The sequence below is a fragment of the Haliotis rufescens genome, unplaced genomic scaffold, assembly GCF_023055435.1.
Source record: "Haliotis rufescens isolate VD_foot unplaced genomic scaffold, xgHalRufe1.0.p SCAF_12, whole genome shotgun sequence".
Classification (NCBI taxonomy): domain Eukaryota; kingdom Metazoa; phylum Mollusca; class Gastropoda; order Lepetellida; family Haliotidae; genus Haliotis; species Haliotis rufescens.
Genome location: NW_025963802.1, coordinates 22340832 through 22485010, shown reverse-complemented (window position 1 = coordinate 22485010; position 144179 = coordinate 22340832). Strand labels below are relative to the sequence as shown.

Genomic DNA, 144179 nt, shown 5'->3' with positions numbered 1-144179 from the left:
GCCTGCTAAGTATATCCATACCTTCCCGAGTGAAACCTTATAAGTATATCCATACATTCCCGAATGAAGCCTTCTAAGTATATCTATACATTCCCGAGTGAAGCCTTCTAAGTATATCCATACATTCCCGAGTGAAGCCTGCTAAGTATATCAATACCTTCCCGAGTGAAGCCTGCTAAGTGTATCCATACATTCCCGAGTGAAGCCTTCTAAGTATATCCATACATTCCCGAGTGAAACCTGCTAAGTATATCCATACATTCCCGAGTGGAACCTTCTAAGTAGAAACATACATTCCCAAGTGAAACCTGCTAAGTATAAACATTCATTCCCAAGTGAAGCCTGCTAAGTATAAACATACATTCCCGAGTGAAACCTTCTAAGTATAAACATACATTCCCAAGTGAAACCTTCTAAGTATAAACATGCATTCCCAAGTGAAACCTGCTAAGTATATACATACATTCCCGAGTGAAGCTTCTAACTATATACATACATTCCCTAGTGAAACCTGCTAAGTATATGCATACATTCCCGAGTTAAACCTGCTAAGTATACCCTTACATTTCCGAGTGAAGCCTGTTAAGTATATCCATACCTCCCCGAGTGAAGCCTGCTAAGTATATCTATACATTCCCGAGTGAAACCTGCTAAGTATATTCATACATTCACGAGTGAAGCCTGCTAAGTATCAACATACATTCTCAAGTGAAGCCTGCTAAGTATATCCTTACATTCCCAAGTGAAGCCTCCTAAGTATATCTATAGATTCACGAGTGAAGCCTTCTAAGTATATCCATACCTTCCCGAGTGAAGCCTTCTAAGTATATCCATACCTTCCCGAATGAAGCCTGCTTAGTTTATCCATACCTTCCCAAGTGAAGCCTTCTAAGTATATCTATACATTCCCGAGTGAAGCCTTCTAAGTATATCCATACATTCCCGAGTGAAGCCTGCTAAGTATATCTATACATTCCCGAGTGAAGCCTTCTAAGTATATCCATACATTCCCGAGTGAATCCTGCTAAGTAGATCCATACCTTCCCGAGTGAAGCCTGCTAAGTATATCAATACCTTCCCGAGTGAAGCCTTCTAAGTATATCAATACCTTCCCGAGTGAAGCCTTCTAAGTATATCTATACATTCCCGAGTGAAGCCTGCTAAGTACATCCATACCTTCCCGAGTGAAGCCTGCTAAGTATATATATACATTCCCGAGTGAAGCCTGCTAAGTATATCCATAACTTCCCGAGTGAAGCCTTCTAAGTATATCTATACATTCCCGAGTGAAGCCTGCTAAGTATATCCATAACTTCCCGAGTGAAGCCTTCTAAGTATATCCATACATTCCCGAATGAAGCCTGCTAAGTATATCTATACATTCCCGAGTGAAGCCTTCTTAGTATATTCTGACTTTCTCCGTTGAAACTAAGTAGTTCAAGTACTGAAGTGCTGGGGTACTTTTTTTTATAGTATTGCGTCAGCTCCTCACATACTTAGGTATCATGTTCTACATACTGTTTACTGTTGACTTGTTTTTGATCAAACAAAAGATTATTTATGTTTTCTCACAAATTCTGTCATATGTAACTATTATAAGTGGTGTAAGCATTTTGTAAACTTAGAATGTCTCATAATTAAAGATTAATAATTACCCTTAAAGTAAAACATGTTGATCTTTTAAATGAAATGTGTATTTCAAGTAACATTGGAAGCAAAGAAGATGAATTTCTTGTGAAAAATATTTTGTGAAAAATATAAAAACCCTCGCTTGAAATATCTGTCTGTTAAGTCTTCTATATACTTCAACCACTGATGTAATGAGAAATGCAGCTATTTATCTAAAACATGTGTTTGCAAAACGTGAATATTAATGCTGTATTTAACACTGTCATGTGACATTTTATAATGTTGTACTATAATTACACTATAGGCCACGTGGCCAACACTATTGGATATATTCTGTTCTGTTCTAAGTGTTGGAAACAGGTGTTTTCTTAAGAAAAGCGGTTACATTAAAGACAACACTCCCTATGAGTGAAAGACAAGAATATTTCGCGTTCATGACGTCATGACTATACTTGAACTATTTCAAACTTACACAATTGCCCAGTTTTACATAACTGAATACTGAGCAACTTCAGCGAATTAATATGGTGACGACAGCATGTCCTGTACTAGGTGCGATATCAAGAGTGACAGACACCTACTGCATAAAAAGGTAGCCAGCACGTCCTAGTACTTTTGCACACAATATACTATATCATTTCATTTTCTGTCACAAATGTAAACTGCTTTAATCCGTTGACATAGATGAACAAGTTCATTTAACAGAATAACAAAAGATTTGATTTAGCTTCAAGAAGCAATAACAAAGTGAAATTTTCAATTACAAGATGAAAAACTCTTTATTTGTTATTCTCTTTCATACCCAGGCTCCGCAGTTATAACTTTTCATCGTTTTTTCCGCATTAAGTTAGAAAGTGATTATTATCGCGATACATTGATATGACATCGACGGGAAGTTACTCTATGAAGTCAAGTACGTTCTACGAGTGACTGTAGCACACAAACAGTAGCGTGTCATTATCGACGTATTGAATCAAACTAATTGATTCGGATGGAACACGTTGGGAAACTCTGTCGGAATTACCATCATTATTAAAGTTTTAAGCAAACAACTCACTCGGAGGAAGCACAAAAACAAATCAGAATGAATCTGCTAGAAATCTATTAGTAATGAACGGTAAAAACATTCTTGACATTTGTTTTGATATCTTTCTAATCCTCTCCGTCTGGGTCGGTTTAAGTCGAGGGACATTAAATCTAGACTCGCGATTTTCAAAGAATTGTCACTTTAAGACTGAAAAATCTCATACCGCTGGGGATTACAAAGTTATTTACTGTCATTGGTGGCGACATGAAGACTTGTTTTGGCTTGGGTTTCCTTTGCACTAATCCCCAAACCTAGACAAGTCTCCCTAGAGATCTATTTCGCCGAAATGGGTTTTATTGAAGCTAAGCTCTTATTGAAGCTTTCTCCTTCGTTTTGCTCAAATTGCTCCTTTATACACAAGCATGCAGAACTCAATTATACGCTGTCTTTAATGCCCCGGTTTGCACGACGCTGCTATCCTCTCCTACGCCCAACATAGATCTATCACTGGAACCCCCCGAGAGTACTCTTAGCTCCGCAATGGTGTATGTGATCATTCAACTAGCTGGTCGATCGTGGGGACACCGAAAGGTGACCGAAATCTATATTGTCAAGGGGTATTTGGCGACGCAGTTGACAAGTCTATTAAACGACAAAAGGTTAGAGGACTCGTTGCAGAATTCACCAATTGCTGCCAAGAAGTAGAAGAGTTACAACTGAAGGGAGATAATTCCTTAACTGGACAAAGCCGATTAAATTTTATTCTGCTATATTTAATGCAAATTGCCAACATACGTGGGTAACACTGTAACCTATAACACGTGGTAATGCGATACAATTAAAATAACATATGGACATATTATTACACGTATATCTTTCACCTTGGGTAAACTTCTATTGATCATAAAATATCAAGAGAGAACTATAGCGTTTTCCTTATACTTGTAAATGAATTTTTCCACTGCTGAATGTGTGTATTTCAGTATTTCTTGCGTTATATACGCAATTTATTATCATTGCTTTTTTCAAAATAAAAATGTACTGTTGTGTAACTTTTTATTGAAACCCTGAACATAGACTAACTCCTAAGGGAAACCTAGGATGAGAACATATTAAAAAACAACATCATTCACCAACATAAAAAAGGAACATATGATTAATGGAATACTTCGACTGGTGAGCAAGTTCAAGCGACAAATCCAGCTTAGAGTATGAACTATCATTGAGTGTAGGATGATACTTGTGTTTGTGTAAACTGTTATATATACATGTCAGTGTTCCGCCAAAGACTGATAATAGGACGGAAATATTAAGCTACAGTCTCGGTGTATATACCTAATGTTGGAGTAGGGTTCCCGGTTGGAGTGAGTCCATTAGTTTATTAGATGCTGCCATGGTGCAGTGTTATGACCAGTCAAGACAAATATGGACATATGTCGTTGAAGTGACTGATTCTTCAGCTACATTACATTTCTTTCGTTTCATTTCACGTTAGTATCATTCTGAAATCAACCCCATACAAAGAGAACTTAGCTATTCATCTGGAGTTCGTTATACATCACCACAGGACCAGTTACATTCTCGAAAATATGTTACAATTCATTAAATCTCTGGCATCATCTTTGACACTAGTTCTTTTATATTATAGTTTATATATTATATTACAAAATGTCTACCGTACATCTACCGACAAAATACTGAAAAGTAACCATGGCTAAATAAAGTAAATAAATATATATCTCCATTACATGCTAAAATATATATGTTATGATTGTTTTCAAATAGTATTACATGGCATGGAAATGACTAAAAAGTTATACTGAACACCTGCACCTCGTTAGCACTAAATAATTAATTCACCTCAAACCAACAGCCATGTGGGTATCCATTCCTAACACGTTCAACATGATGACAACCAAACCATCTTCCCCAGCAATCCACCAGAGATGACAGGCGTGTTAGGCCACGAAATCATGCTATTCTGCTGCTGCAACATTATCACCCGAGTGTCTTAATCACTACCCTAGTTAAAATGCAGACAACAACCACCGACAGATGCGTCAGACAGTAACCAAAGCAGCTGAAAATGAATTTGAACACGCATTCTAAATCCACGTGTTAAGTAAGGTAAGAGGTAAGTCCCGTTATGAGTGAGTGAGTGAGTGTTGTAGGATGGTATAAGACTCTCCTTGAAATGAACCTGATATCTGACCTTCCATACCTCTTGAACCAGATCGCTAAACATCACTTCAAACTGATCAAACAATATCCATGGCTAACGAACCGAAGATTACTCTAGAAAAGCAGACATTTGAACGTCACTAATCAGTATTTAACTATGATTTGAATATAGTTTCACAGCGTTCTGAACAACAACAGTAAATCTGAAGTCAGTATATCGTATTTTGGCAGACATCGATCTTTCATTCATGAACAATAAACATTTCCGTAAGATAATTATGTACTTCAAACACAGTGAGTTTTGATAACCTTCTCGAAAATTAATGTGACATACATTTAGCAAGGACAGTGTTGATATATAAAATAGGGTTGTCCCTGACCCATGTGAAAGCCTCATATTATTGTTGAATAATCTAAAGTTTAAAATTGACTAGGATTTGACAAAACAACAACCTTCTAACCTGAGAATCATGTACTTCGATCAGTCATCTATTCGTCATCGCCTGTGATATTTCTAACACGTCATAGCCCGGTTGCAGGATATTGTCATCAGATTGTAATCAGAGACGGAGTGTATTTTGTATTCTGAAGAGGCATATTTTTTACATGCTGTCATTTTGATTTTGTAGATTTATAATTATTCAATTATAGGTTACTTAATGTACAACCGAGATAAGGTGTTCTGTTGTTCAGTACAAAAACAGACGCTATTCTTTCGCCAATGAATCTTGGTAGATTTGATACCGTCGACTCCATACAGCATCCCCTGTCAAAACTGATTTTCTTCTTTTCCAGTATTGACTAAATTAACATGTTTAGTAGACTTTTCATAGTGCTGGCTTCGCTTTGAGTTAGTCAGTTTCTGACATATCAGGCGCTGAAATGTACTTGTCTCACGGGAGGCTCGCGGTTTCTGCTGAAAAATAACATATCCTTCATAGAAAAATGTAACGTCTTTTATTGTTCATTATAGTTCAAATTAATTAGCAAAACACGATGACAGACAAGACCAAATCCGGGCGTATTATAATTAGCAAACATATCAATTTCAATTGATAAACGAGGTGATAACAGTGATGAAGTATAGATACAGACACCTGGTTCAATACCTAAACAAGATTAATTATTGATTCATAGAGCGCGTTTACTTACCGGTCTCGCAATGTTAATAATTACTGTGTAAAACACAGGGTACATTCACTTTATATCAAGGCGTGTCCGTTGTCATTCAAAAATTACATTGATTGTTGTTCTTTTTTAACTGCTTTATAACATGGCAAATTAATGATTATGAACGATGAGTCGTCTTTAGTTAACGCACAGGTAGAAACATTATTGACAAATCATATATCTTCTCTATTCGAAAGAGATATGAATTTCTTTTCCTAATAATGTTTGAACCTCGGGAGAGCTAATCAATGTGGGAGAAAATTGTTACTGAATAATGCGATTCTTTGACCTGACCTGACAATTCTTATTCTTTAGTTTCGTAAACAAAATGTGTACACTGAAAGTTTCACATTGCTTCAAAGTGCGATATCGTGTTTCAATATGTGTGAATAAATTGTGAAATTCCCCTGTAAGTATTTATAAATAACTTTCTAAGGATGGATCAATCGAGCCTTACATTAAATTCCCGATATAAACGATGTGCCTTAGATTTACAGTATTTTTATGTGTGAAAATGGCAACAGACGCTAGAATAATATATGATTTCTTCTCAACAAATGTGTAAGAATTATCCTTAGAAGATTTCTGAAGAACTTTCTTTTCAAACAATACAAGGAATAACTGTGTTTCACTTGGTTCAATTTCATGTTCCTTTACGTTTGTGTCTACTTCAGAATAAGTATATTATATTTTTAAAAATTATACACACTTTCAAATATTGCAGGCAAGATCATAATTACGTTGAAGCACTAGTCCATAAAGACCCATCAATACCAATTTCAGGTAGCGTGGCCCGTTTACATACTGGTATAGCAGCAAACCTACCGAAACGTTTTAATTGTGATATAGTGAGCTTGCATTGATAAGTAATCTTTTTTTTTTTAAATGTTCTGCTTACGTTCAGTTATTCATTTGATATGGACAACATATTCTGTCCACACTGGGCTCACGGACGTTTTTCATATCCACATGCATCACATGTGTACTCTCATCTTTAAGGGTTGTGTCATTAAAGAAATAATAAAGTGTGTTCGTTTACAAACTGATCGAGAAAAGAAACAGATATAGGAAATCACCCCATCATGCACCGAGTCCGGGAAGTCCCATTACGTCACCCGCTTTCTTGTCAAACCTACAATTACCATTTCGTGGGTATTTGATTATTTTGTGTATATTAGAAATTATCTTCATCATTTGTGAAACTAGATTCGATTTGACAAATTAATACTACAATTATCAATTACCCCATGTTAAGGAGTCATGCCATACCCCCTTACCGCCAATGGAAATTTGTATTCTATTGTATCGATTTGATTAAGAACACAGTCATCTTAATCAAGAGTAGCTTATAACAGTGCCCAGGTTTTGTAGTCTTGCGATCTCTATCACCACATGACATCTAACAGGCTGCTCAATGACATCCATCCAGTGCTCGCTTTTGTTCTTGTGTTTGTCTACTCTCACCACATGCAGCTGATTATTTCCCTCTATTGTTCGAATGGCCCATTAGTCACATTATTCAAACCCATTTTCTTCTCCGCAGTCAATAATGGCTTGTAGATTAAATCGCGGGCGCTCTTAAAGAAACGGTATGGTGATCCCTCCCCTCATCACCTTAACGCCGCTGATAAACAAAGCGAAACACGGATATATAATATACAACGAGTCTTTAACAGAGTCATCTTTACCCTGTGGCATCGAGAGTCTGATACGGGCTTGTGTTCACCAATCTTTCAACCCGCGGCCATGTTGAAAGGAACTGCGCGCCACTAATACTCTCACTGCACTGATCGGAAGTAGTGTTGCACGCTTGCGGCCATCACTTAAACTAGTCCCGATTTGTTTCCTTGCCTAATGATGGGTCCATTAGCTCTTTATTTGGGCATTAAGTTGTGTATAAGGACTTAATTCTGTCTACGGGCCTCACTTCTATGGCATCAGTGTTTCACGAATAATTAGCCGTAATCATATCTTTAATTCCATGTGGGCGCGATGCCGGATTAGCGCCCTGATTGAAGACTGTCAAAAACCCCGATCCCTCCTTCTGAAGACTGCTCTATGTTGTCTCCCAGGCTAATTTCTTTCTCAAACTGGGGAAGCCGAACCTTACAACTAGAACTGACAAAAAGAAGATAGGATGATTTATATGGTTCATAATTCTCATTTATCTCTTGTCGTGACAAGTTGGTCAGTCTGGAATGAATCCCTATCTTGTGTAGTCGCAGGGTTATTTAATGCAGAAACTTAAGCTGATATATTGTGCTGTTATACACTTTTGTTGCAACATTATGAGATGATGTATAGGGTATGATTATTGATAGAATTATGGCGGCAACGCACAGGTAAAATGTCCATATATAAACATCGATGCCGCGCCACACTATCTATAACGTCGGTAGACGCAGAAGGAAATAACTTCTTACTCGTGAACTTGTCCATTAGTTTTGATTCAAAATATACCTACATGCCTTTAAGGGAGCAAATTAATAACGTTATTACAATCATATGTGACAATAATCTCCAGAATATTGCTGAAAATAGGACTTGATGGACGTGGTATCAGCATGTCGAATAATGGAAGGAAATCTATGTTGTGGGGCGGTTAAGGTGCTCAATTAATATGTTTGCAAAACATTTTCTATATTGTAATAATATTACGATAGTCATGTGAATCATTGCAATATTATTCCAGTAGTACAAATGCCCTCGACATGTCACGTCTGATCATGAAGTGTCTATGCAGCAGCTATTTTAGGTGTTGTAAGTGATATGAAATGTTGTAAGTTCATCTCATACGAATGCTTGGGTATTTGCCATTCTAGCAATCAGCGATAACATCGCATCAATAAAATATATCAATGTCATTCATGTATTTGTGATGGTGTTATATAGCACGACAAATCGTAAACAGTTTAAACATTTAAATTAAGAAAGTTTTCACACCGCAATGGAGTCGGAGATACAAAATTTCAAATAAAACTGCGACTCGAAGTAAAGCTTGAAGAACACGGAGCGTTAGTAACAACGCCCACAATCATAGACAACACGGAGCGTTAGTAAAAACGCCCATCATCATGGACAACACGGAGCGTCAGTAAAAACTCCCATCATCATGGGCAACACGGAGCGTCAGTAACAACACGCACAATCATGGACAACACGGAGCGTCAGAACAAACGCCCACAATCATGGACAACACGGAGCGTCAGTAACAACGCCCACAATCATAGACAACACGGAGCGTTAGTAAAAACGCCCATCATCATGGACAACACGGAGCGTCAGTAAAAACTCCCATCATCATGGACAACACGGAGCGTCAGTAACAACGCCCACGTTTGTACTGACGCTCCGTGTTGTCCATGATAATGGGCGTTGTTACTGACGCTCCTTGTTGTCCATGATTGTGGGTGTTGTTACTGACGCTCCGTCAAATAAAACTGCGACTCGCAGTAAAGCTTGAAGAACACGGAGCGTTAGTAACAACGCCCACAATCATGGACAACACGGAGCGTCAGTTACAACACCAACAATCATGGACAACACGGAGCGTCAGTAACAACGCCCATTATCATGGACAACACGGAGCGTCAGTACAAACGCCCACAATCATGGACAACACGGAGCGTCACTAGCGACGCCCACAATTATAGACAACACGGAGCGTTAGTAACAACGCCCACAATCATAGACAACACGGAGCGTTAGTAAAAACGCCCATCATCATGGACAACACGGAGCGTCAGTAAAAACTCCCATCATCATGGACAACACGGAGCGTCAGTAACAACACCCACAATCATGGACAACACGGAGCGTCAGTAACAACACCAACAATCATGGACAACAAGGAGCGTCAGTAACAACGCCCATTATCATGGACAACACGGAGCGTCAGTACAAACGCCCACAATCATGGACAACACGGAGCGTCAGTAACAACGCCCACAATCATAGACAACACGGAGCGTCAGTAACGACGCACATCATCATGGACAACACGGAGCGTCAGTAACAACACCCACAATCATGGACAACACGGAGCGTCAGTACAAACGCCCACAATCATGGACAACACGGAGCGTCAGTACAAACGCCCACAACCATGGACAACACGGAGCGCCAGTAACAACGCCCACAATCATAGACAACACGGAGCGTCAGTAACAACACCCACAATCATGGACAACACGGAGCGTCAGTTTCAACACCCACAACCATGGACAACACGGAGCGTCAGTAACAACGCCCACAATCATGGACAACACTCAACGTCAGTAACAACGCCCACAATCATAGACAACACGGAGCGTCAGTAACAACGCCCACAATCATGGACAACACGGACCGTCAGTAACAGCAACGTCCACGATCACGAAAAGCTTAGTCACTTCAAATGGGAAAATTAAACCTTTATCGTTTTTGCAATAATTTTTGTGTGAAATATTCCCTCATTTAAATATTTGTAATTTACTTGTAACCCCTAAAGTGTGTTCACTGACGGTATCTGTATTCAGTACATACCTTTCATTAGTTATTAATAACTTACAACATCAAACAGAGTTGTAAAATATATATACGTGAGGCAAATTAAGTCAGTTTTTGTCATATGTTGCATACGGAATTATCAATAAGATAGAACTAAAATATGTTTTACTAATTATGATTATTGTAGTAAACACTTTCATTGTGCAACTTGAATATATAGTTTCGTGACAAATATTCGTTTACGAATGGAACTTTAACAACATTGTCGTTGATATAATAAGTATGTATACTAAACACAAATTTACAAGGCTCTGAGTTTAATAAGGCAGTTCACTCATTTGCTCCAAACTGTCATGGATTCGGATGTATCTGATAATGTTATCTGAGGACATGTAGTCACATTTAGCAATGTATTGCGACTATTGCTGACTGAAACCGTAGTTCACGAGATTCCTGTACATGCAGGACATTCTTGTGGGATGTAATCAACTAACACATATAAACGAGTAAGTAAACACTGCAGACTTTCTATGAATTATTGCACATTTTATATCATTTATATCAGTTTAAAGCCAAGGGTATTCCTTTATTTCATTATTTATAAGCTATATAACGTTATAATATATCAAATAAAGTCATGCGATAGTGCCTGTTGTAACATCTCATCATAAAGCGAGGACTATTTCGTACAAATGCTTATATTAGTGGAAATTTATATTTATTTTTCTTTTAAATTATTCGTTAAGTTATGTTTCTAAGTCATCATCATGGACAGTATCCCCGAAGTCTCCTGATCAGTCAGGTCCATGGGCTACAAATTAATGTAATAGTAAATGTTACACTCATTACAGAAGAATAGATGAAACCAAAATTGATTTGTAAGAATGATACGCAAGAAAAGTTTTAGTTACATCGTGATGTCATCACATACTCTCACGCTAATGAGAGCGTAATGGTCGCATATTTGCTTTTCCTCCAATAACATCCCCAGCTTAGTTCAGTAGAGTGACGTAGCCAGTTACAGAAAGTACGTCACTGACATGCATGTTTATTCTTAGCCAAAGAGATGTATTGAGCAGTACTTATCTTGTTTAAGTCTGAATTCCGTAAAGATACATCTTAGCTGACGAAAACCCACACAAAGTCTTGTTTAAGATTTCTTTTTCCATCTGATGTTTTGATGACACAATGCTTTCTCAATATCATATGGCACGGAAGAAGTGCGTGTGAATAGATATTTTGAATGTTTTATGAATCAATTCTAACTTTCTGCAAAAACTATTGTCTTGTTAATTACAGTTTACAAATAATTTAAGTCATGCAATGTCATGAAGATAAGTATCACCCTTGTATTGAATAGATGAAAACGACTGCTAAATACATGTTCCTAATGTCAATTTTAAATAGGATCGTTGTAAATTACTGTTTGATAGATCCCTATTTCTGACATTTCTGAATAATGTAATTATCACTTATGTCAAATCTCATTTTTCACACTCACGTTGTCTTTATGGAGGAGCAACACGAGCATTGACATTAACAAGAAGAGTCAATTACATATCCAAAACGCGACACTGTTAGTGCGTGTCCATTTCGCAGCACTAAAGGTTTACAATGCCAATGCCAAAGGCGACCAATCATAATTTGCCTCAAAGAGTGCCTTAGAAATGCCATATCACATGGGCGTGGCATCATCTGAAGCGCAATTTTATTATTAATGATCTTTGAAATTACCTGTGACTCTAACAATGAGCGTTCGTACCTGCCTCCTCTCATACATTCATAAACAGACATCTTCAATTTCATGTCCATTCACCTGACGCATCATACAGGTGTGTCCGATCGCCACCTAACTTATCTAGTGCTTGTCGTTATCCACGTTGACATTGTGTTTGATCTATTCACCGACGACTACACGTGAAACACATATATTTGTCAATATTACTACCCAGCATACTAAGGACTTCAGCCAACAATGTCTGACGCTGACGGATCAAGTAGGGGAAAAAAGACATTTTCTATAGACAGTATTCTGTCCACAGATACGTGTGAGTCTCCAGAAGTGATAAAGCCGCTGTGGGATACCCGAGATCCGGAAGTGTTGCGGAGGGCCTATTTGGGCTTCCTCCCACTGGTCACACCAGACGTCCAGTTGTTAACCCTCGGGGGTCAAGTCAACCGGACACTACCTAACCCCACCCTCCTCGGACAACTTCAGGCATGGTATCAGCTCTCACAAACACGGCAGCAGCTTCAGTGTGAGTATTATATAAATTCCTCATAATGCTGTTCTTGCTTGAATATTCATTTCATCCAAGAATGTCTTTAAGTACAGATTTATTCCATCGTGTTGTGTTTATGTAGCAGAGTGCACATTACATCCCAATCATCCAGGGGAATACACCAGATAGTGTTTTTGCAAGCAGGAACCCAAAACGACTTAAATAAACATAAATCTGTAACATATTGCCATCATACATACTGTAATATATTTTGACGTGTTTGAATCTAGATGCAATAGTTTTATTGATTTTGATGTTTTATGAAAGGAAGCCAAATACACTGCTGATATCGATTAGAGTGTCTCCCGCTGTATGTCATAATCTGAGAGTCGTCGAAAAATTACTGATGTGACGGGATGCTCTTCTTGTGTAGAAAACGGTTACATTTAATATTAATTATATATTTGTATGATGATCATGATTTAGATGTGTACTGTAAATTGCATTTCCCAGAACATAAAAAAAACACTTCAACATAGACAGTTGTCAGTGACACATGCTAAAATATATTCTTACATTGTAACTACGAATGCAACTGTTATTGAAAGTTTACACACACGCTAATCACAGACTGGTGGCAGAAGATGATAGTTTTGCTTGGATATGTTTGAACTGTTCACTTATTGTTTTCTCAGTCATTGTTGAAGTACTCTCTTCAAATAGTATTAACTGTGTGTAAAATCACAACAGTTCGCATGTACACATTATGCATTGATAAATACTAGGTACACGCATTTGTCATATAGAATTTTCTGTACGTTTTGTCATAGATAGAAAATTATTTTCATTTAGTAAATGAATGTCTAGTGCTTTTTGAGAAGTTGTCATATGAATCATTTTAGAATTTATTTTATAAATAGAGGATTTAAAGTAAATGGGACATTAAATATAGAATTGAATACCACCAAACTCTTAGCTATGTAGGACATCGTGTCAATTTCAATTTGCCGAAATGTGTATTTTTCCTTTTAAAACGCGTACTGCTTTGCGTAGTTTATATTTAATATTTTATGTCTAAATTCTATTTTTGTCAATGATTGGTCTTAGATGGAGACATTGAGCAACAGTTGATGTATGGAAGGGCACTGGAAAGGTACCATGCGTACAGAGACAGCAGAGACCAAGAAACCAAACCGACACCACCTTCTTCTGCTCCTGAAACGTCATCAACACCACCGGTAATATCCCCAACATCCACGGCTACAAGAGCAGTGGATAAGGATTCACCAGAACCCGGTGCTGACGAGTCAGACTTCTTTCACGAAGATGAAGACTATAAACTCTCGTCCTCTCAAGGTGAAGGGTTTGTACCTTCTACAGATGGATGTGGGCACGCAGATAAACAACGGAAGAAGAAAACCAGAACTGTGTTTTCCAGAAGTCAAGTTTTTCAACTTGAATCAACGTTTGACATGAAGAGGTATCTATCCAGTTCCGAGAGAGCAGGGTTGGCAGCTTCGTTAAACTTGACTGAAACTCAAGTCAAAATCTGGTTCCAAAATCGCAGAAACAAATGGAAAAGACAGATTACTTCCGAACTTGAAAATGCTAACATGGGCCATGTTCCTTCCCGGCTACTGAGAGTTCCTAATCTGTTCTACAGGGATCTGCACAGAGTCAGCTCACCCGATGTGGAGGGGGGTAGGGAGAAGCAGCTTGGATTCCCACACTTAAGTGAATCCCTTTATTTCACAAGAGGTTTCCATCCTTACTCATACGCGCTGAGCAAACCTTCTACGGACGTATAGGGTCCGTTGTCTGTGTCAATAGACTATTTGTTTAAGAGTCATAACATGTACATATATATCTGTAATTTATTACTGACAATCGACATGAAAATGTATTATCATATTACTAATAATGAGACAAATAAAGCCTTAACAATAAATTTTGCTATGTACTATTTAGTAATATGAAATATGTGATTCACTTTGTATGATATCAATGCTGCGCCGGTATGCTGCAACTTTCTGTACGTAAATATGTTGAGTATATGCATTGTAGGGCGTGTATTCTTCACATAACGAGACGTCAGCATCATGGGTATATGCCCAACCCTGATGGTTCACCCTGTATGACATCAGTGTGTTGGGCGTATGTCTCATCCTGTGGGACGTCAGTGTGTTGAGTGTATGTCTCACCCTGTATGACATCAGCGTGTTGAGTGTATGTCTTCCCTTGTATGACGTCAGTGTGTTGAGTGTATGTCTTCCCTTGTATGACATCAGTGTGTTGGGCGTATGTCTCATCCTGTGGGACGTCAGTGTGTTGAGTGTATGTCTCACCCTGTATGACATCAGCGTGTTGAGTGTATGTCTTCCCTTGTATGACGGCTGTGTGTTGAGTGTATGTCTTCCCTTGTATGACGTCAGTGTGTTGAGTGTATGTCTGACGCTGTATGACGTCCGTGTGTTGAGTGTATGTCTTCCCTTGTATGACGTCAGTGTGTTGAGTGTATGTCTCACGCTGTGTGACATCAGTGTGTTGAGTGTATGTCTTCCCTTGTATGACGTCAGTGTGTTGAGTGTATGTCTTCCCTTGTATGACGTCAGTGTGTTGAGTGTATGTCTCACGCTGTGTGACATCAGTGTGTTGAGTGTATGTCTTCCCTTGTATGACGTCAGTGTGTTGAGTGTATGTCTGACGCTGTGTGGCGTCAGTGTGTTAAGTTTATGTCTCACCCTGTGTGACGCCAGTGTGTTGAGTGTATGCTTTACCCTGTGTGACGTCAGTGTGTTGAGTGTATGCTTTACTCTGTGTGACGTCAGTGTGTTGAGTGTATGTCTCCCCTTGTATGACGTCAGTGTGTTGAGTGTATGTCAGACGCTGTGTGACATCAGCGTTTTGAGTGTATGGCTTCCCTTGTATGACGTCAGTGTGTTGAGTGTATGTCTGACGCTGTGTGACATCAGCGTTTTGAGTGTATGTCTTCCCTTGTATGACGTCAGTGTGTTGAGTGTATGTCTTCTCTCGTATGACGTCAGTGTGTTGAGTGTATGTCAGACGCTGTGTGACATCAGCGTTTTGAGTGTATGGCTTCCCTTGTATGACGTCAGTGTGTTGAGTGTATGTCTCACCATGTGTGACATCAGCGTTTTGAGTGTATGTCTTCCCTTGTATGACGTCAGTGTGTTGAGTGTATGTCTGACGCTGTGTGGCGTCAGTGTGTTAAGTGTATGTCTCACCCTGTGTGACGCCAGTGTGTTGAGTGTATGCTTTACCCTGTGTGACGTCAGTGTGTTGAGTGTATGTCTCACCCTGTATGACGTCAGTGTGTTTGAGTGTATGTCTGACGCTGTGTGGCGTCAGTGTGTTGAGTGTATGTCTTCCCTTGTATGACGTCAGTGTGTTGAGTGTATGTCTTCCCTTGTATGACATCAGTGTGTTTGGGCGTATGTCTCATCCTGTGGGACGTCAGTGTGTTGAGTGTATGTCTCACCCTGTATGACATCAGCGTGTTGAGTGTATGTCTTCCCATGTATGACATCAGTGTGTTGAGTGTATGCTTTACTCTGTGTGACGTCAGTGTGTTGAGTGAATGTCTTACTCTGTGTGACGTCAGTGTGTTGAGTGTATGTCTCACCCTGTGTGACATCAGTGTGTTGAGTGTATGTCTTACCCTGTGTGACGTCTGTGTGTTGAGTGTATGCTTTACCCTGTGTGACGTCAGTGTGTTGAATGTATTTCCTACTCTGTGTGACATCAGTGTGTTGAGTGTATGTCTCACCCTGTGTGACGTCTGTGTGTTGAGTGTATGCTTTACCCTGTGTGACGTCAGTGTGTTTGAGTGTATATCTTACTCTGTATGACATCAGTGTGTTGAGTGTATGTCTCCACTTGTATGACGTCAGTGTGTTGAGTTTATGTCTCACCCAGTGTGACGTCAGTGTATTGAGTGTATGTCTTACCCTGTGTGACGTCAGTGTGTTAAGTGTATGTCTCACGCTGTGTGACGCCAGTGTGTTGAGTGTATGCTTTACTCTGTGTGACGTCAGTGTGTTGAGTGAATGTTTTACTCTGTGTGACGTCAGTGTGTTGAGTGTATGTCTCACCCTGTGTGACGCCAGTGTGTTGAGTGTATGCTTTACCCTGTGTGACGTCAGTGTGTTGAATGTATGTCCTACTCTGTGTGACATCAGTGTGTTGAGTGTATGTCTCACCCTGTGTGACGTCAGTATGTTGAGTGTATGCTTTACCCTGTGTGACGTCAGTGTGTTTGAGTGTATATCTTACTCTGTATAACGTCAGTGTGTTGAGTTCATGTCTCACCCTGAGTGACATCAGTGTGTTGAGTGTATGTCTCCACTTGTATGACGTCAGTGTGTTGAGTGTTTGTCAGACGCAGTGTGGCGTCAGTGTGTTGAGTGTATGTCTCACCCTGTGTGACGTCAGTGGGTTCAGTGTATGTCTGACTCTGTGTGACGGCAGTGTGTTGAGTGTATGTCTTATCCTGTGTGACGTCAGTGTGTTGAGTGTATGTCTCATGCTGTGTGACGTCAGTGTGTTGAGTGTATGTCTCACGCTGTGTGACATCAGTGTGTTGAGTGTATGTCTCACCCTGTGTGACGTCAGTGTGTTTGTGTGTATAACTAACTCTGTATGACGTCAGTGTGTGAAGTTTATGTCTCACCCTGTGTGACGTCAGTGTGTTGAGTGTATGCTTTACTCTGTGTGACGTCAGTGTGTTTGTGTGAAGAACTTACTCTGTATGACGTCAGTGTGTTAAGATTATGTCTCACCCTGTGTGACGTCTGTGTGTTGAGTGTATGCTTTACCCTGTGTGACATCAGTGTGTTTGTGTGTAGAACTTACTCTGTATGACATCAGTGTGTTGAGTGTATGTCTCACCCTGTATGACGTCAGTGTGTCGAGTGTATGTCTGACGCTGTGTGGCATCAGTGTGTTGAGTGTATGCTTTACCCTGTAAGGCGTCAGTGTGTTGAGTGTATGTCTCACCCTGTATGACATCAGCGTGTTGAGTGTATGTCTCCCCTTGTATGACGTCAGTGTGTTGTGTGTATGTCTGACGCTGTGTGGCGTCAGTGTGCTGAGTGTATGTCTCACCCAGTGTGACGTCAGTGTATTGAGTGTATGTCTTACCCTGTGTGACGTCAGTGTGTTGAGTGTATATCTCACGCTGTGTGACATCAGTGTGTTGAGTGTATGCTTTACCCTGTGTGACGTCAGTGTGTTGAGTGTTTGTCTCATCCTGTATGACGTCAGCGTGTTGAGTGTCCGTCTCACAATGTGTGACGTCAGTGTGTTGAGTGTATGTCTCACCCTGTACGACGTCAGTGTGTTGAGTGTATGTCTGACGCTGTGTGACATCAGTGTGTTGAGTGTTTGTCTCATCAATCTATACCGTCAATGATAACCTATTACACAAGTAGATTCCTACGGTTAACACTAGACATTGATTACAAACGTCAAGATCAAGCCTGATCTGGAAAGCGTAAATAAAGCCCGCATTTCAAAGAAACGAAAATTGAGGTTTTGAAAATGTAATCGTTTATCTATAATTTACATGGGATGCATTATTTTAAACTCAGGTATTGTTTTCTAGCATTTTATGATTCACTTGGGAACATCATTTCTTACTCATTGTCTGTTTGACAGATAAAAATAGCACTTAACGTACATGTTTCATATGAACACAATGTAAGGATTGTAATTTACTTTGATGCATGTAAACAGAATACAAAATGAATCATAAACCATAACAGATGGTATTAAAGTTTCGCAAAATCCACTGAAAGACAATCTGAAGGTGAGTTAGTTTCCCAATGACAACAAATCCCTACATTGTACGTGTCGCTGATTTATTTAGATTAGTGATGTAACGTGTTTGTGCAGCCTTTGCCATGTGTAAACCGTTATATTTACAAACGACAAGTTCTGTTTTTATATTGCACAAGTAATTTGTTTTATGAGGAATCTAATCTTTAGATTGGGATTACTTTACCGTGAAAACGGTAGCACCCCACAGCGAAAGCGTATTTAGTAAACAGAGAGGCATCGCTTGCCCCGAGGCTAGCTCTAAACGCAAGAAAAGCCCTGCTATTTGGACTTATTGAGCCCGACACCTTCCTAATCATTAGAAAGTATGGGAGTCGGATGCCATTGATGAAGCCCTTGTAGGTCTTCGGTGCCCACAGCAAAATGATGCGCCTCGCGCTCAGTGAGAGGGCCTGCGAATAAACACAATTACTGTAATGAAAACGTCATTAGGTTGTAATCGAATTTGTCCGCTAGACCCTTCCCTCAAGATACGAGGAGATGACATCAAGCTCAGATTTTACGGGCTCCTTGTCATTCGCAAAGGCTCAAGCCATCCGTCTTGGATTTGCTGTCTTTTAAACTTCGAGTCAGCGACAGTGCCTGTTCAAGCTAATTGCTGGGTGATAGTCGATACGTGCAGGCCAATTTATCTTCCATTTAGGGCTTTTAGCTGCTCCATAAAGCTCTCTTTTCCCCGGAGAGGGCGATATACGAAGGGGAAAGCAGTCGTCACTATTGGCCTCATTATAGTGGAGCGAATCGTCTTCTCAAAGACGATTTCATACGATCGTTCATTACTGGGTGCTGATTAGCCACGATCTTGCTGAAGCCTTAACAGGGACACTATTAAAAGTCGGGGAAGAAGAACATTGGGCTTATAAAGACATGGTTGACTTTTGAAGACTGACAGCCACGCGCGTTCGCGAGTTCTGGCTCCTCTTCAAATCTGACCTACGGCGGCCTGTCGAAGCTAACGGGCTCGTGACGTACGGATTATGTTCCCTACGGCTCACCATAGGTCAGAAATCGCGAATTTGTTCTCAAATTAGTCACCCGTTTCCTAGCTTGGTTTCTCAAGTGCTCACATAAGAACGTCGTTTAACTAAGGTTTGCCTCAATTGACGTTTCTTGGTCTTTCATGGGAACTAATTGTTTGAGGGCTGATCTTCCCTAATGGCGGCGATTTGGCTCTTACGTTGAAGCGATCAATACGCCTGTCAGCCCTGATGTGACATGTCAACTCCTTCACCCAGTCAGTAACCTAAAACCATGCGCTTATAAACCTTTCTTCATTTGTCATCAGTTGAAGTAATAATGCCCATTAGCATCCTGGAGTGTTATTCTGCTCAAAACTCACTTTTCATTCTGTCTTTGGTGTAATGAGTTTTGAGGCAATATTTCAAAAGTTTGTTTATACTTGAAAGATTTACATTTTTAAATTGATTACTCAAACATGACTTTTTCATTGATCGGACGCTACATTTGATAATTAAGATAAAAGTTTAACATCCAAGATTAGACTTGACATTAATTTCCTGCGTGAAGTAATCTTCATAGCGATATTTCCTTTTAACGAGACGCCATGGTCATTTTCACATATCTGTGATTTCAAAAGATAATTTTAATCATAGGTAAAGAAAACATTTCAAATAATGGGCTGGTCTGTTCTACGTATGCTCCTTTTCCTAACACAGCAATAGACCATACATATACTCGTGCAATTACAACATGAAACCTAACAAGCCTTTTTCATCTATCAAATAATCCTTTAGAAGTAAAACATCTGAAGTATTAAAATGTCCATGGAATGATAATTTACCGTTTCAAATATTCAGAATATCATTTGTATTGATGTATCACTTAGTAAAGATCTATTATATTTAGCAATTACATGGAAAACAATATGGCATTTCAATTTTCATTGATACATATCTCCTTACTGCAAACCTATTTAATAACATGGAACACTTTAATTTGATAATGAAACGATCTGGGACAATAAAGACAAAAAGCAAAATAAAAAATAAAAAACTCTGGAATAGCCTTGTACAGAGCAAATGTTAATGTGTATACCGGGCTGAGACAGACAGGACTCCTCCACTCAACATAATCTTTGTATTCATTTCTGTGTACACCGTGTTACCCAGATACAACTTGTCACCCTCAAGTTATGTTTTTACCAGATCCTGCTTTGTGTCTTTAGACAGACCTTCCAAATTTATGGATCTCTATATTTAAAATTAAAAGCAAAACATATATAGTAGTATTGCAGGCAGTAGCTCACACTTAAAGTGTTGATGAACTGAGCCGATAACTCTTCCTTGTGGTATTTAGGAAAGCTTAGTCATCAAATATACAATTTAAAAAAGTAGGGAATCGTGAAATATCATCTTCCGGAGGCAAGGGCGTTAACTGTCTATGAAAGTCCCGTTTTATTACAATATAGATCTTGATTATCGATTAGATGGTCTTGACTGGGCGCCGCCAGTGTGTTTTAAGCAATTGTAATCGAGAGAGGTGGAATCTGATTGGTCAGTAGGAGGGACATAGAAGGGACATAATTCGTGATAGCCACTGGTGGCTGGAAGTTCCAGCCTACTCCGGCAAGGGTGGAAACTGGACTTTTATAGTAAGTTAACTCCCTTGCCTCGGGAACATGATGAAATATAAATGTTGATACCAAGTATTAGAACAAAGATAAATTGTGACAAGACAAATAAAACAAACATCCTATACAAGAACGTCAATGTCTTTAAAACTTAACACCAAATCACATCCTATAGTTAGCACGTGGCTCAAGCAGTAGCTACACACATGCGCAGGCTGTCATTCCTGTCTTTGGCACTTTCAAGGAAGGTCGATTTATCTCTCAGGATCATTATTTCTGTCAATTATTTCTGTAGATTCTCTTTATCATACAGTTTTGATTAACTTGATTCATTCAGTGTCTGTGTATGACGGGCTATTTGTATGCTGGGAACTGGCCGAAGTTAGTGTGCAGTGGCCAAAACGTTCAATTTAGTCTGTGATTAGCAGACTATGGAACAGGTACCAACAAGCCCAAAATGTTGACGATCGACGGCCGCGTGTTGTGCAGCCCCTTATAAATTGTCTTATTGCCAACAAAGGTCAATGGTGTACACAACGTCGAAACTGGGATTATCGTCGCTGGTCCCGTATCGTGTTTTCAGATGAGACACTGAACACTTCCTTGATAGGCATGGTCATGTCTGGCGACGTCGAAATGAACTTCAAGCCAATGTCATCCTGAGACTTCATGACAGATTTGGCGGTGGGGTTGCATCACCATGACTAACCGAACCCCACTCAATATTGTGCAAGGAAGGGTCACTGGACAGTACTATTGGGGCGACAGACTGACACCCTGTCTTTGTCCCGTTTACAAGGCGTGTGGATCGACGTTTTCTCTTTCAGGACGACAACGCCTGTGCTCACCGTGCACAAATCGCCAATGATCACCGTGGCCCGCATTGAGAGCAGACCTTTCTCCCATTGAACACGTCTGGGACATGATAGGGGGACGTGTACGTCAACGTCATAGGCCGTCTACCACGTTGATTCAACTTGGCAAGGCGTTGAAAGAGGAAACAGGAACAGACTCCCTCAAATTGCCATTCGGAGACTTATACGCAGATTGCCTCGTCGGGTGAATGAATGTTTGCCAACTCGTGGCAGTATTACGCACTACTGATTAAAAAAAAGTCAACTTTGAAATTTTCCATATTGCCCCCATCGTCCTTCAAGATCGTTGACGGTCATAACATCTACTGTCATTCTTCACTACCGTTTGTAATGTGTTCTCAGTTCGTTCATTATTGTCATACAACTATGACTAGAAACTAATATATCTTACAATTTTGGAAATTTCTACTTATTTCCGAGTACCTCCTACTTTTAATGAAGAATATAAATACAATGCCGATATTTGCATGTGTTGTTCTGATAAAACGTGGTAAGTAGCAATCTGGTATTGTGATGTAGGCAGAGGGATGTTTGTATCTACATAGTTTTACATTGTTATATCCTGGATAGCGGTAGGAACAGAACGTGGACAAATTTAAGGGGGTGTACAAGTACCTGTTTATATATCTTGACATATCGAGTTTTCAAAAAGCGTCCAAAAATCCCCCAAAATTACGAAATGTTGAAGAATGTTGGATGAAAGACGTTTCATTTTACGCGATCCTCTGAATCTTCTGTAGGGTGTGTAATTAATGAGAGTCGGGCATTAAACGGTTTGTACTGGCATAAGAGCGACGGAAACACCAAACGTAGAGAGCCAAGGTAAAGGTTTTTCAGCATTCACACACACGCCTCAGTTGGAGTACTTAAGTAACCCTGTCACCAGTGTAAAGTCTGGGCAGATCCTCTCCAAATTATCTCCTAATTGCGATGAGCCCCGCTTCTCCTCCCGGAGCTGCTATAGAAATCCACAACACAGGCTATGTAGACATGGCGCCAATGACGTGGGGAGTTTAAGACACAAACTTAAGTCGAAAGTCGACCCTGCTGTTCCATTGTTCCTTAATCGCTGCTTTCAATGCATCGCCTCCGGGTGCTTTAGAAAACACTATGGCAGATTGCATCGTCGACTATTGGCGAGCATTCCAACAATTTACCGGTCAATTTGCGAACTGTGTTCGGCTGTTCCCAAAACAACGCCTCAGTTTGAAGGGAATTATACAGCACTCATGACTTGATAAAACACTATAATTAAGTTAACAAAGCCTGAACTGCTTTCGTTTCTGCTTGAGAGATGAGTGTGTTTTTATCCACCAAACCCAGTGTTAAAGTTGAAGGAGATGTGAAGTTCCAGTCGACAAACAGTCTGTAAGTTTTAGTTGTATTTACATCCCTCATATATTATTCAAAGGTTTTGTAGGAAATTAGAGTTTCTTCTGTCACACCCATCAGATTCACTCTGGGTACAATTTGACAATGACTTTTACCGTGCCAATTGTTCCAGTAATAGTTTCCAAAATGACTTAAAAAATGCCGAGGTCTTAGGGCACTGTGCATCAGAACGTGTTTTTACATAAGGCATATTTCCTCGTCTATACCCCTTATGGTAAGTGCTGAATCATCAGTACACGAATGCTAAACCTAATCGAAAGGTAATCTCTCGCAAATACACAACACAGAACAACGTGTTGTAAAATAAGATTCCAAGGTAAATTACAGCCCTGGCATGAGCGTAATTAAAACATCGCATGCGATCTATCTGAATCATTCGAGAAAATCTGCTGTCCAACATAAGACATGGAGTTTGGAATTATCCTAATAGCGCTTCCTTTGTACCGGATGTGCAAAGACACGAGCACAATACATCAGTCGACATGATCAGGAATATGCCATCAAAGACGCCCATATTAATCTTGGAAGACCCTTCCATCGCCAAAAACCAATTGTATTCATTTCTTTTTGATAGTTGCAGGCAATTTCAAAAGCCAATATACTGATATTCATTTAAGCGAGAGACCTCCAAGCGCAAAAAAGATAGGAACAATAACCACAATTTTCCAGGAGTCAATTTTAATACTCGTAATAAGAGCCTTGATGTTAACACGCTCGTCTGATCGTCAATAGACGGGAGGTTGACCACCCATAGAAACTCATTAAGGTGCACACGCCAATCCCCCAGCTATCTACAGATATCATTTGTCATAGTTAACGTGAACAATGAAAAACATCAAAACTTGTGTTATTGGGTATTGTAAGGGAAAATTAAGTCCGCGATCACTCCCGGTCTATGCGAACAAGACAGAGCGCCAATATAGACTCAAGAACGGTTCGCCTTAGGCGCAAATCTTGCAAGGTCTTTGATTAGTTTGAGCAGGCGAATCTTCGCTATTCTTTTGGAGCAATCACAAATTATCTTCTTCTGCAGGCATCAGCCTCCGGAGTTGTTCCCCTTTGCTTCTAATCATCAGACCAGGGTTTAAATGAATGGCGCCTAATATAGCCAAGTAGAAGCCAGGCTTTCTGATAGGTGATCTTCGTACAGAGCGGATATACGATAGTCAGAATCCATCACCCATCTCACGACAGCTTTTGTTAGAACAGACGACAACCATTATCAATTAAGCGAAACCGCCCTGGTCCGTGTAAAGATTGTGCGAGTTGCCAACAGCTATTTTCTCATTTAATTGGTCCCATTCCTGGTGAAGATGCCTTGCACGATTTTCACAGAAGTCGGATTACTAAATCAAATTATAATTTTGCCTGTGAAGTTTTCTTTTTCATTGCGGTCGACCATGGCTTTAGCCGGTGAATGAAGTTTCCCAAATGCTTGACACTTCTTTGGGTTTCGCCAGAAGAAACACCTCTGTCAGATGTTTTATCACCAATGTCAGCATAAAAAATAAAATTATTTTGTTTGCATTTTGGGAAGCACACTTGCTACTGTTATTATACATGCTGTCTATTAGAACACCTAAGTGCATGCATGTTTTATCCTTTTGAATGTGATTTTACAAACTCATTATAAGATTATCTTATGCTATCTGTACACATTGTTTACAATACATGTGTCGCTTCAGTATGTAGGCAGTTTGTTCTGTAAATGTGACTCCCCTCAGCAGTGCGTTCAGAATACTTAGTACAACGTCATTTGTCAATTTAGAATCCAGTAGTGAAATTAAATTCAACTTTCTTAACAACACATAAAATGAAATACCCATATTCTTTAAATGGCACACGGGTGAAATAAAATAACATGTAACATTCATATCATTGCATAAATTGTAAAGTATATATTAGAGGTGTAACGATACGGGAGGGTCGCGATACGATACGTATCACGATACAGGGGTCGCTATACGATACGTTTCACGATACAGTGTTTACTGGTACAACCTAAGCCAAGTTGATGTCTTTCTGCTCTCTAAAAGATGTGACAAGTACAGTTGAAGAAGATATAAGGTGTTTATTTACTGTTATAGCAAATTGTCAGCAATACAGTATGTTTTACTGAAACAACAAACTGGCTTTGAAACTGTTAAACGTATTTCATGTTTAAAAGTACTGGTAAGTAAAACTGTGTTATGAAACTATCGTATTTATCGCGATACATGCTTTCCAAATCGATGCATCGTATCGTGGGCTGTGCATCGGGATACAATACTGTATCGCCGTATCGTTACACCAGTAGTATATATTTTATGCACTGTATGAAGTGCAGTGTTCATATAATTTTTAGGACAGGAAAACGTTGATATTCTGAACACTACATTATGTTGAATATGAGGTTCTGAACACAAACTAAATATCAAATTACTATCCCAAACTGGCTTCAAAAGGAAATTTACTTGGGTGAGATAAAGTGATCGCCCCTATGAGATATCGCTACAATGTAATTGCACCATTGTGACGTCATCGGTTATGATGACGACAAAATCCAACGACATCACTAATCTCTTTGCAAATGCTCCTCTTGTTACTGTTTACAAACTTAAGACGTCGGAAGAATGATTTTTAAAAGCTTAAAACACTCCCCCTTGTGTCGTTTTGTATCAAATAAATTAGCACTCATCGATCAGCACTCAGCCTTGGCGTTCAATTGGTAATATTGTGAACACGACTCGGTAGAATGTAGATATTCCAAGCACTGCATGTTAGTGTAATGTGCCAGTAATTTGTTAACACCACATGAAGAAGAATGTTCATATTCTAAGAAGAACAACAGTATTATGTAGCTTTCCAAACAGGACACAAAGAGACATTCTGACATTGCAAAGTAAGTTACTCTATACCAGAGGCTCGGTTACATTGAGTGTAACCTCTTCATTCCTGGTAGTGAGTATGGTTTGACGCCGCTTTTAGCAATATTCCAGCAATATCACGGCGGGGGACACTGGAAATGGGCTTCACAAATTGTACCCATGTCGGGAATCGAACCCGGGTCTTCAGCGTGAAGAGCGAACGCTTTAACCACTAGGCTACCCGACCGCCCTCTTACATTGTAGGTCTTATGTCAACAATATATACTACTCATAGAGGTATATATATATATTGTATTTTATCTGTGACTCTTGAAAATCACATGCGTGAAACCGGTTGAGTAAATTATACAGCTCATCTTGGGACTTTTGTATTTTATCTATATATATATATTTAGAAAGCTACTGTATGCACCAGATTGGTATGCACGCCGTGCTGATATCAGGTTGTTATGTTTGTTAGATGTTAGATATATATATGTTTATCATATAATGGGTAGGTTTCTCGGCAGGATAAAGACAACGGATAAAAACGATATCCGTTGGAGTCATATGCGGATAGAGATGCAAATATCAAAGGTCAAGTAAGGACTACTTTCACTGTTTATAAACAAACATGGCGTCGCCCTCGTCATTCGGTGATCGAGTCAGAATTTACCATCGGGAATCTAGATAAACTACAGGGATAATTGCTTTCATTATCAAAAGAACAGTCTAATATACTGAAAATCAGTGTCTAACTGTGACGTAGCTAAGGCATTTTCCAAGTTTTGGCAACTTTGGAGATATAAATTTCGAAACAATTTTGCGAGGGCACGAGGCCTAGCCAAGCGGGATCAGTAGCCATATCTGTGCTTGTAGACCTCTGCGGCTTGAACCTTTCTCCACAAAATAAAATAGTTGTATTTTGCCGACATATGTTTTAATTGTTACCTTGTTTCGTTTTGTCGCTGTGTGTACATCTGACTACACTTCTTAATGTTATGACAGGACGGACCGACTGTCAACAACGTCTGACCGTGGCCGTGACGTCTCATAGACTAGGGTTAGAGTAGCTTCCCTTTGACAAAGGGCAGTTACTCTAGCAGACAGACCGATGGATCGCCGCGAAAGGCAGTTAAAAACAACTGTTGTTTTGCGTATATGTTGCTTCGCCACTGTATAAGAAAGAAATTTCAGTTGGAACTACATTGGCTACTGTCACTATCCGACTGACACATCTCTTACCCTGTGGCGTAATAAATATTAATGCGCGAATTCCAGGAAAACTCGCAATGTTTCGATAATGTTTGTGAGAGAGGGAAAGCGATTTTGAAGCACAGAATTAAAGAATGACATTATATGATAAAGAGGTTATCACGCTTGTGTGTTTGGGGATGAAAAAAATCCTGTATTAGGAATAAACACTATGTATTTAGCTCGCCAAGGCTAGCTAAATACAATGTTTATTCCTAATGCAGGGTTATTACCATCCCCAAACACACTCGCGTGATAACTCCTATATATATTTACCGAAGGATGATTTCTGTGGCGGGAGAAACAAGGTATGAACATGGAACTGCTATATATCTGCGGTTAATACAATGTAAATATAATTGAATTAATCGTTTTTGACTTACCAGGCAGGGCGTTAATACTTCCTGAGACAGGATGATGGGAGTACGGAGAAAATGTTTATGTATATTTTCCTATGACTGTGTATGGCTTATTGCAACGACATTTGTGGGCCAAAGGAAATTAACGGAAAACTTATGAAGTATTGAGACAATATGTTGTTTTGTGGAAATATTCCATTACTCTTTCACTTCTTAGAAAGCTACTGTATGCACCAGATTGGTATGCACGCCGTGCTGATATCAGGTTGTTATGTTTGTTAGATGTTACATTCTAAAGCACATATGACAACACGGGAACACGTGTGTTGTCATTCACATCGTATCAGTTTCCTTCGGCTGGTCAGCGTTTTGTATACTTGCGGAAAGAATCCATGCATATCCATCCATTTTTTATCCATGCAAAAAGTGTAGCCTCTGTCATTGCTAATAATGTCAAAATATCAATCGCAAAACTAAATATGATTCATTACGCGGTTTCTTATATATGATTAATGACAACCAAAGCTCAGTTGATGGATATTTGTCGAGCCCATGGCATTTGCCTATATAGTTGCACAAATTTCCCATATTAGAAAGACAAAAGGCTGAATTTTCTATATCCCTTAGCTAGCAAATATTGTTAACTTCTTGCATTGGACAAACTGAGGAAACAGGACTCACTGACAGTATTTGAAGATATAGTAAACATTAACTTTATTCTGACACCAAACTCTTTGCTGCTTTCATTGTTCGCCGTGTACAAATCCCTGGCATAATTCCAGTAGGAACAGGCATAAGTATATTTGCATTTCATGGGTGACAACTAGAAATTCCCTATATATATTTAGCAAATAAATATATATTAAACGTCGCGTCCAAGATTATTTCACTTCTATAGCGACTGTGATTGTGATATTCATGTGAATTTGCAAGAGTGGCGTTAAATCCAACATAACTTACATTTACACATGTGATACATTTTTCTTATAAGACGAGAAAACCTAAACTCGTTTAAATGTAAAAATTTAGAATGTGTTTAAATCCCAAAGGGAATACATCTAACACGTTTAGGGTCTAAACACATGAAATGAGCTATCGTCTGACAGCCTAAACACCGCCTAAACACAAAATCCCTATGATCTAAACATGTTCTTTTTATAATGTAAGCATGTTTACGACGAAGCGCACATCATTGTATATTATCCTAACAATCTTAACATGTTTACGACAAAGTGCATAACATTGGGCATAAGTCAAATATCGATAAGATAAATAATGAACACGTGTTTTCCCAAATTATGAAATATCATATTCATAATTAAAAGTTGTTCCCCTGGCAACAATGATTCAATGTGATTGTATAAAAACATATAGTCCGATGTTTGAGCTGTTATAATGGTAAAAACAGAACTTATCAAATGACTTGAATTTAGCAGTCAGACATTATAAAGTTTATTAACAAACAACTCATATTGCATATTAATAATTACGGTAGACAATAAATATATGTACACGGTCTGCAACAAAACTTAATTAAATTCAGTTACTTTAGGGAAATCTCACGAGTTAAAATAATATTTGTAAATATATATAAGTTCTTTTTGAGATCGAATATCTGAGGCTCGATCTTGAGTAGTTAAACAAGGTAAAGAAGCACTCATACTGGAAGCCGATTTGTTACTTCCCCTCCCGGAAGTGTATTCTCTCAACAAAGGCTGAGATGAACGAGAAGCATATATTTGGAGAAACTGCCGCCAAAAATTCTAACCTAGATTACCCAGAGTATTATCATTATTAACATGATGGTCTGTCAGATACCAAGACACAGACAGAAAGCTTCAATTGATTAGGTTGCAATTACTTCCCCTCCACTCCATTTGCTCAGAGACCATGTACCGTCCATGTACCATATATAGGTACATAATGTACCCTGTATACCACTGGGATACAAACCAAAACATGTGTGGCCCCTAGACACGTTTGGCTGTTTAACACGTTAAGACCAAAAACACGTTCACCCGTTAAGTACGTTAAGACTCCAAACGCGTTCAGCTGTTTAACACATTCAGACCAAAAACACGTTCAGCTGTTAAACACGTTAAGACCAAAAACACGTTCAGCTGTTAAACATGTTAAGACCCTAAACAAGTACAACTGTTAAACACGTTCAGACCAAAAACACGTTCAGCTGTTAAACACGTTCAGACCAAAAACACGTTCGGCTGTTAAACACGTTAAGACCAAAAACACGTTCAGCTGTTTAACACGTTAAGACCAAAAACACGTTCACCCGTTAAGTACGTTAAGACTCCAAACGCGTTCAGCTGTTTAACACGTTAAGACCAAAAATACGTTCAGCTGTTTAACACGTTAAGACCAAAAACACGTTCAGCTGTTAAACACTTTAAGACCAAAAATACGTTCAGCTGTTTAACACGTTAAGACCAAAAATACGTTCAGCTGTTTAACACGTTAAGACCCTAAACACGTTCAGCTGTTAAACACGTTAAGACCAAAAATACGTTCAGCTGTTAAACACGTTAAGGCCCTAAACAAGTACAACTGTTAAACACGTTAAGACCCTAAACACGTTCACCTGTTAAACACATTTAGACCCTGAACACGTTCAGCTGTTAAACATATTTAGACCCTGAACACGTTCGGCTGTTAACCATGATTAGACCCTGAACAAGTTTAGCTGTAAAACAAAATCCTAAACCAAAGCGCACCAAAATTATGGGACAAGCAACTCGCTTAGATTTGTGTTTGGTATCTTACCACATTTTGTAACCACATTTATCATGTTTGTTTTACACATCTGATATTTTCTCTATATCGCTAAATAGAAGTAACAGTTTTGTGTAAACTTTGTTTTATATGTGATATTCACGTCATGCCATTATGTAATTGCTATTGGTGTGTGTACTGATGTAATATTCACAATATACAACAATGTAGGATACTTGCTGTTGGTGTGGAATATTTCCACTTCTCTCTCATGCAGCAGAAATTGCATATGATCTATCGATCAGTATATTGTACTGGATATCTTCTCCTCATGGTGACCCGTGCTCTGTTCAAAACTAGAAGCAGATCTACAGATGGCAATATATGGAATAATCGCTTTTTAGGAGATGAGTAGCTGCGAATACAGCTCCCTGTGTAACTTGTAATTTAACTTTGATACTTAAATTAATGCTATATATTTACAGTTGGTGGCCTAATCTCCGCAATCTCTACACACGATTATTATTTTGCTTCACTCTTTGAACACTTCTCGGTGCTAATGAGGTCACGTCTTCAGGGAAGTACCTTTTATATGTCCCCATGGCCGGTCATAAGAAAAATGGAAATCTAACAATCGTTCACCAAAAGTAGGTTTGTCAATTTAATTACTTTTTCTTGCAAAGTTTCTGAACGTATATATATCATTTATAATTCTAACGGAATGAACAATATTAATAATATTTGAACTCTTAAATAATATTCATAACCATATCTTTATTAAATCTCCGTCAGAAGATTGTACTTAAGCGAATCGTTATTAAAGACGTTTTCATAGTTGTATTGTTGCAATATTGGCCACATTTTGACATTTTCTACATTAATACCGAGACTTCAAATGTGATTAAGATTGAATAGATATGATCAAGATGATCTGAACTGACCTTACACATTGCTTATTGCCAGTGTTAAATAAGTTATATTAATGGGAATTTATATTTGAACTTATGGTGACATATTTCTGTTTTATCACGTGCTTCTTATAACATTTCATACAAAAAGAGTTGTTTTTTAATTTAAATACTTTAGGAGTATACAGTAAAACTGATGTTATGCCAGAAATATATCAGAATATGTTGTACGTTCCTATTCATAATGTCTTGTAGTAGCAGAAGTAGTAGTAGGAGGAGGACGACGACGACGACGACGAGCAGCAGCAGTAGACGCAGTAGTAGTTGTAGTGGTACGTTGTTTAAAGCACGTATGAACTGTACAAGATATATTTATGATGTCGAACCATTATGTATTCATTTATACATTGTGTCAAGCAGTCAGCGTGACAGCTAATTCCATACAGCCTCACACGGTATACTGGTAGGAGAGGAAACCTGAACAACTGTTTTCGACATTGATCGCCAATGAGGCGACTGGTTCATGTAGTTAAATAAGAGCGACGTCAGTGATGGGGATTTTACTCCGCTTCTCACACTATTTATCTCCAGGCTTCTTATCAGGCCGTTTGGTAAGTGAGTATTGATTATAGCGGCCCAGTACGTTCAAGACATCGTGGCGTATCTATTTCCCCTCCAATGCAATTGTTATGAGTAGTAATAGCTAAATTTGTTTTTCTAAAATTAAACTTGCGAAATAAGGCCGGATTTCCTCCAGGAAAAATATATGTCGTTGTGTCAGGTGTGTCAGGTATTTTCATTTCTTTAAAATATTTCTCCAAATGTTTGAATCCGTTTGATTATCTGAGAATCATTTAAAGATTTTTGCAGAATGGCTTCCAAAAACAACTGGATCTTATGCTCAATCGAATAAACTACATAATTGACGCATTTGAAACATGAATTCTCTCATTTTTGTTGCTCATAAGTATATGTTTGAATTCTATCGTATGTTTGCAATCCTGAATGTTAGATTCGTGAATTACACGATGTTATGCAAATACCTTACAGTACCAGGCATAATGTACATAGGGACAAGGACACCGGTGCAATTATTTTCAGTACTTCTCACAGAGCATTTTAAGTTTTGCTTTATGCTTATTCGCTAGTTCACACCGATTGTTCCACTGTTTTCAATATTTGCGACGCAGCACATGGAAACGTGTCCTCATAACATTCAAGCGTTTTGCGAATAATTAGAGATGACGTCATCCATTATCAATGACTTCACAACCGGATTTATGTGATGTCGTTTAAACAATAGATTGACTGTGCTCATGTCTCCACTAGTGATTGGGAATCTACATTTTACTACATTTTTCTCAGTAAAAGACTATGGATGATACACTAGTATTATATAGACTAACCTACGCTCAAGTCGGGATTACGGGTTATATATCCCTCGTAAAATACTGTTGAAACCTATATTCAGTGGAGATATTTAATCAATTAAGCCATTGTCACCTGTAGGTTATACTTATCCGTATGTCCGTATATCATAGAGCATATGCCGGGAATTTGTCCTCAACATGGGCCTTTCACCGCACGCACATGCTGGAACATATCCAGGACAAACTGTTGGACAAACTGAGTTCTCTTTCAAACTCCTGGGTCGTATTCCTTTGAACATGGCATGCATCAGGTTGTTCCATGCCAAGGTTATCGTGCTCTTGGTGACGTAATGAAATCAGTTGTGCTGCTTACAATGTTATTACTCACGATGTACGTGTTCATGGAGTAAAATATTATTTATCACGCTATTTGAATGCATACGGTTATGTCATAATCGTGCTATCCTTGCTCATATAGAACTATTCCGAATCAAGCTACGGCTGTGTTTGAAGCAATGTTGTTATCGTGTTGTTCGTGTATTATATTATAGCAATATCAGAGCAGAGGATACCAAAAATGAGATTCACACATACCCATGTGGGGAATCGGAACTGTTTCTTCGGCGTAACGAGCGAACGATTTAACCCATAGGCTATCTCAAGGCCCTAGCGAACATGAAACATTGTTAATAATCGTCATGTGAGTGTTCATGCAACGTTGTTAATAGTCACGATGTGAGTGTACACAAAGCAATGTTATTAATCATTCTGTGAGTGTGCATCAAGCAATGTTATTAATCATCCTGTGACTGTGCATCAAGCAATGTTATTAATCATCATGTGAGTGTACATCAAGCAATGTTATTAATTATTCTGTGAGTGTGCATCAAGCAATGTTATTAATCATCCTGTGACTGTACATCAAGCAATGTTATTAATCATACTGTGAGTGTACATGGAGCAATGTTATTAATCATTCTGTCACTGTGCATCAAGCAATGTTATTAATCATTCTTTGAGTATATATCACGCAATGTTATGAATCATCCTGTGAATGTAAATGAAGCAATGCTTTTGATCATACTGTGAGTGTACATCAAGCAATGTTATTAATCATCATGTGAGTGTACATCAAGAGATGTTATTAATCATCCTGTGAGCGTACATCAAGCAATGTTATTAATCATCCTGTGACTGTGCATCAAGCAATGTTATTAATCATACTGTGAGTATATATTTTACGCAATGTTATAAATCATCCTGTGAGTGTAAATGAAGCAATGTTATTAATCATCCTCTCCGTGTTCATCAAGCAATGTTATCAATCATTCTGTGTATGTACCATGATGCAAAGTTATTAAACATCCTGTGAGTGTACATCAAGCACTTTTATTATTCATTATGTGAGCGTACATGGATCAATTTTATTAATCATTCTGTCACTGTGCATCAATAAATGTTATTAATCATTCTGTCACTGTGCATCAAGCAATGTTATTTATCATTCTGTGAGTGTACATCAAGCAATGTTATTAATCATCATGTGACTGTGTATCAAACAATGTTACTAATCATACTGTGAGTGGACATGGAGCAATGTCATTAATCATTCTGTCACTGTGGATCAAGCAATGTTATAAGTCATTCTGTCACTGTGCAGCAAGCAATGATATTAATCATTCTGTGAGTGTACATCAAGCAATGTTATTAATCATCATGTGATTGTACATCAAGAGATGTTATTAATCATTCTGTGAGTGTGCATCAAGCAATGTTATTAATCATCCTGTGACTGTGCATCAAGCAATGTTATTAATCATACTGTGAGTATATATTTTACGCAATGTTATAAATCATCCTGTGGGTGTAAATGAAGCAATGTTATTAATCATCCTGTGAGTGTTCATCAAGCAATGTTATTAATCTTTCTGTGTATGTACCATGATGCAAAGTTATTAAACATCCTGTGAGTGTACATCAAGCACTTTTATTATTCATTATGTGAGCGTACATGGATCAATTTTATTAATCATTCTGTCACTGTGCATCAATAAATGTTATTAATCATTCTGTCACTGTGCATCAAGCAATGTTATTTATCATTCTGTGAGTGTACATCAAGCAATGTTATTAATCATCATGTGACTGTGTATCAAACAATGTTACTAATCATACGGTGAGTGGACATGGAGCAATGTCATTAATCATTCTGTCACTGTGGATCAAGCAATGTTATAAGTCATTCTGTCACTGTGCAGCAAGCAATGATATTAATCATTCTGTGAGTGTACATCAAGCAATGTTATTAATCATCATGTGATTGTACATCAAGAGATGTTATTAATCATTCTGTGAGTGTGCATCAAGCAATGTTATTAATCATCCTGTGACTGTGCATAAAGCAATGTTATTAATCATACTGTGAGTATATATTTTACGCAATGTTATAAATCATCCTGTGAGTGTAAATGAAGCAATGTTATTAATCATCCTGTGAGTGTACATTAAGCAATGTTATTAATCATCATGTGAGTATACATCAAGCAATGTTATTAATCATTCTGTTTATGTACATCAAGCAATGTTATTAATCATTCTGTGAGTGTCCATGAAGCAATGTTATCAATCATTATTTAAGTATACAACAATCAATCTTATTGATCATCCTGTCAGTGTACATCAAGCAATGTAATTAATCATCCTGTGAGTGTACATCAAGCAATGTTTTTAATCATCCCGTGAGTGTACATCAAGCAATGTTATTAACCATCCTGTGAGTGTCCATGACGCAAAGTTATTAATCATCATGTGAGTATACAACAAGCAATGTTATTGATCATCCAGTCAGTGTACATCAAGCAATGTTATTAATAACCTGTGAGTATACATCGAGCAATGTTATTAATCATCATGTGACTGTACATCAAGCAATGTTATTAATCATACTGTGAGTGTACATGGAGCAATGTTATTAATCATTCTGTCACTGTGCATCAAGCAAAGTTATTAATCATTCTTTGAGTATATATCACGCAATGTTATGAATCATCCTGTGAATGTAAATGAAGCAATGCTTTTGATCATACTGTGAGTGTACATCAAGCAATGTTATTAATCATCATGTGAGTGTACATCAAGAGATCTTATTAATCATCCTGTGAGCGTACATCAAGCAATGTTATTAATCATCCTGTGACTGTGCATCAAGCAATGTTATTAATCATACTGTGAGTATATATTTTACGCAATGTTATAAATCATCCTGTGAGTGTAAATGAAGCAATGTTATTAATCATCCTCTGCGTGTTCATCAAGCAATGTTATCAATCATTCTGTGTATGTACCATGATGCAAAGTTATTAAACATCCTGTGAGTGTACATCAAGCACTTTTATTATTCATTATGTGAGTGTACATGGATCAATTTTATTAATCATTCTGTCACTGTGCATCAATAAATGTTATTAATCATTCTGTCACTGTGCATCAAGCAATGTTATTTATCATTCTGTGAGTGTACATCAAGCAATGTTATTAATCATCATGTGACTGTGTATCAAACAATGTTACTAATCATACGGTGAGTGGACATGGAGCAATGTCATTAATCATTCTGTCACTGTGGATCAAGCAATGTTATAAGTCATTCTGTCACTGTGCAGCAAGCAATGATATTAATCATTCTGTGAGTGTACATCAAGCAATGTTATTAATCATCATGTGATTGTACATCAAGAGATGTTATTAATCATTCTGTGAGTGTGCATCAAGCAATGTTATTAATCATCCTGTGACTGTGCATCAAGCAATGTTATTAATCATACTGTGAGTATATATTTTACGCAATGTTATAAATCATCCTGTGAGTGTAAATGAAGCAATGTTATTAATCATCCTGTGAGTGTACATTAAGCAATGTTATTAATCATCATGTGAGTATACATCAAGCAATGTTATTAATCATTCTGTTTATGTACATCAAGCAATGTTATTAATCATTCTGTGAGTGTCCATGAAGCAATGTTATCAATCATTATTTAAGTATACAACAATCAATCTTATTGATCATCCTGTCAGTGTACATCAAGCAATGTAATTAATCATCCTGTGAGTGTACATCAAGCAATGTTTTTAATCATCCCGTGAGTGTACATCAAGCAATGTTATTAACCATCCTGTGAGTGTCCATGACGCAAAGTTATTAATCATCATGTGAGTATACAACAAGCAATGTTATTGATCATCCTGTCAGTGTACATCAAGCAATGTTATTAATAACCTGTGAGTATACATCGAGCAATGTTATTAATCATCATGTGAGTTTACATCAAGCAATGTTTTAATCATCCTATGAGTGTACATGAAGCAATCTTATCAATCATTTTTTGAGTATACAACAAGCAATCTTATTGATCATCCTGTCAGTGTACATCAAGCAATGATATTAATCATTCTGTGAGTATACATGAAGCAATGCTATTAATTATTCTGTGAGTGTAAATGAAGCAGTGTTTTTAATCATAATGTGAATGTACATCAAGCAATGTAATTAATCATCATGGGAGTGTACATCAAGCAGTGTTATTAATCATCCTGTGAGTGTACATCAAGCAGTGTTATTAATCACCCTTTGAGTGTACATGAAGCATTGTTATTAATCATCCTGTGAGTGTACATCAAGCAATGTTATTAATCACCCTGCGAGTGTACACCAAGCAGTGTTATTAATCATCCTGTGAGTGTACATCAAGCAATGTTATTAATCATTCTGTGACTGTACATCAAGAAATGCTATTAATCATCATGTGAGTGTAAATGAAGCAATGTTATTAATCATCCTGTGAGTGTACATCAAGCAATGTTATTGACCATCCTGTGAGTGTACATCAAGCAATGTTATTAATCATTCTGTGAGTGTACATGAAGCAATGCTATTAGTCATCATGGGAGTGTACATCAAGCAATGTTATTAATCGTCATGTGAGTGTACATCAAACAATGTTATTAATCATCACGTGAGTGTACATCAAGCAATGTTATTAATCATCCTGTGGACCGCCTCCGTGGTTAATGGTAGAGCGTCCGCCCGGAGAGCGGAAGGTCCGGTGTTCAAACCTCGGCCGCCTCATACCAAAAGACGTTAAAAGATGGTACTTGCTGGTACCCTGTCTGGCGCTCGGCATTAAGGGGCTAAACAAAGACTGGTCGGCTCGGAGTCAGTATACTGTGTCTGAGTGGGATATTCATGTTAAACTGCGGCATGGTATCTCAGTGAGCTAGCACTATCAATCGGCATCAGTCCGGACTAGTACAAGCAGCCACACAAACACACACACGTACATGCACATCGCTATATATGTGCAATAAACCTTGGACGCGACGTTAAACCCCATTTCACCTTACCTCACCTAATCATCCTGTGAGTGTCTATGAAGCAATGTTTCTATCATCACGTGAGTGTACATCAAGCAATGCTATTAATCCTCCTGTGAGTGTACATAAATCAATGTATTTTATCATCCCGTGAGTGCACATGAAGCAAAGTTATTAATCATCCTGTGAGTGTCTATGAAGCAATGTTTCTATCATCACGTGAGTGTACATCAAGCAATGCTATTAATCATCCTGTGAGTGTACATAAATCAATGTATGTTATCATCCTGTAAGTGCACATGAAGCAAAGTTATTAATCATTCTGTGAGTGTACATCAAGCAATGTTATTAATCATCCTCTGTGTGTCCATGAAGCAATGTTTCTATCATCACGTGAGTGTACATCAAGCAATGTTATTAATCATCCTGTGAATGTAAATGAAGCAATGTTTTTAATCAAAATGTGAATGTACATCAAGCAATGTAATGAATCATCATGGGAGTGTACATCAAGCAGTGTTATTAATCTTCCTGTGAGTGTACATCAAGCAGTGTTATTAATCATCCTGTGAGTGTACATGAAGCAATTTTATTAATCATCCTGTGAGTGTACATCAAGCAATGTTATTAATCACCCTGTGAGTGTACATCAAGCAGTGTTATTAATCATCCTGTGAGTGTACATCAAGCAATTTTATTAATAATCCTGTGAGTGTACATCAAGCAATGTTATTTATCACCCTGTGAGTGTACATCAAGCAGTGTTATTAATCACCCTGTGAGTGTACATCAAGCAGTGTTATTAATCATCCTGTGAGTGTACATCAAGCAATTTTATTAATCATCCTGTGAGTGTACATCAAGCAATGTTATTAATCACCCTGTGAGTGTACATGAAGCAGTGTTATTAATCACCATGTGAGTGTACATGAAGCATTGTTATTAATCGTCCTGTGAGTGTACATCAGGCAATGTTATTAATCACCCTGTGAGTGTACATCAAGCAGTGTTATTAATCATCCTGTGAGTGTACATCAAGCAATTTTTTTTATCATCATGTGAGTGTATATCAAGCAATGTTATTAATCATTCTGTGAGTGTACATCAAGAAATGCTATTAATCATCATGTGAGTGTAAATGAAGGAATGTTATTAATCATCCTGTGAGTGTACATCAAGCAATGTTATTGACCATCCTGTGAGTGTACATCAAGCATGTTATTAATCATTCTGTGAGTGTACATCAAGCAATGCTATTAGACATCATGTGAGTGTAAATGAAGAAATGTTATTAATCATCCTTTGAGTTTACATCAAGCAATGTTATTAATCGTCATGTGAGTGTACATCAAACAATGTTATTAATCGTCATGTGAGTGTACATCAAGCAATGTTATTTACCATCCTGTGAGTGTACATCAAGCAATGTTATTAATCATTCTGTGACTGGAAATCAACCAGTGTTATTAGCCATCCTGTGAGTGTTAATAAAGCAATGTTATAGATCATCCTGTGAGTGTACATCAAGCAATGTTATTAATCAGGATGTGAGTGTAGATCAAGCAATGTTATTAATCATTATGTGAGTTTATATTAAGCAATGTTATTAATCATATATAAATATACATGATGCAATGTTATTCATCATCCTGTGAGTGTACATCAAACAATGTTATTAATCATCCTGTGAGTGTACATGAAACAATGTTATTAATGATCCTGTGAGTATACATCAAGCAATGTTATTCATCATCCTGTGAGTGTACATGAAACAATGTTATTCATCATCCTGTGAGTGTACATCAAACAATGTTATTACTCATCCTGTGAGTATACATCTAGCAATGTTATTAATAATCCTGTGAGTTTACACCGAACAATGTTATTAATCATCCTGTGAGTGTACATGAAGCAATGTTTCTATCATCACGTGAGTGTACATCAAGCAATGTTATTAATCATCCTGTGAGTGTACATGAAGCAATGTTTTTATCACCACGTGAGTGTATATCAAGCAATGTTTTTAATCATCCTGTAAGTGTCCATGAAGCAATGTTTCTATCACCACGTGAGTGTACATCAAGCAATGTTATAAATCATTATGTGAGTTTACATTAAGCAATGTTATTAATCATATATAAATGTACATAAAGCAATGTAAAAATAACCATCCCGTGAGTATACATAAATCAATATTATTAGTCATCCTGAGAGTGTACATGAAGCAATGTATTTTATCATCCTGTGAGTGCACATGAAGCAAAGTTATTAATCATTCTGTGAGTGTCCATCAAGCAACGTGATTAATCATCATGTGAGTGTACATAAAGCAATGTTATTAATCATCCTGTGAGTGTACACCGAACAATGTTATTATTCATTCTGTGAGTGTACATCAAGCAAAGTTATTAATCATCACGTGAGTGTACATCAAACAATGTTATTAATCATCCTGTGGACCGCCTCCGTGGTCTAGTGGTAGAGCGTCCGCCCGGAGAGCGGTTCAAACCCCGGCCGCCTCATACCAAAAGACGTTAAAAGATGGTACTTGCTGTTACCCTGTCTGGCGCTCGGCATTAAGGGGCTAAACAAAGACTGGTCGGCTCGGAGTCAGTATACTGTGTCTGAGTGGGATATTCATGTTAAACTGCGGCATGGTATCTCAGTGAGCTAGCACTATAAATCGGCATCAGTCCGGACTAGTACAAGCAGCCACACAAACACACACACGTACATGCACGTCGCTATATATGTGCAATAAACCTTGGACGCGACGTTAAACCCCATTTCACCTTACCTCACCTAATCATCCTGTGAGTGTCTATGAAGCAATGTTTCTATCATCACGTGAGTGTACATCAAGCAATGCTATTAATCATCCTGTGAGTGTACATAAATCAATGTATTTTATCATCCTGTGAGTGTCTATGAAGCAAAGTTATTAATCATTCTGTGAGTGTACATCAAGCAATGTTATTAATCATCATGTGAGTGTACGTAAATCAATGTTATTAATCATCCTCTGTGTGTCCATGAAGCAATGTTTCTATCATCACGTGGGTGTACATCAAGCAATGTTATTAATTATCCTGTGAGTGTCCATGAAGCAATGTTTCTATCATCACGTGAGTGTACATAAAGCAATGTTATTAATCATGATGTGAGTGTACATAAATCAGTGTTATTTATCATCCTGTGAGTGTACATAAATCAATGTTATTATTCATGGCCTGAGCGTACAGGAAATATTGGTATTAATCATCCTGTGATTGTTCATGAAGCAATCATATTATTTATGCGAAAGTGTACATGAAGATACGGACACGGGGACTGTTTTGTGTGAGTCGCTATATAAGTTTCGTCCCGGCGATGCGCATGTCCTGAGAACTATGGAACATGTGACGGTATTAATGTGGTCAGCCACACAGGCGGAGTTGATCACGTTTATTACGTCTGTTTCATTTCCAATTTCAGCGACTCTCTACCTACCCGCCTGTCTAGAACAAAGGAAGAACAGACAAACATCGATTTGTCGCCTGAGAACATATATTTTATCTTCTGCATTGAATAAAGTCATTCAAAATATGCATGCCAACATTTCTGTTTAGATTCTGTTCTGTGTGTGATAACTACAAGTGTCTGCAATTCTCCAAACAAACGAAGGGGGCTGAAGTAACTTGTCCGCAGGGACGGCCACGTGAGAACCAATATCCACTTCGTGAATGTTGCTTCCCTACAGAAAGCACAACTGTCCACGTTAAAACAGGAATCAGGTTAAGGAATCTATTTCTGCGATAGTATTCAACAAATGTTGTGTACCATAATGACGATAATACATTAACATATTTCAAATAATACATTTCTTAATTGACAAAAGCGATTATAGTTATGGCCCGTATTTTTAAGGCTATTAAATATCTGAAAATGCCCGCTCAAGCCAGTGCCGTAAATCGAACCAATTAAGAAACAATGGTTTACATTTGGCGTCTATAACCAAGACATAAATCTAAGCGCTACTTAATGATTGTGCGTCAATCAAAATACTTGAAGGATATACGATTGCTCCTTTCTAATGAGTTTATTAGTATTTCGTTAATTGCGATCATTACAGCTGGCTCGCCCGACATCCTGCATCGTCATTATTTACTAACTTCAATCTTCTTTGAAGCACCAGCGATGTAAGATTGAATCATCGAAAGAAAAACTGATCTCATTGTAAATCAATCTTTTCCCGTGTTTACGACTTGCAATAGAAGATATCGGAGTAGAGTTTCTTTTCCTTCACAGACAATTATACGACAAGAAATCCGCGTTATTGATTTTTATGTAGTTTATTATAACGGCTCAGTTTTTACATATTTTCTTTTGTTCTTTGTCATCTAATATCCATAAAAATAATTTAGGTAATTAACGTAACAATTCAAACGCCAAATCTTGCTTTCCAGTGATGCTTATCGGGTTTCTCTTTGACTGTTAACGTGGTTCTTGTTCTTGGCTGAATACAGGCGAAAATTATGTCGGAGAAAACACATAAGGCACTAACACGGGAGTCTTAAGAGATTCTTATTTTGATTGAAGGCCATCGAGAGAATGTAGATAAATAATTGTCTACTTTGCAATATCCAGTAAATAGGAATAGAAATACTCTATATATGACACTTATGAAGGCAATAAACATTACTATTCCTGTGATGCATCCTCTCAGTGTCAGATACCCATTACAGTGACGGTTCGTAACGCCGGCTTCATTTACTCGACATATCACTGAATCAAGGATAGGTTTGGATTACTTTTTGACCCTTTTACGTCAAATTTAGCTTATTGAGTACAGGACATCCATGTTCCAATTTTGTTCCGCTTGAAGTTAGCGTTAAGTAAGGATCTACCATATTTACAAACAAATAATCAGTATGACATCGGCGTCAGACAAACGGAACAGTCTGATCAACTGATGCCTGTTCATGCCAGTATCACCGACACACGTTTAATGAACGACAAATATAATCGTCCTGACGCCTGGGCGACACGTATCAACAGTTTTATTCTCATTGCGCAAATCCTCGACACGGTGACAGGGTTTGGTATCCAGCATCCTAGACTCTCTCGTCTCTACTATATAGCCAACTGGCTCCTGGCACAGTCGTAACGAGAGGTCCACCAACCGAACATTATCACGGAGACGGGCAAGCCAGCACAATTAACAGAGCTTATTATGTTTTTTCTTCTTCATCATCCAAGTATTTCAGTGTCACTCAGAAAGCTGATCATTAGTCGGTAATTTAAGATGGACAATACATCAAGCAATGGCTACGAAGTTGACAGGCTTGGACTGCGGTCTCATTAGTCTCATGGTTCAAGCAGGCCACAAGGCAATGTTCCTTCCAGCAAATATCAGAGATTTATGCTTAATTGAGAGTAATAAACCGCGTATATGCGAAAATAAAACGAAGTCAGTGCGTCAAGTAGAAGACTTGCAGACTCAATAAAAGTCCTCGAGCTACAGGAATAGGGGATTTGCCTCTATTATTCGCCAATCAAATCAATATAGCTTTTGATGAGGGATGTTCCAAACAGAAGGCAAACATAGCGCTCCGTGGACCTTTGAGGCAGTTCCTATCTTGAAATCAATATGATGGGCGCCATTGCGATGTCCCGGAATGCTAAAGACCAGCTGTATTCTATAGCAAATTGATACGTAATTCGCAAGGAGAATATTTTTCAAGAGACGCCATGAAATTCAAACATGGTAATGCTTGTTGAAAAAAGTCATTTAAAGGTTTTGAAAGTCTTGGAAAGCTTTCAATTGAAAGTTGCTTTTTATCTGAACTGACTCTATTCCGTGAGTCATCTGATACCTATTGCTGGGGAACTGATCATCAAATGGGTGTTCTTTCATATTTTTTTTCTGGAGATATAAAAATTAAAGAGGTTTCAAACTATGATTATATCGTTTTGAAATGCACTGATGTCAATCATGTCACAATGACGTTTGAAGGAATTCCCCGTGCACTTTCAGCATGAAACTAATTTGTATAAGTGGTGTGCACTGATAGCGAAAAAAACATAGAATGTAGGTTAAATATCAATCAGACCAAAAACGTCGCATACATATTGTCTGACTGTTTTCGATATTGATATTTATAATGTTGATTCTCGTGTTACCAGATTGGTCTTTAAAAACACGAACAATTTGCAGTTGTCAAGATGGATTATTTTATCCCATGTGTATGAGTGGATACCTTTAGCTGTCCCCGTGGAGATTCAGGGTTAGAATTATAGGTCTTCTATGCTAGTTATAAATATATATTTCATGTCATGCATGAAAAGCACGTCATGCACGTGCACACTGAAGCCAAAGTGAGTGCACGGATAGGGTAACTAATCACTAATGCAATTCCTCCAAGACTGTCAAACAGATGGGGTTGCAATGATACCTGAACGTGGCAGGCCAAACAAAAACGACACCTAGACATAATCGTCTCGTTATTTAATATTATTACGTAATCTACTCCAGTTATCAATAGATAATCCCTTACAATAACACGAAGGCGACTTTCAACATCTACCGTTAAATACGGGTTATATGCAGCCCGACAGAAAGCAAGGCGTCCTGTAAAGGATGTGACCCTTACAGGCGGCAAATATTGGGTAGGGCTAAGCAACACCAGGGACGGGATGTTCGCCAATGGCGTTACATCGTGTTTACTAACGAAACAAGGTTTTGCCTCCGATTCACAGATGGCATGAAACGTTGTTGGCGACGTAGCGGTGTGCAGTATGCCAGGGCAACTGTTGTTGACCATGATCGCTATGGGAACGGTATTGTCATGGTGTGCGGTGGTATCACACATGACAGGCGAACTGATCTGGTTACTGTGATTGGACATTTGATTTGCCTATGTTGACGAAATTGTCCGACCTGTCGTACATTGGATTTATCGACAGAAATTTTGAACAGAAAGATTACAATGTCAGACCACATCGTGCTTATTATCTCCGACGGGAAGGCATACAGACAATGGACTGGACCGCTACGTCCCCTGAAACTCCCACCACAGCATCTGTGGGATGTTCGCGGGCGGAGAGTGTACGCAAGAGACCAGCACCCGCCAACGTGGTCCAGCTTGGAGTACAGATCTCCATTCCTGTTTGAATATATTATGAAACTTAACGTTAAACGTTTAAAGTAACAGATCATTTGCTACAAACCAAAAAGATAATGAACGTGCAGATATCTGTGTTTATTGTCAGGACAATCAACAAGTTTAAGGTACAAGGTTATCATATACATGATCACCAATATGTCACACGTGTAAGCAAATATATAGGTGTAATCAGTCCCGTATTCTGGAGTGAAGCTGAATAATACCTACATTTACTCACATAATTATTTGTAATGATCGTTTAATTACACATAGTTTCATTCAATCCCAAATAATGAATGAATTTATATACATACACATCAAACTTAATTTGTTACTACTAATGAGAAATGACAGCACGCATGACTTAATTTGAATTACTGTTTCTGCGGACTATAATCAATGGCTGATTGCTTCATGTGCACGTGTGTCTTATTTGTAAACACATGTCTAGGAAAAAGCACAGCTGTACAGCTAGTAATGCTTTTACTAGTTTTACGAGAGCGTAATCATCAATGTGGTGGAATTTAAGTAGTGTGTCGTTATACCTATGATCATAGAGTATACATAGGCAATATAAACAAGATATATAATTGTTTTATTCAAATCAATATCCTCATCCCTAACAGTAAAATAACGGATTACTTGAATTGTGACTTTTCGTCTACAACACGTCTGTCTGTTTGTCTTTACATACAGGGTGATCAGCACAGTACACCTACTGTCCCACGCCACCTAGTGTCTTCGTCATCTCGGGGGTTGTCAGGGAAGATGCATTACCGTCGTACGCCAAGTTGCTGAAGCTGATGTCCCTGAGGTTGGGGCGTGGCATGGCAGAGAGACGTGACTGTGGAGAGTCGTAATGCCCTTCCTCCATGAACTTCTTTCTCCGTGCCGGGGCACTTCAACATCGAAAAATACAATAATTGTTTACAATCGTGTTGATGCAGTTATAATTGCCATGCACACTATTTTGATGAATAAAACCATAAAACCACAAGACAATTACATGTACAGCATGGGTGCATGACTGAAGTAAACAATATAAACCTGTGAAATGTGAAAAAAACATAACATTGTCTCTATATTCTGTGACGAATTTGGGAACAACACAAATCTATTTAATTAACCAGTGGTTTCAAATCAAAATATCCACGTGTAATTATGTTTGCAACAGCTGATTTGACGGCAGCTTTACTGTGGATGCGAATATTTGATATAGAAACGTATATTTTTATTGTCTATCTTTGTCGGTGTTTGAAATAATAGTGATAGTGTACACTTATAGGTGTGGTATGGGGTGGTACGGTACATGATGGTATTTAAGTTTTGGGGCGACTTGGACCATTAAAGGTCTATTTGCGCCAAACACATGAAATGGATCTAAACAAATGCAACGTGAGTAATGAAAATGTGATGATCAACCAATCTGCTTCCTGACCTAGTTTATATTTCTAAAACCACAGGTAAACACTATTTCATTTCTGAAAAGTAAATACTTATTCCATAAAAATGCAGATAAGACAAAATAGTAAAACCTATAAAATTTTATTTTTTTAAATACACAATGTATGAAAGTATTAGTTTTCTATAAAATATTGTGCAGATACGAAGTCTAATATTACCCGCTGAAATGAACCATAAAATATGTTGGGACAAAAAATTGAAATTAGATAAAGTGTGCCGTCTTTCTCAAGTACTGCACTACTTAAATTTAGGGGACACGGGTGGCCGAGTCGTCTAAGGCGCCGCGATTCGCTGTGCAGAGTTGCGTCCCTTGGGCACGCCAGAAACCTATGATTGTGGTTCGAATCCCGGTTCGTCCTGATTATGTTTCTTGGTTTGTCAGCACCATACCCGTGCTCGTGGGTTTCACCGAAGTGGCAGACTTCTGAGGCCTGCATCACTACGGGCTTTCCTCCCACATTAAGCCGACACGCCGCGATATAACTGGAATACTGTTGAAAGCGGCGTTAAATCCAACTCACTCACTCTTAAATTTAGTCTGATATGATCTTTGCATTCATTTTAATAATGTTCATAAGGAGTGCATACAGGGAAGACCTCTTTTTCAGCTACACTGCGGTTAGCATTAAAAGACGAAGGCTTGAAATTATGACTTCCTCACGTTTCTTTCCTTCAACGAATTGTCCTATTGGTTTTTACAGAAGGACATACTGATTGCATGTTGTCCCAGCATCGCACGACTGTTGCAGGCTCGTGGTGAAAGAAGTTGCTAAAATGAAGTCGAAACCTTTTGGTTGGGGGCTGACTTCAAATATCGTTACCCCAGGCTTTTGCAAACCAGATTTATCGCAAGTTGGTCTGCTGTCTCATTTCCATGAAGCCCAATTTGAGCTTGAATCCACATAATATCACGCGTTAGATATTTTGAGTTCAAAAAGTGTATACGGCTTTTATATTTCATAGACAAATTCACTTCGAGAACCACTGGCACCAGATTCAGTTGCCATGGAGTCTGCCATACTCATGAACCCATCTTAGAGCTTGAAGAATACTGAGGGATGGTCATTTAGCCTGAAGACACTTGAGATGCAAAAGTCTTCAATCACATATGCCCAGCATCTTTTGAGGCATCAGTAAAAATGTGCGTGAAGTTGGTACACTGTTCAGTTAAGAAATTCTGACATACAGCTTGTATGACATTTGAACTAATGGTTGAATTTAGATTTTAAAAGCCATTGTAAAGGAGAAGCATCTGGAGGAGCAGAGGAGTCAACTGTGTTGCATTGTAAAACTCCATGCCAAGCAGCTCAACCCAAAAGGGGACCTTTTTGCAGCTGAAAATATCTAATCTCGATATAATATTCGAGAGACAGAAGTTCATGACGAAGGCCTAGAGGCATTTCTACACATTCAACTTAGCTGAAACTTAGGTAGTTGTAACAGCAACCGTGCAAGTTCGCAATACTTTGACTGAATGCTATCAAGTTTACACAGATAATATTTTGAAGCAGACATAAATACCTGCGGCCACAGGCAAGCTTTGGTTTTATTAATGATTTATAAAGCAATAACATTGAGGATTTATCTGCACCCCACTTCGTTTTGGCAATGTACTTCAAAAGGTTTATGACCTTATTACATTTGTCCACAACATGATATATGTGAGAATCCCATGCTCAGTCGCTGGATAGAATAAACACCAATACATTTAAACTCGCTTAGAAATTCCATTTTGGGGATTTCCATTTCTGAATTGATTCAGTGACAAACTTGAATTTTCCAAACCGTCTCCAAAGTCACCCGCCATCAGCAAACTGTGCTGCATCTACATTTTATGGTACATTAGAGCAAATATCATTTATCATTATATTGAAAAGCACGGGACAAATAACTAGCATGAAAGGTACCATTTCAATCAAATGCATTCCATTTGTCCAATGCGTACTTGAATATACCTTTCAGAAAGAAACGATCGAATCCTACTGTATATGTTGCCTCTTATCCACAGATTCTGTAATTTGAACAGGGGTCATTGTCTCCACATCACACATGCTTTTTTCAATACCCAGGAGGACGCACAACATATACTGTTAATTGCATAAAGCTCTTTTTGCTTCAGTCTGGCGTCGTACATAATGATCTGTACATGAACGTCCATTTCCAAAGCCTGACTTCATTCTTGAGGGAAGCCTATTGTAACGGTAGTCAGTCAGATATGGTAATAAGATATTTTAATAGCGCTTTATTGTTTCTTCTCATTAGTGGTGAGTATTGTTTTTAGCTCCCTTGGGGTATGGAGCGAGTACCATGCTTTCCGGTGAGAATGGCCTATGTTTATCCGCATTCCGTCAAGATGTTTTACGGATTTCAGGGAATTGGACAACTGTGAGTTCTCTATATTAGAAATTCTGTAAAATAAACATCATGAATACTCAGTTTCTCCGTTCAGAGTTTTCGAAAACATTATAGTAAAACATCGATTGAGTGGAAAGAACGTGTACCGGGAGTAAGTTGAATTTCAATAGTGTCAGCATGGATTTGAATATTGACAATATGAACAATTGTGATGATGATTTAAGTAGCCGTGCGGCTAAACCTACACAAGAATACACTGATTATAAGATTGAACTATGTGTCAAACGTTTCAAATCTGCACTATCTGCATGGCGTCGGCAGGCGAGTAGTGTCATGAAGTTAGTATCTGACAGTGTGGACATATCTGAACTGCGTTCAATTCGTGATTGTTTAGAAGACCGTATGGCAATTGTGTGTAGTGAACATGGGAAACTTACTGAATTCAATTATTCTGATGAACATTTGCTTGCAAAATTTGACGAGATTGAATCAAAACATTTTGATTTAATTAAATCCGTGAGTGATAAACTGTGTGAACTTGAATTTGGTTTGAGTGAACGGAAATTCGCTGACAGCAAATCATGTAAATCTGTAAAGACTAAGTCATCAAAAATGTCTAATGTGTCAAAACTGTATGAGACCAAAATTGCTGCTACAGCCGAAGCTGCAGCATTAAAGACTAAATTGAAATTTCTTGAAGTTGAAAATCATAAGAGAGCTGAGCTTGAAAGGTGTCAAACTGAAATGAAATTATCTATGGCTATGGCACAATTAGAAGCTGTAGAGAAATTAGAAAGTGAAGTGAATGAGGATTCTGTTCATTCTCCTGCTTTATGTCCGGATGGAAAAAACATGTTTGTACCAGATTATATTGACTCAGTTCAGGTTGAGAATCTGACACAAAGTGAAATTAAAGCTCCACATGAGTCATGTGTCAAAAGTGACATTGTGAATGTAGACATAGAATCTGTTCCGATTAAAAACGGTTCAAGACTCGCAAAATGTTCTGTTCAGTCAAAACTCTCAGAATGAAGATTTAATCAAGGCCTTAGCAAATCAGATAAACATTGGGCGTTTACCTCCACCAGAGCCAGGAACTTTCTCTGGGGACCCTCTAATGTACCCAAAATGGAAAAGTGCATTCAATGTCCTCATAGGGAGGCGAGGTATTCCTGAAGGTGAAAAAATCTATTATTTGCAACGCTATCTTGACGGACAAGCCAAAGAGGCTGTCGAGGGATTTTTTCTTTTATCGTCAGAGAATGCATTCAGTGAGGCGATCAAATTGCTTGATGAACGTTTTGGAAACCATTTCATTATTGGAGGTGCGTTTCGTGACCGTCTAGATTCATGGCCGAAACTACCAGCAAGGGATGGTAATGCATTACGTAAGTTTGCAGACTTTCTCAGACAGTGTGAAACAGCAATGTCAAGCGTCAGATCACTAGACATCCTAAATGATGAACGTGAAAATCGTAAGCTTATTCAGAAGCTACCTGATTGGCTCCTCAATTGTTGGAGACGTAAAGTCGCCGAATATAGGGAACAGACATCAGAATTTCCTAAATTCTCAAGATTTGTGACTTTCATTGCTAAGGAAGCAGAAATAATGTGTGATCCTGTCACTTCTTTTCCCTTGGAATTGAAACATGAGAACAAGTCCCGGAACACTCGTGCATCGTCACAGCATCAGACAGCTAAACGACCACATGGTACAGTGTTTGACATAAATCTGAGAGATTCATCTCTAAGCACTGTCACAGGTAAATTAGACAAGAAATCAAATGTGAAATTTGAAACTTGCCTTTTCTGTAAAGGTCAACACAAGCTTGATGATTGTGAGACATTGTTGTCTAAACCTTTGATTGAAAGAAAACAGTTCTTCATAGACAGTCAAGTATGCTTTGGATGTCTCAAGCCAGGACATCTTTCAAAGTTTTGTCAGAACAGGCTAACATGTAAGACATGCTCACGTCTTCATGCTACTATGTTACATGGTGATCTCCCTAAACCTTCTGAGGGGACAAAGCTGAAAGGTATTAGCCATCTCAGTAATGGAAGCAATTCTGTGGATAAGTGCTCCATGATTTTACCCATGTGGGTATCTCATTCCGATAATCCGTCAAATGAACTGTTGACATATGCAGTGCTGGATACCCAATCCGATGCGACTTTTGTGTTAAAGGACTTGTGCAACAAACTCGGTGTCACAGGTACACCAGTTAATCTGTTGCTCTCTACAATGACTTCAGCAAATGCACATGTCAGAAGCGAGAAGGTCAGAGGTCTTCAAGTTCGAGGAATGGACAATGTGTTCAGGATTGCTCTCCCTGGAACATATTCAAGGGATGTGATACCAGCCAATAAGGACCATATTCCGACCCCCGACAAAGTGCAAGCATTGTCACACTTACGACAACTGTGTGATGTATTGAAGCCAACATACGATGTTGACATCGGTCTATTGATAGGCTATAATTGCCCACAAGCACTCATACCTCGTGAGGTTATCGCACCAGTTCAGGAAGGTCAGCCATTTGGACAACGTACCGACCTGGGATGGGGTGTTGTCGGTATCATTGATCAATCACAAATTGAGAACTCCAATTCAATTGGCATCAGTCACAGAGTGATGTCATGTGAAATTCCGCTCAAGCTACGTCCGCCGTCCGAAGTTCATCTATCTCAAAGAACATCTGTGAAGGAGCAGTTTGTTCCAAATGATGTGATCCGCATGTTCTCTGTAGACTTTAATGAGAATGACTACAATGCTTCCAACATCTCTCATGATGATAGGATATTCATGAAACAGATGGAAGAAGGCATTCATGTAGCAGAAGGACATTATGAAATGCCGCTTCCGTTCAAGGTTGGAACTCCAGAGCTTCCAGATAACAAGAGGATGGCATTTCAAAGACTTGATGGACTAAAATCACGTTTCCGTAGAAATCCAAAGTTCCACAGTGACTACTCCGCCTTTATAAATGCCATGATTAAAGGTGGACATGCAGAGGAAGTTCCTGTAGGTGAATTACATGCATGTAACAGATGGTATATTCCGCATCATGGGGTATATCACCCTAAGAAGCCAAATAAAATCAGAGTGGTTTTCGACTGTAGTGCCAGATATAATGGCAAGTGCTTAAATGACTGTCTCCTGAAAGGACCCGACTTAACCAATAATCTGTTAGGCATGCTCTGCAGATTTAGGCTTGAACCTGTTGCGTTGATGTGTGATGTGAAACAAATGTTTCACCAGTTCTTTGTCAACAAGGAACACAGGGACTATCTAAGGTTCCTTTGGTGGAGAAATGGGAACGTTGAGGATCAAGTTGTCGAAATTCCGAATGAAAGTGCATCTTTTCGGTGCTGTGTCAAGCCCAGGCTGTGCCAACTTTGCACTAAAGCAAACAGTGACAGACCATGTGACAGACATAAGTTCAGCCACAGCACAGTTCATCAAGAACGACTTCTATGTCGACGACGGATTGTGTTCTGTTCCTACACCCTGTGATGCAGTGACACTCATTAATGAAAGCAGAAGTGTATGTGCAATGAAAGGCCTTCATTTGCATAAGTTCATCTCCAACTCTAAGGAGGTCATGTCAGCTATACCGCCTGAGGATCATGTAAGTGGTGTTCAGGACATTGAGATTGATTGTGACGCCTTGCCAACAGAAAGAGCTTTAGGAGTACAGTGGTGTGCAGAATCGGACTGTTTCATGTTTCAGATACAACTTGACAGTCACCAGGACAAAGTTGTCACAAGACGCACAATATTGTCAATGGTTAGTTCCATCTTTGATCCAATTGGACTACTAGCCCCAGTTATTCTCCGAGGTAAAGCGATTCTTCAGGAGTTGTGTAAGGATCAGTATGATTGGGACACTCCGGTATCTGATGGTATCCTCAAGGCATGGAATGCTTGGAAAACAGACTTGAAATCACTTCATGATTTGAGAATTCCAAGATGTGTGAAACCACATGACTTTGGGAATGTTGTTGCAACAGAATTGCATCACTTCTCTGACGCAAGTATGACCGGTTATGGACAGTGCTCCTACCTCCGATTAATGAATGAACATGAACAGGTACATTGTTCTCTGATAATGGGTAAGGCACGGGTTGCGCCAATCAAATCCGTCACAATTCCGAGATTGGAACTAACCGCTGCACTTACATCAGTCAAAGTTGGACAATTCCTCACTCATGAATTAGATCTCGGCGAAGTGCAAAACTTCTACTGGACTGACAGTCGAATAGTGTTGGGCTACATCTCAAATGACTCTCGCAGATTTCATGTGTACGTAGCCAATCGTATCCGACAGATCAGAGACAAAACGTCACCTAAACAGTGGCATCATGTAAGTTCATCTGACAACCCTGCTGATTGTGCATCCAAAGGGTTAACCGTCAACAAACTGTTGACATCCAAGTGGTTAAGTGGCCCAGACTTCCTTTGGGAAAAGGAGATTCCATCACCAAACTCTACTTCCGAATACTTCGTGGCAGCTGATGACCCTGAAATGAAAGGAAAGAAATCTGTGGTACTTGCCTGTGAGACAGATGAGAACAGCCCTCCGTACTCAATACTTCAGCGCTTGGAATATTTCTCCGACTGGTTCCGTGCCAAGCGTGCTGTTGCTCACTGTCTGAATCTGAAACGAAAGCTTCGGAAAAGTAAACAAAGAGATTGTGAATCAGTAGCTGGTTCAGTGCAAGTCAAAGATATTGAACAAGCAGAGATTGTAATCTTAAAGTTGGTTCAGGAAGAAGCATTCGGCGAAGAACTGAAAGTGCTTCAGTCCTTGAATCAAACAGGAACATTCAAGAACGAGAAGGCAACTGTACGCAAAACACATTTCTGAAATCAGTCAGTGCCTTGTATCGTCTGGATCCATTCCTGGACAGCAATGGGATCTTACGTGCTGGAGGACGGTTAAAACGTGCTCAGATTAGTGAAAACCTTAAGCACCCTGTTATCTTGCCAAAGAAGCACCACATAACAACACTTGTTATCCGCCATTGCCATGAACAAGTTCATCATCAGGGAAAAGGTCTAACACTCAATCAGATCAGATCAAGTGGATACTGGATCATAGGTTGTAGCTCAGGTGTGTCCTACTACATTTTGAAATGTGTTTCGTGTAGGAAACTCAGGAGCAAGGCTCAAGTCCAGAAGATGTCAAATCTTCCAAAATGATAGGACAGAAGAAGCTCCTCCATTTTCATTCTGTGCAGTAGACTGTTTCGGACCCTTTTATATAAAGGAAGGGAGAAAGGAGTTAAAGCGATTCGGTGTTCTGTTCACATGCCTGTGTTGCCGAGCAATACACATAGAGACTGTTGTGTCAATGAGTACAGACTCATTTATCAACGCCCTAAGACGCTTTATGTCAGTGCGTGGTCCGATCCGTCAACTACGATGCGATCAAGGTACTAACTTTGTAGGGGCAAAGAACGAACTGTATGGTGTTCTAACAAATCTTGATCAAAGAAAATTGAGACAATTCCTATTGCAGAGAGACTGTGATTTCTTTGAGTTCAAGTTTAACCCACCATGTGCAAGCCATATGGGTGGTGTCTGGGAGAGGCAGATTAGAACTGCAAGAAACGTCATATCTGCTTTACTTCATGACTTTGGATCACAGTTGGATGATGAATCCCTCCGTACTGTGATGTGTGAAACTGCTGCCATTGTAAACAGCAGACCCTTGACTGTTGACACTCTGTGTGATCCGTCCTCTCCAGAACCTCTGACACCAAATAACCTTCTTACCATGAAGTCTAAGGTAATCCTTCCGCCACCTGGAACATTCATTAAGGAGGACATGTATTCCAGGAAGCGATGGCGCAGAGTTCAATACATTGCTAATGAATTCTGGAGTCGTTGGAGGAAAGAGTATCTGCAAAGTCCTCAGTTGCGGCAGAAGTGGACTGCCCCATGTAGAAATCTTTCTGTAAACGACATCGTGATAATCAAGGACGACAATATTCGAAGGAATCATTGGAAACTTGGACGCATCTCAGAAGTGTACCTTAGTGAAGATGGTCTAGTCAGAACTGTGAAAGTAGACTGTGGTGAATCAAACTTTGTGAGACCAGTTCACAAACTTGTGCTTCTCTTAGAAAAAGAGAACTAACTGTGTTCAAATGTGTGTAAATTCATGTTCCGAACTGTGCTAAATTCATTTTCGGGTTCATTGAACTTTGTGAGTGATGATTCCGAATCCGATCCGAACTATTGAACTTTGTGAGTGATGATTCCGAATCCGATCCGAACTATAAACTTTGTGAGTGATGATTCCGAATCCGATCCGAACTATAAACTTTGTCACATTGATGTGTAATTTCATGTTTATTATTTTGTATGATTATGTGTTTTGACAAAAAGCATTAACCTTTGTTTATTGTCAGGGTATGACACTTGCCTATCTGCACTTGCAATACTGTATTGTTAGCCAAACCATTGTGTTTATATGTATACCACATCAGCATTTCTCATTGTTTAATGTAAATTAGGTTAATTCTAATTTCGGGGGGAGTGTAACGGTAGTCAGTCAGATATGGTAATAAGATATTTTAATAGCGCTTTATTGTTTCTTCTCATTAGTGGTGAGTATTGTTTTTAGCTCCCTTGGGGTATGGAGCGAGTACCATGCTTTCCGGTGAGAAAGGCCTATGTTTATCCGCATTCCGTCAAGATGTTTTACGGATTTCAGGGAATTGGACAACTGTGAGTTCTCTATATTAGAAATTCTGTAAAATAAACATCATGAATACTCAGTTTCTCCGTTCAGAGTTTTCGAAAACATTATACCTATCCTTCTCGAGAAAATAATTCAATTAGGTTTTGTGACAATTCTTGCCATACTTTTGTGTAGATTGGAAGTTAATGAAATTAGTCTATATGAAGCAGGTATAGTTGGATCCTTCCTTGGTATTGGTACTCGGTCAATGATTGCATGTGTCCAGGCTTCAGGAATAGTCATGGAACTCCAACAAATATTTTGTACATCTCGGATAACCAAAAGACCAGAATCGGACATATGCTTAAACACCTTATAACATAGGTCCAGGAGAGAAATTGTTTGTTTTCACCATGGCATCTTTAAGTTCATCGTCCGAGAATGGGGTGTTTAAGTCAGAACTAAAGTCCAACAAGGCAGCAGAAATATCAGGAAAACATTAGTTTCATAACATTCTTTGAGTTCTTTGAACTCCTTCGGGAAGTTATCGCAGCTTCCAACTGTTTTACATTGTTGAACTAGTGTATAATCCTTTCAAATGTTGGTCACTCTACTGCCGTCTACGTCTAAGACGTAGGTATACGAGGGCTGGTCAAAACGTTCTAAGTCCAACAAACAAAACGAACATTTGTAAAAGTGTTTTTAATTATATTTTTCAACATAATCTCTCTGTTTTTTAAAAACACAAATTCATATTGATAGTGATGCTTTTCAATTCCAGTCGGGAAGGAGTTTTCTGAAGCCGTCCTGAAAAACCCATTCCTCAGCTTTGAGGTCATCGTTGTCGTCATAGCGCTTTCCGTGAAGGTGTTCGTTTCAGTTCCACAGGTGGAAATCACTTTGTGCCAGTTCCGGCGAGTATGGAGGGTGAGGAAGGGCTTCGAACCCACATTGTCGCACAGCAGTCTTTTCAAGTCAATGGGTGTGAGGAGAGCCATTGTCATGAAGTAGTAGAAATCCAGCAGATTTTCTCGCCGTTTTTCTTGGATAAAATGTCTCATTTGGTGAAGCAAATCAGCTTATTAGGCACCGGGTATCGTCTTTTGACTTTCTAAGTAATCAACAAGGATCACATCCTTTGCATCCCAGAATACAGTGGCCATAACTTTCTTCACTGATCATGGAGACTTAAATTTCTTTGGTGCTGGAGAAGCAGAATGGTGCCATTCCATGGATTGACTCGGGATCATAGTGGTAGACCCATGTTTCATCACCCGTTACTAATCTCTTTTTGAATTTGACGAAATTATCCTCAATTATCTCTAAATTTTCTCTGGCAATGTCAGTTCTTTTTTTTATTAAAATCAGAATTAAGAAACTTTGGCACCCAACGAGCAAATATCTTATTCATCTGTAAATGTTCATGTTTCAATATATCTATGGCTTAGACCTGTGTCCTCCTCAAGTTCTATCAAGTTCCTCAGTATACGTTTTTCTGTCTCCTTGATTGAATCTTCATTGATGGAAATTGAGACACGTCCAGACCTAGGGTCATCATCAAGGCTTGTAGATTTTGGGTTTGAATTTGTCATGGAAGAACGGAGATAAGCATACTATTCAATGGAGAGCAGCGAGTTCGGTACAAAATTCTCTTTTACGCGATTAAATATACATGTACCTAGCACAGTATGTTTATCTCCTAATTAACCTGTGGATTTTGCATTTATTGTACTGTACGTGCATTGTGGCATTTTGTAAATGTTTCTATTCTAATTGATAAACTCCCGTTAACCTGCAGTGTCTTCTTGGTTTTCAGATAATCATCCGATAAACATATATTTCAGATAAACATACACACACGAAACAAAATTATTTTTCTATCAGCACTACCGGGGGTGACGTTATCAGGGGGCTTATGTTGGTATTAAACGCACTCTGCCTAACGTTTAAGTGACCCTATTCTGTAAGAAGTAGCTCTCTTCTTTAACACATCCCACAGCAGCATCACTTTGACGTCCGTATAAACAGAGTGCCTGTACGCCTACATCATCTTTGAAAACCTACCCTCATGAATAACACCGCGATTGAAACAGGATTTCTTCATAATGCGAAACGTCGCATGCGTCAGAACTGGAGTGGTTGCACGGTGGCTATCGAAACGTTGATAGCTTTTGACTGGTCCTGGTATTAACGATGGTCGTCTTTGTTGAGGAAAGACAATCAGGAAGCGAGCTTAAAACACCGTGTCTTCACCAGAATGAAACACCCTTTGAAGAACTGCTTGAACATTTATCAATATTTCCACTTCAGAACTTATTACATCTGTCATTTAATAACCGGAGACTTGCTGAAGGAAATCAATTAGGTACTGCTTTAAGCTCCGAAACGCACTCATATGTGTAGTGATGGCACTTTTTTTGCTCTTTTTTCCTGCCAATCATGTACAATTTGTCATTTGCTATTAATGCGTCAACCAAAAATCAATAGAAACCAACTTTGTCCAAATCGAGACATGTCATATCAAATTTGAAGTAAGAATTGCTGCAATTTATCATCAAAGAAGTCCGCAGTACAGATAATTAATATGGTCTGTCTCCGTATCTTAATAGTCCTGGGTTTGCTAAATCAGGCACCGCCATCGACATTGACGATCAGTCTGCATAACCATTACTTAGAGTGATTTGTAGGGTAATAGCAATGCTGGCTATACCCAGATCAACAACACCCATGATCAAGCTGGACACAAGGGCCGTGCAGTGTGTCAGATCCTGGGATACATTTATATGCACCTGTACAAAGTAGTTTATTAGTTAAATTGTAACACAGTTACTCCATTGATTAAGTTGCCATTCCTTGTGCCACTTGCTCTACGGGCGCTGAGGCAATAGAATAAGTCAAGAGACGGAGTTGAGAACCCATGTTCGCTTTTTCCCAAGTTCCCAAGTTTTTCCCACTCGTCAAACTCGAACGCTGCTAACCTTTATATACACTTAGCAATCGTGCGATAGTTTCCGCAAGTAATAGGTAGCAAGTTAGATGCTGTTGCAGCACGTTAACATGTGCACTAAACCAGGAACAACACATGTAGGTGCCCCAGAGTGAACATGCGAAGAAAGGGTTCTACATGAGCGTTTAGAAACTACATATTATGAAACCAACACAAAAGCTGAACTTGAAATGATAAGAGGGAATTGTAGGGGTAGATATAATGTGATAGCTATCTCATAGCGCTTTAAACCTAATGATCATTCAGACCTCCACGAAGTCATGTACACACGTGTATAACGCAAATTACCAGTAATGTTTACTGACCATATCACCAGCGGTGCGCCAGCCTGTTCATACTTCGAACAGAATGTCAAGGAACGATTAACGCCTTGTTGGATATATATATATATATATGTATGTATAATATGTTATTTAAGTTATTAATTATTTTACATGCTTCACTTTTCTGTGCATTATTTATATAAATTCTTGTTGCCTGTGAATATCACCTAGAATGGACATATTTCCACAAAGAATTTTAACGACATGAACATGGAGAAAATCCATTTGGAATCCCGGCTATTTAATGTAATGGGTTTACTGGAAAACTAATCATGACTCGGTTCACATGACGGCCTATCACACAGTTGATGATTAATCACTGAGTAAAACAATACGAACAAAATACAACCCAGGTACAAGGTGGCAGGCCAGGGTATGCTAATATAGCTGAGGCCAAATGAGCTAACACAAAACCTGAAGCATTTCACTACCTGGCCGACTTACTGACTGCTGGAGGTCCATATGTTCTCCTTGCTTGTGGAATCAAATCCATCATTACGTTACATCAATACGATACCTGACATTAGAAGCATTGCACATGATCATGTTATGAAATGTTAAGATCGCCTGCGTCGTTAACCGGCCTTATAAAAATGAAGAAATATTTTTCCACAACAATTCTCAAGAAATCAGGACATATAAGCGTGGGGCCGGGGTTGGTGTATCTTATTTTTAACATGTCTACACATGCAGTTATATGTTCTGTAAGCTGCCATAATGTTTACTGAATCCCAGCAATCGTCTGTTTATTTTATAGCTATTTAATCCCTTGAGGATTGTTGTGGAAAACGCCACAGAATTCAGAGCGGTGTTCACGTCCTTGTAAATACACAGGTCTGGCTGCCCCAGTAGCCATCCTCGAAAGATGTCCTTAAATAGCTTCTAATAGCATCAGAGTCTTGGGTATACACCTTTCCGTGGACACCTTGTATTGACAGTGACTCACAAACACATGCTTTTTGATCATGGAAATGGTTTTGTCGCTTATTCGTGCTGGATGACTAGAAGCGCCATAGAATCCCCATTAGATAGAAGCTACCTACATATCTGCCTCTATATGAAGGGTCGTTCTCTTAAAATTCAAATCTACTGTCTGTCAACATGATGAGATAGAATCGTTGATTTTCTGTAACAGCTGCTTGTTATTAACCAGCGTATTTCTCTAAACTAAACAAACTAGAAAAAAAACTATGACTATTCCTATGAGCTAACAACCCATCCGAATGTACCGACAGTTGAATGGTTTTCTACCGCACAGTAAAGAGCCTATTCATACTACTCAATGGGACAGTCGACAAAAGAAAACATAATGCAGTTGGAAACAAAGAAATGTTAGTCCATCATAATATAATGGATAGTGTTATTGATGCGAACCAATCCGATAACGAACTTGGGATAACGATCCTATACATGTCAGGTCAACCATCGAAAAGTACTTAAAGTTTTATTCATTTCCGTACATCGATGCTGATACTTTGAGAGCATTGTGAATGTGTTATGTAAACAACCACAGCTACAAATCATTAGGCACTATTTGAACAACTCGGCGGGTCACTCTAATACAGGTTTCGCATTTTCTAAACTTATTTCACTGAGTGAAATGTCTTACAAATGCTGTAAGAATAGCGTTATACGATAAACTGGGATCATCACACTTGCGTGTTTCCGTATCTTAAATACGATATATTAGAAATGCAAAATATGGATTAAATTAACCAAACGTCGCTCTTTGTGTTCCTTATACATGATAGTTATGATGCGGAAGACCACTCAGTTAATAATCTCTGTGTATCATTACCTCAGCGATTTCGTAACACACTGAAGTAATTCTGAAATAGGATATTTAAATATTGTGATACAAATGTCTCGATTATTCCTGATTAATTTGGTATTGTTACATAAAAGTGATCGCAACATTTTTCAAACAAAGTCAATAAACATCCAAGTCTAACTAAACAGTGTGCATCAAGAGATCATTAGGGCCGGTAATGCTGTCTCCATCTGCTTACTGGCTCACTACTCTGGAATATTGACACTCACACGGAACTACCCACGTCTTCTCAAAGTCGGGGCTCGTACCGCAAATCGAAACTAGGCGCAAGCCCTTTAATTATAACTACACAGTTTACTTTCCTGTAACTGATCCCCGAAACTTCAAAACTGGAAGATAAAAACTGAAAAGCCTCGCTAATTGAGCCAGGTAAAATTGATTCAGGTATGGGCAATCCATACGAAAAGCCTCGCGGCTCGGAACAAGTCTTTTTTGATCTCCCAAGAAACGCGGTGCGTGGATAATTGCGATAAATCCCAGCTTTCTTTGAAGTAATTATTTCTTTGACATTTGATCCCGGCCAATACTTTATTGCTCAATTAAATCTTCCGTTAGCCCGAGAAAGTAGTATATACGAAAGCGGAGACAATATCTTTGAGATAAAAGAAGGGTGAATTTGGAATTATGAGAGAGAGTTGAAGGGTTTTTTATAATGGGCGGTCCACAGTGGCCGCGTATAGCTGGAGACATCATTAATTGCAATACATGGACATACCTGAGATATGACAGCAATAAAATGTAACCAAAAAGGACGCAATTGCAATTAAATCTTCGCGAACTATTGATAAATGTCGTGTTAATTACATATCCCTTAGATTAATTTCTAACTCCTATCGTTTATACAGATTTAAGGACCAATGTATGATCTAATACCCGTCATGCAACAGTGACATATCTTGTTAATGCCGTCACAGGAGTACCGCCTTGTCTAAAACTAGGGAGGTGAGTACAGAAATAAATTGTCTTTAATGGGTTGATCGGTAAACGAAATATTGGCTGGAGAAAAAGCTGCATACCTTGTCACTATAAAACTACACCCAAATGGGTTCTATTTTTTAGACGTCCATTAAATACTGATGATTTCTCTGTGTGAGTTAATTTCTATTGATTTCTATTGATGTGTTATCTTTCCATGTATAATTATTACGACATAAAACTTGAAGGAATTGGGTATATTGTAGACACATCCATTATGGCGAGCTATTCAATGTTATCTTGCCTGAGTGCGGCATGAAAGGGCTATATTAGTGTTACATTATAACATATATAGAATGGATATCTTTTATGAGCGTGGTCGTTTCATTTCCCTCACGATACGGATGTACAAATGAAAATTCATTTTCTGACGCATAAATGACACGAAATAATTATATTATTAAGTAAGCGTAAGAGATAGCCTCTCTTATTCATTTTGATTACTAATTCAATTACTAAAGCGATTAACGTGTTTAAATCACGCAGTGGATCATAACTGCAAATAACACTCAAATTCAACATCGTCCAGACTCATATTGTCATCAGCTATTCAAAGAGCTCATTACTGAAATTGAAAAGGACTGCAAGCGAGATACCGGAGAGTGTATTCGCATTTTAGAAGATGCAACAATAGTTTGTTATTCGTTTAGCAGGGGCGGATTAGATATACATGCAGTGTGGAGTACTCTGGTGAATAGTGTCGTCAATGAAATTCCTCTTTCACACACACACGCACACGCTCTCTCTCTCTCTCTCTCTCTCTCTCTCTCTCTCTCTCTCTCTCTCTCTCACACACACACACACACACACACGTTGCAGCCTGTGTGGACACATGCAACGACGCCTTGTTCAACACACACACACACACACACACACACACACACACTCTCTCTCTCTCTCTTTCTCTCTCTCTCTCTCTCTCTCTCATTCTCACTATACAGTGGCGCATCTACATATATGCAAAACAACAACTACCTACACAAATGGTTTTACTTGCCTTACGCGGCAATCCATTGATCTGTCCGATAGAGTAACTGCCCTTTTTTTAAGGGAAGCTACTCTAACACTAGTCTATGAGACGTCACGGCCACAGTCAAACGTTGTTGATACTCGGCCTGTCCTGTCATAACTTTACGAAGTGCAGTCAGATGTACACACAGCAACAAAACGAAACAAGGTAACAATTCGAACATATTTCGGCCAAATCCAAAAGTTCTCATTTGTCGAAAAGGTTCCAAGCAGCAGAGGTCTACAAGCACATATATGGAAACTGATCCCGCTTGGCTAGTGCCCTCGCAAAACCTTTTCGCAATTTATATCTCCAAAGTTGTCAAAACGTGTACAGTGCCTTAGATACGTCACAGTTAGACATTAACTTTCACTTTATGAGACTATTCCTCTGATAATGATAGCAATTATACCAGTTGTTTCTCCAGATTTCCGATGGTTAATTCTGACTTGATCGCCGAATGACAAGTGCGACGCCACGTTTGTTTATAATCACAGAAAGTAGTCCCTACTTGACTTTTGATATTTGCATCTCTATCCGCATATGACCCCAACAGATATCGTTTTTATCCGTTGGCTTTATTCTGCCGAGAAACCTACCCGTTATATGATAAAACGCGAGAAAACATGTAGAGATACGCAATTGTATCTCCTACATTCAGTGTTTCTCTATTCATTGAACGTACATACGAAAGCTTGTTAAAGAAAGAAAGTTGGTAGTGACTTACATTTGTCAAAGAAACAAACACTAATAATAACAATAATAATAATAATAACAACAACAACAACAACAACAACAATAATAATAGGTCAATGTACGTTGGAGATGAATATTTAGGCGATTGGTAAAGCCTCGTGTTGGTACTGTAGGAAGTATATGTGCGAACCACGGGATAAGCTTTTCCTAACACCACAGTGCACGTACAAAAGCACGGTGAAATCATCCCACTTGCATCACACGCGGGCAATCTCATCAAAATCAGATCTATTGCTCTGATACGATACCTCTCTGCACGTAGATCTGAAGAACTTCTAATCTACCAATCAGTGTCGAGGATTCTAACTTTTCCGTACGAGTGATCAAATAATTCAAAGATCATCTCAGCATCTCGAAACCAACTGAAACTACAAATTCAGAGGGTAGAAAATATAGCGGAACTATTATATTGTTGTGGACAGTTCATACATGCTCTTGTTTCCGAGTGCCGTGTCATGCACACCCGGAAAAAGGGGGTTCCATCGAAGGAACATGTGTGTTCGGTGTGGATTTTCATAAGTACAAATAAACGTTTCCAAATCGTAGAGGTTTAAACTCGTTTAAGAAAGCTGACAGCTGATTGGCTTAAGGAGCCAAGCAGGCTTCATTCAGATTGGGCTATCAACGTTCACGGAATGTCCACCCAACGTAGAGAGTATTTATGTAATAGATAATGACTTGAACCGGCGACTGTGTTCTCGCATATCAGTATAGACATCTTTGTATATTATTATTATATAAGGTCATCGACCGTCTCCGCGTCCTAATGGTAGAGCGTCCACCTTGAGAGCGGAAGGTCCAGGGTTATATCGCATGCCGCATCATACAAAAAGACGTTAAAAGATGGTAGTTGTTGTTGATGGGGAATTAAGGGGCTAAAACAAGGACTGGTCGGCTCGGAGTCCGTATACTGTTGTGAGTAGGGTATTCATGTTAAACTGCGGAATGGTATCTCAGTGTGCTAGCATTATAAATCAACATAAGTCCGGACTAGTACACGCAGACACACACACACACACCTTTCACCTTTCATAATATATCACTGCTAAGAACGGACTTCGTTGAACGATTCCGTTAAAATCATAAGCGTGTGTTTATGAATCGCTTACATATATTGATGGTGCCAGGTGTTCGCGAAAAGGTGAGCATATCCTGCCCACCCACCGCTGGCATCCGTGGATATTTTCGGATAATATACTTCAGTTGTTGCTGTACCCCGTACCTTTTCCTACATATGATGACAACTCCAGCGACGATTACGACAGCACAGACGGCGACGACGACAGCAAGTGCAATGGTGGGCGTGCTCAGTCCATTTCCTGTCTGACCGGAAGCTGACAGCTTGGTGGCCGTACAAATAGGGTCTAAAATAGACAATGGTGCAAATGTACTTTCTGATTCTAGTCTGACGATTTCACCTTCCACCTTCCGTCAGTATGTCGTACCATGGTTTACAGGATACTGGTCCACTGGCTATGTGCAAGAGCTAAGGTTTATAAATATCACGTCATTAATATTTATATCAGTGTTCCTGGGCTTTACCTCGTGGTAATTCCGGATCGGATCTTGTCACAAATAACCTTTTTTTTTGGAGGCAGAGGAGACTAAATCAATTGGGTGTTGAGCATGGAGACTTGGTACTGCATAACGTGTGACGTTGAACTTTTTTACAGTACAACACCACACCACAGTACACAGTATGTAACACCATTTGGATGTAATGTTATTACAGTACATCCTCACAGAATGTTACACCATGTCATATGTTATGTTATTACAGTACAGCCTCACAGTATGTAACACCATGTCTACTGTAATGTTATCACAGTACACCCTCACACTATGTAACACCATGTAGCATGTACTGTTATTCCAGTAAACCTAGACGGTATGTAACATGTACTGTTATTACGGTACACCTAGACGGTATGTAACACCATGTAGCATGTACTGTTATTACAGTACACCTAGACGGTATGTAACACCATCTAGCATGTACTGTTATTACAGTACAGCCTCACAGTATGTAACACTATGTCATATGTAATGTTATTACAGTACAGCCTCACAGTATGTTACACCATGTAGCATGTACTGTTATTACAGTACACCTGGACCGTATGTAACACCATGTAGCATGTAATGCTATTACAATACACCCTCACAGTATATAACACCATGTCATATGTACTGTTATTAGGATACGCCAAGACTGTATGTAACACCATGTAGCATGTACTGTTATTTCAGTACAGCCTCACAGTATGTAACACCATGTCATATGTACTGTTATTACAGTACACCTAGACGGTATGTAACACCATCTAGCATGTACTGTTATTACAGTACACCTAGACGGTATCTAACACCATGTAGTATGTACTGTTATTACAGTACACCTAGACGGTATGTAACACCATCTAGCATGTACTGTTATTACAGTACAGCCTCACAGTATGTAACACCATCTAGCATGTACTGTTACAACAGTACACCTAGACGGTATGTAACACTATGTAGTATGTACTGTTATTACAGTACACTTAGACGGTATGTAACACCATGTAGCACGTACTGTTATTACAGTACACCTAGACGGTATGTAACACCATGTAGCATGTACTGTTATTACAGTACAACTAGACGGTATGTAACACCATCTAGCATGTACTGTTATTACAGTACAGCCTCACAGTATGTAACACCATCTAGCATGTACTGTTACAACAGTACACCTAGACGTTATGTAACACCATGTAGCATGCACTGTTATTACAGTACACCTAGACGGTATGTAACACCATGTAGCATGTACTGTTATTACAGTACACCTAGACGGTATGTAACACCATGTAGCACGTACTGTTATTACAGTACACCTAGACGGTATGTAACACCATGTAGCATGTACTGTTATTACAGTACACCTAGACGGTATGTAACACCATGTAGCACGTACTGTTATTACAGTACACCTAGACGGTATGTAACACCATCTAGCATGTACTGTTATTACAGTACACCTAGACGGTATGTAACATCATGTAGCACGTACTGTTATTACAGTACACCTAGACGGTATGTAACACCATGTAGCTTGTACTGTTATTACAGTACACCTAGACTGTATGTAACACCATGTAACATGAGTTCAACACATATGACAATTGTCATGAACCTGTGCCTCTTGTCCAGTTCGCCTCATTGGTATGTGGGTCACACAGCTGACACTTGTCGCCTGGCATCCCGTCGCCCTCCCGGTAGCAGGCACCATTGATGAGGCACGTGGCAGCCTGTGTGGACACATGCAACGCCTTGGTCAACTCTCTCTTTCTTCGCATTTTCGAAGATGCAACAATAGTTTGTTATTCGTTTATCAGGGGCGGATTAGATATCCATGCAGTGTGGAGTACTTTGGTGAATAGTGTCGTCAATGAAATTCCACCCCGATACGTCCTCCTCTCTCTCTCTCTCTCTCTCTCTCTCTCTCTCTCTCTCTCTCTCTCTCTCTCTCTCTCTCTCTAAGATGTTATGATTACGAATAAGGGGACAAATTAACTTTATTCGGCAGCGACTACAAGGACAGCAATTGGGATAAATAGAGGCCGTGTAAGTATGGTAACTGTCAGGAATGAGATGGACAGATCCACACGTACGTGTCTGAGTAACGTTGTATCCGTGTAAATCAATATCTGGTGTTGCCACCCCATACACGGATTACCTCCACAATATGTCTCCTCATTCTCAAAATCAGACGCCTGGTCCACAACTGTGGGATATGTTGCCACTCATCGCGCACTATTTGGGTCAATTCTTGGAGATGTGTTGCCACTCATCGCGCACTATTTGGGTCAATTCTTAGAGATTCTGTACTAGAGAAGAGTCCCTGGCCCCCTACCCTACATCCCACCGGACCAAATAGATGCCCGATTGGATTCAGGTCTGGGCTTCGAGACGGCCATGGCAGAGTCTCCATGGCGTTTTTTCTAGAAATGGTCAGTCATAGCTCGTGCTCGGTGGGGTCGGGCATTGTTGTCCATGAAGACAGGACGTGTGGCAAGTGCATGGTTATCAAAATGTGGCACATAACAAAACCAATATGTTATCTTGATTCCTTTGTCTATTTAATGTCCCCTGAACTGTGACCAGATCAAGTTTGCAATCAAAGGGGAAACATGCCCCATGCCATCACTGAGCCGCTGTTTCCAATACAATACAATCCAACGAATCATTCTGAATGACCTCAACATCCAGAGTGTTCGAGCCTGACACATATAATTACGGGGGAATATAGCCATCAGTATGACCGTCTGTCCGTCCGTCCGTCTGTAATCATTGTTTGTCCGGAGCATATTTCCTAAACCGTACAACCTAGCTTCACAAAACTTGGTACACTTACCAATCAGGCTCGGTAGTAGTGCCTTTTGCAATTTAGAGATTTTTAGAATTTTATATTTTTGTCGTTTCCATGGAAATATGATAGCTCACATACATACCCCCGCTATCCCCGCTGGTCAAGAACAAATAGTAAATAGTGTGTTAATTAATGAAATATTACATATTTCTAACTGATTTTAACTTCAATGTTTTAAAAACTAAGATTGAGTTCCAGTGACAATTTACCCCCCACCCCCACCCCCAATCTCCCATGTTACCAGTGTTCACTACGAGGAAGTGGATCACCATGAAAACCTTTGGAAAAAAATTTGATTGAGGAGTTACATAAGAAGAATTATCAAAAGGACCAAAAATTGTTGATATAAAAACACATAAAAAATGGAACAATATCATGTTAGAAAATCAATAAATTAATAATTTCCATCTAGCCTTAACAGATATGGTAAAGAATTCATAAATTCAAACTGACACAATGCACAGATACTTATGATGATCTACATGAGTGGAAACAATTTTGGAAAATATATTAGCTATACAAAACCAGTCATCAAAATTTCTAAATTCCATCATGATTCCATGAAAACAGCAAAAGAGAAAACTTTCAGAATCTTATAAAAGATAAAAAACAATCATAGTGGTTAATGTAGCAAGTTTGCTGAAGCTATGATACATAATATTGTATACATGGATCGTACAAAAACTCTACCCAAAATTTATGTTTCACCCTGATTCCATGGAAACGGCAAAAATTAAAAAATTCAGAATCTTCAAACTAGCGAAAGGCACAAGTACTCATTGTGGTTAATGTGTGTAGAACGTTTAGTGAAGCTAGGGTGCATAGTTAAAAAGATATAGGCCGTACAAAACACCCACCCTAAAAGTTTAAGTTTCTTAATGTTTCCAAGGAAACGGCAAAAATTAAAAAGTTCAGAATCTTCAAACTAGCAAAAGGCACAAGTACTCATTGTGGTAAATGTGTGTAGCAAGTTTGGTGAAGCCAGGGTGCATGGTTAAAAAGTTATGGGCCGTTCAAAACACCCAACCTAAAAGTTTAAGTTTCTGATGTTTCCATGGAAACGGCAAAAATTAAAAAATCAGAATCTTCAAACTAGCAAAAGGCACAAGTACTCATTGTGGTTAATGTGTGTAGAACGTTTGGTGAAGCTAGGGTGCATGGTTAAAAAGTTATTGGCCGTACAAAAGCTCGGACGGAATGACGGACGGACGGAAGGACGGATGGACGGACGGAAGGACGGAAGAACGGAACGCTATATACCCCCGACTTACTTCGTAAACGGGGGTATAATTAAGAAATTTGAGGGTAGTGCTCTTGTCCGGAGCATATTTCCGAAACCGTATAACCTAGCTTCACAAAACTTAGTACACGTTACAATCATTCTCAGTAGTAGTGCCTTTTGCTATTTAGAGATTTTTAGAATTTTTTATTTTTGTCGTTTCCATGGAAATATGAAATTAGGAAATTTGAGGGTAGCGCTCTTGTCCGGAGCATATTTCCTAAACCGTACAACCTAGCTTCCCAAAACTTGGTACACTTACCAATCAGGCTCAGGAGAATTGCCTTTTGCTATTTAGAGATTTTTAGAATCTTTTATTTTTGTCGTTTCCATGGAAATATTATGAACTTAGGAAATTTGAGGGTACTGCTCTTACCCAGAGCATATTTTCTAAACCGTACAACCTAGCTTCGCAAAACTTTGTACACTTAACAATCAGGCTCAGTAGAAGTGCCTTTTGCTATTAAGAGATTTTTAGAATTTTATATTTTTGTCGTTTCCATAGAAATATGATTAAATTAGGAAATTTAAGTGTAGTGCTCTTGTCCGGACCATATCTCCGTAAACCATACAACGTAGCTTCTCAAAAGTTTTTACACCTATCAAGCAGGTTATGTAGTGGTGCCTTTGCTATTAACAGATTTTTTTCTTTTTTTTTCTTTTTTCAATTTAAATTGAAAATTGATGAACTTAGGGTAATGTCCTCGTCCGGAGCATACCTTCTAAACCATGCGACAGAAATTCACCAAACTTTATGCACTTATCAATCATGTTCACTAGTAGTGCAGTTTGTTATTTATAGATTTTAATCTTTTTAATTTGCTACATGAACCAATATTTAATAACCTTCATTATATTTCTGGTTTTGGCATCAGGCGAAAAGATTTCATTGCCAATCTTAATTCATTTGAAGGTACACACAGTTTACCGAAATGCCACGTCGGGGGGATATGTCATCTTCGGATGACTCTTGTTGTTTGTTTGTTTTGTTTTGTTTTTTGTTTTGTTTGGTTGTTGTTGTTGGGTTTTTTGTTCTTGTTTTTGTTTTTTTAGGGGTTTTTTTTAGGGGGCGGGGGACAGAGCAGTGGACGTCTTATTGGTCTTCTGGTCTTCTGCTGCATTCAGTCGACGCCTGATGGTGCTAAGAGACACCCTGTTGTGGGTATGCCAGTAATGACGAAGAACAGTTTACGTTGAAGATGGCAGCCGTTTTGCCCTTGCGTACAAGGCACTGGTCTTCCGTGAACGTACTGATCTCAGCAACACGGGCAATAGTCTGATATGACATGCCAGTTTGGTGCATACCAATGATTTGCCATCTTTGAGTTTCTGGGATAGTACGCTCAGGCATTTCACTTACAATCGTTCCAAAGACAGACTTTGGAATGGGTAGAACTTTTCTTCAAACTTAACAGTAAACTGAATTTTCTGTTTATCAAACATGAGTTTCTCTTTAGAGACCCATTATGTATGCATACGGCTCGCATAAATGCACAATAAGGTTGGGCAGATAAGGTGGCTCGCATAAATGCACAATAAGGTTGGGCAGATAAGGTGGCTACCATTCTACAGGCAGATGATGTGTCAACACAGAGTGTACCATTAGAATCCCTACATTGTAAATGAACTCCCAATTTCACGTCAAATTTGGTGGTGCGATACTTGGAAATGGTACATGTTGTCAATGATAGGAAGGTATATCTCAATAAAATAAAACGAGGCCTATACGTTTTATGTCCGCTAACAAACCTTTCTGCTACATGAAGCTTCAGTCCCCTCCTCATTGATGTCACATGTATGACAGTCATCATACACAACATGGAGATAGGTCTGGTCACTGCGCTGCTGACCGTTGTTACTGACCGCTACCCTGGCGCTGTGAGGGGGGCTGGGGAGGGTACATACTACCTGGTACATGCTGAGGAACGTGGCTGGGGCGGGGATCCACTGGTCAGTCACCACCACGTGGGATGTCACCTGCGTAAGGGAAGTCACGAGAAAAGGTGAGTTATTTGTAAATGAAAGCCATTTAACTATTGCTGACACTGATTCCTCTGTAACTCCAATTAGGGAATGAAACTAGTGTTTTTAAGTTAAAAGTTAGAAACATGTACAATTATTGCCATTCTATCATGACAGAATGACAAAACAAACGCGAACTCTGGCCACATCGGAAATGAAAAGGGTAGTGTATTTTCAGTAAGTTGAAAGAGCGAATTCAGACTTCGGTTAAGATTGGTTATAAATTGCATACATAATTGAGTTATTCAATGCACTCTCAATGTATCTGTTGATCCAGTGTTCAGCCTGGAACATATTGCCACACTTGCTGTAACTAATGTAAGCACCGCAACATATTCAGCAACGTTACTAAAGTAATATCCGTATCTGAAATTGTCCAAAGAGCACGTTTGCGAAAGAAGTGCTTTAGAATAAATGTAGTCATGCAGGATTCTATAAAGTCATGGTACAATGTCCTTTTGCCAGTCTTCAACATTCCGAGGTATGTATGCGCCACTTGACACAGGCAGCCGCGACCTTGACACTGGCGTGAAAACGATTTTTATCTAAACCGTCGCCACATTATATACATCAAGGCGGAACGAGAAGCTAACAGTGGTGGTTTCGGGAAGATTTGATAAAATAAATGTGAACCATTTCAACCCTTTTCCAACAGGCTGTGTATATTAAAGCTGCCCCACTGCCCTCTCAGAAAGGTTCAAGTCCGCTCTATTTACCTTTATGGGTTGATAAAAGCAGCTGAGGGTGTAACTGTCAACAAAGTTTAATCCCATGATAGTAATCTGTGAACAGTCCACGTGGTTAATGTTGCAGCCTGCGCCGTCTTCATTCACTGGCAATATGGCTGGTTTGACATCCTTGCTGAGGGAACAGTTCAGCCCCGTGTACCCATCCTCGCATACACACGCACCTGAAACAATAGGTAGAGAGTGAGTGCGTTGGTCTTGGTGGAGGGGGGCATCATACACATCTTCCCGAGGCAAGTGAGTTAATTGACTATAAAGTCCACTTTCCACACTTGCCGAACTAGGCTGGAATTATGGAGTTTTATTTTGGCTGGACTAACGAGTCTATGCAGAGTCCAAGCAAAAACGCGTAACGAAATCGACATCCAGTTCGTAAACTGCCGTGCAGATTTCGGTCGTTTGAAAGATTTGCAAAACATGTGTACCGTCAGGTTAGCTCCAACAGAATTTTTTCAAATCTTTTCATGTTTTTATTCAATATACTCACCTGATTTGATGCACTTCGCGAAGTAAGACCCGCTTTATTACAATATAGATCTTGATTATCGATCAGATCGTTTTCACTGGGCGCCGCCATTTTGTTTGGAGCAAATGCAAGTGCTATAAGAGGGGGAATATGATTGGTCAATAGGAGGGACATAGAAGGAAAATAACTCGTAATATCCAACGGTGGCGCTACGATCGAGCCCAGAAATTCCAGCCTAGTTCGGTAAGGATGGAAACTGGACTTTTACAGTCAGTTAACTTCATTGCCTCGGGAGAACATCATACAACCATCTGCATGGCAGCGATTAGAGAAATAGTGGATTACAAGGGATACGAAAATAGTCCTATATTACGTTCATAACATATCATACTACTACTGCTTCTATTACTGCTCTATTTTTCTAATCTGAAACAAACATGCGACATATCGAGCACTTGTGTCATGTGTTAACGTGGGTAATAAATACAACATGTATAAGGGTTATGTCTTTTATTTCATCAAATAAACATACCTGTTTGTACCCACGCGCTGCCGGTGGCTTAGTCCACGGGGCTGTAAGAAAGTCTCACCTTCTGAGCAGTTGCCATGGATACATTCGGTAGGGCAGAGGTTAGTCATGATGTCCTTTGGTATATTCTCCCAAATAGTGGAGTTGTCTGCTCTATTCCACATACTGACATTGCGCTCTGCCTCACTGATACACCTGGTTACTATATCGTCCAAATGAGACTGTGCCCACTCCGTTTCACCTGTTGCCTGGAGAAGATAGAATAGTATATACTCTACACACTTCGCATATTCTAACAGACCCGTGAATAGGGTACAGAATGTGTCTTCAGCAACCCATGCTTGCCGTAAAAGGCGACTTACGGGAGCGGGTGGTCAGACTTGCTGACTTGGTTGATGCATGTTATCGTATCCGAATTGCTTGGATCGATGCCCATGATGTCATGAGTTCGACGTTAAACAACAAACAAACATTTCCTAACACATGTATAAGGAATCTAAATAGGAAGGAAATTAAAAGGTTATCATCTTTAATCTCAAATTGGGACAAATGAATTCAATCACATTTGTAATACATGTCATTTTAAATGTGTGAATTAGTAATTGGACTTTGAGATAGACACACCTTTTCATTTGATATCAGTTTTACATATTACAGTATTACAAAACTCAAAATCATAATTCGTCAACAAAATAGAAAAAATAAACATATTTCTTTAATAAACATTGCCACTCTATCAGGGTGTGATGTCATACAATCAACTTAATTCCGAAAGGGTTCTATTATGTACGATATTAGAGCGACGCACTTGCGAGATGTATATACAAACTTTCATAAAGAAATAAGAAACAGAAAATGACTGATGCCCAGGAAACGATCCCTACTAACTTTGCCCGTTGCCTTGGGAACGCGCCAAAAATAGAAACAATTCTAATAAACCAAAGACACCAGTTCAGCACTTGCCTGATGTGCATACAATGTTTCAGAAGCAATGATAAACGACTGACGAGTTAGGTTTCGAAAACTATCCATATCCTCACTTGAACCAAAGTACAAATTGTTGCCTTAGAAACACTAAAACTAAACCAAAATAGAGACTAATCCCGAATAACAAAAGGTCCTAGTTTAATGTAAGCCTGCATGCACTTTTTTGGAATGAAATGATACATGAGGACCGTTTCTATATGAAAGACAATAAGTGTTCGATGACTTGGCTTGGTCACACATTCCAAATGTACACTGTCCAGTTCCATGTTTCGCTCAGGACATGATCATCAGTGACACAGACATAGTTACCACCAGACCCTGTATTCTTTCCTCTGGGAGGTTAGCCTTAACACAGACATAGTTACCATCAGGCCCTGTATTCTTCCCTCTGGGAAGTTAGCCGTGACACAGACAATAGTTACCACCAGACCAGTTTCTCTCCTCTGGGAGGTTAGCAATGACACAGACATAGTTACCACCAGACTCTGTATTCTTTCTTCTGAGAGGTCAGCCGTGACGCAGACATAGTTACCATCAGACCCTGTATTCTTTCCTCTGGGAGGTCAGCAGTGACACAGACACAGTTACAATCAGACCCTGTATTCTTTCCTCTGGGAGGTTAGCCGTGACACAGACATAGTTACAATCAGACCCTGTATTCTTTCCTCTGGGAGGTCAGCTGTGACACAGACATAGTTACCATCAGACCCTGTGTTCTTTCCCCCGGGAGGTCAGCAGTGACACAGACATAGTTACCAGGAGACCAGGCTTCTTTCCTCTGGGAGGTCAGCAGTGACACAGACATAGTTACCATAAGACCCTGTATTCTTTCCTCTGGGAGGTTAGCCGTGACACAGACATAGTTACCACCAGACCCTGTATTCTTTCCTCTGGGAGGTTAGCCGTGACACAGACATAGTTACCACCAGGCACTGTATTCTTTCCTCTGGGAGGTTAGCTGTGACACTGACAGAGTTACCATTACACCCTGTATTCTTTCCTCTGGGAGGTTAGCCGTGACACAGACATAGTTACCATCAGACCCTGTATTCATTCCTCTGGGAGGTCAGCAGTGACACTGACAGAGTTACCATTACACCCTGTATTCTTTCCTCTGGGAGGTTAGCCGTGACACAGACATAGTTACCACAATACCCTCTTTCTTTCCTCTGGGAGGTTAGCCGTGACACAGACATAGTTACCATCACACCCTGTATTCTTTCCTCTGGGAGGTTAGCCGTGACACAGACATAGTTACCATCAGACCCTGTATTCTTTCCCCTGGGAGGTTAGCTGTGACAGACAAAGTTACCATCAGACCCTGTGTTCTTTCCCCCGGGAGGTCAGCAGTGACACAGACATAGTTACCATAAGACCAGGCTTCTTTCCTCTGGGAGGTCAGCAGTGACACAGACATAGTTACCATCACACCCTGTATTCTTTCCTCTGGGAGGTTAGCCGTGACACAGACATAGTTACCACCAGACCCTGTATTCTTTCCTCTGGGAGGTTAGCCGTGACACAGACATAGTTACCATAAGACCCTGTATTCTTTCCTCTGGGAGGTTAGGCGTGACACAGACATAGTAACCACAAGACCCTCTTTCTTTCCTCTGGGAGGTTAGCCGTGACACAGACATAGTTACCATCAGACCCTGTATTCTTTCCTCTGGGAGGTTAGCCGTGACACAGACATAGTTACCACCAGACCCTGTATTCTTTCCCCTGGGAGGTTAGCTGTGACAGACAAAGTTACCATCAGACCCTGTGTTCTTTCCCCCGGGAGGTCAGCAGTGACACAGACATAGTTACCATAAGACCAGGCTTCTTTCCTCTGGGAGGTCAGCAGTGACACAGACATAGTTACCATCACACCCTGTATTCTTTCCTCTGGGAGGTTAGCCGTGACACAGACATAGTTACCACCAGACCCTGTATTCTTTCCTCTGGGAGGTTAGCCGTGACACAGACATAGTTACCATAAGACCCTGTATTCTTTCCTCTGGGAGGTTAGGCGTGACACAGACATAGTAACCACAAGACCCTCTTTCTTTCCTCTGGGAGGTTAGCCGTGACACAGACATAGTTACCATCAGACCCTGTATTCATTCCTCTGGGAGGTCAGCAGTGACACTGACAGAGTAACCATTACACCCTGTATTCTTTCCTCTGGGAGGTTAGCCGTGACACAGACATAGTTACCACAATACCCTCTTTCTTTCCTCTGGGAGGTTAGCCGTGACACAGACATAGTTACTATCACACCCTGTATTCTTTCCTCTGGGAGGTTAGCCGTGACACAGACATAGTTACCACCAGAACCTGTATTCTTTCCTCTTGGAGGTGAGCCGTGACACAGACATAGTTACCACCAGATCCTGTATTCTTTCCTCTTGGAGGTTAGCCGTGACACAGACATAGTTACCATCAGACCCTGTATTCTATCCTCTTGGAGGTAAGCCGTGACACAGACATATTTACCATCAGACCCTGTTTCTTTCCTATGGGAGGTTAGCCGTGACACGGACATAGTTACCATCAGACCCTGTATTCTTTCCTCTTGGAGGTTAGCCGTGACACAGACATAGTTACCATCAGACCCTGTTTTCTTTCCTCTGGGAGGTTAGCCGTGACACAGACATAGTTACCACCAGATCCTGTATTCTTTCCTCTGGGAGGTTAGCCATGACACAGACATAGTTACCATCAGACCCTGTATTCTTTCCCCTGGGAGGTTAGCTGTGACACAGACATAGTTACCATCAGACCCTGTGTTCTTTCCCCCGGGAGGTCAGCAGTGACACAGACATAGTTACCATAAGACCAGGCTTCTTTCCTCTGGGAGGTTAGCCGTGACACAGACATAGTTACCATCAGACCCTGTATTCTTTCCTCTGGGAGGTTAGCCGTGACACAGACATATTTACCATCAGACCCTGTATTCTTTCCTCTGGGAGGTTAGCCGTGACACGGACATAGTTACCATCAGACCCTGTATTCTTTCCTCTTGGAGGTAAGCCGTGACACAGACATAGTTACCACCAGACCCTGTTTTCTTTCCTCTGGGAGGTTAGCCGTGACACAGACATAGTTACCACCAGATCCTGTATTCTTTCCTCTGGGAGGTTAGCCATGACACAGACATAGTTACCATCAGACCCTGTATTCTTTCCCCTGGGAGGTTAGCTGTGACACAGACATAGTTACCATCAGACCCTGTGTTCTTTCCCCCGGGAGGTCAGCAGTGACACAGACATAGTTACCAGGAGACCAGGCTTCTCTCCTCTGGGAGGTCAGCAGTGACACAGACATACTTACCACCAGATCCTGTGCACACTCTTTGATGAGGTCATCGGTGACACTGACAAAGTCCACACATGCCTTGGTGGCAGTCTGGTTGTTGATGTAGTCCTCACAGAAAGTGTGGGCTGACTGCTCGGTGTATGTGTTCTCAGCTGTATCCTGCAGGTGAAGAGGTATAAAAATATAATGCCATTACATCAACTGCACTGTTATTAAGTTCAAGTAAGACATGCAGTTTCTAGTCTTTCATGGTTACTGCTTGCTCCCTACATCTCCTCCAAGGGCCCAGTCTGCATGGTCACTGCTCAGTACCTACCTTCTCCAAGGGCCCAGTCTGCATGGTCACTGCCTGGTACCTACCTCCTCCAAGGGCTCAGCCTACATGGTCACTGCTCGCTACCTACACCTCCTCAAAGGGCTCAGTCTGCATGGTCACTGCTTGATACCTACCTTCTCCAAGGGCCCAGTCTGCATGGTCACTGCTCGGTACCTATCTTCTCCAAGGGCTCAGTCTGCATGGTCACTGCTCGGTACCTACCTTCTCCAAGGGCCCAGCCTGCATGGTCACTGCTCGGTACCTACCTTCTCCAAGGGCTCAGTCTGCATGGTCACTGCTCGGTACCTACATTCTCCAAGGGCTCAGCCTGCATGGTCACTGCTCAGTACCTACCTTCTCCAAGGGCCCAGTCTGCATGGTCACTGCTTGGTACCTAACTTCTCTAAGGGCTCAGCCTGCATGGTCACTGATCGCTGCCTACACCTCCTCCAAGGGCCCAGCCCGATGGTCACTGCTCGGTACCTACCTTCTCAAAGGGCACAGCCTGCATGGTCACTGCTCGCTACCTACACCTCAAAGGGCTCAGTCTGCATTGTCACTACCTGGTACCTACCTCCTTCAAGGGCTCAGCCTGCATGGTCACTGCTCGCTACCTATCTCCTGGAAGGGCTCAGTCTGCATGGTCACTGCTCAGTTCCTACCTTCTCCAAGGGCCCAGTCTGCATGGTCAATGCGCGGTACCTACCTTCTCCAAGGGCTCAGTCTGCATGGTCACTGCTCGCTGCCTACACCTCCTCCAAGGGCTCAGTCTGCATGGTCATTGCTCAGTACGTACCTTCTCCAAGAGCTCAGTCTGCATGGTCACTGCTTGGTACCTACCTTCTCCAAGGGCTCAGCCTGCATGGTCACTGCTCAGTACCTATCTCCTCCAAGAGCTCAGTCTGCATGGTCACTGCTTGGTGCCTACTTCCTCCAAGGGCTAAGTCTGCATGGTCTCTGCTCGCTACCTAACTCCTCCAAGGGCCCAGTCTGCATGGTCACTGCTCAGTACCTACATCCTCCAAGGGCCCAGCCTGCATGGTCACTGCCTGGTACCTAACTCCTCCAAGGGCCCAGTCTGCATGGTCACTGCTCAGTACCTACCTCCTCCAAGGGCCCAGCCTGCATGGTCACTGCTCGGTACCTACCTCCTCCAAAGGCTCAGTCTGCATGGTCACTGCTCGGTACCTACCTCCTCCAAAGGCTCAGTCTGCATGGGTGCTTCTCTCTTAAAGCGGCGGAAGGCTGCGCTTGGAAGCTTGGCCTGTCGCACCAAGGTGGCTGTAATATCGTCCCCTGAAATTGTTGCATAATGCAAATGGAAATGAAATACAAACACAGTAAAATAGCGTATTCAACATCCAAAAAATAAATATTGTAAACACGATTTAAAAGAATACCATTGATTAAGGTAAAGTTGAAAGGAATGTCAAGTTTAGATGGTACCACACGTGAACAGAGTGTGCTCACGTCGCAGAGACATGTGATATATTTTATGAGTGGTTCACTTACTAGATGACATAGAGGTGCACCTGAAGATGTCGAGATGAGGAGCACAGTAAAGTTGCCTCCCTTCAACACAGCTGCAATATGTTTCCGATGTGGTCTTTTGAGCCGTGACACCGTGAAACATGGTGTTCCTCTCAGACACCCTGAGATTAAACAAGTACTATTCACTAGTCTATGATAAGCTCTACGCAAGATCACTACTGCCATATATTTTCATTTTCAGATAAGTATCATCAGGATATCTATTTCATTCTCTCCTCATCGTGGGTATTCACGTGGAAAGAGACGGGTTGTTTCAGACACACACCGCGTAGAGCCACTAATACAAGAACCGACATCTCCAGGATGTATATATGTATTCAGGTCGGATATTTTAATATTAAAGTATATGATATATTTATGGTATGGGCATGCGTGAGTGAAAACATGAACGATCGACAACTTTATAAGTTTTCCTCATGTAACGCAACTCCTCACCCATCCATGTATTGTCATAAAGTTCCCACGGCTTATATTAGTATCGTGGGTACAGAAATGTTTCAGAAATAGTCTTACAGCCATGTTTTGGAGAATTCGTCCGGAGTTTGTTTGACGGTGTAGGTCCTGTGGTCAGCGCCATACAGATCATCATGCTTACTCTCCGTGTAGCTACCGCACAACCCTGCACGTGTGGGCATAGCAATATACAACAGTTTGAGGACAAAGTAATATCTACATTGATATATGAACTATAACATTGCACAAAACCCATCAATATATTTAATTTAGGTTCAGAAATAGATATGATGAAACACTAGAATACATATCAAGTGACGTATGCATGTGTCGTTTATGTACTGATATTGTCGCAGCTAACAAAACTTATTGCAAGCTCGTATTCAGCATATGAAAGAGTCTTCGATAATATGCCATTACATCTGTCATAATTAGCAGGACCCACAGCTGAACATCGAACAACTAAAAATCATTAACTATGTAGACACATTCCGAACCTTCAGACTGTCCGAAGTCCAGGGAGGATGGTCTGACCCAGACATTGATGAAGGACAGGTAGCTAGACTGGACCGTCACTATGGTCCCTGTGGGCAGATGCACCTTCAAGGAAACATCAGCGTATCAGTATTTATGTACCACTCCTGGTCCTGGAGTATGTCAATAATTGGCCACAGTAACAGACACAATTACACCATAATATTATATTCACCTGTTCACCCTTGCCTTGGCTTCAATTTTAATAACATATCTGCCAAATAACTTGAAACAGAAAGGAAGAAGATGTCTTACCCTTTTGGTTTATCAGGTGGACAAACTGCTATATTGCAAAATTGTTTACGGTGTCCACGAATCATGTCAATCCTTCTTTTCTCCTTTGGTATATGTAACAAGCTACTTTACATGTACATTATAATGAGAAGGTTGTCTCTAAATGCAATAGAAAATATATTCTCATTTGGGAAATTATCAGTGACTAAAACTACACGTGGATACCATGTAACTTACGCAAATCAATTACGTGTGGTGTACAAAACTACCTCGTTATCTCTGAACATGGTACCCACTTTTTGTACAAATGTCACAGTCAGATGAATGCATATCTAAGCTTGGCCAGACAGATTTAATGAGCCTTTCTACACACTTTTATTTTGGAATGTTATTGTCACACGTTTGTGGCCCTGTATTAAAATAGTGCAGATTTTTTAATGTTGGTGATAACACATACAGTGTCAACGGCTTAAGGTTTAATCCGTAAACTGTGATCATTACAAGTGCAGACCAGATACCAATAATATTGGTTTAGTGAGTTGGCACTCACAGAATACATGTCAGATAACATCTTACATTTAACGTATGTTAATGTTCACATAACATTAACACGTGACAACCATTATCAGATATTATTAGTTATGGAGTCTTTAGTTGCCGTATACGGTGTCATATTAGGTTAGCCGAAAAACGTTTTCCTGCTAACCTAATATGACACCGTATACGGCAACTAAAGGCACCATAACGAATTTATTATGCCGAAAAATTTACACTCTAGTCTTACAACGAAAGACGCTAAGGATCAAAGGGAGACTACTCTTCAAACCCCAGAGACCAAACCTTGTTGATAAAAAAATTCGACTTCATATAATCTTTATAAAAGTCATTAACGTCCTTGCACATCAAAATTAATGATATTAAAACACAGAACACTGTTGAATAACGAATTTCTGTACCAGAATTTTCATGTGAAATATGTGACGTGGGTGTTGGAAAATACAAAATGGCTGTTACTGACGGTATAGGGTCTCATATTAGGTCAGTAACAACCATCTTGGATTTTAACTGACGGTATACGGCTCATGTGGGGTTAGTAGTTCTGCTCTCTAATTGGTCAATCTCACTTCTAGGCATAATGAATGGAGCTCTTCAAATGAGTTTTCGAAGACGCGTTCTGCGTGCATTATGTTCACGGAATTATAGAGGGTATAGAATTAGGGTAGTGGAACTAAACTAGAAGTGTGACACGTACTTCATATTTGTGACCACACCCAATTCTCCTGACAGTGGTTCCGGGGGTGAGGTCGCCGTTCTTGTACATTTCCACCGTTATGCTGGGTGTGTGGTGGAAGAATCGACTGTAATAGGTGCGATGAGCTTGGCCATGGCATCCTGTAAACGTTATGACGTCATCTCCAGATTTGATTGCAACTGCACAGTTGCAAGTAGGACCCCTTGAGTTGCGAGAACTGCAGACCTGGTAACTTGTCCGAACCTTGAGAAACAAAGTGTGTCAGTTCTGAAAGTTCCCTTAAAAATACAGTTCAGAAGTAATTTAAAGATGGTAACCCCTTTGCGTAATGTTTCAACGTTTGGTGGTGAGGTGAAGTGGGGTTTAACGTTGCGTTCAAGAATTGTTGCACTTATATAGCGACGTGCATTCATTTGCGTGTGTGTGTGGCTGCTAGTACTAGTCCGGACTAACCCGATTTTATAGTGCTAGTCCACTGAGGCACCGTGCCGCAGTGTAACATGAACACCCCACTCAGACACAGTACACTGACTCCAAGCCCACCACTCTTTGTTTTAGCCCCTGAATGCCGAGCGCCAGGCAGGGTAACAACAAGTACCGTATTTTGGTATGACGAGGCCGGAGATCGAACCCCGGACCGTCTGCTCTCCGAGCGGACGCTCTACTACTAGAGGCAGTCTTAAACGTTTGGACTGCAACTGTACAATACAGAATATTGTAAATGAAAACTAAATTTGAACACTTCAGGACCAGTTAGTTTATGTGTGTTGTGTAGAACATGCAGGCTAAATGTTCCCATCGTTCAGTAGATATAGTGTCTGTTTACCTCATAAGGCAATGTTTTATGCTTGTACAATATGAATTCTCCACGCTGAAAGTTGTTGTAGTGTCTGCAATATATCACAAAATAGATTATTTCACAAAATGCATCACACAATAGCAATATATCACATATTGAATTACTTCATGACAAAATGCTTTACACAATAAATATATCACATAATGTATTAGTTCAAGGCAATAGCATCACGCAACAACAATATAACACATGATGTATTAGTTGATGACGAAATGCATCACGCAACAACAATATATCGCATATTGTAATAAATCTGGCATCTCCTCAATATTTGTAAACAGGTAGTTCATAAACAAGACAAAGTGATAGACAAGTAATGTATCATTGCTACTTACAGTCCGTCGAAAGTAGTGATGTGCGGGTCATTTAGCGAGGCACACAGGGCAGACTTGTCGAAATCCTTTGCCTTCACCTTATACAGAATCATTCAATTCAATTAATGGTCAATTAATGTCACAAAAAGAAAAGTTGGAAGGGACAAGTATTCGTTTCGTTATTTTACCTTGTATGTCGTTATTGTCTTATACATTGACTCCTTGAGTGCCCCTGTTGTCTTTAGCTTGACCATTATATCTCGCGTCTGGTCATGATCATACAGTCCATCAATGGTGGCTTTCATTGGAATCTGGATTGTGTTCTTCCAGTTGGAGGAGTTCAAGCCCTTGCCGCACACATCAGTGTTAGGCGTGTTCCCGAACGACTGAATCACAATCTGGGGAAGCACAATATCCCGGGTACACAGGTGGTCCAACGGATGCTTCACCAGACTGGCGACCACCTCTACCTTGCAGTTGCCTTTGTCTGTAAGCGTGCAGAACAGTTGTGGTGGACAGTTGGATTTCACCTCTATTTGCCTGACCTGCTGACCTTCTGTCAAAGTGAGGTGTGCCGTCGTTGACGTCAGCGACTGAAAAAAGTTGCAAAGAAACAAGTATGTTCAGAGCATATATAGCATATTCTTATAAAACCGACGTCTGTGTTAAAACAAATTGCTTATATAACAGGTATGTTGACTTGAATATAACTGTGACAATATACACGTACCGTAATAGATGGAATAAACGGTGTTTTGGAGGTGAGGTATTGTGTCCACTGCCATCCTGCTGTGAATTTGGCTTTGGCTTTGCAGACTATCTGTAAATTATACAGACATTAAAACGTTCATCCGAAAAAAAATTCAGGTACATAAAATTCAAGCATCCAATCACGAATCAATAGCCATAATTTCAGGATGCGAGTCACAACTTACCTCTTTATCATACAGGTTATCCCTGACATTGCTGATCTCCGTGATATAGAGTCTACCCTCAGCGACGGGAGTCTGCACTTCTTTCAACGCCTGAGGCACGCCATCAATGATCCACTGGAACTGGATGAAGACATTCAGAGTCGTGTAGGTGGACAGTCTACAGGCCAAGTATGTGCCGGTCATGTCAACGATTGGTATTACTGTTAGATCAACATTAAATGGCGGGACACCGATGTCTTGTGTTGTCCGTGTCTGCGTGGTGGTAGTTGTTACAGCGTGAGTAGTAGGAGCTGTCGTTGTTGGTGGATTTGTAGGAGGAAACGTCATTCGTTGTGTAGTTTCTGGCATTGATTTTGATGCTAAAATGTGAACATATATAAACGGGTTTTCACAAATATTTCTACATTTGAACAACAGACACATGTACAATGCATTTGTGCATTCTGATATACCATTCCTAATGAACTTAAGAAAACCTAGTCACCTATAACACTGCAACTTTAAATTAGTGAGAGCCTGACAACCAGTGGTTGATATTATGAACAACGTCCACAGCCACAATAGGTTACAACAGCACGCAATCCACTGTGCCACCGAGCCTCACCGATCCATTTCAATTGCCTCTTACAGCACACATTGGTTACATTGGGTCTTTCTTAGTGGGAATCCAAACAGGGGACATGCATTGTAATATGTGAGTATGTCACTCAACTGTTACCTTGTTCTACGGACAGTTTATACCCAAATAAAGTGCCAACTGGTGGTATTGGTGTTGACACTGCAATAGAAATGGGTCGCTACCTACCTAGTGAGATGCAGCCGACTGGACAAAGGTCTGACGAGGATGTAACTGCAGGGGTGCTTGTCACTGTAAGGCAACAACTTCGTAAAAGTTCCGTTCAATAAATAATTAGATAAATAACTAAAGTTTACATGTTATGACGAGAAATACATTGTAATTAGTAATGTCGATTCAATTGCCTTTGCTTGTGAATGTGCTGTGAAAGATTCTTCTCTTAATTGCACATATTTATCAATGTTGGACATACTCACACTGTGAGACAATGTCGATGCCCTGGTACCAGATGTGTATGGCTTTGAGGACACATTGTAGGTGGCGTCCTGGTGTCAGTGTTGTAAAGGACTTCCCAAAATAGAATACGCTCTTCATTTCACGAGACGTATCAAGGTGGGTAACGTGTTCCATGGTCGATGCTACGAGTTTCCTATTGATGTAAACTTTGAGAGTTTCTTTGAAATATATGTAAATGACTTGTGTGGTACCCAGTTCGATATGATCTCTTGGTATTGATACAAACCATGCTTTGACAGAGGAGGAGACTATGACATGAAATTGGCCGTATCTATACAACAGCGAGATGCCAGGGAGGTCGGGCGCCTCTCCCCCTGTTGTGAACACAACCGTATTTTCATTGAGCTTTGTGAAAACCACCTCTACAGATATTGTCAGTCCATGTTTGCATTTCGTGATGTCTGTTAGACAGCTCTTACCTAGATTTTGAATCTCTAAGTAATGCCCGTCTGCCGTGAACACCAAACCTGACGAGGTACCGTGTTGACCTCCGTGGATGATTACTTTAAGGTAACTGGAATTTAGGTAGTTGGATGTCACGTTTTCAAACCTCCATAAGAATTCCGGTAGAGGTGGTGAGGTAGGCGGAACCAGCGTCGTTGTAGAAATAGTTGCCAGAGCAGCTGAATTACAGACAACAGATTGATGTGAAACATCGTATAAATAACCTAAACATTCCATCGAGCATAATGCAGCATAGCCTTACTGATTCCTTTAGAGAACTCAAGCAATATCGCTTCATTCGAGTTGTGTATGACATGATAATCATGTATTAAGAGACAAACGTTATACATTGAGAGGCTTTAAGAATCCACGGGGAGCAACATTTCGCCCTGGTTATATTTGATTATCTTCTAGCATGTAATTGTTTGATACAATAAATAACATTCTTAAACTATTAAAATTCTCTTAAATCGATAACCCCCCATATCGCGAATATGCACTCACTTTCATTATACATAAATGTGTACTTTATGTTGTTATCTTCAAATAATTTACTTACGCTGAAGAATTCCCAGGTTAACAAGCTCTGTTCTCGTTGCCATAAATAACTTGAAGTCAGTTATAACCATGGAAGTAGTCTTGTTTGAATTTACTTCTTTACCTATCAGAAATGATGAGGGCATTTTAGTCGCATCGACGAATACTGGAAGCGACTGTGTTGGTTGGGTTGTATATTGATTAACATACAACTGATATCCAGATGTTTGAGACCAACTTATTTGGAATATATAAGGTATGTTGATCTCAAGTTTGTAAGGTATGTTGATTGGCCATTTATGCTGACCGGATGCAACGACCCCCTTCAAATGTCCACGTTCATAAAAAAGATTTACTCCTGTATACCCGGGCTTGTCTTGGCCCGTGTAGACAATATACATTCTCTCTGTGGTCACAAGTTGAGTGAATGTGGCCACAAGCTGAACAGTGAAGCCCGTAGTACAATGTTCAAGGTCAGAGAAACAAGGGAGGCACCTTGTTTCAATTTCAACGTACTGTCCAGGCTGAGTGATATCCAATGATAGCGTATCGTTTTGCTGGATAATTGAAGGACTTCCATGAACCGTGATGACCATATCCTTGGTCGTTAATCGGCTTCCAGTTACACTCAAGAAGGACATGTCGATGGTAGTCTTTGTCGAGCTGACAGGTGTGCCATTGCACGTTTCCACCGGAGCTGAAAAAACAGGAGATTCCCATTTACAAAGATTCACGTGCAGAATATATGTTGATTGAGAATCATGCCAATTGAGCCGAATAAACATTCACACTAGTTAAAAAACAAACATTGTGATAACACAAAGGACCATGGTTCGTATCATGTACTGACAATGACATATTGATAACTGTGCAAACACATACGTGCATCATTGTACATACATTCACTTACGTACATATAGGTTAAAAACATATGTGCAATATAGTTTAAACATTCACTTAAATACATACAGGTTAACCACATATGTGCATTATGGTATAAACATTCATTTGAGTACATATAGGTTAACCGCATATGTGCTTTATGGTATAAACATTCACTTAAGTACATACAGGTTAACCGCATATGTGCATTATAGTATACACATTCATTTAAGTACATATAGGTTAACGATATATGTGCTTTATAGTATACACATTCACTTAAGTACATATAGGTTAACCACATATGTGCATTATGGTATAAACATTCATTTGAGTACATATAGGTTAACCACATATGTTCATTATGGTATAAACATTCACTTAAGTACATATAGGTTAACCACATCTGTGCATTATAGTATACACATTCACTTAAGTACATATAGGTTAACCACATATGTGCATTATGGTATAAACATTCATTTAAGTACATATAGGTTAACCACATATGTGCTTTATGGTATAAACATTCACCTAAATAGATTTAGGTAAACCACATATGCACATTAAAGAATGAACATTCACTTAAGTAAATATAGTTAACAAAATATGTGCCTTATGGTATAAACATTCACTTAAGTACATATAGGTTAACCACATATGTTCATTATGGTATAAGCATTCACTTAAGTACATACAGTTAACCAGATATGTGCATTATAGTATACACATTCACTTAAGTACATATAGGTTAACCACATATGTTCATTATGGTATAAGCATTCACTTAAGTACATATAGTTAACCAGATATGTGCATTATAGTATACACATTAACTTAAGTACATATAGTTAACCAGATATGTGCATTATAGTATACACATTCGCTTAAGTACATATAGTTAACCAGCTATGTGCATAATAGTATACACATTAACTTAAGTACATATAGTTCACCAAAAATGTGCATTAATGTATATACATTTACAACAGTACATGAGGATTTCCCACATATGTAATATGTTGGTTAACCAAAGATATATGATACATGTATACCTATTCAACCACACATGTACAGTATACACTAAGTGTTCACTTAAAGGACATGATTACCCTCTTCGTGAACACCTCTTGTCATCACTGAATTTCAAAGATCCATTCACATAATTACCATCTATATTTAGTCTTTTTCGACGATTTTTCGACTGATTGTTCTCTGGTGTTTACGTTTCTTTATTTAGGTAGTTTAGGTTGTGGATTTGATTACATACTTACAATTCAGTCACTTACTACATATGTACATTATATACAATACTAACCCTTAAACTTGGGAACCATATGTGTATTAAGGCTGATAGCCCCACGTGTACATTATACACTATGCTAGCACCAAGTTGGTTAATCACGTGCGTTTATTAAGTTTGTGAAACATATGATAGAGATATATTTACATTTATGGATGTCAATCAAAGACTATTTACATAATAAGCTATACTTACACTTAAGTTCGTTGCCCTAATACGTGCATTATTATCTATTCTTACATTAATGTCGGTCAAGAAATAGAATTATATATTTTTCATGGCAGATTATTGACATTGTAAGAAATAAATAACTAGATACAAATTGTATGTTGTCGCTTTACGTATAGAAAACATGGATAGAAGCAGATAGACGTACATCAGCTAGACATACATTTTGTATCTTGGGATTATGTAAAATACACCACGCAGCACTTCACACTAGGGTACGTTTTAGTTACGACACGTGCTCAGCAACACACACAGCAACCCCATATTGAAATATCCACAGGTTACACTTCATTATTCTTCTGTACCAAGACATAGTATATTGTCAAGTTCCAATATATTTCTTGTTACACAAAAGCACAAATTAGTAAATACATATAGAACACATTTATCATGATGTGAAAGTGAAGAAATTATAAATATATAACGATTAGAGAAAAAAATATATTTGCCATTAAGTTCTTATGATCATGAATACTGAGTAGAAATTCGTCATCATAGTCTCACCGATTATGTACCATTGCATACGCGGTTAGCAAATCATTTGTGTTATTGTACACAACTAAAGATAGTTCACACACTTGCAAAGTACCTTTCACCAAGCAGTTGCTGAAAGATGCCACACTCAAAGACAGAAGTAAAGTCAGGAAAATAAACATTACTTTGAAGAATGCCCTTTTCAGAAAGAATCGTCCTGGTTGTTGTCCAAGTACGGATATTGGTGACAAGAAAGCTGCCTTGACTGCCTCCAATGCGAATATTGGAAAAAGGAATTGGTATCGTTGCGTTTGGGGAGATTGTGACGGGAGCCTGCTGTACAGCAAGAAGGACATTGTTCACATAGAGCTTAGCCCCTTCGGACATACTCCACGATATCTGGTATGTATAAATCTTATCCAGGTCAATGGTGTATAGGGTTGAGATCATCCATTTCTCCTGCCCTTGTTTCACTGTGGCAAACATGATTTTCTCTTTATAGAACATGGCAATTGATGATGGATTGTCATTTCCACTGGAGATAAATATTGTTTTCTTGAGAGGAGGCATCATTTTGACCTTAATGTCAATTTGAAATGTAAATCCTGAAATGCAGCCACTTAGCCCAGACGCACAGGGAACACTTTCCTTAGGTATCTCTAACCATTGGTTATGTCCATTCAGATTAAGGAACGTCACATTGTCATGATTCAAAAGTGATGGAATTCCATTCACAGTCATGTTCAAACTGTCTGTGGTAACAACATTTCCGAAAATCCCTGTAAATGTTAACTCCATTGAATTAATGTTTGGTTCAATCTTTGGCGTCGACTCTGATGTTGTTGCCAAAGGATATCCTTTAACAAACAGAAAAAACAGTACTTTAACAACATTATTCGTTATAATTTACATTTGACATATTTGTCAATTTCACCAGAACAACAATCATATGTCATATGACATAGAAATACACCACTACAGGTTGTGTCCCAGGAGTTCGAATATATAAACAGAATTGGTGACAGAGTACCTTTCAGCAAATTGATAATTACCAGTTTCAACATCAGAAGTATTACAAAATGTAAATACTTACGCACAGAAGTCGTCCGTGTGTTGTCAGTTTCCTTCCTTTCGTTCCATACTTGAATTTGAGAAATTTGAAGGTGGGTAGACGTTACATTCTCAACCTTTCCTATCACCAGTGTTTGTAGAGTGTTAGCACTGGCATTTGTCTGTGTTGAATTGACAGATTCAGTCAAGACCACTCCATCAACGACAAGCTGGATTCCTTTCTGCATACTCCAAACAATTTGGTACACATGTGATTGGTTGGTGGTGATATTGTAATTGGTCGAAACCGACCACATGCTCTTTCCTACGTGTATTGTGGCATGAAGCTGTATTCCTTGGTAATAAAGGACAAGTGGCGACGTAACAAGACTATTGCCGGCATCAAGCAAATATATCGTGGCAGTGTTCTTCATTTCTAGAAACATTACTTCAACTTGTGCTGTGATCCCATTGTGGCAGGTATTCATGTCTGAGAGACAACCAATCGTTTCCGTATTCATTTCAATCCACTGCTTGGGTCTTGTAAAGCTGATGACCTTTTCCTTATCTCGTTGCCCCTCCACCAAAGTGGCATTTCCGTGAAGTGTGAGGTTAGAATCCGTCGTAACAAGAATATCCCCAATCATGCTGGTAAATATGAATTGGTGATGAATGGGAGGGCTCGTAGCTTCTGTAGTCTTTACTGACGTGGCTTCGGGGGTTGGTGTCGGCATATTTCCGGTTGGTATCACTGTTCAAAAGCAAAAGCAAATATATATTTCAATCCATTTCCACCACAGTTTGTTACATGATTAAACGCTAAACAGAACGTGTTTGTTGCCAGCGCAGGCTTGTATACGGGATGAAAAAATGTGTAAATCTCAGCGAATTGATAATTACCAGTTTCAACATCAGAAGTATTACAAAATGTAAATACTTACGCACAGAAGTCGTCCGTGTGTTGTCAGTTTCCTTCCTTTCGTTCCATACTTGAATTTGAGAAATTTGAAGGTGGGTAGACGTTACATTCTCAACCTTTCCTATCACCAGTGTTTGTAGAGTGTTAGCACTGGTATTTGTCTGTGTTGAATTGACAGATTCAGTCAAGACCACTCCATCGACGACAAGCTGGATTCCTTTCTGCATACTCCAAACAATTTGGTACACATGTGATTGGTTGGTGGTGATATTGTAATTGGTCGAAACCGACCACATGCTCTTTCCCACGTGTATTGTGGCATGAAGCTGTATTCCTTGGTAATAAAGGACAAGTGGCGACGTAACAAGACTATTGCCGGCATCAAGCAAATATATCGTGGCAGTGTTCTTCATTTCTAGAAACATTACTTCAACTTGTGCTGTGATCCCATTGTGGCAGGTATTCATGTCTGAGAGACAACCAATCGTTTCCGTATTCATTTCAATCCACTGCTTGGGTCCTGTAATGCTGATGACCTTTTCCTTATCTCGTTGCCCCTCCACCAAAGTGGCATTTCCGTGAAGTGTGAGGTTAGAATCCGTCGTAACAAGAATATCCCCAATCATGCTGGTAAATATGAATTGGTGATGAATGGGAGGGCTCGTAGCTTCTGTAGTCTTTACTGACGTGGCTTCGGGGGTTGGTGTCGGCATATTTCCGGTTGGTATCACTGTTCAAAAGCAAAAGCAAATATATATTTCAATCCATTTCCACCACAGTTTGTTACATGATTAAACGCTAAACAGAACGCGTTTGTTGCCAGCGCAGGCTTGTATACGGGATGAAAAAATGTGTAAATCTCAGCGAATTGATAATTACCAGTTTCAACATCAGAAGTATTAAAAAATGTAAATACTTACGCACAGAAGTCGTCCGTGTGTTGTCAGTTTCCTTCCTTTCGTTCCATACTTGAATTTGAGAAATTTGAAGGTGGGTAGACGTTACATTCTCAACCTTTCCTATCACCAGTGTTTGTAGAGTGTTAGCACTGGTATTTGTCTGTGTTGAATTGACAGATTCAGTCAAGACCACTCCATCGACGACAAGCTGGATTCCTTTCTGCATACTCCAAACAATTTGGTACACATGTGATTGGTTGGTGGTGATATTGTAATTGGTCGAAACCGACCACATGCTCTTTCCCACGTGTATTGTGGCATGAAGCTGTATTCCTTGGTAATAAAGGACAAGTGGCGACGTAACAAGACTATTGCCGGCATCAAGCAAATATATCGTGGCAGTGTTCTTCATTTCTAGAAACATTACTTCAACTTGTGCTGTGATCCCATTGTGGCAGGTATTCATGTCTGAGAGACAACCAATCGTTTCCGTATTCATTTCAATCCACTGCTTGGGTCCTGTTATGCTGATGACCTTTTCCTTATCTCGTTGCCCCTCCACCAAAGTGGCATTTCCGTGAAGTATGAGGTTAGAATCCGTCGTAACAAGAATATCCCCAATCATGCTGGTAAATATGAATTGGTGATGAATGGGAGGGCTCGTAGCTTCTGTAGTCTTTACTGACGTGGCTTCGGGGGTTGGTGTCGGCATATTTCCGGTTGGTATCACTGTTCAAAAGCAAAAGCAAATATATATTTCAATCCATTTCCACCACAGTTTGTTACATGATTAAACGCTAAACAGAACGTGTTTGTTGCCAGCGCAGGCTTGTATACGGGATGAAAAAATGTGTAAATCTCAGCGAATTGATAATTACCAGTTTCAACATCAGAAGTATTACAAAATGTAAATACTTACGCACAGAAGTCGTCCGTGTGTTGTCAGTTTCCTTCCTTTCGTTCCATACTTGAATTTGAGAAATTTGAAGGTGGGTAGACGTTACATTCTCAACCTTTCCTATCACCAGTGTTTGTAGAGTGTTAGCACTGGTATTTGTCTGTGTTGAATTGACAGATTCAGTCAAGACCACTCCATCAACGACAAGCTGGATTCCTTTCTGCATACTCCAAACAATTTGGTACACATGTGATCGGTTGGTGGTGATATTATAATTGGTCGAAACCGACCACATGCTCTTTCCTACGTGTATTGTGGCATGAAGCTGTATTCCTTGGTAATAAAGGACAAGTGGCGACGTAACAAGACTATTGCCGGCATCAAGCAAATATATCGTGGCAGTGTTCTTCATTTCTAGAAACATTACTTCAACTTGTGATGTGATCCCATTGTGGCAGGTATTCATGTCTGAGAGACAACCAATCGTTTCCGTATTCATTTCAATCCACTGCTTGGGTCCTGTAATGCTGATGACCTTTTCCTTATCCCGTTGCCCCTCCACCAAAGTGGCATTTCCGTGAAGTGTGAGGTTAGAATCCGTCGTAACAAGAATATCCCCAATCATGCTGGTAAATATGAATTGGTGATGAATGGGAGGGCTCGTAGCTTCTGTAGTCTTTACTGACGTGGCTTCGGGGGTTGGTGTCGGCATATTTCCGGTTGGTATCACTGTTCAAAAGCAAAAGCAAATGTAGATTTCAATCCATTTCCACCACAGTTTGTTACATGATTAAACGCTAAACAGAACGTGTTTGTTGCCAGCGCAGGCTTGCACACGGGATGGAAAATGTGTAAATCTCAGCGAATTGATAATTACCAGTTTCAACATCAGAAGTATTAAAACATGTAAATACTTACGCATAGTAGTCGTCCGTGTGTTGTCAGTTTCCCTCCTTTCGTTCCATACTTGAATTTGAGAAATTTGAAGGTGGGTAGACGTTACATTCTCAACCTTTCCTATCACCAGTGTTTGTAGAGTGTTAGCACTGGTATTTGTCTGTGTTGAATTGACAGATTCAGTCAAGACCACTCCATCAACGACAAGCTGGATTCCTTTCTGCATACTCCAAACAATTTGGTACACATGTGATTGGTTGGTGGTGATATTGTAACTGGTCGCAACCGACCACATGCTCTTTCCTACGTGTATTGTGGCATGAAGCTGTATTCCTTGGTAATAAAGGACAAGTGGCGACGTAACAAGACTATTGCCGGCTTCAAGCAAATATATCGTGGCAGTGTTCTTCATTTCTAGAAACATTACTTCAACTTGTGCTGTGATCCCATTGTGGCAGGTATTCATGTCTGAGAGACAACCAATCGTTTCCGTATTCATTTCAATCCACTGCTTGGGTCTTGTAATGCTGATGACCTTTTCCTTATCTCGTTGCCCCTCCACCAAAGTGGCATTTCCGTGAAGTGTGAGGTTAGAATCCGTCGTAACAAGAATATCCCCAATCATGCTGGTAAATATGAATTGGTGATGAATGGGAGGGCTCGTAGCTTCTGTAGTCTTTACTGACGTGGCTTCGGGGGTTGGTGTCGGCATATTTCCGGTTGGTATCACTGTTCAAAAGCAAAAGCAAATGTATATTTCAATCCATTTCCACCACAGTTTGTTACATGATTAAACGCTAAACAGAACGCGTTTGTTGCCAGCGCAGGCTTGTATACGGGATGAAAAAATGTGTAAATCTCAGCGAATTGATAATTACCAGTTTCAACATCAGAAGTATTACAAAATGTAAATACTTACGCACAGAAGTCGTCCGTGTGTTGTCAGTTTCCTTCCTTTCGTTCCATACTTGAATTTGAGAAATTTGAAGGTGGGTAGACGTTACATTCTCAACCTTTCCTATCACCAGTGTTTGTAGAGTGTTAGCACTGGTATTTGTCTGTGTTGAATTGACAGATTCAGTCAAGACCACTCCATCGACGACAAGCTGGATTCCTTTCTGCATACTCCAAACAATTTGGTACACATGTGATTGGTTGGTGGTGATATTGTAATTGGTCGAAACCGACCACATGCTCTTTCCCACGTGTATTGTGGCATGAAGCTGTATTCCTTGGTAATAAAGGACAAGTGGCGACGTAACAAGACTATTGCCGGCATCAAGCAAATATATCGTGGCAGTGTTCTTCATTTCTAGAAACATTACTTCAACTTGTGCTGTGATCCCATTGTGGCAGGTATTCATGTCTGAGAGACAACCAATCGTTTCCGTATTCATTTCAATCCACTGCTTGGGTCTTGTAATGCTGATGACCTTTTCCTTATCTCGTTGCCCCTCCACCAAAGTGGCATTTCCGTGAAGTGTGAGGTTAGAATCCGTCGTAACAAGAATATCCCCAATCATGCTGGTAAATATGAATTGGTGATGAATGGGAGGGCTCGTAGCTTCTGTAGTCTTTACTGACGTGGCTTCGGGGGTTGGTGTCGGCATATTTCCGGTTGGTAACACTGTTCAAAAGCAAAAGCAAATATATATTTCAATCCATTTCCACCACAGTTTGTTACATGATTAAACGCTAAACAGAACGTGTTTGTTGCCAGCGCAGGCTTGTATACGGGATGAAAAAATGTGTAAATCTCAGCGAATTGATAATTACCAGTTTCAACATCAGAAGTATTACAAAATGTAAATACTTACGCACAGAAGTCGTCCGTGTGTTGTCAGTTTCCTTCCTTTCGTTCCATACTTGAATTTGAGAAATTTGAAGGTGGGTAGACGTTACATTCTCAACCTTTCCTATCACCAGTGTTTGTAGAGTGTTAGCACTGGTATTTGTCTGTGTTGAATTGACAGATTCAGTCAAGACCACTCCATCGACGACAAGCTGGATTCCTTTCTGCATACTCCAAACAATTTGGTACACATGTGATTGGTTGGTGGTGATATTGTAATTGGTCGAAACCGACCACATGCTCTTTCCCACGTGTATTGTGGCATGAAGCTGTATTCCTTGGTAATAAAGGACAAGTGGCGACGTAACAAGACTATTGCCGGCATCAAGCAAATATATCGTGGCAGTGTTCTTCATTTCTAGAAACATTACTTCAACTTGTGCTGTGATCCCATTGTGGCAGGTATTCATGTCTGAGAGACAACCAATCGTTTCCGTATTCATTTCAATCCACTGTTTGGGTCTTGTAATGCTGATGACCTTTTCCTTATCTCGTTGCCCCTCCACCAAAGTGGCATTTCCGTGAAGTGTGAGGTTAGAATCCGTCGTAACAAGAATATCCCCAATCATGCTGGTAAATATGAATTGGTGATGAATGGGAGGGCTCGTAGCTTCTGTAGTCTTTACTGACGTGGCTTCGGGGGTTGGTGTCGGCATATTTCCGGTTGGTATCACTGTTCAAAAGCAAAAGCAAATGTAGATTTCAATCCATTTCCACCACAGTTTGTTACATGATTAAACGCTAAACAGAACGTGTTTGTTGCCAGCGCAGGCTTGTATACGGGATGAAAAAATGTGTAAATCTCAGCGAATTGATAATTACCAGTTTCAACATCAGAAGTATTACAAAATGTAAATACTTACGCACAGAAGTCGTCCGTGTGTTGTCAGTTTCCTTCCTTTCGTTCCATACTTGAATTTGAGAAATTTGAAGGTGGGTAGACGTTACATTCTCAACCTTTCCTATCACCAGTGTTTGTAGAGTGTTAGCACTGGTATTTGTCTGTGTTGAATTGACAGATTCAGTCAAGACCACTCCATCGACGACAAGCTGGATTCCTTTCTGCATACTCCAAACAATTTGGTACACATGTGATTGGTTGGTGGTGATATTGTAATTGGTCGAAACCGACCACATGCTCTTTCCCACGTGTATTGTGGCATGAAGCTGTATTCCTTGGTAATAAAGGACAAGTGGCGACGTAACAAGACTATTGCCGGCATCAAGCAAATATATCGTGGCAGTGTTCTTCATTTCTAGAAACATTACTTCAACTTGTGCTGTGATCCCATTGTGGCAGGTATTCATGTCTGAGAGACAACCAATCGTTTCCGTATTCATTTCAATCCACTGTTTGGGTCTTGTAATGCTGATGACCTTTTCCTTATCTCGTTGCCCCTCCACCAAAGTGGCATTTCCGTGAAGTGTGAGGTTAGAATCCGTCGTAACAAGAATATCCCCAATCATGCTGGTAAATATGAATTGGTGATGAATGGGAGGGCTCGTAGCTTCTGTAGTCTTTACTGACGTGGCTTCGGGGGTTGGTGTCGGCATATTTCCGGTTGGTATCACTGTTCAAAAGCAAAAGCAAATGTAGATTTCAATCCATTTCCACCACAGTTTGTTACATGATTAAACGCTAAACAGAACGTGTTTGTTGCCAGCGCAGGCTTGTATACGGGATGAAAAAATGTGTAAATCTCAGCGAATTGATAATTACCAGTTTCAACATCAGAAGTATTAAAAAATGTAAATACTTACGCACAGAAGTCGTCCGTGTGTTGTCAGTTTCCTTCCTTTCGTTCCATACTTGAATTTGAGAAATTTGAAGGTGGGTAGACGTTACATTCTCAACCTTTCCTATCACCAGTGTTTGTAGAGTGTTAGCACTGGTATTTGTCTGTGTTGAATTGACAGATTCAGTCAAGACCACTCCATCAACGACAAGCTGGATTCCTTTCTGCATACTCCAAACAATTTGGTACACATGTGATCGGTTGGTGGTGATATTATAATTGGTCGAAACCGACCACATGCTCTTTCCTACGTGTATTGTGGCATGAAGCTGTATTCCTTGGTAATAAAGGACAAGTGGCGACGTAACAAGACTATTGCCGGCATCAAGCAAATATATCGTGGCAGTGTTCTTCATTTCTAGAAACATTACTTCAACTTGTGATGTGATCCCATTGTGGCAGGTATTCATGTCTGAGAGACAACCAATCGTTTCCGTATTCATTTCAATCCACTGCTTGGGTCCTGTAATGCTGATGACCTTTTCCTTATCCCGTTGCCCCTCCACCAAAGTGGCATTTCCGTGAAGTGTGAGGTTAGAATCCGTCGTAACAAGAATATCCCCAATCATGCTGGTAAATATGAATTGGTGATGAATGGGAGGGCTCGTAGCTTCTGTAGTCTTTACTGACGTGGCTTTGGGGGTTGGTGTCGGCATATTTCCGGTTGGTATCACTGTTCAAAAGCAAAAGCAAATGTAGATTTCAATCCATTTCCACCACAGTTTGTTACATGATTAAACGCCAAACAGAACGTGTTTGTTGCCAGCGCAGGCTTGCACACGGGATGGAAAATGTGTAAATCTCAGCGAATTGATAATTACCAGTTTCAACATCAGAAGTATTAAAACATGTAAATACTTACGCATAGTAGTCGTCCGTGTGTTGTCAGTTTCCCTCCTTTCGTTCCATACTTGAATTTGAGAAATTTGAAGGTGGGTAGACGTTACATTCTCAACCTTTCCTATCACCAGTGTTTGTAGAGTGTTAGCACTGGTATTTGTCTGTGTTGAATTGACAGATTCAGTCAAGACCACTCCATCAACGACAAGCTGGATTCCTTTCTGCATACTCCAAACAATTTGGTACACATGTGATTGGTTGGTGGTGATATTGTAATTGGTCGAAACCGACCACATGCTCTTTCCCACGTGTATTGTGGCATGAAGCTGTATTCCTTGGTAATAAAGGACAAGTGGCGACGTAACAAGACTATTGCCGGCATCAAGCAAATATATCGTGGCAGTGTTCTTCATTTCTAGAAACATTACTTCAACTTGTGCTGTGATCCCATTGTGGCAGGTATTCATGTCTGAGAGACAACCAATCGTTTCCGTATTCATTTCAATCCACTGCTTGGGTCCTGTAATGCTGATGACCTTTTCCTTATCCCGTTGCCCCTCCACCAAAGTGGCATTTCCGTGAAGTGTGAGGTTAGAATCCGTCGTAACAAGAATATCCCCAATCATGCTGGTAAATATGAATTGGTGATGAATGGGAGGGCTCGTAGCTTCTGTAGTCTTTACTGACGTGGCTTCGGGGGTTGGTGTCGGCATATTTCCGGTTGGTATCACTGTTCAAAAGCAAAAGCAAATGTAGATTTCAATCCATTTCCACCACAGTTTGTTACATGATTAAACGCTAAACAGAACGTGTTTGTTGCCAGCGCAGGCTTGCACACGGGATGGAAAATGTGTAAATCTCAGCGAATTGATAATTACCAGTTTCAACATCAGAAGTATTAAAACATGTAAATACTTACGCATAGTAGTCGTCCGTGTGTTGTCAGTTTCCCTCCTTTCGTTCCATACTTGAATTTGAGAAATTTGAAGGTGGGTAGACGTTACATTCTCAACCTTTCCTATCACCAGTGTTTGTAGAGTGTTAGCACTGGTATTTGTCTGTGTTGAATTGACAGATTCAGTCAAGACCACTCCATCAACGACAAGCTGGATTCCTTTCTGCATACTCCAAACAATTTGGTACACATGTGATTGGTTGGTGGTGATATTGTAATTGGTCGAAACCGACCACATGCTCTTTCCTACGTGTATTGTGGCATGAAGCTGTATTCCTTGGTAATAAAGGACAAGTGGCGACGTAACAAGACTATTGCCGGCATCAAGCAAATATATCGTGGCAGTGTTCTTCATTTCTAGAAACATTACTTCAACTTGTGCTGTGATCCCATTGTGGCAGGTATTCATGTCTGAGAGACAACAAATCGTTTCCGTATTCATTTCAATCCACTGCTTGGGTCCTGTAATGCTGATGACCTTTTCCTTATCCCGTTGCCCCTCCACCAAAGTGGCATTTCCGTGAAGTGTGAGGTTAGAATCCGTCGTAACAAGAATATCCCCAATCATGCTGGTAAATATGAATTGGTGATGAATGGGAGGGCTCGTAGCTTCTGTAGTCTTTACTGACGTGGCTTCGGGGGTTGGTGTCGGCATATTTCCGGTTGGTATCACTGTTCAAAAGCAAAAGCAAATGTAGATTTCAATCCATTTCCACCACAGTTTGTTACATGATTAAACGCTAAACAGAACGTGTTTGTTGCCAGCGCAGGCTTGCACACGGGATGGAAAATGTGTAAATCTCAGCGAATTGATAATTACCAGTTTCAACATCAGAAGTATTAAAACATGTAAATACTTACGCATAGTAGTCGTCCGTGTGTTGTCAGTTTCCCTCCTTTCGTTCCATACTTGAATTTGAGAAATTTGAAGGTGGGTAGACGTTACATTCTCAACCTTTCCTATCACCAGTGTTTGTAGAGTGTTAGCACTGGTATTTGTCTGTGTTGAATTGACAGATTCAGTCAAGACCACTCCATCAACGACAAGCTGGATTCCTTTCTGCATACTCCAAACAATTTGGTACACATGTGATTGGTTGGTGGTGATATTGTAACTGGTCGAAACCGACCACATGCTCTTTCCTACGTGTATTGTGGCATGAAGCTGTATTCCTTGGTAATAAAGGACAAGTGGCAACGTAACAAGACTATTGCCGGCTTCAAGCAAATATATCGTGGCAGTGTTCTTCATTTCTAGAAACATTACTTCAACTTGTGCTGTGATCCCATTGTGGCAGGTATTCATATCTGAGAGACAACCAATCGTTTCCGTATTCATTTCAATCCACTGCTTGGGTCCTGTAATGCTGATGACCTTTTCCTTATCTCGTTGCCCCTCCACCAAAGTGGCATTTCCGTGAAGTGTGAGGTTAGAGTCCGTCGTAACAAGAATATCCCCAATCATGCTGGTAAATATGAATTGGTGATGAATGGGAGGGCTCGTAGCTTCTGTAGTCAGAAGAATTGTCCAAGAATGTAGCGTTTCTTAGCGGTAAAATTCCTTATGGTCTTAATGTATGTGGCAGTTACATATTTTGATTGTTTCTTGTATTTTACCTTTTAAGTATAATTCATGTACATAATTATATGCAGTTGTAGTCATTTTGTTTTATTGCTCAACCTTCTTTCAACACTAAACTATCAGGCACAGCACTCTTACTAAGCATGGTTACTGCATGGTCACACCCTGTGAACTAATACAATGGCTACAGCCCTATCCCTACTCAACCCTTTTGTCTATATGGCCAGCTTGGGTACTCAGTCATGCTGTATGCTGGACACCTCAGGACTGTGGTCACTCCACATATACCTCTCCAAGGATAAAGATATATGTATTCACGTATTTTTCACAAGGATCGTTTTGGGGAACCTTAGATCAAATACCAAGAGGAGTTTTGCACAACTGTGCAGAAACTTGCGCGGCGTCGTCCCCAGGTGTGATTTCAACCCAGGACCACACACCTGGTTGGTTTACATGTCGTTTACATTTCGTTATCTAGTGTATGCATTTGATCATATATCAAGACAGAATACTTTTCTAATTTACATGTACATAAATATATTCTACCCAGTGCATTTACAACAATACTATGTACTGTATCTCATCATACTAGTATGCATATATCTGTGTTCATGATATGTGTATATTGTATACCTGATTGTTTCAGGGTGGTGTTCTTTTAAATCACATTCATAATTTCTGCAAATAAATATTGGCCATTGACGAACACCGTAGTGCCTGTGGGCGTCTGACCCAGTTGGTTAAGTCATTGCTTTGTTTCAATACTATCGACAGTTCGTCATTGTGCAAACACATGTGTATAAATGAATAAGACTGTATCATCAGAGCACTGGAATTGAACATTCTGGATCCCATTCACACAAAACCTTGGCCAAACGATCGCATCCAAAAGTGAGCGAGATATGACATGGTTTATTCTCCCTGAAGTGTTTTATTGTATAATAAACCACACCCACTCGTCGTTTATTTCTTAAATAAAATATCTTGACATGAGTCGATAGAATTTAAAAGAAAAGAGTGTTTTATTGTACAATAAACCACACCAACACGTCGTTTATTTCTTAAATACAATATCTTAACATCAGTCGATAATATTTAAAAGTTAAAGACACGAGGATGGGATTCTATTTATCATCGAAAATCACTCTTGCAACTCTTCAGTTTGGACAGTTAACCAGCTTCAGTGGCAAAGAGATTAGTGATGTCATGGGTCATTTGATTGTGACGTGGTAGCCGATGACGTCACAATGGTGCGCAAAGCATTGTGATGCAATTTCATTGTCTCTTGTTCTCTATCTCCCCGAAGCAAGGGTGTTAAACTGAGTCTACAAGATCGCTACGCGATAAATTGCAAAGTACAATGAGGTGAGGTGAAATGGGGTTTAACGTCGCTTCCAAGATTATTGCACTTATATAGCGACGTGCATGTACGTGTGTGTGTTTGTGTGGCTGCTAGTACTTGTCCGGACTGATGCCGATTTATGTGCTAGCTCACTGAGATACCATGCCGCAGTTTAACATGAATACCCCACTCAGACACAGTATACTGACTCCGAGCCGACCAGTCCTTGTTTTAGCCCCTTACTGCCGAGCGACAGACAGGGTAACAACAAGTACCATCTTTTAACGTCTTTTGGTTGACGCGGCCGGGGATCGAACCCCGGACCCTCCACTCTCCGGGCGGACGCTCTACCACTAGACCACGGAGGCAGTCCAAAGTACAATGAAGAAAGAAGCTCGGCATATTTTACATAAAACATTGTTCTATCGTGACGTCATTTCTGGGGATTCGAATCTGCTCTCGAAATTCCAGCCTAGTTCGGCACGGGAGGAAACTGGACTTTTATTGTCAGTTAACACCCTTGCCTCAATTTTACTGTGAAAGCCAGGCATGTTTTTTAGATGTATCAATATTCATGCGCATTCAGATTTGCAACCAGTTTTAGTTTTGATATGTTTAACGAAACAATATTGTTTATTTTTATATTTCAATACGTATTTAAACAAAATAAGACACTCATTCTCGTTAGATACCATGTTTATGAACATCGCCTTTGCTCGGACTTTGCTGAGCCCAATCATTTGGTGAAACAGGCATCTAACTCGGAAGAACTTCACCAATGTTATATAGTCCTGAGTGAATATGGAAATAACTGGTCCTTATTTGATTATAAGGTAAAAACATGATGTATAGCTTGAAGTACATGTCATTAAAAGACAGAAACAGACAGGTGTTAGGTTTACGTAACTTATACATACCTGGCGTTGGTGCAACATCGGGTATTGAGTGTTCTGAAGTGTAACATATGAAATGTAAATGAAACGCAATATCATTTATGTTATTAATGTATACGTGGTTTTGTAGGGATCCATGATTCTAAATATTATTGTACACTCGAATTGATATTATTTCCCAATGACATTAGGAAGGAAGCATATCATGGAGTAGAAAGTAAAGAGCACAATTTAATTGTATCCTATTCTACCATGTCATTTTAAAATCCTGCATTCAGATTGTAGTGATATCACTTTGCATTATGCTTACAGTATATCTGCCCCCGCGATTGTGTAGATTTAAGTGGTTGAAGTACATGTATTATGGGGAAAACACGGGGAGCACATGAGGCAAACATATGTTGGTAAAAACGGTCTTCGCTGATGCCTGAAAACCCTTTCAACCTCTCGAACACGTTAGGCCCAACCGATGCCACATAACTAATCATTTCTGCTGTAACCAAAGTGTGCACTTTGTGTTGATATTGTGCCATGAACTATGCATGTTATTAAATTTAGGTGTTCCGAACTAAATTCCATGCCTGTATATTTTTCCGATTCGTATCGTTTTCAATTTCGAACAGAATTAACAACTAAATAAACTACAAAATCGCCGTTATGATATGGTATGATCAGCGAGAGTATTGTTCAACGTCGCCCTTAGCCATATTACAGCTATATGACGGCGAGTGACGCCAGAAATGGGCTTCACACATTCTACCCTCGTGGGGAAGGGAAATCGGGTCCGTGCCGAGTGAACCTCTGAACCGTGGAAATACAAGACATAGGTGTGATTGAATTTACCTTCGCTACAGTTGTGTTCTGCCATTTCTTTCAGACTATCTGTCCGCATTCTGAAAAGCAGCAGCTTTATGTGTGATGTGTGATTCTTTCCCCATGATTTGCCAATGAGAAGAGAGTGTGTCATGGTTGTTTGAGGGGCATCAGTTTTCGGCAAGGGGGAATTCTGCAGTGCTCTGCCATTTAGGTGCACTGATGTCTCTTCATTTGTCTTGTCCCACGATGCGTCCAACGTGTACCAGGTACCATTTGTCATATTTACTGAGAAAATAGATTTTGACACAGATTTTCCATTCTTAACCCAAAAATTTAGTTTTCCATTCCAATAGAATAACGCAACTCCATTGGAGTTCACTAATTCCCCACCGCTAGATAAGATGTAATTAGGCTGAAGGTCAATTTTAATGAACTGGAAAGTCAATCTGAAGTTGAAATTTGTAAAACATGTGGTGAGATCATCTAGACATGGCACACCCGTGTTCTGCATATCAATGTATTGTCCTGGCCCATCCAAAACTAACAATGTTCCTAGCTTTGACTGCTCAATACTGGCATCTCCATGGACCTTCATTGTGGTCAGTGACGTTAGGAGGTCTGTGCCATTGATGCTCGTGAACGTGATGTCAGTGGATGAGGAGTTGCAAGACGATGGTTCTGGCTTGGCGGTCGTTGCACGTGATATGATTGGTGTTGTAGATGGATCCTTGTTCTCTAGGAACATAATGAACAGATAATCGTTTGAACTGTTCATCCTAACAGGCTAAATAAATAATTCAATGTGAATTACAGTAAACTACGGTTAAAACGAAAATGGAACGTCAATGATATGTGATCATGTTTCACATGTTAATATCACACGTTAACTAAATGTTCATTAACTTATGTCTACAGTCGTCAAACAAAGTAGGGGATACTTGGAAATTAAAACTAAACTAATTCTCCAAAACTAATAAGAAATATATGTTTCAAGTAATAGTTGTATGATAAAAATAATGAACGAATTGGGAACACTTTACAACCGGTAGTGAAGTATGACAGTTGATATTATGACCGACAACTAGCTTGAAAGATGACAAGGGGTAAGATGGGAAATTTCAAAGGAGACTTTTTGAAACAGTAGTGCGTAATACAGCTACGATTTGTCAAACATTAATTCCCTCGACGAGGCACACTGCGAATGAGTTTGCAAATGGCGATTTGTGGGATTCTGACCCTCTCCTCTTGCAGCGCCTGGCCAAGTTCAGCCAACATGGTTGTCGGTCTATGACGTTGACGGACACGTCCACCTATCATGTCCCAGACGTGCTCAAAGGGGTAAACGTCTGGGCTCATTGCTAGCCATGATATTCTATGGATGTTGTGCTGCTGGGGTGAGCACGGGCCTTGTCGTCCTGAAGACAAAACGTCGACCCACAAACGGGACATCAAAGGGTGTCAGTATGTTGTCCCGATAGTACTTTCTAGATATCTTTAAATCATATTTTGATATCAATAATCGAATTTAAGATATCAGCAATTCTTTTCAAGATATCAGTAATACGCCTCACCATATCATTAATTCATTTCGTGATATCTTATATTTTATTGCAGATATCTACAATTATCTGCATCAAAGATATCTTCAATTCGATTCAAGATATCTTCAATTCAATTCAAGATATCTTTAAAACAATTCAAGATATCTATAATTCCGTAATAAATGTGAAAACGGCTTGTCATAGAAGTGCAAAGTGAATCGGGTCTCATCTTAAAACATGACACGTGACCGGTGACGACAACCCCAGATTCAAGTTTGTGTACACTCTTGGCTTCTGTTGGCAATATGACGATTTGTAAGGAGCGGCACAACACGTGTCACTCGAGCGTACAAACTATAGTGTATGTTTTTGGTGTAAGGTTTTGCAGACGTCAACTTTCTGCATAGAATGATTGTCGTCAACACTAATCTTAGTTCTTAGTTTTGGTATTAATATATTCATTACATGATTCTTAACTTTTTAAGGATATATATAAAAACTTCTTCACTGGATATTTCAATAGAACGTTTAGGTTATTCAACTGGTTAACTCTTTACAATTCCATCGGTTTGTATCAGAATGAGTCTGTGGTCGTTACAGTTAGAATGATTTGTTAAGCGGAATGTAAGAACATATATAAAAGAGGAACTGCTGAGGTTTTCAGTCATCAAGGCATTGGAATTACAACATGTCTCTCTCGTCTACGTGAACCAAACAATAGATAATGGTCATTAATTAATGTGTAGGTGACTACCACATATGTTAACTGCATTAGCCGTGGGATTTGTTTGTAGCAATATCAGTTTTGTTTGTTTGTTGTTTAACAATATTCCAGCTATATGAAGGCGGTTAGCAAATAATCGAATCTGGATCAGACAAGCCAGTAATTGACATCCTGAACATCGATCCAACGCAGTTGGGATATGATGACATGCATCAACCAAGTCAGCGAGCCTGACCACCCGACCCCGTTAGTCGCCTCTTTCGAGAAGCATAAGTTGCTGAAGACCTCTTGTAACTCGGATCGTCTAACTCGGGTCAGCAATATCAGTGACTGAAATGAATACGTAAACGATAAATACCTAGAAGTCCAGCTCTGGTCAGATCTTGGCGGACGTTGAAGAAGATATGGATCTGTTTCATCCAATATGTAAATGTTTCAACTTTAAGCATAGTCGTGTACCCATTACCAATCCATAGGTGATGCTTGGCGAAATTGTGCGGCTTGACAACTGCAGCAACAGTTCCCCCGATGTCGGCCCCATCCACATAAAGATGTAAACCGTGGAACTTGCTCCAAGACAGATCTATCTGGTACCAGGTCTCAAGTATTAGGTGATGCGCTACGCCGATTGTCCACATGCCTTTTGATGTCCCCACTGTGCAGATGAAACTATTGTTTGTGTACCGCATGAAAACACCACTGTCACCGTCCCCAGTAGCCAAGATGGGCATCTCATTGCTTACATTGCGGAAATTGATGTAAAAGCTGTATGTGAACCCTGAGTTACACTGGTCGAGGTGCTGGATACAGGGATCTGTCTGGGGAATCTCCACATAGCCGTGACTGCTGAACACCAGGTATGTCTCTGTCTGGTACGTCTTAACTTCTACCATGTTGTGAATTGTCATATTTAGATGTGTTGTTGTAATAATGTTCCCAATCTGTTCAATCACCCTGTAGTTGTAGTTAGCAATTTCTGATTCTGCAAAATAAAAGAAATATAATGACAATAAATTATTGATGGCTAAAGCTTGTGATGCATGTTTCTAAATAATGAGATAAGAGAATTGTTCTTGCTTTCATTGGATAATGAAAACATTCTCTGTAATTACCAACAATTTGTTCATCTATCTTTGTTTTCATTACTCGACGAATTAACGTCTTTAGTCGCAAGAACTGTGAGATCTTTTTTGTCAACACATTGACTCGGAAAACCTAAATGGAAAACGCTGGTAATAACATCCGTGAAACACGTGTTACATTCGTCCTAAAGTGGGGTATTCGAAATATGCAAAATACAAATAATTAAATAAACGTACAGAAGATATTTGATAAAATGAATTTGAAGGTATAACTTCACAGTTTGACTTTGCACTGGGCGTATTCAGGAATACGACAATCAATAGTTGAAACTAGGACCCATTTAGTTATTGCAGACTGGCGCATATCACATACATGCAGTATGTTCTATATATAGATTCATATGTGAAAAAAACAAACAATGCGAGGCACCAGCTTTACAATAAAATAATTTTCACAAAATGTTTAATCAACACAGGCAAATGTGCAACAATAAGAACAACATTCGTTTCAAATTCCCTGTTTGACATCATTTCTCGGACTGACACCCTTACATACTGATTTGGATAAAGATGGTCTCTCCACTGTAAATGAGCGCATTTGCCTATGCAGACCGCAACCAGGTGACGCCGCATTCGGCTTGTGTGTGATGAACCACTGTGTCTCTCACATTATTGCAGACCACCTCCGTGGTCTAGTGGTAGAGCGTCCGCCCGAAGAGCGGAAGGTCCGGGGTTCGATCCCCGACCGCGTCATACCAAAAGACGTTAAAAGATGGTACTTGTTGTTACCCTGTCTGGCGCTCGGCATTAAGGGGCTAAAACAAGGACTGGTCGGCTCGGAGTCAGTATACTGTGTCTGAGTGGGGTATTCATGTTAAACTGCGGCATGGTATCTCAGTGAGCTAGCGCTATAAATCGGCATCATTCCTGACTAGTGCAAGCAGCCACACAAACACACACACGTACATGCACGTCGCTATATAAGTGCAATAATCTTGGAAGCGACGTTAAACCCCTATTTCACCTCACCTCACCTCACATCATTGCAGTAAAACGTCCAACAATATCATGCATTTTGTGTTTAAATAAATATATGACTGAACAACTTACACATCATATCAGGAATTTTGAGTAGATGAAATTGGCAAGTAATCATAGATTTTTCAGAAGTTATTACAAATAGACCCAAACTGTATGAAGGGCGCTACTGCCAACTGACTTGCCGTAATGGCAGCGGCATGTAACGCGAGTTCACACATCACCAGGCAGCCATATAATTCACTTCTGTGTACGTTGTTGCTCAGTCAAAGGTATCACAAGAACTACTTACAATTGTAGCAGATATAGCAAAGAATAGAATTTGGTTACACTTTTAACTATGTTAGGATGTCGAAAATAACGATCATCATCAAAGTTTAAACTTGTTGAAACTTGTGTGCGTGTCATGATATTTACACTTCATGTCATATCTGAAGTTTTTCACAATCACAATTATTGAAAGTTTTTAACGGATTGACTGTTATCATTTTCTCGTTCATGCAGTTTTGAATCACTGAATCACAAAGATGAGGAACCGTAAATGATAACATTTAAGACCTCAACACTGTTGTTGATATTGAGGATGTACACGTCTACACTTGTGTCCAGACACGAGGTGTATCACAACGTACTGACTCAAGACATCAGTAGCATACTTACTTGTTAACTGACATCGAATTCCGTAGTAATTGTCTTTACATTTGCATACGTCTTCGCCGATGCAGGAGCCTCCGTTTTGGCAAAAATCTGGTTGACACAAAACTGAAAAACATGAAAGACATTCATCAACCAGTGTCTTAATTCACATGAAAATTATCTAGACGTTCATTAAATATTAACATAACGAGTGTGGTCTAGCATACAAAGGGGGGATATTAATGAAGACATACGGCAGCATAGAGTAATGATGTACTTAAGTCACTTCTATGATAGGAATTGTCCAGACACCTTCTGGGTTGCAGCCGATTAGCTCCAGACGCATACAGGGTCTGCCCACGAAGTGGGTGATGATGAGGTGGACAGTGTCAGTCACCACAGCGGGATGCAACTTCACGGAATATGCGACGGTGGCATTATGTGTTACAGGAATGTGCTGAAAGCAAACACGTACATAATCTCAGAATTGTTGCGCATGACATTGTTCTTTATGTTTTTAAATAGAGATGTCCTTGTCACGCGAAGAGCCGGTAACATCAGCAACAAAACAGTACAAGGGAGACAACTCTTTCCTGCTTTGTTTGGCAACCCTTTCCTGTTCGAAATGAGTTTGTATATGGCATTTTATGTCGCTTCAGACTGTTTCTTCCTAAAGCGTCCGCCTACCATCATTTTAGCACCCGGCTTTTCACAATTATTTTTCCATTTAACACACAATCACGAAAACGGTTATTATCGAATAATATACACTAACCTAATAAAAAATATCAGTTTTGTACTATTTAATGTCCGAACAAAAATATATTCAGACAATTTAACGTCTCATGTGTCATGAATTACATCATATGTGTCAAATATGCTTGCTTGCATGAAATGCCATGAACAGTGGTGATTGTTACTCACCTACGTGTACAGCTAGTTTCTGCTACATCTCACTCATGAAATGCCCTGAACAGTGGTGATTGTAGCTCACCTACGTGTACAGCTAGTTTCTGCTACATCTCACTCATGAAATGCCCTGAACAGTGGTGATTGTAGCTCACCTAGGTGTACAGCTAGTTTCTGCTACATCTCACACAGGAAATGCCCTGAACAGTGGTGATTGTAGCTCACCTACGTGTACAGCTAGTTTCTGCTACATCTCACTCATGAAATGCCATGAACAGTGGTGATTGTAGCTCACCTACGTGTACAGCTAGTTTCTGCTACATCTCACACAGGAAATGCCCTGAACAGTGGTGATTGTAGCTCACCTACGTGTACAGCTAGTTTCTGCTACATCTCACTCATGAAATGCCCTGAACAGTGGTGATTGTAGCTCACCTACGTGTACAGCTAGTTTCTGCTACATCTCACTCATGAAATGCCCTGAACAGTGGTGATTGTTACTCACCTACGTGTACAGCTAGTTTCTGCTACATCTCACACAGGAAATGCCCTGAACAGTGGTGATTGTAGCTCACCTACGTGTACAGCTAGTTTCTGCTACATCTCACTCATGAAATGCCCTGAACAGTGGTGATTGTATCTCACCTACGTGTACAGCTAGTTTCTGCTACATCTCACTCATGAAATGCCCTGAACAGTGGTGATTGTAGCTCACCTACGTGTACAGCTAGTTTCTGCTACATCTCACTCATGAAATGCCCTGAACAGTGGTGATTGTTACTCACCTACGTGTACAGCTAGTTTCTGCTACATCTCACACAGGAAATGCCCTGAACAGTGGTGATTGTAGCTCACCTACGTGTACAGCTAGTTTCTGCTACATCTCACTCATGAAATGCCCTGAACAGTGGCGAGTGTAGCTCACCTAGGTGTACAGCTAGTTTCTGCTACATCTCACACAGGAAATGCCCTGAACAGTGGTGATTGTAGCTCACCTACGTGTACAGCTAGTTTCTGCTACATCTCACTCATGAAATGCCCTGAACAGTGGTGATTGTTACTCACCTACGTGTACAGCTAGTTTCTGCTACATCTCACACAGGAAATGCCCTGAACAGTGGTGATTGTAGCTCACCTACGTGTACAGCTAGTTTCTGCTACATCTCACACAGGAAAAGACCTGAACAGTGGTGATTGTATCTCACCTACGTGTACAGCTAGTTTCTGCTACATCTCACACAGGAAATGCCCTGAACAGTGGTGATTGTAGCTCACCTACGTGTACAGCTAGTTTCTGCTACATCTCACTCATGAAATGCCCTGAACAGTGGCGAGTGTAGCTCACCTAGGTGTACAGCTAGTTTCTGCTACATCTCACACAGGAAATGCCCTGAACAGTGGTGATTGTAGCTCACCTACGTGTACAGCTAGTTTCTGCTACATCTCACTCATGAAATGCCCTGAACAGTGGTGATTGTAGCTCACCTACGTGTACAGCTAGTTTCTGCTACATCTCACACAGGAAATGCCCTGAACAGTGGTGATTGTAGCTCACCTAGGTGTACAACTAGTTTCTGCTACATCTCACACAGGAAATGCCCTGAACAGTGGTGATTGTAGCTCACCTGAGTATGGGTAAACACTGCTACATCGAACACAAATTCACGCCCTGAACAGTGGAGAGTTTAACAGACCTGACTGTACAGCTCCAGACGTGATGTATCTGTGAAGAGGTTATTGTAGAGCATCTGTACATCTCTCACATAACGTGACGGGGTTACGGTCCTGTTCCTTTCGGCGGGATGTTGGAACACTATCTTAGATATCGCCATCGGGGTCTTTAGCTTCACCTAAGGGGGGAATCAAAGAGCCAGGATCTGACTTGTATGTGTTCGTCTCAAGAGCTGTAAATAACGTGTGTATGGAGAGCAGTTGTTGGATGCAGGTGGTTGGTATAGGTATGTTACTATTAAGCTTGTAGAAGGGACATGTTACATAATGCCATTATCCGTGTTCGTCCTTTGTTTCACAGCTTCTGTTACAGGATGTCCACATATTCATGTATCATCGACGTTGTCAATTTGCTCGGATACTGGACAATGCAGTAACTCTTTGTCCAAAATGTGACTAAGGTGTGTGACTAATGCTGTGAAGATGTTGTTAACAGTTACCTGAACCCAGGGATGAGTATCTGTGTCCGCGCTGCACCAGGCGCCGATGTGTTCCTCTGACAACAGACAGTGTTCATGCATGGACACAGATACTATAGTACTCTTACATCTTGTCAGGCATCACTATCACAGCTTTACAAAGGATATTTACTACGAAAACAAATTGGTGGACAGTTATAAGGTGGGCTACTTATCTGTGAGGGGGGGGGGGCGCACACACACACATATATATACGCACAGAGAGACAGAGAGAGAGAGAGATTGGTACCTGTGCAACAGCCATATCTAAGTTGTTCCTTGCTGTGGTGTGGGGAGCTAGTGGACACAGTCAACTGGGCATCAGCTATTGTTTTGTCCGACATTCCAAGCGGTGTTTCACAAACTGTAGGAAGAGATGTCAATTTTGGAACCAGCAGGTGGTGTTGCGTTCATGTAAGTGAGCGAGTGAGGTTGTTCCCGATTCAAGTTGTATTGTAGTAGTTTATCACGGAGAAACTGTTAAACCAGGGGTTGGCTTGTTGGCTTTAATCAATGGCTAACTCACTGCCACTTAAACGTAGAAGATACATAACAATACAGAACCGTCCGTCTGTAGCGACTAACCAACATACCAGTTTGTGTGGGTGTTGAGGGAGTCGTGACTGTGGCTGTGCCTGGTGCTGTAGCTGCTGGAAGGGGTCCTGGAACACGTATGCGCTTTTAAGCTTTATAAGAAAGTTATGTTTCATATTTCATTTTGAATAAATTGCATGATGATAGACCAGAGAAAACGTTGAATATGTGGCTGGTTATTTTACGTTCGGCGTAGTTCCGGTCTATTGCCAGCGCATGTATTTGGATGCTTTGTTTTGCGTGCCCCAGGATTTCGGAATGTTAACACTAATGGCCCAGCTTTTGCAAATGCAGTAAAATTTCTTTTCATAATTAGAAGTATCAAGTATCTTTACTATTCGCATACCTCGGAATTCCAAGTAAATGACCAGCTTTGAACAGTAGTATAGCTATATCACAGACTTTACTGAAACCAGCCTTGATAACCAAAATGCCATAATCAGTTATTCGAACCAACAATGCATAACAGTACATCAATTTAACACCTACACGAACATTCATGCACCTAACCCAAACACACTTCTACAATTGTAATCTTAATTTTGTCGGGGGCAAAGTATCTATCAAAGATAAGAGGACAGTCAGAATGATCGCAGTATTTAAAACGTTTACAAATCGAAAGGAACAAACCATTTGTGATTTGGGCCCTTATGAGCTCGCTTTTGACAAGAGGTACCAGTTGTAGTTGATAGATTCTCATGATGACGCCTGTGTTCAGCGTGGACCCAATACTCAGCGCCTCTGTCGGAAAATTACCAGGTTGTCTTTCAACTGACTGGGTAATGCTGCCGATGGTCTTGCTGTTGAGTAGGAGTCGAAGCCCTAGAATTCTGTTCCAGGAGATCTCAATCGTGTACCAGACACTGAGTGAAAGAGAAGTCTTCACGTCGATCCCCCAGACGTGCGATGAGGTGGCCACGTGACATGACAAGGTCGCCCCTTCATAGTACAGCCATATTCCATTATGAGAAGTTTCATCTACTCCATTAGAAATCAGGTATAGCTTCCGTGATGTCATATTTTCAATGTTCAGTGTCAGACTGTTGGGGATAAATGCAGAACATTTCCATCATTGAACACTTGAACTGATGTAACGTAAGAAAATTAATGTTTTATAATCATCTGGTGAGGCGTTATTGCTAGGTTTCTTCCTATCGGTAGATGACACACGTGTCCTGCTCCTTACCTGTAGGTGAAACCAGAAAGACAGGTGTCGAGACTATGTAGGCATGAAGACGGCTGGCCTGACCCTGCTGCGACCGTGGCTGTTCCTCCCTTGCCCAGACGGATGAGGCTCTGTGTCCCCAGAGTCTCCACCGCCACGCTGCCCGATACACTCATGTTGAAAGACGTGGTTAGCAGAATGTTATTTTCAATCCTCAAGAATATGAACTTGGTTATAAATGTGTGTATCTCAATCTCTGAAACAAGCATGAATCAAATTACAGTACGTATAACCACGAGGTCGTCTATACATGTCGTGTTTGTTTGTTTATTTGTTTGTTTAACGCCGCACACAGCAATATTTTGACGGCGCTTTGTTAATAAACAAGCCTGGACCAGACAATATAATGACTGACATCGTGAGCTCGATCTATGCAATTGGGATACGATGACATGCATCAACAAAGTCAGCTAACCTAACCACTTACGACTGTCGCCCCTTACGACAAGCATAGTCGCTTCAGATTCCGGCAAGCATGTGTTGCTGAAGACCTATTCTCTACCCGGATCTTCACGGGTACTATTCAGGTCGGTATACAGTCACACTGTACCTGTGTATTGGCACTGTTCCCCGAAGTACGCTCCTTTACACTGACAGAGGTTATCACCTACACATGTTCCTCCGTGTTTGCAAAAGTCCTTCTGGCAAAGACCTAAAAACGAAAACCTCTTTGTAAAACAACACTGAGAAGAGTTTGATATTCAAAGAACAGATCTTGAGATTTCATTTGTTGGAATCAACCGTTCAGCCTAATGAACTATGTGAGGTGAGGGGAAATTGGGTTTAACGTCGCGTCCAAGATTATTGTACTTCTATAGCGACGTGCATGTACGTGTGTGTGTTTGTGTGGCTGCTTGTACTAGTCCGCACTGATGCCGATTTATAGTGCTAGCTTACTGAGATACCATGACGCAGTTTAACATGAATACCTCACTCAGACACAGTATACTGACTCCGAGCCGACCAGTCCTTGTTTTAGCCCCTTAATGACGAGCGCCAGACAGGGTAACAACAAGTACCATCTTTAAACGTCTTTTGGTATGACGCGGCCGGGGATCGAACCCCGGACCTTCCGCTCTCCGGGCGGACGCTCTACCACTACACCACGGAGGCGGTCGTTAATGAACTATGTATATGAACACAATATGCTATATATTTTAGGTATACAAGATATATCCAAATGATATAAGCACTCACCTGTTGGTTCGCATCCAAGTATTTCAAATTTAAAACAAGGTGTTTTTTCATATGTCTGAGGTTCGATCCTGATGGCTTTTGTGACAATATGTGGCTTGAATCCCACCCAAAATGTTAGTGAATTGTTGTAAATCGACTGTATGTCCTAAAACAAATACATATATTATTTGATTATATGTGGCAGTTGCAACCCCGAGAAATACGTATGTATTATACCTTTACATTTCATACTCTTGTGTTTAGTCATAGATGGAGTTCTGTTAATGTCAGTTCGCGTTTGATTGGCGCAAGACTACCACTGTGAAGGTATAGCATGCGAGAACCATGAATCACATGTCCAAAACAATTCATGGTTCTAGTAAAACGATTTAGAAAAGAAATATATTAGATCACGCCATAAGTATTTTTTTGTTTTAATTTTGTCATAGTTTATAGTTATAATGTGAGTTTAACGAGGCTTGAGTAAGACACGAATGTGTGACGGGTGAGTGACGAGGCTTGAATTTGACGCAGATGTGTGACGGATGTGTGACGAGGCTTGAATTAGTCACAGGTGTGTGACGGGTGCGTGATCAGGCTTAAATTAGACACAGGTGTGTGACGGGTGAGTGACGAGGCTTGAATAAGACACAGATGTGTGACGTGTGATTGGCGAGTCTTGAATTAGACACAGGTGTGTGACGGGTGAGTGACGAGGCATGAATTAGACACAGATGTATGACGGGTAAGTGACGAGGCTTGAATGAACACGGATGTGTGACGGGTGAGTGACGAGGCTAGGCTTAAATTAGACACAGGTGTGTGACGGGTGTGCTGAGACTTGAACTTGAGATGCGTGTGTGTCGGGTGTGTGATGAGTCTTTAATTAGATATGCGTGTATGACGGATGAGACAGGTGTGTGACGGGTGAGTGACGAAGCTTGAATTAGACACAGTTGTGTGACGGGTGAGTGACGAGGCTAGGCTTAAATTAGACACAGGTGTGTGACGGATGTGATGAGACTTGAACTTGACATGCGTGTGTGTCGGGTGTGTGATGAGTCTTTAATTAGACATGCGTGTATGACGGATGAGGCAGGTGTGTGACGGGTGAGTGACGAGGCTTGAATAAGACACAGATGTGTGACGGGTGATTGGCGAGTCTTGAATTAGACACAGGTGTGTGAGGGGTGAGTGACGAGGCATGAATTAGACACAGATGTATGACGGGTAAGTGACGAGGCTTGAATGAACACGGATGTGTGACGGGTGAGTGACGAGGCTAGGCTTAAATTAGACACAGGTGTGTGACGGGTGTGCTGAGACTTGAACTTGAGATGCGTGTGTGTCGGGTGTGTGATGAGTCTTTAATTAGACATGCGTGTATGACGGATGAGACAGGTGTGTGACGGGTGAGTGACGAAGCTTGAATTAGACATAGTTGTGTGACGGGTGAGTGACGAGGCTAGGCTTAAATTAGACACAGGTGTGTGACGGATGTGATGAGACTTGAACTTGACATGCGTGTGTGTCGGGTGTGTGATGAGTCTTTAATTAGACATGCGTGTATGACGGATGAGGCAGGTGTGTGACGGGTGAGTGACGAAGCTTGAATTAGATACAGTTGTGTGACGGGTGAGTGACGAGACTTGAATTAGACACAGGAGTGTGACGGGTGAGTGACGAAGCTTGAATTAGATACAGGAGTGTGACGGGTGAGTGACGAGGCTTGAATTAGACACAGGTGTGTGACGGGTGAGTGACGAGGCTTGAACTTGACATACGTGTGTGGCGGGTGTGTGATGAATCTTTAATGAACACGGGTGCGTGACAAGTGAGTGGCGAGGCTTTAACTTGACATGCGTTTGTGACGGGTGTCTGATGAGGTTTGAACTTGACATGCGTGTGTGACGGGTGATTGACGAGGCTTGAATAAGACACAGGTGTGTGATGGGTGATTGGTGAGTCTTGAATTAGACACAGCTGTGTGACGGGTGAGTGACGAGGCTTCAATTAGACACAGGTGTGTGAGGGGTGAGTGACGAGGCATGAATTAGACACAGGTGTATGACGGGTAAGTGACGAGGCTTGAATGAACGCGGATGTGTGACGGGTGAATGACGAGGCTAGGCTTTAATTAGACACAGGTGTGTGACGGATGTGATGAGACTTGAACTTGACATGCGTGTGTGTCGGGTGTGTGATGAGTCTTTAATTAGACATGCGTGTATGACGGATGAGACAGGTGTGTGACGGGTGAGTGACGAAGCTTGAATTAGACACAGGTGTGTGAGGGGTGAGTGACGAGACTTGAATTAGACACAGTTGTGTGAGGGGTGAGTGACATGTCTTGGATTAGACACAGGTGTGTGAGGGGTGATTGACGAGTCTTGAATTTGACTCAGATATGTGACGGGTGAGTGACGAGACTTGAATTAGACACAGGTGTGTGGCAGTTGTGTGATAAGGCTTCAATTAGATACAGGTGTGTGACAGGTGATTGGCGAGTCTTGAATAAGACACAGGAGTGTGACGGGTGAGTGACGAGGCTTGAATTAGACACAGGCTTGTGAGGGGTGAGTGACGTGTCTTGAATGAACAAGGATGTATGTCGGGTGTGTGACGAGTCTTGGATTAGACATGCATGTGTGACGGGTGAGTGACGAGGCTTGAATGAACACGGATGTGTGACGGGTGATTGACGAGGATTGACTTAGACACAGGTGTGTGACGGGTGTGTGACGAGGCTTGAATGAACACGGATTTGTGACAGGTGACTGACGAGGCTTTAACTTGACATGCGTTTGTGACAAGTGTCTGATGAGTCTTGAATTAGACACAGTTGTGTGACTGGTGAGTGACGAGGCTTGAATTAGACACAGGTGTGTGACGGAAGATTGGCGAGTCTTGAGGTAGACACAGGTGTGTGACGGGTGAGCGACGAGGCTTGAATTAGACACAGGTGTGTGAGGGGTGAGTGACGAGTCTTGAATTTGACACAGATGTGTGACGGGTGAGTGACGAGGCTTGAATTAGACACGGGTGTGTGCCGGGTGAGTGACGAGGCTTGAATGAACAAGGATGTGTGTCCGGTGTGTGATGAGTCTTGAATTAGACATGCGTGTGTGACGGGTAAGTGACGAGGCTTGAATTAGACACAGGTGTGTGAGGGTGATTGGCGAGTCTTGAATTAGACACAGATGTGTGAGGGGTGATTGACAAGTCATGAATTTTACTCAGATATGTGAAGGGTGAGTGACGAGGCTTGAATTAGACACAGGTGTGTGAGGGGTGAGTGACGTTTCTTGAATGAACAAGGATGTGTGGCGGTTGAGTGACGAGGCTTGAATTAGACACAGGTGTGTGGCGGTTGGGTGACGAGGCTTAAATTAGACACAGGTGTGTGACGGGTATGTGATCAGGCTTGAATTTGATGCAGATGTGTGACGGATGTGTGACGAGGTTTGAATTAGACACAGGTGTGTGACGGGTGCGTAATTAGGCTTAAATTAGACACAGGTGAGTGACGGTCGCATGATCAGGCTTGAGTTAGACACAGATGTGTGACGGGTGCGTGATCAGGCTTAAATAAGACACAGGTGTGTGACGGGTGAGTGACGAGGCTTGAATTAGACACAGGTGTGTGAGGGGTGATTGACGAGTCTTGAATTTGACACAGATGTGTGATGGGTGATTGACAAGTCTTGAATTTGACTCAAATGTGTGACGGGTGAGTGACGAGGCTTGAGTTAGACACAGATGTGTGACGGGTGCGTGATCAGGCTTGAGTTAGACACAGATGTGTGACGGTTGCGTGATCAGGCTTAAATTAGACACAGGTGTGTGACGGGTGAGTGACGAGGCTTAAATTAGACACAGGTGTGTGACGGGTGCGTGATCAGGCTTGAGTAAGACACGTGCGCGTGACGGGTGCGTGATCAGGCTTGAATTAGACACAGGTGTGTGACGGATGTGTGACGAGGCTTGCATTAGACACAGGTGTGTGACGGGTGATTGGCGAGTCTTGAATTTGACACAGATGTATGACGGGTAAGTGACAAAGCATGAATAAGACACAGATGTATGACGGGTAAGTGACGAGGCTTGAATGAACACGGATGTGTGACGGGTGAGTGACGAGGCTAGGCTTAAATTAGACACAGGTTTGTGACGGGTGTGATGAGACTTGAACTTGACATGCGTGTGTGTCGGGTGTGTGATGAGTCTTTAATTAGACATTTGTGCTTGACGGATGAAACAGGAGTGAGACGGGTGAGTAACGAGGCTTGAATTAGACACAGGTGTGTGAGGGATGTGTGACGAGACTTGAATTAAACACAGGTGTGTGACGGGTGAGTGACGAGGCTTGAACTTGACATACGTGTGTGGCAGGTGTCTGATGAGGTTTGAACTTCACATACGTGTGTGGCGGTGTGTGATGAGTCTTGAATGAACACGGGCGCGTGACAAGTGAGTGACGAGGCTTTAACTTGACATGCATTTGTGACGGGTGTCTGATGAGGTTTGAACTTGGCAATCGTGTGTGACGGTGATTGACGAGGCTTGAATTAGACACAGGTGTGTGATGGGTGACTGGCGAGTCTTGAATTGGACACAGGTGTGTGACGGGAGAGTGACGGGGCTTGAATTAGACACAGGTGTGTGAGGGGTGAGTGACGTGTCTTGAATGAACAAGGTTGTGTGGCGGTTGAGTGACGAGGCTTGAATTAGACACAGGTGTGTGGCGGTTGAGTGACGAGGCTTAAATTAGACACAGGTGTGTGACGGGTGTGTGATGAGTCTTTAATTAGACACAGGTGTGTGACGGGTGAATGACGAGGCTTGAATGAACACGGATGTGCAACGGCTGAGTGACGAGGCTTGACTTGGACAGAGATGTGTGACGGATGTGTAACGCGACTCGCATTATACACAGGTGTGTGATAGGTGTCTGATGAGGCTTGTATGAGACATGGGTGTGCGACGGGTAAGGACGATCATTGAATTAGACACAGGTGTGTGACAAGGCTAAATTAGACATGGGGGCGCCTTTACTTTGAACCGCTGAGCCCAGGGCACTTGCTGTGAACTGTGTCCGCACTCTGGTTCCACCACAGACGTTCCTCGAACATTGTATTTCATCACGACTTGGTGTTTATGTTTCGCAATTGGTCAGTTTGTTAACGTTCTAGAAGAAACTGCAAACTAAGGTTTTAGTATTCCACGTAAAATGGTGGGTTCTTTATCAGACAATCGTCTCTTGTATACTGAGTCAAATTAAAAACTTCACATTTTTAAAAGTAATCCGATACATGATATACAACGGACAAATGTATCAGAGAAGGTAATTTTTAATCAATAATGTCCAAAGAAGGATTTTAATTAACGGTGGTAACCATAATTTGTTCCAAGCACCTACGGTATTCGGTAATAACATCAACAGTTTAAATCATAAGTCCCAAGCACGAGAACCTGATGGCAGACAAGTTCAGTAGCGTGTATGGCCACCATGTGCGTTGACAACTGCCACACAACGCCTCCGCATGGACCTTGTGATGGTTGTGAACACATGATTGGGAAGACGACGCCATTGTTGCTGCAAAATGGTGCAAAGATCTTGCAAATTCTGTGGTTAGTTCTGGAGAATGCGCAGACTTCTGCCAAGAGCATCCCAGGCGTGTTCGATTGGATTGAGGTCGGGAGACCTTGACGGCCAGTCCATGACGTTGACTCCCGCATTCTGAAGGAAATTCCTTGTCAAAATTGCTGTGTGGGGTCTGGCATTGTCGTGTTGGAAGATCAAACCGGGTCCATGTGCTGCCATAAAAGGCAGAAGTTCTGGTGCCAGTACCTGGTCGCGGTAAGCAGCAGCGTTGAGGTTGCCACGGATGACAAGAAGCCTGGAACGTGCATTGCCACAGAAAGCACCCCACACCATGACACTTCCGCCTCGAAATCTGTCAACTTCCTGTACACAACACTGGGCGTAACGTTCATGACGGCGCCTCCACACCCTCGCCCTACCATCAGCAAATCGAAGATTAAATCGGGATTCATCACTGAAGACGACTTGATTCCAATTCCTCTGAGTCCATCGTAAGTGTCGCTGTGCCCACAATTGACGTTGACGTCTGTGTAATTGAGTCAGAATCGGCCCGCAGTATGGCCGTCGTGCTTGAAGGTGGGCAGTTCTCAGACGGTTTCGAACAGTTCGCGCACTCAGTCTACCCCTAAACAGGTCATTTCAGGTCGTAATCAGTTACGGAGGTGACGTAAGACAATCTGACGACACTCTACATGTAACGTCACACGTGGTCGACCTGGCCGAGGGCGATCAGCGGTGGTACCCGTTTGCTGTAGACGCGTCTATAAATTATAAACAGTCCGTCGACTACAACCCATCGTCCTTGCGACTTTAGCTACGGACGTTCCCGTCTGCAACATGCCGATGGCACGTTCACGTTGCACATTTGAAAGGCGTGGCATGACAAATGGCCGTAAAGACTTTTGTTTTCTTGTGTTTTTGTGTTAATGACTGCCAACAAGTATGGCTGAAAACACGTGCGGTATTATGGCCACGTGACCCGTTGCACGTGAAAAACCACTTTTGCCACTATAGTGCTGTGCACATGATTTTGATCGATTCACCTGCACAAAAACGGGTGTTATCTGAAGACAATACGTGGCCATTACTGTTTAAATACACAATAAGGGCCCACAATGATAACTGGTCAAAGTTTTTAATTTGGTTCAGTATATTTAGAGATCATATTGTGCAATGTGCTAATAACATCTACTGGAACGTAGTGTCTTTCGGTATTAAACTAATAATAGATGTTTAACTTACGTGATTAAATTCCAGGAATTCATCTGAGCCAATGGCGGGTTTGTAAAGCAGTCGAAACGTCTTCATATATTCCGTTGCAAAATCGGAACATGGGGGTGTTGCTGATGTAGGATGTTGGAACTTAATTGAAGCAATAGTGGTCAGGTTTTGCAGATGCACCTCGAAGTACGGACTGTTGTCATCTGCGGTTGGACACCAGGCAGCACCGCAGTCAGCTGTAGTTACAAGTTGCCGTCACACATCAAACCATTTGATTACTTCTCTTTCAATTCTAAAAATAGTCGAACCTCGTTATCGGAAACATCAATAACCGACTTTCAATACAGTTATATCCGGGCGTTTTGGGATAACTGAAAACAAGATAATCAGTCATCGACTAGAACACAGTAGTATCTGGTAGAAAAGTCTGGACCAACTGACGCCTGGGAGTTACGGATGGATCCCGGGTACCCGTATTGGGGACAACGCTGTTCGGCTGTAGCAGTAACAAGCACACGAAAAGCTCAAATATTCCATACGAACATGGGGCGATTGGATTGTCTTGTGGTGTAAGCAAAACCGGGACAGCAGTTAAAGCTGGAAGTATATTGCTAAAACGGCTTAAAATCATAATCGTCCACGCTTATGAACATCCATGGTGTAGGAGTTGTCTGTCACATCTAGAACTATATACAGGAACACTCACTCTGACAGCAGCCACATCTAGAACTATATACAGGAACACTCACTCTGACAGCAGTCACATCTAGAACTATATACAGGAACACTCACTCTGACAGCAGCCACATGTAGAACTATATACAGGAACACTCACTCGGACAGCAGCCATATCGAGCATGTTGTTTGGGTTTCCCAGCGGCTGCAGACGACACGACCAGTGCCGTGTCTGGAATACGCTCACTATGCATCCCTTGTGGGACGTCGCACTCTGTTGAAGTAAAATACTAGGAAATAGAATTTCCTACAACATTTAACAAGAAGGAAAGACCATACAAAACCTATCCATGAATGCAAACAACGAAGCAGTACGTGTTCTATTTTACAAATTGCAAAATGGCTTTCATGCGTAATCCGTTGAAGGCTCAACCATTCTAACAACAGCAAATAAACAACATTTGAGTGAGATGAAACACACAGAGTTGCTTAAAATTCACTATGTAACTACTGGTTTATGTCGTCTGTGTGATATTTCAATATGATAATACATCCAGTATACTGTTTTATTTAACTCAGAAATCGATGCATACCTTCTATTTACTTTTGAAAGATATATCGCTTTCTAACGTGACTGTGCGATGATAATATTGTAATTTATTTCACGGCAAATACTATCTGTATAAATTGTCTCGCGTACCAGACCCGCCCGTTATTATATATTACACTCAACTGTCACCAATAACACTCTGATCGATTCTGTGATGTACAAGTACCTGCTTGTGAAAGAGACAGGTAGGGCAAAACAGGCATATGGAGCAAACCCGTATCAATATTAAATGCAATTTCTTCACGTCTAATCTGACCAAACAATCACTAACAGTGAGCTGAAGATCCTGAAAGGGTACAAAGCCTTATCTTACGTGCCTGTGTACTCGGGAATGATTTACAGTGAACGAATACCACTTGGGCTAGGCGTTGGCCAACTTGTGAGCCCTTATCGGAATACAAAGAGTTAAAAAACCGTGATAGTAAGCCTTTTCACTTTTGATAGATGTAAGGTCCCAATAAAGTTGTTTGAAGTGACTGTGACGTAGTTATTTCAGAACTTGCAAGACTAAGATGCATCAGCGGTAATTTAGTAACAAAGCTTTATATTATGGAATACATTTTTTTCGCGGCTTCCACATATATATTGATCATGATTGTGTGATTGTTTATGTTGTAGGAATTTACACATTCAAGTCAGTGGGTAAATGTATATTGTTTATCGTCGCAGTCACCAATGTTAAACACCATTTCGCTTCACCTCACATTTCTCTATGGCACAGCTGAGGTGAGGTGTATTGGGGCTTAACGTCGCGTTCAGGGTTATTGCACTTAACTTATATGGCGATGTACATGCATGTGTGTTTTAACCCCCCCTCAGACACAATATACTGACCGACCAGTAGATGACCAGTCCCTGTTTAACCCCCTTAATGCCGAGCGCCAGGCCGAGTAACACAACGTGCCGTATTATTACGTCATATAACGTCCGGGATCTATGGTGTTATTCATATTTCGACAGACACACAGACCAATTCCTGTGACTCTTGTGAGAATACGTTCTTTGCCACCTCTTGTTGTGCGACGTCAGTCTCCCATGCCGCTACAGTCTTCATGTCATAGGAATAAACGACACCCTATCATTGGGCTGTCACACTCGTGATGCCACCATAATGCAATGCTCGTCGCAAGAACAGAATAACGGGGATACCCCTGTGACCATGCTTTTAATCCTTGTTTTGCCAGCCCTAGACAGGTCGTTGACTATTTATTTCTAAAATGTTGCTGACTGCGACGACAAACAATATATACTTACCCACTCACTTGACTATTTTGCGATTATTGCGCTTATATATCGACGAGTATGCATGTGTGTGTGCGTGCGTGCGTGCGTGCGTGCGTGCGTGCGTGCGTGCGTGCGTGTGTGTGTGTGTGTGTGTGTGTGTGTGCGTGCGTGTGTGTGTGTGTCTGTATGTTTTGCAGGGTATGTAGTCTCTCACGTCAGGGAATTGGTCAATGTCTCTGTGGTATACAACTAACAACACAGAGAGAGGTTTACAAGCTATGTTGTCTCTCACGTCAGTGAATTGCCCTGTGTCTGCGGTATACCATTGACACAACACAGACAAAGTTGCCAGGTATGTTGTCTCTCACGTCAGTGAATTGGCCTGTGTCTCTGTGGAATACCATTGACACCACATAGAGAGTTCCAAGGTATGTTCTGTTTTAACGTCAGTGAATTGGCCTATATCTCTGTGGAATACCATTGACACATCACAGAGAGAGTTGTTGATATGTTGTCTCTGACACGTCAGTGAATTGGCCTGTGATTATGTGGTATACCGCTGACAACACACAAAGAGTTGCAAGGTATGTTGTCTCTTACGTCACTGAATTGGCCTATGTCTCTGTGGTATACCATTCACACCATACAGAGAGACTTGCAGGATATGTTCTCTCACGTCAGTGAATTGGCCTGTGTCTCAGTTGTATACAATTGACACCACACAGAGAGAGAGAGAGAGAGTTGCAAGATATGTTGTCTCTCACGTCAGTGAATCGGCCTGTGTCTCTGTGGTATACCATTGACACCAAAGAGCGAGAGAGTTGCAAGGTATGCTGTCTCTCACTTTATTGAAATGGACCATGTCCTGTGGTATACCATTGACACAACACAGACAGAGTTGCAAGGTATGTTGTCTGTCACGTCAGTGAATTGGCTTGTGTCTCTGTGGTTGACCATTGACACCACACATTGAGGGATGCAAGGTTTGTTTATCTCACGTCAGTTAATTGGCCTGTGTCTCTGTGGTATACAATTGACACCACAGAGATAGTTGCAAGGTATGTTGTCCCTTACTTCAGTGAATTCGCCTGTGTCTCTGTGGTATACCACTGACACCACCGAGAAAGTTGCAAGGTATGTTGTCTCCCACGTCAGTGAATTAGCCTATCTCTCTGTGGTATACAATTGACACCACGGAGATAGTTGCAAGGTATATTGTCCCTTACTTCAGTGAATTCGCCTGTGTCTCTGTGGTATACCATTGACACCACACAGACAGAGTTGCAAGGTATGTTGTCTGTCACGTCAGTGAATTGGCTTGTGTCTCTGTGGTTGACCATTGACAACACACAGAGCTAGTTGCAAGGTATGTTGTCTCTCACGTCATTGAAATGGACCATGTCTCTGTGGTATACAATTGACACCACACAGACAGAGTTGCAAGATATGTTGTCTCTCACGTCATTGAAATGGACCATGTCTCTGTGGTATACAATTGACACCACACAGACAGAGTTGCAAGGTATGTTGTCTCTTACGTCAGTGAATTGGCCTGTGTCTGTGGTATAGCAAACTAGGGATGTGATCCGTGTCCAGGCAGTGGCGGTCTACAGGAAACTATGGACGTGATCCGTGTCCAGACAGTGACAGTCTAGAGCAAACAACGGGCACGATCCGTGTCCAGACAGTGACAGTCTACACCCAACTATAGACTTGATCCGTGTCCAGACAGTGACAGTCTACAGCAAACAACGGGCACGATCCGTGTCCAGACAGTGACAGCCTACAGCAAACTATGAACTTGATCCGTGTCCAGGCAGTGGCAGTCTACAGCAATCAACGGCCACGATCCGTGTCCAGACAGTGACAGCCTACAGAAAACTATAGACTTGATCCGTGTCTAGGCAGAGACCGTCTACAGCAAACTATGGACTTGATCCGTATCTAGACAGTGACGGTCTACAGCAAACTATGGACGTGATCCGTGTCCAGACAGTGACAGTCTACAGCAAACCATGAATATGATCCGTGTCCAAACAGTGACAGTCTACCGGAAACAACGGGCACGATCCGTATCTAGACAGTGACAGTCTACAGCAAACTATGGACTTGATCCGTGTCCAGACAGTGACTGTCTACAGCAAACTATGGACTTGATCCGTGTCCAGACAGTGACAGTCTACAGGAAACAACGGGTACGATCCGTGTCCAGACAGTGACAGTCTACAGCAAACCATGGATATGATCCGTGTCCAGACAGTGACAGTCTAGAGCAATAAACGGGCACGATCCGTGTCCAGACAGTGACTGTCTACAGCAAACTATGGACTTGATCCGTGTCCAGACAGTGACAGTCTACAGGAAACAACGGGTACGATCCGTATCCAGACAGTGACAGTCTACAGCAAACCATGGATATGATCCGTGTCCAGACAGTGACAGTCTAGAGCAATAAACGGGCACGATCCGTGTCCAGACAGTGACAGTCTAGAGAAAACAACGGGCACGATCCGTATCCAGACAGTGACAGTTTACAGCAAACTAAGGACGTGATCCGTGTCCAGACGGTGACAGTCTACAGGAAATTGTGGACTTGATCCGTGTCCAGACAGTGACAGTCTAGAGAAAACAACGGGCACGATCCGTATCCAGACAGTGACAGTTTACAGCAAACTAAGGACGTGATCCGTGTCCAGACGGTGACAGTCTACAGGAAATTGTGGACTTGATCCGTGTCCAGACAGTGACAGTCTAGAGCAAACAACGGGCACGATCCGTGTCCAGACAGTGACAGTCTAGAGCAAACAACGGGCACGATCCGTGTCCAGACAGTGACAGTCTAGAGCAAACCATGGACTTGATCCGTGTCCAGACAGTGACAGTCTACAGCAAACCATGGACTTGATCCGTGTCCAGACAGTGACAGTCTTCAGCAAACTATGGACTTGATCTGTGTCTTCACAGTGACTGTCTACAGCAAACTATGGACTTGATCCGTGTCTAGACAGTGACTGTCTACAGCAAACTATGGATGTGATTCGTGTCCAGACAGTGACAGTCTACAGCAAACTATCGACGTGATCCGTGTCCAGACTGTGACAGTCTACAGCAAACCATGCATTTGATCCTTGTCTAGACAGTGACAGTCTACAGAAAGCTATGTACTCGACAGTTTCCAGCAAACTAAGGACTTGATCCTTGTCTAGACAGTGACAGTCTACAGAAAGCTATGTACTCGACAGTTTACAGCAAACTACGGGCATGATCCGTGTCCAGACAGTGACAGTCTACAGAAAGCTATGTACTCGACAGTCAACAGCAAACTACGGGCATGATCCGTGTCCAGAGAGTGTCAGTTTCCAGCAAACTAAGGACTTGATTCTTGTCTAGACAGTGACAGTCTACAGAAAACTATGTACTCGACAGTTTCCAGCAAACTTTGGACTTGATTCTTGTCTAGACAGTGACAGTCTACAGAAAGCTATGTACTCGACAGTTTACAGCAAACTAAGGACTTGATCCGTGTCCAGACAGTGACAGTTTCCAGCAAACTAAGAACTTGATCCTTGTCTAGACAGTGACAGTCTACAGAAAGCTATGTACTCGACAGTTTACAGCAAACTAAGGACTTGATTCTTGTCTAGACAGTGACAGTCTACAGAAAACTATGTACTCGACAGTCAACAGCAAACTAAGGACTTGATCCGTGTCCAGACAGTGTCAGTCTACAGAAAGCTAGGTACTCGACAGTCAACAGCAAACTAAGGACTTGATCCGTGTCCAGACAGTGATAGTTTCAAAGCAAACTAAGGACTTGATCCTTGTCTAGACAGTGACAGTCTACAGAAAGCTATGTACTCGACAGTTTACAGCAAACTAATGACTTGATCCGTGTCCAGACAGTGACAGTTTCCAGAAAACTAAGGACTTGATCCTTGTCTAGACAGTGACAGTCTACAGAAAGCTATGTACTCGACAGTTTACAGCAAACTAAGGACTTGATCCGTGTCCAGACAGTGACAGTTTTCAGCAAACTAAGGACTTGATTCTTGTCTAGACAGTGACAGTCTACAGAAAGATATGTACTCGACAGTTTACAGCAAACTAAGGACTTGTTCCGTGTCCAGACAGTGTCAGTCTACAGAAAGCTATGTACTCGACAGTTTACAGCAAACTACGGGCATGATCCGTGTCCAGACAGTGTCAGTCTACAGAAAGCTATGTACTCGACAGTTTACAGCAAACTACGGGCATGATCCGTGTCCAGACTGTGCCAGTTCCAAGCAAACTAAGGACTTGATTCGAGTCTAGACAGTGACAGTCTACAGCAAACTTTGGACTTGATCCGTGTAAAGACGTTGACAGTCTACAGCAAACTATGGACGTGATCCGTGTCCAGACTGTGACAGTCTACAGCAAACCATGAATTTGATCCGTGTCCAGACAGCGTCAGTCTACAGAAAGCTATGTACTCGACAGTTTACAGCAAACTAAGGACTTGATCCGTGTCCAGACAGGGATAGTTTCAAAGCAAACTAAGGACTTGATCCGTGTCCGGACAGTGACAGTCTACAGAAAGCTATGTACTCGACAGTTTACAGCAAACTAAGGACTTGATCCGTGTCCAGACAGTGACAGTTTCCAGCAAACTAAGGACTTGATTCTTGTCTAGACAGTGACAGTCTACAGAAAACTATGTACTCGACAGTCAACAGCAAACTAAGGACTTGATCCGTGTCCAGACAGTGTCAGTCTACAGAAAGCTAGGTACTCGACAGTCAACAGCAAACTAAGGACTTGATCCGTGTCCAGACAGGGATAGTTGCAAAGCAAACTAAGGACTTGATCCTTGTCTAGACAGTGACAGTCTACAGAAAGCTATGTACTCGACAGTTTACAGCAAACTAAGGACTTGATCCGTGTCCAGACAGTGACAGTTTCCAGAAAACTAAGGACTTGATCCTTGTCTAGACAGTGACAGTCTACAGAAAGCTATGTACTCGACAGTTTACAGCAAACTAAGGACTTGATCCGTGTCCAGACAGTGACAGTTTCCAGCAAACTAAGGACTTGATTCTTGTCTAGACAGTGACAGTCTACAGAAAGCTATGTACTCGACAGTTTACAGCAAACGAAGGACTTGTTCCGTGTCCAGACAGTGTCAGTCTACAGAAAGCTATGTACTCGACAGTTTACAGCAAACTACGGGCATGATCCGTGTCCGGACAGTGACAGTTCCCAGCAAACTAAGGACTTGATCCGTGTCCAGACAGTGTCAGTCTACAGAAAGCTATGTACTCGACAGTTTACAGCAAACTACGGGCATGATCCGTGTCCAGACAGTGTCAGTCTACAGAAAGCTATGTACTCGACAGTTTACAGCAAACTACGGGCATGATCCGTGTCCAGACTGTGCCAGTTCCAAGCAAACTAAGGACTTGATTCGAGTCTAGACAGTGACAGTCTACAGCAAACTTTGGACTTGATCCGTGTAAAGACGTTGACAGTCTACAGCAAACTATGGACGTGATCCGTGTCCAGACTGTGACAGTCTACAGCAAACCATGAATTTGATCCGTGTCCAGACAGCGTCAGTCTACAGAAAGCTATGTACTCGACAGTTTACAGCAAACTAAGGACTTGATCCGTGTCCAGACAGTGATAGTTTCAAAGCAAACTAAGGACTTGATCCGTGTCCGGACAGTGACAGTCTACAGAAAGCTATGTACTCGACAGTTTACAGCAAACTAAGGACTTGATCCGTGTCCAGACAGTGACAGTTTCCAGCAAACTAAGGACTTGATTCTTGTCTAGACAGTGACAGTCTACAGAAAGCTATGTACTCGACAGTTTACAGCAAACTAAGGACTTGATCCGTGTCCAGACAGTGTCAGTCTACAGAAAGCTAGGTACTCGACAGTCAACAGCAAACTAAGGACTTGATCCGTGTCCAGACAGGGATAGTTGCAAAGCAAACTAAGGACTTGATCCTTGTCTAGACAGTGACAGTCTACAGAAAGCTATGTACTCGACAGTTTACAGCAAACTAAGGACTTGATCCGTGTCCAGACAGTGACAGTTTCCAGAAAACTAAGGACTTGATCCTTGTCTAGACAGTGACAGTCTACAGAAAGCTATGTACTCGACAGTTTACAGCAAACTAAGGACTTGATCCGTGTCCAGACAGTGACAGTTTCCAGCAAACTAAGGACTTGATTCTTGTCTAGACAGTGACAGTCTACAGAAAGCTATGTACTCGACAGTTTACAGCAAACTAAGGACTTGTTCCGTGTCCAGACAGTGTCAGTCTACAGAAAGCTATGTACTCGACAGTTTACAGCAAACTACGGGCATGATCCGTGTCCGGACAGTGACAGTTCCCAGCAAACTAAGGACTTGATCCGTGTCTAGACAGTGACAGTCTACAGCAAACTTTGGACTTGATCCGTGTAAAGACGTTGACAGTCTACAGCAAATTATGGACGTGATCCGTGTCCAGACTGTGACAGTCTACAGCAAACCATGAATTTGATCCGTGTCCAGACAGCGTCAGTCTACAGAAAGCTATGTACTCGACAGTCTACAGCAAATGTACCTCAGTATCTATTGGACACATATTAATAATCACCTTTCAATGATCCACCAATGGATCAGTGCTGACAACAGGGTCATTAACAAATTCTGAAATCTCTGCAGTCACGTTGATGGATTCGGAAATGTTTCCCTCCTATAAATGTATTACTACGCACAATCACTGACTTACTGAGGTAGTTCTTTATAGATTTCAGCATACATGGGCTCATGTCACCTCTTCTTTTGAGGAACTACATTATTCTGGGAAGCGGGTTGTTGTATGTCAGTGTAAACATGAAGCCACACGTACCACATGAAGTTGTGTATAGATCCTTCGAGAAATATATTGGAGAATTCCCATTCACGTTGGGTGAGTCTATTATAGTATGAACCTTCATGAAGTGGGGCCCAGTCTTTGTAAGCTGTGACAGCCATACAGTTTGTCTCTCTCTCTATGAAGGTTCATACTCCAATGAACTCACACAAAGTGAAAGTCAGTTCTTAAACAAATGCCTTATACCATATATTCAGCAATAGTGGAATGATCACATTTCTATCTGTCATACTGCTATAGTACAGCGCAGGTATAAGAGTCTACGAATATAGAATGTTTGTACATTGCACAAAGACAAGATTACCTGGATGTTACATGTGACGAAATACCGATGCCTGTGACAACAATCATAAGATGATGGTAAACTGATATGGTAGCGTGACTGATGTACCGTTCTTCACAAATGATACACACTGTACCAAAAACGTAGGGGATAGTGAAAAGCATCAACACATATCTTCTGATCAACATGGTATTGGCAAATGGAAATGATCTGATCATATCAGCTGGGGAGTAAGCAAACACATCTAATGGGTTCTAATGGTTGGTGTGTAGGATGGTGGCGTACTAGGCCGTTAGAGAGGTCGGAGGTCAAACGCCAGTGGCCAGACATGCATGAATTCGTCGAGGCATGCTTCTGATGATTCGACCAATGTCAGCTTGACTCATGTTGTTCTCCTCATGGAGCAAGACAGATCGAGTTCATAGAAATTGGGGAGTGGATTTTGACGTGCAAGTCTGCCAATGAGGTCTCAGAAGTGTTCACTGGGGGGAAAGGTCAGGACATCGTGCTAGCCATGTTGGAGGAACCGGTTCACAATCCTGTCACTGTGAGCACGTGGATTATCTTCTTGAAAAATGAACGTTGCCCAACACGGTGTACAAATGGCCCCACGAGTGGTGCAATGATGTTGTCCTGATAGTATTGCATGTTCTTTCTGAGGTCACGTGCATGACTGTCACAATTTTGTGTTTTAGGAGCTTGATTTCGGAAATGTTCCTGCACATATATCACTGACTTTTAATGCCAGACATTGGTGTAAAAAAAGACAAAATATCCTGTAGTGTATTTGCATAGTATATGGAATAAGCAGATACGTATTTGCAAGTCTGACTGTTTTTTATGTATCTTTTTAGTTCATTTAGTCCTTTCTTGAATGAGTGATGGTATATCCCCATGTTATGGGTTTTAGGACGCTTTTGAAACAGTCGTAGTTTTTTTCTCTAACCATTCTCTAACCGCACGAACAACTGTAAAAAACCATCTCATTCGTTCATAAAAAACAACTTTCTCTTAAAAAACAAGCCATCATCTGAGTATTTACAATGTATGTGTGATGCTACAACCTCGTGATAGCGCGAGTAATCGCTATAAACATAGCCGTCCGAAAACGTATGACGTCAGAAAACCAATGATCCGACAATACTTGTAACTTAATAGTACAGATTGTTTGGCCAGTCTCGATTGTTTACGGACCGCCTTCATATAGCTGGAGTATTGCTGACCGCGGCATTAAACTCCAAAAAACACACAACAGAATAGTATAATTGACTCTTGCCGAGTTCAGCCGATATTTCTTAGGATATCGATTGGGCGCTTTCATTTGTTAAGGTGAAAGATCATGGTCAATTTCATAACGGCAAAGTTTATATACGAGATAATATCTGTAACTACAAGTATCAATACTTAGATTAAAAGATTGTACATACGTTGTGATTTTTCGCCATGAACAACTGTCATAACACACACCAGTATGAGAACTTGAAGATGCGAGAACATTGTTCTCTTCCACCCAAACGATGTACACAATCTGAAAATATAGGGTTTCCTTACAAATATCAACAGCAAGAAAATCATTTCTGTCGGTTGAAACTAGCTTGTTTGTCAATGATGATATACAAATATGAATAAATGAGTCCAGTTTAACCTCGTTATTAATATCTCAGAGGAGGGCAAGGGCAATGGGCAAGAGATATAATACCTTTTAGGTGTCATCATCACTCTTTCAATTATGTAATTATATTGTGAATCGAGTAATTAGAAACAATTACATGTACAGTCAAATAGAAATAAACATATTTACAGATAAATATACATGCGAAATTGCAAAATGTGAAAATGGTACTTGCTTGCCTTTTCAAAACAGTCCAATCCTGAAAACGTCGTTAGAAGACTAGTGACAGGTTAGTGCACAGCTGAAACTACCCGACTACCCAGTCTGTCGGGTTATATATACCTACCCTGGCCTCGCCCACAGCTTCCGACCTGGCCATTATCAGCTGTGTCATAAAGTGTGTTGCTACAAAGTAAGGACGGGTATAATAGCTGAACTCTATAACGTCATGTCCACAAATGTCGGAACGTACGAAGGTGCATGTAGGACACAGGCGTTGTTGTGCATAAAGGTACATGTCAATAATGGAAGTCTACAATTGACTCATATCCTGCAACTGTTTTTCAATTTATTCGAAGTCGAAATGATGAGAGAGTACTGGAAGGCCAACAATACCATACTGCAGGGCGTCCACACTCACGGAAACTACCTTCAATAACAACTGAAGCAACTAATAGTTATCAAATACACCAATCATGTGATAGCGATACACAAACTATAAACTCATATGAATGCCAGTGAATACCATTGAGACACCGTCAATCCTCATTTCTGTCTCTTTCTTATAAAATGACACGCTATGTCCAGTACATACGAATATGTATTTACAATCAGCGTGAGGGAGTGAGTATTTTGGCATCCATGGAAATGAGACTGTTGTCCCGGGGAATGCACGGGGACCGTACTACATTAACATGTTAGAAACCATTGAATGTGGGTGCGGGTGGCCCAGTCGTCGAAGGCGCCGCAATTCATTGGGCAGAGATGCGTCCTTTGGGCACGCTAGAAACCTATGGTTGTGGGTTCGAATCCCTGATTATGTTTCTAGGTTTGCCAGCACCATACCCGTGCTCGTGGGTAACACAAAATTGGTAAACGTCTGAGACCTGCATCACTTCGGCCTTTCCTCCCACATTAAGCTGACACGCAGTGATGTAACTCGAATACTGTTAAAAACGGCGTTAAACCCAACCCAAATTCACTCATCAGTTTCATGTTGAGCTCCATAACGGAGCGTCATACGCATGGATTTGCGATTAATATGTACTAGACAATAACCAATGTGTACATAATGAAGCTCTAATGTGCGTACGTAGCAGCTTATGTGATAATGTCATAACAATGGCTGATCCAATACAGAAATCACTAACACAGCCGTATGAAGAAACAATGATATATAACAGCACATTCAACATTTGAAAACATTGAGGATTCGACCTACAATGCTTTGCCTTTACTGAATTGTTCTGGTGCCGTGAAACGTATGCCTCCGTCATCTGCCTCTTGACATGGGCAGCACGACCCTTGTGTAAAACTCGCATGTTTTCTCCACATGTGTGTGATAACGAAATAAGTGTTGTGATTGAGTGTTTACTCACAATACGATTCATGCGTCAGACTATCACATATTTAGAGATAATGGTTGATAAAAGTTAATTGCATACGATCCTTTCTTTACACGTTTTTTCTCAATATAACAAAAATACACCATTCAAACTGTCCAGCAACGTATCTTACGACTGTAGTCTTCCCACTTCTCAATGCACGTCACATGCTTTATGCATACTTCTAGCTGGGTTTTCACATATCAATGAGTATTACATTTAGCTTTACTTTCGCATCAGAATGTTGGAATAAACGCGATCTATCTCTGTAGACATGCAAACAAGTTGTACAAGTATATACCAAGAGCTAGGACATGGCACCTGCGAGGCTAAGAGTTTTTTTCAGTTCAGATTTACAGTCGCGAATGTTCTAATCGTGTCATACAATGTTGTTTTGTGGAATGATTGAGTTTGTTACATATGGCACACATGGTATGATAACCATCATGTTAGTGCTGTCATTACATGTCTCAACCGTTTTTATCTGTAAAATAGGCCCTGGGTAGAGGAGAGACGACCGCATATTACTCTTCACGTACTTCAGATTTACAATCTCTGAATATAATACATAACAAGCTGGACATAAATACACCTTGAATAATGTCAGGTACCGCATGTATCCATTCCACAGCAGATATCAACTCACTTGTAAATCTATATCTCATATATTATCTTGTGGGGGGTATAACGACTGAACCAGTATATACATACATTAATATGTAGTTGTTTAAGAGATAATACACAAATAGTGGATAAATTAATGGGTTTCCTGGTGTATTTTATAAAGGTTTCCTGGTAGTAAGAGGTGAACATGACGTTCATGACAAGTAGGATTAACTGTAGGTTCGTGAAGAAGAGTCGCCGAGCTGCACGACGTTTATTCTTATTCACAAGCCGACTGTTAATCCTGGGTTCTTAACTTACAACACATCCCTACTTTCTCAAACCTAAAGTATGTCCCTACTTCCAGACGTTTACAAAACATTCTTTTGTGGAAAATATTTTGAAAAATGGACACGACTCTTTGTAATCTGTTTTTATATTGTGTGAGGTCTCTGCGTGATGCACGGGGGATATGTTCTCTGCAGGTGTTGCACGTGCACCGTCTCGTCGCGCGTTGATCTTCACGATGCAGTTGTGACGCCTGAAGATCCGGGTTAAAATAGGTCTTTAGCACCCCATGCTTGTCGTAAAAGGCGACTAACGGGATCGGGTGGTCATGCTCGCTGACTCGGCTGATGCATGTCATCGTATCCCAATTGCGTGGATCGATGATCATGATCCAGACTCGATTATTAACAGACCGCCGTCATATAGCTGTAATTGTTGCTGAGCGTGACGTTAAACAAGAAACAAACAAACAAACAAACAAACGATGTAGTTATACAAGGATCTCAAATATTACGTGGATCTCTAAACGAGTATTTTATCAATTACGTGTAGGTTTTGAAAACATGCTGACGTGGACTACAGGAAGTCTAGAGACGTGGAGGGGTGTTATATTATGGTTATCTGTTTCTCAGCTTTTCTCTTCATATGTTTATTTAATAACTCTAACACGAACATCGTTACAGGTAAAAAAATCATTGTGTAACACGAAACACATAATAGTTTCAACGGTTTTAAGGGTCGTACAAATATTAGAAAATATTTAATTGTTAATATAACATCTTTCTGCCATGTGTCGCTGTAGCCTATGTTTACTGTTACACGTCCACCTCATACCATGCGAGATCGAACCCCGCTTGCGACACATGATTACCGACAAACGCGTAAGGCATAATATCAAAATATACAATAGTTCCATCAATTACAAGTTCATAACAGACAGCCAAATTGTCAATTCATTACAAATAATGGATCGGTTAAACAGCCCTAGTCAAGTATAAGATTTTGACGACTATTATTAGATAGATTTCAATCATTATTTGCTGTTAGAGTTGAATAATGTTGCTTTAGATGTTTAAACATTATCCGTTGACCATCAGCTGTGTGTATGCACACAACATTAAATACATATCTCGTTTCATGCATCTGTTTCTTATGCGTCACATTGGATCACAGATAAGACTGATCACCTACCAATGTGTACCACACCCTCTGGAAACACTTTGTGCCGCGTACATTGATACATATCATATCAATAGGACACTGACGGATTACAGACGGTCCACTGTGGATAATATCTAGTTGCGCCGCAAATAAGATATAGGTTGTGTCTAGAAACCGAGCAACGCCGCCCACACAGCAGACTGGGGTGTGGAGGTTAGTCTTATCTGACACACAACAGTAAATTACATTAAATTAAATCTACATGTATTTGCAGATCAGATAGGGGTCGACACTTTGTATGACAGTGACGGCAGCCCGGGGCAGGTGATATGGTGCAGACAGCATCCTATAGAACATTGTTGTTTGTTTCAGAAAGATCTGTTGCTATGTAGAAATATATTAGTTGGTTTGATACAATTGTTTCATTTTGCTCTGATTATGTGATATTTTCATGGTGGCTAGAAACGTCTGTGATCATACTGTTCTGTAACGTGTTCCCCGTGGGATTTCTGGGGGAACATAGACCCTCATGTAGTACCGCAATGCTATCGTAAGATTTGACGTAAATTGAATCCAATCGCTCACTCACTCTCCGCTTCTGTCCCTCTCTCAAAATACAACGAAAATGAAAGAAATTAAACGATCCTATACACACTGTAGCAGAGTTTTATATTTACTTATATTGTATACATTAAATAACTTGAATACATTGAACATAAACGCTCTGTCACGACTATCTGTATATGTATGCCAAAAGATCTAGCAGACTGAAGATCAAAACGTTGACAGCAAAAGGATCTACTCAGATAAATTCAGTGATAATTTCCATCATGTTTACTTCTCTTAGTTTGTTATTTCCTCATAAATCTAGACCACAGATATTACTATAAGGTATCAACCATTTAATATTTGGGTGTTGGTGATAGAGTGAGAACAGCATTTCTTAATATTTAGGAGACGATTTTTTTTTCAACATAAGCCGGTTATCAACTATATTTTTAAATGAATAAAAATAACGTCACATTTGATATGTAAGGTCTGGGGTTGGGGTTATGGTCGGGTGGGTGGGGGTTGGGGAGTTTGGGGGGTTGGGGTAGGGGATGTGTTTTTTTCTTCATTTTTAGGTGCTGAGACTTTTTTTCTAGATTAGAGGGTACACGCTGAATGTTTGCTGTATACATTAAACAGAAAAAGGAGATAGAATTTCTGTGCACTTAGGAAACATATTGAAACAATTAGGTATTTTGGATAAATGAAGTTTAAAGAAACCAATTGAAGTGGTTTGCATTATAACAATACCACTGAACGTCATGGAGCTTTTGACCTCAAAAACGTTTTTAAAATAGTGACAATATTGAAGTATAAACGTACAGTAAAATGCATTTCTCCAATCACAAAGATCAGTTTTGCCTCAGATTGGTCAGGATTTTCACACACTCACTTACATCATTACCAAATAGAAACAGGTGACACCAGGCCCATTAGACTTCCTTTGTATAAGCATGAGCATCGATCCATGCAATATGGATCGATGACGTGCATCAACCAAGTCAGCGAACCTGACCACCCGATCCCGTTAGTCGCCTCTTACGACAAGCATAGCCGCCTCTTACGACAAGCATAAGCATAGCCGCCTCTTACGACAAGCATAGTCGCCTTTTACGGCAAGCATGGGTTGCTGACGATCTATTCTTCCCCGGAACTTCACGGGTCTAAAAGATATGAATTTGCTTTATATATTAATATAGCTGTATATAGATAACGTCATATTATTTTCTGAAACGTTTTCAGAACATTTGAATCACCTCATGATGAAAGACGCAGGACTCACTGTAAAACCCAGGAAATGTACATTCGCGACAAAACAAGTCATCTACTTGGGGCATATCTTCAGCAAAGATGGCATCCATGTTGATCCTTTAAAACTAGATTCAGTCACATGGATCCCACCCCCTAACAATGTCCATAACGTGGTCATTTCTTAGGTTTGGCCTCGAATTACGGCAAATTTGTAGCAGACTTTTCTGGCATCGCCTCCCCTCTATTCAACCTTCTGAAAAAAGACGCGTCCTTCGAATGGTCCAACGATTCAACAGGCAATCGAAAGCTAAAGCAAGCCCTTAAAACAGCAAACACCTTTGCATATCCTGACCTAAACAAACCCATCATCCTCCCAACTGCTGCATCTCAAACTGCATTAGGGTACATTTGGGCCAACTTGATTCTCATGGCGATGTTGTTGATCCATGTGTTTTGACCTTCAAGTATATTAACGTTCTGCTTTTAGAAACAATTGGTAACAGACCTTTTGCTCGTCAGTTAAGGTTATTGCAATAAACTATATTTATTCATATATATGTTTATATTGTATTTTATTTCCAAGTAAGGGTATAAGATGCTTAATTGTCATTCCCCATCACAGCCAACAACTGTCAAATGCATGGTCCGCCTCTAAGTATTCTTTGGACACTTATGCTCGTCGTCTGTACAGGATGGTCAAGTTGCTGTTTTTGTGGGGGTTTTCTTGTGGGCATCCGTCGATCTTTGGAGATAATGGATCTGTGCCTCGGTTAAAGGTAAGTCAGCTGTAGATGTACAGGCTTACTCGGGAATGGCAGTCACTTGTGGCTGCACCTACAGATGGAGTCTCGTCTAATTGCACTCCGACTGTTCTTCTGCTGAGTCTGATTTCCTCGGGTTTCAAGAGGTTTGTCGGGACCCTCCCGTTAACCATGCGACGGACTGGGCCAAGCCAGTTTCGACAGTGTGAAGAGAGTCGGGATGTTGGCGCTGATTCCGAGGATGCGCCTCAGGCAAAACACGTGGAGATGTTGAGTCTTTTCTCTTGTCTTCAGGCGAGGGTCTAATACTCGCCGCCGTCTATATCTGTTGATCGCTGGACGTTGCTTGACTACCTTGTTTAGCGGTAGCGAGAACTAAGATCTGGTTTGATTGATTTCAAATAGGAATTTAACAAGGATCATGAAGGATGGACTTTTTCTTTTTTCAGTCATTATTTGCAGTTGTATATATATGTTCAGAATTCACCAATCAAGATTGCCCTGACGTTTTACACCCAGTGAACCATACGGGGCCACGCAGGAACGTTTGAAAATGTCTGACTTTCAATATTATTTATGAAATAGTATACAGAATATATGACACTATAAATGTACTTTTTTTAACATGAGCAAATTAACATTGTATCCTTCAAAGACTAAGTTACGACCACTGCGTCAGTTCGAATATAATCAGATTCAACATTTGAAAAGAATAGTGGTGTGTGTAATAATTTTCTTTATATGTTTTATTTTTTCGATATTTTTTTCAGTAATTTAACTTCAAATCGCACCCCTTGACTCAATGATTTTGAGATTTGTGTTAAATAATAGGACCGGTCATGAGAAAACTACAAGATTGTACAGGAAATATCTGAAGACGTGTACGTATAACACCATCGCTTAATAATTAACTTGTATATTTGTTTGTCTGTTGTTTTAACGCCTCACCCCAGCTATATCACGGCAGTGTGTAAATGAACTCGACAATCCAGTGTCTGGCATTGGGGACGTGGTAGAATATATATGTCCCCAGCACCTCATCACTGGGAGCAACCACGCATTGAAATTGGTGACTGGAATTTTGTTTGAAATCAGCATAAATTAATTTCCTTTCAATATGTAGGAGCTTAATTACGTTTTTTCATTAAATACGAAAAATAACTAACTGTATTCTTTGGACTCGCCTGCAAGAAAGGGCAAATTATTAATATTTTTCTACAATGCGAAGCATAACGGCTGCATGGTTTATGTAACAAAATTAAATAAAACAAGGTCTTAAATATTGTTTATAAAACATCCCGGCCCACTCCCTGAAAATCAAGTGGTTGCTCCCTAATCTTTTAATACCCGCCTTGAACAAGGTGAACGAGAACACGCACGTGTGGGCATATCTTACACGGTATTCAACAGTGAAATAAGAGTGGGTTATGTCCCTTACTTCCAGTAACGTCTGTAGCGACCAGAACTGGGATACGACTGTAGCGACCAGAACTGGGATACGACCAGAACTGGGATAAACAGTCCACAATTTCGCAAAACCCCATTTACTGCGGTAATGCTTTCGGTTAGCTCTAAAACACATGGCGATATATATGCGGAATATGATTTAGTTTATATTTTGGGTGGGACCGTACTGAATATGATCTTCTGTATATTTCCATGTCCCATTCCAAATAAATAACGCACATTAAATTCTTCACTATAAATTGGAAACATCTTCAGGTATTATTATTATTTTGTTATTTTGTACTTGACAAATATTCACACGCCTTTCTGTGCGGCAATTCACATTTATGCACAAATGTCAGTGTCTGTGCGATATTTCTTTTAACAAATTATGTTATAATTAGATCAATAATTGAAATCAAGGATGTGTTTCTACATCACATTGTGGTCACAATAGTATATAGAATGGAATGGAATCGTCCATATTAAAAAAGTAAAGGCGGTGCTTGAGGGGTTTCTGAAATATTTCGGATTGTGGCCGTTAAATAAAAGAGCCTCGACACATTATGCATTCCATTTAGATTTTGTTTTGTTTGTAACTGTAAACAATTTTCCGTAATTCTGTTGTTTGTGGCCCAAATTAACGTGCGTTCTCCTCCAATCCCACGATGTGAATAGAAATGCAAAACATGTATCCTCATTAATTTATTTAATGTAACTGTGCTGAAGGGAATCCTTGTAATTCACACATGAGTAGATGTGAGAAATCATATTTATATAATTTCAAAACAATTATTTCACTTGCCTCTGCATTTAGACAAGCTCTTTCCACTTCTTTTAATTAGTTCGATGGGTTAATTGTATATGGTTTGCAAGAAGATTGAGGCGAAAATTACACAAGATGAAAGTGTTTTATCATTCCTCTTTACAAAGTTACGGGAAAGTACACAGGTACATCGGACATAAAATATACATTACTCAGAATGAAACGCGGGGTGTCAGACATGTTATATACATCATTATAAATGAAAGACGCGGGGGAGTTTGTATATCGGATATAAACTATACATCACTCAGAGCGATAGATAACGATAGAGGGTTTGTATCGGATGTATTATATTATACATACTTCAGAATGCTGTAGATGCAGACCAATGTAAGCTTTGAAACATGCTAAGAAGTATCCAAGCTGGATATTGACGATTGTTTCAGAATGGCATTCTACCCACATATACAAGTTAGTGGTAACCTCAAATACCTCCTTAACTTAACCCTATCACATATACATGATGCAGGTAATGCAAGCTCAGAAGTTTGGTGTGCAAATTTATAATAAATGTATAAATATAAATGTATAACTAACAGATATAAGCGGTAAGACGGATATGACTCATCATGCATGCATGCATGCACCGGTAATCCAGACCTAACAGAAAGGAGTATATAGTTACTCCATAGTGTTTTAGGAACCAGGCAGCTTCAATTTGAAATAAAGGAAAGATATATTGAAGCAAGTCGAAATAATATATTTATATATCTAGCCTAAAATCACGATGATCCATGGACAGTGCATTGTGTATGTCTATGTTGGGCATTGCTTAAAATATACCCACCGCTTCGCTTGTCATGTTAGGCGACAATCGATGGTTGGTTGGTTGGTTGTTTAACGCCGCACTGAGCAATATTCCAGCTATATGACGGCGGTCTGTAAATAATCGAGTCTGGACCAGACAACACGGACAATCCAGTGATAGACATCATGAGCAACGATCCATGCATTTGGGATACGATGACATGCATCAACCAAGTCAGTGAGCCAGACCACCCGATCCCGTTAATTGCCTTTTACGAGAAGCATAGTCGCCTTTTAGGGCAAGCATGGATTGCTGAAAAGACCTATTCTACCCCGGGTCTTCACGGGCACCACAATCGATGGACCGGGTGGGCATGCTTGTATAGTGACTTCGTTAATTGTGTGTCATGTACCCCGATATAAATACATGTAAATAAACGATTGGTTTAAGTATGAACAACGTCCCACGCCGACATGTACGATGTCTCGCAATCAACCAAATAACGAACCTGACTACCCGAGGCTCGTTAGTCGCCTCTTATTATACGATTCTAAGCCGGACTACCCATCCGATCATGGGAATATTACCTGCATGGTCAGCTTTGCTGTTACTGGTTCTTGCAGTAAAATGTTGGTCCACATGGGCAGAGAGCAAAATAGTGATTGATATTATAAGCAAACATCCAGCACGTCGAAGGACGTTGAACCTCCGATCCATGAAGTCACCTAGTAAGACAATTAAAATTAAGCATGTGTTGCTGGGGACTACTTCTACACGAAATCAACTGCCTGAGTGGTCTAGTGGATAGACGTCTGCATAAGGAGTGAGTAAGTGGGTGAATATGTATTTACACTGCTTTTAGCAGCATTCCTGGAGTATCATGGCACGGGACACCAGAAATAGGGTTTACTCATTGAACACATGATGGGAATCGAACCCGGGCCTTCGACGTGACGAGCGAACGCTTTCACCAATAGGCTAACCAATCGCACCCCTGACAGCGGAAGGTAAGGTAAAATACACGGAATAAGATAGTACCCGTGCTTGGCGATTGGCTTTACGTGGATAAACGTGGATAAACACAGTACATATTCTGTTTTACAAAACTCATGTAAGAATCCATGTATTACCTTCACCCTCACTCGGTAAATACAAGAATTTCTGAATTCTGACACTCCTTGTGTAACACACTTACTGGTATAATACTGCTATAAAAGTACCAATCATGACCTCCCTCAATATTTGCTAAGTTTGTGGTCCTAATCACTTTCAAAAGCTAAAATTAATTATAAATATTCAACAGTTAATAAATGTTAAAGGTGTTATGCCGCTTCTGCACGGTTTGATTACAGTAATACAAGGGTAAATATCTAATCGATAATTAATAAAAATCAGCTACAAGTATTCCATTATTTGTACATGTGAAAGGGCTATCCCATTTCTGGTCAAAGGGACATGAGTGATTATATAGTAAAAGGTCTCTTATAAATAGCAGTATTGACCCATTACATTAAGATTCTGCTCATAAGTGCGAAATATTATTTACTATCATCAACCGAGAAGAAATCTTAAAATTCCATTAAATGTAGATTTTAAAGGCATTATCCCACTTCTGGTCAAGCTGATATGAGTCATAATATAGTCAAAAATCTCTTAAAATTAGAAATATTGACCCATTACATAAAGATTCTGTCCACAAGTGTGAAATATTATTTACTATCATCAACCGACAAGAAATCTTAAGATTCCATTAATTGTGGATTTTAAAGGCATTATCCCACTTCTGGTCAAGCTGATATGAGTCATAATATAGTCAAAAATCTCTTAAAATTAGAAATATTGACCCATTACATAAAGATTCTGTCCACAAGTGTGAAATATTATTCACTATCACCAACTGACAAGAAATCTTAAAATTCCATTAAATGTAGATTTTAAAGGCATTATCCCACTTCTGGTCAAGGTGATATGAGTCA

At 40.5% G+C, this 144179-nt stretch overlaps 2 protein-coding genes across 2 annotated transcripts; one reads left to right on the top strand and one right to left on the bottom strand.

Moving 5' to 3' along the window:
- The first annotated feature begins 12282 nt into the window (after positions 1-12282).
- Positions 12283-14647, top strand: LOC124143293 (homeobox protein HMX3-like). Its single transcript, XM_046512208.2, has 2 exons — positions 12283-12753; positions 13825-14647. The coding sequence occupies exons 1-2, from the start codon at positions 12471-12473 to the stop codon at positions 14523-14525; spliced, it is 984 nt and encodes a 327-aa protein (XP_046368164.1). The 5' UTR covers positions 12283-12470; the 3' UTR covers positions 14526-14647.
- A 30846-nt stretch (positions 14648-45493) lies between these two features.
- Positions 45494-133340, bottom strand: LOC124143244. The gene is made up of 37 exons (XM_048393443.1): positions 133206-133340; positions 132782-132882; positions 122491-122604; positions 121677-121891; positions 114851-114995; positions 114204-114305; positions 113615-113849; positions 113059-113468; positions 112428-112496; positions 112085-112198; positions 111817-111872; positions 111340-111495; positions 109049-109193; positions 108761-108862; positions 106339-106962; positions 103743-104450; positions 102924-102956; positions 86112-86786; positions 85069-85731; positions 84821-84883; positions 84016-84374; positions 83811-83900; positions 83269-83673; positions 83102-83178; positions 82734-82797; positions 81908-82150; positions 80385-80487; positions 79948-80053; positions 79396-79535; positions 79076-79179; positions 77583-77726; positions 73339-73525; positions 72253-72446; positions 71264-71491; positions 67000-67114; positions 65044-65185; positions 45494-46311 (listed from the first exon to the last, which is right to left on the bottom strand). The coding sequence occupies exons 2-37, from the start codon at positions 132849-132851 to the stop codon at positions 46128-46130; spliced, it is 7584 nt and encodes a 2527-aa protein (XP_048249400.1). The 5' UTR covers positions 132852-132882; positions 133206-133340; the 3' UTR covers positions 45494-46127.
- Positions 133341-144179: the final 10839 nt, after the last annotated feature.

Bases quoted from the DNA above. Each gene is read 5' to 3' on its own strand.
- LOC124143293 (XM_046512208.2), top strand. From the start codon at position 12,471: ATGTCTGACGCTGACGGATCAAGTAGGGGAAAAAAGACATTTTCTATA. The intron at 12,754-13,824 runs GTGAGTATTATA...GATTGGTCTTAG, and splicing joins AACACGGCAGCAGCTTCAGT to ATGGAGACATTGAGCAACAG.
- LOC124143244 (XM_048393443.1), bottom strand. From the start codon at position 132,851: ATGTTCTCGCATCTTCAAGTTCTCATACTGGTGTGTGTTATGACAGTT. The intron at 109,194-111,339 runs GTCTGTTAAACT...GTTTGCTTTCAG, and splicing joins GTCTGGAGCTGTACAGTCAG to CACATTCCTGTAACACATAA. The intron at 80,054-80,384 runs GTTCGGAATGTG...CCACACGTGCAG, and splicing joins GGACTTCGGACAGTCTGAAG to GGTTGTGCGGTAGCTACACG.